Genomic DNA, 144,179 nt, shown 5'->3' with positions numbered 1-144,179 from the left:
TCAACACTACTCTCTACTCCACTGCTGTTGTAACGACTATTGTGTGTTGAAAGTGCTCAAAACTACTGTCTACTTAACTGCTGTTGTAACGACTATTGTATGTTGAAAGTACTCAAAACTACGCTCTACTCCACTGCTGTTGTCACTACTATTGTGTGTTGAAAGTGCTCAAAACTACTCTCTACTTCACTGCTGTTGTAACGACTAATATGTGTTGAAAGTGATCAAAACTACTCTCTACTCCACTACTGTTGTAACTACTATTGTGTGTTGAATGCGCTCAAAACTACTCTCTACTCCACTGGTGTTGTCACTACTATTGTGTGTTGAAAGTGCTCAAAACTACTGTCTACTTCACTGCTGTTGTAACGACTATTGTGTGTTGAAAGTGATCAAAAACTACTCTCTGCTTCACTACTGTTGTAACGACTATTGCTTGTTGAAAGGGCTCAAAAACTTCCCTCAACTTTACTGCTATTGTAACGACTAATATGTGTTGAAAGGGATCAAAAGTACTCTCTACTCAACTACTCTTGTAACGACTATTGTATGTTGAAAGTGGTCAAAACTACTCTCTACTTCACTGCTGTTGTAACGACTATTGTGTGTTGAAAGGGCTTAAAAACTTCCCTCAACTTTACTGCTATTGCAACGACTAATTTGTGTTGAAAGGGATCAAAACTACTCTCTACTCCACTACTGTTGTAACGACTATTGTGTGTTGAAAGTGATCAAAAACTACTCTCTACTACACTACTGTTATAACGACTATTGTGTGATGAACGTGATCAAAAACTTCCCTCAACTTTACTGCTGTTGTAACGACTAATATGTGTTGAAAGGGATCAAAACTACTCTCTACTTCACTACTGTTATAACGACTATTGTATGTTGAAAGGGATCAAAACTACTCTCTACTCCACTACTGTTGTAACGACTATTGTGTGTTGAACGTGATCAAAACTACTCTCTACTTTACTGCTGTTGTAACGACTATAGTATGTTGAACGTGATCAAAACTACTCTCTACTTCACTACTGTTATAACGACTATTGTGTCTTGAAAGTGTTCAAAACTACTCTCTACTTCACTACTGTTATAACGACTAATGTGTGTTGAACGTGATCAAAACTACTCTCTACTTCACTACTGTTATAACGACTATTGTTTGTTGAAGCGCTCAAAACTACTCTCTACTTCACTGCTGCTGTAACGACTATTGTATGTTGAAAGCGCTCAAAACTACTCTCTACTCCACTACTGTTGTAACGACTATTCTTTGTTGAAAGCGCTCAAAACTACTCTCTACTACACTACTGTTGTAACGACTATTCTGTGTTGAAAGCGCTCAAAACTATTCTCTACTTCACTCTGTTGTAACGACTATTCTGTGTTGAAAGCCCTCAAAACTACTCTCTACTTCACTCTGTTGTAACGACTATTGTATGTTGAAAGTGCTCAAAACTTCTCTCTACTTTACTCTGTTGTAACGACTAATGTGTTTTGAAAGCGCTCAAAACTACTCTCTACTTCACTGCTGCTGTAACGACTATTGTGTGTTGAAAGTGCTTAAAACTACTCTCAACTTCACTGCTGTTGTAACGACTATTCTGTGTTGAAAGCACTCAAAACTACTCTCTACTCCACTCTGTGTTGTAACGACTATTGTATGTTGAAAGTGTTCAAAACTTCTCTCTACTCCACTACTGTTGTAACGACTATTCTGTGTTGAAAGCGCTCAAAACTTCTCTCTACTTCACTCTGTTGTAACGACTAATGTGTGTTGAAAGCGCTCAAAACTACTCTCTACTCCACTACTGTTGTACGACTATTCTGTGTTGAAAGCGCTCAAAACTACTCTCTACGTCACTCTGTTGTAACGACTATTGTATGTTGAAAGTGTTCAAAACTACTCTCTACTTCACTTCTGTTATAACGACTATTCTGTGTTGAAAGCGCTCAAAACTACTTTCTACTTCACTGCTGTTGTAACGACTATTGTGTTTTTCAGGGATCCCGACCTCGATGAGCTACCCGATCTGAGAAATTCCAAAGGCCACGGGTTCTACTGTTACCAATATGATGAGCTGTATCTCTTCGTGCCGCCTCCATCCATGTTGAAGGGAGGTCATCACACAGACAGAATCAAAAGTATCAGAGAAGCTGAACTTAAGAATGATGACATCATTATCTGTGCGTATCCCAAATGTGGTAGGTACTCGGTATGCCCGCAATGAGTGAATGAATATTATTTAACACCGCAGTCTTAAATCCCAGCTACATGACAGCTACATGACGAACGAGTCTAAAACAGGTACACTCCTCACAGAGCACACGCAAGCAATCCACACCATCGGGGTAAGAAGAAAATGACGCCAAGCCTTACCAGCCTATCCCTATTTCAGACGGGCCTCTCGGCAAGCATGATGTACTGATTGCTTTCCCTGCTCCCCACGGGGATGTCCCGAGCTCGAATCACAGCGGATTCACTGGAGCGATCCCTAAAGAGTTTGGTTTAACGCTGCTATGAACAGCATCACAGTAATATCACGGCGTGTCAGCTGAATGTTGAAGCCCGATTTATTGTCAGTTTTAGGTGTTTACCACTTTGGTCAAATCATTGAGCACGCGTATGGTGCTAAGGCGAATCCCCGAAAAATCTCCGATCAGCGGATCCTGGAACGGTTAAGTGATCAAACTAGCTAGGTGCAACCTCTAAGGCTACAGGCCCGACATTCCTTCAGTATTATCTCTTTATCTCTTGAACTAATTTTCATATGATAACATTTTGACATAAAATTTATGCTCTTGCTCTGTTCAACAGTATATTCGATCAGTATAGTGTTTCACATGCTGCTTATGGCGTGATCCTAAAATTAAGTAATCAGTTCTCCTATTCAATATGCGAAGGAGAAGGACACCCTGGTGATCTTATCCCACTTCAAAAGGACACCTTCATGTCAAATTCCTCATCAAAAGGACACCTTCATGGCGAATTCCTGCTCAAAAGGACACCTTCATGTCAAATACTTCTTCTATATAACATCCTCATTATCAAACCTCTCTCCTTCTGATCAAATCCCTCCTCAAAAGGACACTGTCATGGTCTTCAAAAAGTCACCGTCATGATCAATTCCATCTTCAATATGATACCCACATGATCAACCCTCTTTAAAAGAACACCCTCATGATCATATCCAAAAAAGGCTTCGATACTTTTTGAAAAGAATCAATAGTAACTAGAGATTCAAGAGAAAAAACGAAGAAGTGACCGAAAGAATATTCTGTCCCTTCCAAAAGTCCACGGTGCCACACTCTCCCGCACGCACACGCACACGCACACGCAAGCACGCACGCACAGCCATACACACAAGATTTCCTTTTAGTCACCTGGATGGGACAAGGAGAGATTTATTTATTTCAAAGTCCATCAAGCTGTGTGGTCCTAGGCATGGTATATGTAATTTAGCAGAACTTTTATATTTTGATACAACACAGAACTATTCTGTTTCAATTTGATTTTTTATATTGATTGTTTTAGGAACCCATTGGCTGTGGGAAGTCATCGCGATGCTAATCAGTGGGACCATCCAGTACCAGAAGGATGTGAAAGAGACCCGGATGATGGAATTCATCTTCAAAGATGGAATAGAAGCAGTGCCGCATCCACGGGTCTTCAACACCCACCTCCCTCTGCGCATGCTCCCTACACAGGTCGTGGAGAAGAAGGTCAAGTGTATTCAGATCATGCGCAACCCTAAAGATGCCTGTGTGTCCTTTTTCAACCACTGCAGAGATATGGAGAAACCGTATGGCTATGATGGAGACTTCGTTGAGTTTACAGAGGCATTTTTGTCAGGGAAAAGTAGGTACAGCGGTTGGTTGATCACAGTCAATACTTCACGGTCCTGTGTACACAACATCCCTCCATCAACCTTGAATACATATGGCCACTTTGTGGAGTAGTCGCTATGTTATACCAACGAATCAGGCAAAGGCCTGGTTCCAACGAGAGGGAAGCCAACGAGTTTTCCGACCAATAAGATTTCAGATAACATCGCTCAGACGGTAATGTTTCTCGCTTGTTGATCTCTGCAACATGTGCCATAGCCTTCTGCTCGGCTGACTGTCTCTGTTGTCTAGTGGATAGAGCGTCTGTCCTGTCGGGGGATCGATGTCCGGCTGGGTTATACCAAAAGGCCTTAAAATATGGTAGTTGTTGTTACCCTGCCTGGCACTGGGCACTAAGGGGATAAAACAAGGACTGGTCGGCTCGGCGTATAGAGTGGGGTATTGACGTTAAACTGCGGCATGATATCACAGTGGGCTAGCTCTATAAAACGCATACACATTTATGTGCATGCATATTGTTATATAGGTGCAGTAGTCTCGAACGCCACGTCTCACCTCACCTCACCTCACCTCACCTCACCTTGTAGTTATCTGCTCTACGCAGGGCTCCAGTGTCAGGTAGGGTTCGCACAATCTTTGTTCTATTGCGGCCATGCAAACCTGTGATCCGATGCTACATCCGAGATCAGATGCAGAAGAAGTGGGACACCCAAGTAGGTATGAAAAGGTTACATGAAATTAAGCCAAATATCGTTCACACATAATTGGGTTGTCAGTCCAGATTTGAAGAGCTCATTTTACGACGATGTCGTATTGGCCATAATAAATATAGTCATGAATATTTATCAAAAAGTGCTTCTTCCCGAGGCAAGGGAGTTAACTGACTATAAAAGTCCAGTTTCCATCCTTGCCGAACAAGGCTGCTATTATGGAGTTACAATTTGGCTGGACTAATGAGTCTATGCATAGTCCAATCAAAAGCGCACACCGAAATCGAAATCCGGTTCGTTAACTGTCGTGCAGATTTCGGTCGATTGCAGGATTTGCAAAGCATGTGCACCGCCAACTCGTTGTCGGCAGATATTTTCCTTCTTTTTTTAGGTTTTTAATCAAGGTGCTCGCGTGATTTGATGCATTTCGCGATGTAAGACCCGTTTTATCACAATACAGGTCTTGATTATCGATCAGATCGTCCTGACCGTGAGCCACTATTTTGTGTGAAGCAAACGCAAGTGATACGAGAGGTGGAATCTGATTGGTCCATAGGCGAGGCTTAAAAGGGACATAACTGGTGGCGCTACGATCGAGCCCAGTAATTCCAGCCTAGTTCGGCAAGGGTGGAAACTGGACTTTTAAAGTCAGTTAACTCTCTTGCCTCGGGAAGATGCAAAAGGTGAGGACCCTCCGTTTTGTATCCCTTGTGATGAAAGAATCTTGTGTCAAAACAGTAAAGGACCTCTTTAGTAACGTTAATTCACGTTTAAACTTTTCAAAAGATATAGAACTAATTCGCAAATTTTGATGTAAAAGGTTATGTATTTTACAAATCTGTAATGTGTGATTAGTAACTGAGATTTTTCGTGGCTATGCCCTCGACGGGGGTTGAAGTAGCGAAAAATTATTGTCCCACTGAGTGGGTATGTACGACTATCTCTTTCAAAGTATATTTGTATCTACCTCTTTTATAACTGGGGTGGTCAGACTCGGTGAACAGGTTGATTGTGTACCATCGTACTCCGATGGCGTGGATCGTTGCTTACAGTATGAACTACAGGTTGCCCTGGTCGAGTCTTGATTATGTACTCAAGTAAAGACATCTGGTTGAATTCAAAATATATGCGTGACATAAAATACAACAGTAGGTTACAGGTTTAATAAGCCAAGAAAAAAGTACGTCACCAAGTAGGTTGTTTAAAACCCCTAATATGAATTACCCTATGTCATCACTTGCGAATTTCTGTAAGAATTTAATGTTAATATTTATACAACAGCGTCCGTTTAGTGTAGTGTATGTTAAAGCGAGCGTTTTCGTTTACAAATTTCGAAATAATTCGGTTGAATGTCTTGATTAAATATTTTGTGGATTTATTTTAATGTAAATATAGGTTTGCCGCCGTGTTGATGCACCGCATCTAAAGTTTTAAAATTTGTGTTTGTCATGCCGAAGGCCCGGGTTCGATTCCCTACATGGGTACAATGTGTGAAGTTTGTCTGGTGCCTCCCGCGTTGATAGTGCAGCATTATGTGTATACGACACCGTACAGTGAAATTAAGTCAACTCAAACATGTTATCAAGATATATCGTTGGTAACTCCATCATGTTATCACGATATATCGTTTCAAACAATATAAGTTTATGGTTCCTGTCTCACCTTTGAAGGGACGTTTGTCTTCGCGAAAGGGACACGAGTGGCCCAGTCGTCGAAGGCGACGCGAATCCCTGTGCAGAGTTGCGTCCCTTGGGCACGCCAGAAACCTATGATTGTGGGTTCGAATCCCGGTTCGCCCCGATTATGTTTCTAGGTTTGTCAGCACCATACCCGTGCTCATTGGTTTCACCGAAGTGGTAAACGTCTGAGACCTGCTTTCCTCCCACATTAAGCTGATACGCCGTGATATAACTGGAATACTGTTAAAAGCGGCGTTAAACCCAACTCACTCACTCACTTACTAGTCTTCATGAACATCTGGTGTCATCACTATTGAATAGTTATCCATAAACACATGCTCATGAGATAGTCAGAATCGTTTAGGGACATTTCTTATGATAATGAAAATTTTGTTTGTCGCTGTTTATTACATGAGCAGAACGAACTATGGATAACTTGACAGTATTTGTCGACCTTCCACGTCTTCGAGTCGCGATATGAGTGAAACCTGCCGATGCGATGTTAAATGACGACAATGGATCCTGTGACAATGGCGACAGACAATGACCTGGTCCAAGCCTAAGGTGGGGTCCAACTTGTATTCATAAACATGTCGACGTCCTGTCCATACGGGGTCGGGGCAGTCGGGTAGCCTAGTGGTTAAAGCGTTCGCTCGTCACGCCGAATACCCGGGTTCGATTCCCGACATGGGTACATTGTGTGAAGCCTATTTCTGGTGTCCCCCGCCGTGATATTGCTGGAATATTGCTAAAAGGGGCGTAAAACCATACTCACTCACTCACCTATACGGGGTCACGACCCACAGGGCGATCTTAGGGCCATGATTGTAACAAGCCATGGTTAAAGAATTGGGAGATAGGACAATCGTATTTTCGATCGTGATCACGTGTGGACATGAACATGATACGTTTGTAAATACACTTTCGACACTTCTCCAGAATAACTGCGAATGGACTCAGAGAGGACACATTGTTTCAACTTTATCTTCCTTAATTTCCAGTGCCGTTTGGATCCTATTCCACCTATCTGCGAGCATGGAAAGCCGAAGTGGCAGCTTCACCAGAATTACCTGTCCTTAATATGTTTTATGAGGACATGAAAATTGTAAGTATTTCTATCAGCTACAAACCTGCATAAATGGCGTTGTCGACCTTACACCTACATTTTCCTTCAAGGTTGTACAACATTGTACTACTATTGTCCCATTAATATGATTCTTGTCTTTTTGAGTGAAAGCAAAACAACATTCACTCACTCACTCCACTCAAGTTGTGTGCCTCTTGACACAAGCTCGTCCTAGGAAATACCATGGCGCAATACACACGAAATAATCTTTTCAAACTACGCAAGGTCAAAACAAAGTCTGACACATCTGCTTCCAGGATCCTGTCAAGAGTGTTAAAGACATCGCCAAATTTCTAGGCCTGACAACTACGGACCAGTTCTGTGAGGACGTTGGGCTTGCTTGTTCCTTTAAGAAGATGAAAAAAGTTGACGAGGAAATGAAGGTGCCACCTTCCATGAAGATATGGAAAGATGGCGTCGAAGGGACGTTCTATAGGAAAGGTACAGATCAATTAGAGTTCCAAAATAAATTCTCAGCTCCCTGGGAAGTACGCAACTAAAACTTGCCTATACATGTACATCAAAGAGAAAATCCTCAGGTCCAAGAGAATAATAGTCCCTTGTGTGGAGTCGTCCACATAATAGCCAACTATGCTTGTCGTAAGAGGCGACTAACGGGATCGGGTGGTCAGGCTCGCTGACTTGGTTGATGCATGTCATCGTATCCCAATTGCGTGGATCGATGCGGATGATGTCAAACACTGGATTGTCTGGTCCAGATTCGATTATTTACAGACCGCCGATATATAGCTGGAATATTTCAGAGTGCGGCGTTAAACAACAAACAAACGAAACGATTGCCTATAACGGCTATTTCCCATGCGCTAGACAGCAGAGGAGGGGGTGAGGTAAGACAACACTCACAGCTATAGTGGGACAGTCCTTGCTGGATTGCTATTGTGAGAGGAGCTTGCCAGACGTTGATGCGGACCTAAGTGGTTTGTGTACAAAACAAAAGTTCATCTTTCATGAGTAAATGTGTTTTTATTCTGGATTTTCTCCTCAAATGCTTGTGGTTATGATAATGATTGTGTTTGTAGTATATTCATTAACCTTGATCTAAAAACACCTTGTCAACAACTTATTTACTTTCTCTAACGGTCAAATAAAAAAAGTATTTTGGAGAGCATCCTGTAGAACAAAGGGAGATAATTCTATGGATATACAATTTCCTTATTACAAATTAATGCGTCATGAAGAAAGTGACCCCTTGATAAAGGTGGAAGTATTCACACTGAAACGTCGCGTTCATTGTAATAAAGACTCAAATAAACAGAAATTTGATGTAGCCATGAATCCATTGCTCACTGGTTACTGGAATGTCAAGACCATGCCCCAGCCATGGCTCAGTCAACACAAGAATGGCAGTTAGATCCGCCATCTGTCGTAGATTTCCTAAAGCCAAGTCATACAACAAGGAACTTATACAACAAAGCGGCCAAAGAAATTCTGTCAATTTCTACAAATCAAAAGTCAGATCACTTCAATACGAAAATATAAATCTTATCAATACAAAAACAGGAATTTAACCAATACTAAAACATTTAAACGGTCGGGTAGCCTAGTGGTTAAAGCGTTCGCTCGCCACGCCGAAGACCCGGGTTCGATTCCCGACAAGGCACAATGTGTGAAGCCTATTTTCTGGTGTCCCCCGCCGTGATATTGCTAAAATATTGCTAAAAGCGGCGTAAACCCATACTCACTCACTCATTGTCAAAGGTATAGAAATGAGATCACAAAAATAAGATACAGACTAATATGGCGCTATGTTATTCTCAACCTGGGCTGTTCTATTTCCTGTCAAGGTAATGCTGGCTACACAGATGTGAAACCATCTGGAAATGTTGTTTTAAGCCGTCTAACAACTAACAAATGGGAGGTTGCCCCTATCACTGATATCGCAATGGTGACATGTGGTACTTCCTGTGTTCAGTGTAGTCATAAATAAGTTAAACAAGGCTGACTCTGTTCCAAATTCAATTTTGCGCGGTTAAATTTACAGGTTACCTAGCTCTACACTGAAAACACAGTAGGCTTAGAAGATTCCTAGTGTGGAGTCGTGCACCATTTTGATCGCCCGTGACTTATATCACAGTGGTGACACTTGGTATGTTCTGTGTTTTAGCGCACAGGTTACTAATAAGTTGCTATAAAACGTCAACGCCAGAGAATAACCAGTCTCGATTATCCGCCGAAACAGATACCAATATGCGTAATAGGCAAACAGCTGTTAACTTTATGTAAAAAGGTATCGCAACGCTGGTGCCGGTGAGTAGTTGGATGGGTGGCCACGGCAAGGATTTCAGCCCTATCCTGTCCTGAAAAGGAAACTCTATAAGCTGTGGTGTCTCATGTGACGACAGGGAACGTCCGAGTACCCAGGGTCGGCGGTAACAACCATGCCCTAGACAAAGTTGGTTTGTTATTTTACGCCGCACTCAGCAATATTCCAGCTATATGACGGCGGTCTGTAAATAATCGAGTCTGGACCAGAAAATCCAGTGATTCACATCATGAGTACAATCTACGCTATTGGGATCGATGACATGCTTCAACCAAGTCAGCGAGCCTGACCACCCGATCCCGTTAGTTGCCTCTTACGACAAGCATAGTCGCCTTTTACGGCAAGCATGGGTTGCTGAAGACCTATTCTACCCCGGATCTTCACGGGTCTTCCAGATAAAGACTGGATAATGGCCACAGCCATACAATGAATCCGAAACAGAGGACTCAGCACAATTACATAGCAATATCGGAGTTAAGGTGGTCTCGTCTACATTGTGAGAGCCCACCGGTAACAATAATTAAGAATAGTGGCCAGTATGTAACCTATACAGAACTACATGTATTAAAATGCGACTGAAGAGCTTAGAGCTAAAGGGGGCCAAATTGCACTTTGGTCCTTTTTGCATATTATTGCATAATTAACGTCTATGAGTTATTATCTATCTATAGAAAAAATATTGTATGTTTTCATTGATGCGTTTTTGAAATATAGCTACTTAAAATTCTATAAAAGGGCCAAAGTCAAGTTTCAAAAGGGCCATTGTCACTTTGCTAGATTTTGGCCCTTTTAGCTCTATTTCCGTGTGTGGTTGAAACTGGTTGTCTGAGAGATATTTTGAAAGTTTGGACATCTTATTATCATTTGGCATTAGTTTAAATCATTTAAAAGTACTTCAATAATATGTGTTTGAACTTTCAGTAGTAGTTTATTAATCTCACATATAAAATCCCATGCAAATGCCTGGGGTCAAATAGGGCCCTTTCCACCCTTACACAAATTAAAAACGTAAGTTTATTTCCTTTTTTCGAATGTTTTTACAACACCATTTATATCTCTGCTATCAGAATGCGTTAATGTCTAGGAATTTATCGGTAAAAAAGAAGTTCATTAACATGTATAATATTATGTGTTTTCATCACTTTTCTTAAATCAGACTCCTAATGACATTGGCCCTTATGGCTCTAAGCTCTTCAACTGTGTGTCAACTTTGGAACACTGAAATTACCATCATGTTATGTACGCATTGTGTGGATGCTATCAGACATCTAACTGTCGTCAGTTTAGTGAAACAAACGACACGAAGAAGTACATACAGTATTTGTTATCGAGTGATTTGCCAACAGTATTTCACCTCGGAAATGTCACCAACATACCAGGTCATATCTATGAAGTACTATTCAGACAGTCTTGCGTTCTCGCATTTTTGACCATTGGGGAAAAAGCTATGTATGCAAAGGTTCGAGATCCCAAGAACGTAAGATTTTGTCAACTTCTCGCGTTCTTGGCATGCATCACATTCGTGTTTTTAGTACATTTGTGAATTCATTTGTACCAAAATATGATATGTTACAGGATTTAAAATCTCGACTTGTGAAATCAGGAAACAAACCACGAAATCGCGAGAAAATACGATACTTGCGTTTGGGGCATAATAGCAACATAATCGGGGCGAACCGGGATTCGAACCCACAATCATAGGTTTCTGGCGTGCCCAAGGGACGCAACTCTGCAGAGCGAATCGCGGCGCCTTAGACAACTGGGCCACCCGTGCCCCCTATTTTCCCATAGTAGTAGTTGTAGTAGTAGTAGTAGTCGTAGTAGTAGCGGTGGTATTTTTATTTCCAAAAACCGTAAATAAGATATTTCCGTTTTATTGTCAGTGTTATCAAGGCATACTGGTACGGCATCAAGACATGTTTGTGTTACAGATGTAACTAACGGTATTTGTAGTCTATTAATATGCTTCCATTATCCGGCTCATTGACAGATGTATGAATGTTTAAAGTACGCTGGCTTTGATACATTTTTTTCTCTGTTTCAGGTGAGATCGGGGACTGGAAGAATTGGTTCACAGTGGCAGAAAGCGAGAAATTCGATATAATATGGAACGAGAAGATGCAGGATTCTGGGTTCGAGTTTACCTATACACCGGTGTGAGGTCATACCAAATACATGGGAACCGATATACAGCAGAACACGGATATAACGAACAAGGATAAAGCGAACAAACGGATACAACGAACTGTTGAAAATAACCCCGCTTTATCTCCTATATATTATCATATAAAATGTACGTACATAACGAACTCTCTACAGGGAACTAACGGATATAGCGAACTGATGTCTGATCACCGACAAGCCAATCTACCACTAATTAGTGACGTGTGTAGCGAACTGAGAAATCTCACTCAGTGTCAAGTGTCACTGACAATTGGCTGTACGCAATCAGACGCGAATCAACACAATCGCGGCGAATCAAATTATAATTTAATGAATATGCATTAATAAAATTTCTGATACCTTAGGAGTCGAATCTGCAGTGACGTTTTGCTTTACAGAATCATTTCACACGTGCAGCATTGACCTGGCGCATCAATTTGAGACAGTGTTTCATTTGTTACCTTACGTCGAACAATACTGCAACCTGTCAAGCCTTCCATGTACGTACCTTGTTAATAAAATATTTTTGTATATTTTGGGGGGGAACTTAATACCTGTGGGTGTTTCGGAGAATGTGCTTACTCCTTCATCACTTTAAAATATATTCATCATAAATTTAAAGCAGCGCCCATAAAATCTAGCTTTGAGTGAAAGTGATTTCCCCTTGTACTTAAACCCAAATTTCACAATGTAAACTGACACCGATAAAATTGTCACTAAATGAAATAACATTTGAAGTGAAATATATAATCTGGTGTTTTCAGTTGTCTTTCAATATTTAATGGTTTGGTCAGTATGTTTAACAGAATTACACTTTTTCCATCAGATATGCATGTCGCCGATAGCTGCTTACGCTAATAGTTAACCCTATAACACCGTCTGAGGAATGTTACAACACTGCATCAAGTTATTACCAAAGACGGGTTGATGAAGTAACACCTTGTTGACAGGTTGGTGAGATAGCCTACAGATACATTCAGATATTTAATGTCAGAACGCTTTCCTCGCCCTGCCATATTCAACATAAAACATCAATGTTTTACGTGATCATTATTTACATATTTGTACTCCAGTTCATACCAGACATATGACTCACATTAAATCACTCACCTCTGTGAAATGTCCTCCTATGCTTTCTTCTTCATGCTGTTCGTCAAATTGTTGCTAAACGACGAAAACAACACGTTTTTCTTCGACTGAACACTCTCTATTAGAAGGGCTAACTCACTGTCAGTCCAGTTTTTACTCCTTTGGCGTTTCAATGTCAATGGCTGACTAGAATCCATGATCGGTTGATAATACGACTGGCGTCGTCTGCTAACAGAGTGAAGGGATTCCCCTGTAAATTAATGACGTCATTGGGGAATCCCCCTATATTCTTACCTCCATCACAGGAGAGCGACAATCTTAATTTACGAAAATCATCGTAAGACGATGAATTTAGGAACGGATTAAGAACGCTTTGTGTATCGGTCGCAAATATAAGTTAAATTTCAATCGTAAACTCTTACGATATGTGTAAGTTACGAACGCTTTGTGGATCGGGGCCCAGGGCTTGATTCCCACATGGGTACAATGTGTGTAGCCAATGTAGCCCCTGGAATACTGCTAAAACGGCATAAAACCATACTTGCTCACATGTTTTATAACAAAAGTAATAAGATAACTAATGTCGAAATATTAACAAGCGAAATAATCAGTTAATTAGCGCTGATTGATTATTAGCAATGGACAAGGTAGGTATCTGAGAATTAATCTCTATCTTCGCGAATATTTTGGAATTAAGGACACATTTAGAAGGTATTTAGGAAGTGTATAACATTAAACACATGATAACATTGGCTATTTGAAATTACTCGGTATACCGAGCATTGATAAACTGCGGCCGCTTAATTGCGTCCGTCCGGTTTATCAACACCTGCTCAGGTTACCTCACTACTGTCAGACGGTCCAATTGTCAGACGGCCCAATTGTCAGACGACCCAATTGTCAGATGGTCCAATTGTCAGACGACCCAATTGTCAGACGGCCGAATTGTCAGACGACCCAATTGTCAGACGGGTTATACGGGGATAAGGTAAGGTTGAGTGCAGAAGTGGTTACAGGCCGGCAAAGCCACATTTCGAAAATAGATAGCCCAAATTGATGTGGCTCTCGCGGCAATGGTTATGGTTGCGTGATTGTATAATGTGGCTCTCGCGGCTATGCTGTCAAAACATGCTTTGAGATTCTAACAGGTTACCGTATATAACAAAACAAGTCTTGTTTTCTCATTTTTTATTCAACAAGGATAACATATTCATCAAAACTTTACATTGATGAACATGAATAGCATATGAATATCATAATGGATTTAATGTCATTACTTCGGATGAAGGAGGTCGCCCACGTGGTCAGCATATTCCATCTCACTCAGGTGTTGGTTCAGGAGCTGGATCTTGAGGGACGCAATACGTGCATCGATTGCCATGTACTTCTTTCTTCGTGAGTGAGTGAGTGAGTTGGGTTTAACGCCGCTTTTAACAATATTCCAGTTATATCGCGGCGTGTCAGCTTAATGTGGGAGGAAAGCCCGAAGTGATGCAGGTCTCAGACGTTTACCACTTCGGTGAAACCCACGAGCACGGGTATGGTGCTGACAAACCTAGAAACATAATCGGGGCGAACCGGGATTCGAACCCACAATCATAGGTTTCTGGCGTGTCAAGGGGCTTTCTTTGTGAAGGTTCTGACCACTGGTGAGAGAGTCTCAGGACTGCAACCTCTTTGAGTGACTGCTCTCGCTGAAATAGCTTCACTACCTCCTAGATGTTCGGGTGGCACTTCTTGGCAAGTTTCTTTATCTTGTCGTGCCACCCTTCCAGGTGATTGTTGGTACGGTGGCCTTGGTTTTCGAAAAGGTTCCAAATCTCTGGCATGAAGGCCCCTCCTTGAACCCAACTGGTTGTCACGTAGACCATGAAGGCAGTCACTTTAGGGCCAGCAGGAGAGTCAGCAATGGCATGAAGCCACACATCATCCACTTTGTCACGAGTAGTAGAGGGAGGGCAGCAGCTCTTCTCACCAGCTTCTTCACCTCCTCATCTTCCTTATAGTCCATCACCAGACCTTCTTTCTGCACCCTCCTCCAGATACATTGGGTGAAGTGAAAGAAACACCCTCTAACTAATGTCCCAGGAAATACATCAGTCACGGCATTGTGAGCTGCACGTTCAAAGTCCAACTAATGTGGGACACTCATTTAAAGGTATCTCTAAAGAAAACCACGCTTAATAATTTAAATGTGGGACACTCATTTAAAGGTATCTCTAAAGAACACCACGCTTAGTAACTTAAATGTGGGACACTCATATAAAGGTATCGGTAATCGGATTAAGTAATTACCCGCTAGAATAGGTGAAAATGTGGCTCTACCGGCAATAGCCATTTCTGAAATGTGGCTCTCCCGGCTAGACACCGCAGAAGTAAGTGACACCTGTTTACCTTTGTCTAAAGTGGAACAGCCCTACAAAATGACGGAGAACCAAAAGATGAGTTATTTGGGGATATATTAATTATATGATTATCATTAATAACACATTTAGACACAATATTGAATATCTGTCGTTAATGTGATACAATTGTGATGTTATCATAACATATCACCCCTAGAGTGCCAATTTTCTTACACGCCTACAGATATTTACATACATATAACTATGTACATGCTTGGGTGGTAGAGTTGGGCCTTGTCCCTTCAAGGAGAAAGAGAAGAATCTCACCGAGCTGTTTCAGGCTGTAATACTACTATTCCACACAGAACAAGAATCCCACGAATTAATAAATTTTAGGATTCGTAGTTGAATCGTAATCAGCTCGTGAAATTCTTAACTGATTCGCATATAGTCGTAGTTAGTTCTGACAATTCTTGAGCTATCGGGAATTCGTGGCAAAAGTTTTGAGCTGTTCAAAGTTTTGGCCACGAACTCCCGATTCAAAAATATCGTAGTAAATTCGTAACAAATTCGTAATGCATTCTTAGGCATCGTAACTGAATCGTAATTGATTCGTAGGCATTCGTAGGTATTCTTAACTCATTCGGGGATTCGTGAATTCGTGGCTTTACGACGAATCGGCTACGAATCTGTCACGAATCCCACGAATACACGCCGAAGCTATCTCGAGGGAAAACCCCCAAAATTGTCAAGAATAGTCACGAATTCATTTTTATTCGTACCTGATTCGTACATGCATTCAGCGTATTTTTAACTGATTCCTAACTTTCGTGAAGTATTCGTAATAGCTTTTTGTAAATCGTAGGGAATTCTTGACAATATTCATGCGAATCCAGCCGAATCCTACGAATATTCGTAACTCTATCGTCCCTGGGCCCCGATCCACAAAGCCTTCGTAACTTACACATATCGTAAGAGTTTACGATTGAAATTAAGATACTTTTACTAATATTTACGACCGATCCACAAAACTTTTACTAATATTTACGACCGATCCACAAAGCGTTCTTAATCCGTTCGTAAATTCATCGTCTTACGATCATTGTCGTAAATTAAGATTGTCGCTCTCCTGTGATGGAGGTAAGAAGATAGGGGGATTTCCCCAATGACGTCATTAATTTACAGGGGAATCCCTTAACTCTATTAGCAGACGACGCCAGTCGTATTATCAACCGATCGTGGATTGTAGTCAACCATTGACATTGAAACGCCCAAGGAGTAAGAACTGGACTCACAGTGAGTTAGCCCTTCTAATAGAGAGTGTTCAGTCGAAGAAAAACGTGTTGTTTTCGTCGTTTAGCAACAATTTAACGAACAGCATGAAGAAGAAAGCATAGGAGGACATTTCACAGAGGTGAGTGATTTAATGAAAGGTAAGGACTACAGGACTAGTGCCAATTTCTGAAGTTGTAGAAAGGGACACCACTCTATCCGTATTTTAGAGGAGACATTCTCTCGATACATTATGTTGCTGGGATTTTGGAGTTCTAACCCTTCACTCTATTACTTTTCTTTCTTGACTTATCTTACTAAGTTCACTTATCTTGTTTCAGCATCAGTGCAAACAGTGGTGTCAAGAGACTGTCCAAAGATGTTAAAAAGAAGTGGATGGACTACAAGTATGTGTATAACACACAGAACAATTTTGAACAATCGGGGACCTGCACTCTGATTTCTCAATCTCACTTTGAGGTATGCAAAAATAATATTTGTTTTATTGTTACCTCACTACTAATGGAATTGGACCTTGATGAATCTTGGTAAACAGTGTTTATTCAGACCCATTTATTTGAGTTATTTGGATAACTATGTCAAATGGGAATCATTCTGACTGATTCTCTCCCCAGTGACAGTCCTTTGTGTGGCCCAGTGGCGTTTGTCATGCCAGGACCTGCCTGTCACAGGTTCAAAGACCAATCATAATACATAGCTTGTCATCCTCGTACAGTGCTTATGCATCTCATAAGTGGGAAACCACTACAAGCCTCTGTCACTTTGAGCAGACGCAGTGTGATATGACTGAAACACTGGCTAAAGCAGAGTTAAACTCAACTCACTCACTTACTGATTGGGGGAATAAAAACATAAGACAAAATTGTGCCTGCAATTAAAATCGTATTTATTAAGTCCATAAAAAATAAGTTGTCTTATTAATTGTGTGTCACATATTTCAAGGGGAAAACAAATACATTGTTTTACACTTAAAGTGGCCTCCACCTCCCCATATAGCCACACCTTCACCACCAAATCATATCCACTGAAATAAAAAATAGTAATCATGGTAATTACTGGCAGTTCAAATAAACAACAGGCAGTCTGTACATTGTTTATATATATACTTACCATGCAGATTATACATATCAATAAACATCAGTGATTTGTTATGACTGCTAAGTTGTGCAGTAAAACCAAATTTGGCAGATTTGTATTTATTTTTTAACAAGCAAACAATTACTAGTAAAGGTGGCCTCCAGCTCCCCTTATAGCCACACCTTCGCCACCAAAACATATCCACTGAATAAAATAACACTTATCATGGTAATTACTGGCAGTTCAAATAAACAACAGGCAGTCTGCACATTGTTGATATACTTACCATGCAGATTATACATGTTGTGTATACCTCTACAATGTAATAGCAAGAGAGAGATGTATAAATGAAGTAAACTTGGCTTTATGAAATACTTATCAATGAACACCAGTGATTCAATATGATGGCTTAGGAGTGCAGTAAAACCGAACTAATGACATATTTGTATTTATTTTTTAACAAGCAAACAATTATTAGTAAAGGTGGCCTCCACCTCCCCTTATAGCCACACCTTCACCACCAACGAACATATCCCCTGAAATAAATAGCAGTTGTTGCACGTTATGCCGAGGAAAGAAGGGAGGGGGTTACCATACACAGTATGCCCTTGCCAATAAGAACAAGGGCTGAGGGTGTGCAGGTCCTAGTGCTACGAAACTTCCAGTTAATTACATGAAAAGCTACTGTGGCAACTACCTCTGTCAATGTCAATTAGCAGCTCCCTCTGCTTGCCTAAGGCAACTAACGTTGTAAAAGGATTGTGGCAACTTCCGCCGCCAGTGACATGATACCTTCCACTGTTGGCCCTGGTAGCAATTACTGCTGCTTGGAGAAAATAGCAGCTAATGTTGTAAAAGCATCGTGGCAACTACCGCTAGCAGGGACATGATAACTACCGCTGCCGGCCTAAATGACAACTACAACTTGTGGGCCAATATATGTGGCAATTGGTTGCCCAACTTAAGCAATGTTTATGATGCCACAAGTGAAAAACCATGAAAGACAAGGTTGCCAATGACAAGCAGGTAAACTCCTAAAATAACTGATCTTTGGTGATAGTAAATTATGAGGAATGCTAATTACTGCCAATTACTGTCAGTATGTAGCACGCTCGCAATCCAAGTACCAAGTTGTCCGACTCCCCATTGTTCTCGGTGCCTTAGATTTAGTACCTCCAAATCTGTTGACTGACATTGGGAGAGTACCCGGGTATGTTGCCAGAAATACAGCCCTGGGTAATGCAGAAGACTGCAGTGTTAGGGAGTCTTAACATTCTCAGAAATGTTCTGGGACGGTTTGGCTTGGCAGCCCTTCCTGGGAGAAGTCCCATTTGCTGTCTGGGCTGCATGTAGAGGAGGCGAGGACCCTGAGCTGATGATGAGCCTAACAAGCCTGACTGTGCCAGATCAGTCAAATCAAATTGGCTGCATTTTTTGTTTAACCCGTAAAAAAAATATAAAAAAATAATAATAACAATAATAATAATAATAATAATAATAATAATAATAATACCATCTTTGCCATGCTGGTGGTTTTGACACAGAGGTCCATCAATGGTAAGACCCGCAAGGGCGTCATGGAAAATCATCAATACAAAATTCTTTGGAATAGGCCTCACGCCTGTCCAGGCCAACAAACCTGATCTGGACCTTTTTGAAAAGTCTAATGAAATCATTTTTGTTATTGAATTTTCTGTCTCTTTTGACACTAATGTGATTGACAAGATGGAGGAAAAACATGGCAAATATGCAGACCTCGCTTTCGAAATGTCACGCTTACATCCCAAGAACCAAGTTGTCCAACTCCTCATTGTTCTCGGTGCCTCAGGTTTGGTACCTCCTAATCTGTTGACTGAAATTGGTACCCAGGTTTGTTCCTGGGAATAAAGCCCTTCTGACAATATGTGTATTGCAGAAGACTGCAGTGTTGAGGAGTTTTCACTTTCTCCAAAACATTCTTAGTGGGTTTGACTAGGCAGTGCTTCCTGGAAGAATTCCCATTTGCTGTCTGGGCTGCGTGTAGAGGGGGCAAGAACCCTGAGCTGATGATAAGCCTAACCAGCCTGACTGTGCCAGGATCACCCAAACCCAATTTGCTGCATTTTGTGCTTTAATCTAATAATAATATCTCCTGCAGGACATTCAGCAAAGTCATTTGAACGAGATACAGTGTGTGCTAAATACAGGCGTCAGGCTCAGCACACAATGCCTAATTCCCAACCACATAACTACGGTCCTGAAAGAACTGCATTGGCTACCCGTTAGACTGGGAATCTTGTCACTGACAAATCTCTTTCACAGAATCAGATTGTGGTTCCAGCAGGTTGTATTTGGGATGCAGACAATCATTTAAGAGTTTCTGGAAAGAGTAGAAGGGCAGGTGGATTTTTTGCTGGAGCTGGGTCACTGTTATTGAACACAGATATATATGAAGTTCAAACTAAATCTTGAGTCCTGAGCCAAGGAAGGGGTCACCAAGGTGGATGGAGTTTTGGCTGGAGCTAGATCTTGGATCTCTGTTGCTGGACACAGCTTGGTCTGAAGTGATAAATAGATCTGAAATGAAATGAAGCCAAGGTTCACAGCAGGAGAGTCACTGCAACCTTCATTATTATCCTGGGACAAATTCAAGGAAGAAATCTGTAAAAATACAAAAGAAACACGACATGAGAACAGGCATTAAAAGTGCAGAAGTGTGGGGGGGTTATGGTAATAGTAAATTGTATCTTTCTGCTTTTACATGTTTAGTATATTTTGAGCTCTTGCCAAAACTTTCATTCATTCTGGCTGATATCTTGTGACTGGATTCACAGCTGAAAGGAATAGGCTATGAGGATAGATTCACTGAAATCCTCAATACTTGATACTTGGCTGATGGTCTGTGACATGCTGGAACCACTGCGCCCAGGAACAGGGCTGACAATGGATTTCATCAAAGTCTGGCTGTAGTCTTGTGACAGGTTGCTTTCACTGCTGAAGATGGAATCATCCAAATCTGGGCCCAATGACGTCTGGCTGATTGTTTCTTCATCTAGGCTGCATGCACTGGTAATTGAAGGCAGCCTGAAGGCGGAATCATGAAACTCAGGGTCCAATGACGTCTGGCTGATTGATGCTTGATCTAGGCTGCAAGCACTGTCAACCTGAAGCTTCCTGAATGTTGAATCATCAAAATCTGGGCCCAATGACGTCTCGCTGATTGTTGGCAGATCCAGGCTGCATTCACTGGCAACCGGAAGAGGCTGGAAGCTGGAAACAGCGAAATCTGGGCCCAATGATGCCTGGCTGATTGCTGCTTCACCTAGGCTGCATTCACTATCAATTGGAAGCGGCTGGAATGTAGAATCATCAAAATCCGGGCCCAATGAAGTCTGGCTAATTGTTGGGAGATCCAGGCTGCATTCACTGTCAACTGGAAGAGGCTGGAAGCTGGAAACATCGAAATCCAGGACCAATGAAGTCTGGCTGATTGTTTCTTGATGTAGGCTGCATGTGCTGTCAACTTGAAGAGGCTGGAAGGTGGAAACATTGAAACCCAATGACGTCTGGCTGATGTTCTGACTCAGGCTTGATTCACTGCAAATAGTAACAGGCATGAAATGAGGTGGTGAGAGTTCAGCAATAAACTCTTCGACGATTGAGGTTTGGCTTGCACTGGTGCCAGCAGGGAGGGACATATCACATGGGCTTGGGAATATGCTTGCACTGGTGGCAGGGAGAGATGTATGATTTCGGCTGGGGAAGACATGTCTGCTCTCTAATTGAAACATAGAAGGAAGGTCATTAGTGTCAGTACAGTTAGAAGTAAATTTAGGATAGTCTGAATGAAGCACACTGGTATTTGGACTGAAAAAACCTGCATTATGAATATTCAGATACTCGCTTGGGATGAAGGATGGGAAGGAAATAGGTTGTTCAAACTGTTGTAGGATGCTGTTGTAGAAGATGGAGGACCTAGGGGTGGGGCATATTAGGCTGGTGGACCTCATTGTAGGACTGGAGGGGATGACAGCATCAGTGTCGGGGCAGGGAGGGTAATCCAGGTTCACCCAACTCTCACTGGGACACAGCATGTCTCTGAAGTATCAATGTGGGATTTATTTAGATTCATTTCACACAAAGGACAAAATACAGGTATTGACACGTGTTAAGCTTGTTTACATGAGTGGTTTACATTGTGTACTTATACAGGGATTTTGATGGAGACAATTGGCATGAGGACATTTTCATCATTTTATCAACTATATATAAATATATACCAAATTTTAAAACAATCTGTTGGACATTTTAGATGACAATCCATGTCCTGGAAAGTGAACTGATCTAAAAACCCTGCCTTGATGAATGTAAAAGCTAGAGTTCTTGTGTTTTGAAGTGGGACATGTCATTATTATGTGTGTTGTTTAGATGAGAATACCTCTAGAGTTGATCTTTGCACCAGATCAAGGTGAAACACAGGAAAAACTGTAGAATCCAGATAATCGATCACAACAACAGAAACCTGTCAACAAGACAGACATGAAGTTACTTTTAACATCTTGATGTTTTATCAGTATAAATAGAGTGGGCTTTTCTATATCGAAAGATGCTTTTCATGTTATAACTATAAGCATATTTCATGGCTAAAAGCTAAATACCAAAGGTCATTATGAAGACAGTCTGAGCGGCAAAGTACATATCTCCCACACTTGCTAGGCATGTAGTAATGACAATGAGGTAATAAAAAAAACAACCTAGGACCTGTTACAGGGTGAGAAATTAATAATATTGTGATAATTCATCTTTATTTTAACAAGTCCATAAAAAATATCTGTTTACAAGAAAGAGAATAATGAGAATAATAATAATGAGGAAGAAAGAAAGAACTTCAATAGAACATAAAAGTACATAAAAATGTGTAGTCACTGGTAATGTACATTCATAGTCGTTGGACATAGTTACTGACTTTTGATTTGAGATATCAATTAAATGACATCAGTAAATTTTCATGATTTTATCAACCTTTGAAAGGACATTCTTCTATATCACATGTATTATCATTAAATAATGAAAGTAGTTTGAAATCGGACTTTTTGACTGACAAGTCAGTTTCCTAGTAAAGCACAATATATTTCTGTGCAAAACTTGATCAGCCCAATGTTGATACACCTTATATATTTCCAGTTTACTGGCCTGCAATTGTCTATTGGCATCATTTCAGTGGGTATTTCTGTTATGATATGGAGAACTATTAGCTGACCTTAGCAGACCACAGAGATTTGGGTCAAATATCGGCCTCTGGGCAGGTCTAGGTAAATCCCTAGACCAAACGGAAGAATACTGGACTTGAAGTGCAGTAAGGATTCCAACCAGATTTTACTAAAAATATCATTAGACCTTTAGAAGGTCTAATAGACATCATTCTCAATTTTCCAAAGCACATAACTATTACGGGACTGGAAAATATCACAGTGCGTATGACAGCCTGTGGCAGTAACTTGCTGCTTGCCAAAACCTGTCAGTTTAATGGATCTTCCCTAGCCTTTTTTGCGAAACAAAGCTTTAGCGTTTTAGCCCACAGAAACCGATGACGGTTTAGGCAACACCCCATCATTTTCAGTAGATCTTAGTGTTCATGTATGGACCTTTATTAGCAAAGCTTACTAGACTGAAAGAAAAGTTTACTAGACTTGGGCTACGGACTGGTGGCTAAAGTCACAGACTGTGGTTTAGCTGTATCGATGATGTTTTTGTGTGGGGCCGTTCATAAACATGATCAGAATTGTGGTCAATTTGGGGGTCGAAACAACCGTGGTTGCTTCAGAATTACCGAAATACTTAAAACGTGCGTCTAAATATGATAGGCAAACAAGCTGGTAAATGAAGGAATAGATAATACAACACTAATCTAAAGGAAAACGTCAGCAAAATGGGCTTCAAAATGTTGAATATTTGCTGGTTGTCAAAGAAGGCCTGTTTTGTTTACTATGCCAACAAAGACAAACCCGGAGACATTTCGGAAAGGAATTCATACAAAATAACATCTACAAACCTGTCTGCAGAAATAATGAAGACGTTTGAACTCAAACAGGTCTCTGAAATCTGTTAAAATAACAACTGAGATAGCAACGATACGCTTCTGTCAACGAAGAATCGTAGGAGCCGGGTCTTGAACTTGTTTTGAACTGTTACCGTAGCAACACCGGAAATAGATTTTAACCAAAAGTTTTTTGTATTCACTAATGGAAATATGTCTCTATGTCCAGTAGAACATTATATAAATCATAATCGCAAAATAAAACTTACATTTAAATAAAATGTACTGCTGGTTGCCGACTCTCTGTGCGCTGCGTCAACTTTGTAACATGTAGAGACGGAGCCTGGCGGAAAGGAAACTAGTCAACTCGTTCACACGAAGACCCGCAAATTATCACGCAACATCAATGACAATCATTAGCGATATTGGGAGTTAGTCTCTTTTAGGTTTAAACGTGACATGACGGTGCCTATGAAGATTGAAGAAAATATTTATTCAACATAATACAAGAGTCAGTTCTCTGTATCAAAAGTCTTTTGTGAAAAATATTTGAGAAAGTGCCTAAAGACGATCGGATGTAAGTGGTCCCCCATGCTTGTCAGTCAGTGGCCATTAAATCTACACTGACTTCTGTTCAAGGAATAATATTATTTTTATCAAAAAGTGTCATTCGTTTTTTAACCGGCGTAAAATTAAGCTCGTGCATGAAGCCGATGTAGTAGATTCAAACGACACCCCCTTAATTCGACCTTAGATCCTAGATCCTAGGCGGAAAGGGGTCTGGTGGGGGTAAGGGGGTTGGGGTTGGGGTTGGGGGGGGGAAGGCTACAACCCTTCGCACGAATGAACCCTTCGGTACATTAGACGAATGGGTCACCTTCATCCTTTTATTATACTAGAAGTGCCGACTTCCTACATTTGCCGCCATTGGCTGTCCGTATACGCGGAACTGATTACATTCATATTTGTGTGTAAAAACGAAACATAATCAGCATGGTTACATACATATAATTTAATAAACACGCGCCTATTTATATTCACAATTCACATTCTGACAAAATGAATCCCAAATAGGCCCAAGTATTATATCCTTTATTTGTAAATACCACACTGTGATTGTGGGCTTTTACAAAATGTAATAGTCTCAGACCTGCATCACTTCTGGATTTCCTCCCATTCTGATCAGACACGCCGTTTGTATAACTGAAAAACTGTATAATGCGGCGTGAAAAGTCACCCACTCACTTACATGACATACCGACCCGTGTAGATCCGGGTTAGAATACGTCTTCTGCACCTATGCTTGTGGTAAGAGGCGACTCACGGGATCGGGTGGTCAGGCTCGCTGACTTGGTTGATGCTACCAAGACGATTATGTTCAGGCAGTAGTCATATACTCAGAGTATTGATGATTATATTTCTTTCCATCTTTGGCTTGTTTTTTTTCGTGTTTATCGCCGCGTTAACGTCACTTCTAAACACTGTGCTCACAGGTTCCTTCTCTGTTCAAGGTAAGCAGGTTCACAGAGTCATTATTTTTACTTTATATATGTGTGTGCATTTAGGAGATAAACCTATTGTGTTTTTAAATTTGATGTAGTCCCACTGTAGAATAGATACCTACCTATAATTTGGAACCTCGCGCTAAAGCGCTCGGTCAAGCGCTAAATCAAATTTCAAAACACAGTAGGTTTATCTCCATTCTACCACGACGGCAACAACGCTATGAAAACGGCGCTCTTTTGCAACGCGTAATAACACAGGTGCACAGGTCCGCAATTTTAGAACATTCCGAAAAGTGGTCACAGGTAGTTATATAAGTAACAATTATTACTAAAGTTCAAGATTAAAAAACACTATAGTCGTGAGTAGTTCATAATAAGTGTTCAAAACACATAGATTTTCAAAAGAAGTTGACAAATAACACTCAGGACTAACTTAATCCAAAGAGAGATGTTTTAATTTCAATCAAACTGTTGCACACTGTTGTACATTGTGGACTGGCGGTCGTTTCTCGGAAATTTGTGCGAGAGGTCATTTCTTGGAAATCGAACATGCCATCATTTCTATTGTAGGGGTGACGGGTAATAGAAAAAGGTTTTAAAATGCTAAACGAATATATTTCTACAGCAAACGTTATCAATTAACATTCTAATAAACATTTAACATGTCTAAGAGTTATTAGTTAGATAGCAATTACCCCCAGTAAACAATAATATCATCAAAGTAAATGCCTCTCCACCCCGAACTTGGCTGTACATTAACTAGATCTAGTTAAAAGAAGCAGAATTACTGGGATTGATCGAGCCTGCGGGTACATCCATATGATTACTAATTGAACTGAGTATGACTGAACAGACGCTGTTTAGGCTGCAGACGGGCCGGATATTTTTAAATGAGGAATCTGCATGGCGTGACCTGTCAATTTCAAGATTTCACGGATCCAAAGCCAAATAGTGACAGAACTTAGACATTTCTGGTCCAGAAATAGTAGGTCGTGTATACTTTTCATAAGTGTGCGTGTTCTGAAATGAATTTCATCAAATTTGATAAGCTGTCACTTCATCTGGGACATTGTTTTCGTGGACTTTCGAAGGGGAGTGTTTTCTGATGCACTTTCAAATCCCCTCCTGCCAAATTCTAACGGTGGTGGTTGACGGAGATGGCAATGGATATCGATCAGAAAAAGGTTTGTAAACACCATGTTGTCATTAATAAAATGTCTTCAAACACATTTTATTATGTTATGTTTCACTTTCATTGTCGGTTGTTTCAATAATGAAATTACATGTTCGTGGGTTCAGAAAAAGTTACCCAAAGATGAACAATTAGATCTATTATTTTCTCAACAAAATGTATTAGATATCACTTATTTTGAATGTGTGAATCTTTGAATTATACCTCCCCACCCTGAATTGAGAACCGTCCTAACGTGTCCCGGTTGTCATTATATCTGCACTGCACTCTCAGTTATGGCTGCCAAAGAAATTGTTAACAGTAACAGTGCTGTTAAAGAATTGCATTAAACCAGAAGACAACCCAGTACTGTGCGTGTGATGCTGTTCAACATTAGCATGTTGACTAACTATCCCTGCTCGTGTGATGTTGTTTTTTCAAACAATTTTTATAATGTTATATTTTACTTTCATTGTCGGTTGTTTCAATGAGGAAATAGCTTAAATTGTTCCGATTCTGGTCACCACCATAAAAAATTCATTTGTATGCAAAAGATATGCCTTCGTTAAATCTTTTAATGTTATCATCGAAGCAGTCTGGGTTGCGGCCTAGAACGCCCCAAACATCCGACATCAAACTAGATCTACCGTATTTCCTCTATTTGACACTACGCCGTCAATAATTTCGCGAGAGCCCTTGACTCGGCGTGTATTAGAGACCTTGGCCCCGATCCACAAAGCCTTCGTAACTTACACATATCGTTTCTACGATGTTCGTAGCGCTACGAAGGCTTTGTGGATCGGGGCCCTGTATCGTAATTAGATCGTAGAGCGTCACGAATTGAACCAGAATATTTACTAAATTCGAGGAATCCTCACGAATCCTAAAATTTACAAATCGTGACGTTTCGTGGGATTCGTGGTCTGTGTGGAATAGTATAGGAGGAGCTGTCATCTATCAATCGTACAGACATTGGCAAGGAGATCAGCAATTGTACTGGCGCCTACTGTACAGTGGCGGGTCATGTAGCCTCCTTCTCACACCAATCCACCCACGATGCTGCAGCATGTCTTGGAGATTCTCAATGAAGTTTTGTTACTGGAACATTGTTCTATCCAGTTTTTATATGAAAGAGTAATCATGAACAAATATCCCACACTGATGTTTGTTGGTGGGTTTGTTGTTTAACGCCGCACTCAGCAATATTCCAGCTATATGACGGCGGTCTGTAAATAATCGAGTCTGGACCAGACAATCCAGTGATTAATATCATGAGCATCGATCCACGCAATTGGGATTGATGACATGCATCAACCAAGTCAGCGAGCCTGACCACCCGATCCCGTTAGTCGCCTTTTACGACAAGCCTGGGTTGCTGAAGATCTATTCTACCCCGGAATCGTCACGGGTCCCCACACTGATGAGGTCACAAACATGATCTACATCATCTCCAGGCTACACCCGTTAGTGATCAGCATATTGGTGGAGGGCGACCGGGCGTCCGAGATGGATGCCTTAGATGGACACTCAGTCACCCTGTATTCGTTGGTTGGTTGGTGTATTACGCCGCACTCAGCAATATTCCAGCTATATGACGGCGGTCTGTAAATAATCGAGTCTGGACCAGACAATCCAGAGATTAATATCATGAGCATCGATCCACGCAATTGGGATCAATGACAGCGACACTGACCACCCGATCCCGTTAGTCGAATTAATTATAGAGCTTGTTCACTGAAAGGAAACCGAAAAGTCATTGTGCCTGGCCATACATTTTTTTGCATTCTTGCATGTATTGATTAAATCTCTCATGGTAACTATGTGCGTTCAAAAGAAAGTCGGGAAGGACTAGTTGATCTCGTGAGAAACAAAGTTTATTTTGCCTGATATAGTGAGAAAGACAGAGAATTGCCCAAAGACTGGGCAAACCATGCTCCCACATCTGACTAAGAGCAGGCCTCAGCATGAAGTGTTCCAGAGCTTACCGTGGAGTTGACCTTTCATTTCACTTTTACTTTTTTATCAAATCTTGATTGCTATCATTACTCATACTCATGCTAACCATTATAATTTCAGCAAAGACTAAGTATTTCTGACATACATACACATACACACATCGTACAATTAGCATGGCCCGTGCATCATGCACTGGACAAATCAGGGATGCTTGTTTGTTCCTTGTTTAACGCCGCACTCAGTAATGTTCAACCTATATGACGGCTGTCTGCATATAATCGATACACTGATTGATATCATGAGCATCGATCCACACAATTGGAATACGATGATATGCATCAACCAAGTCAGGGAGCCTGACCACCCGACCCGTTAGTCGCCTCTTACGGCAAGCATGGGTTGGTGAAGACCTATTCTAAGATCTTCAGGGATGTGGTCACTCTTTCATCAGTGTTATCTAAAATACTTGTGTTTCGGGTAACATGGACTTTCATATTTCTCATATTTATTTTAACTGAATCTGATTCGTTGGCTGCAAATAGAACCATGAGTGTTAAAAGCCAGAAACGTCAGAACGATTCTGAGAGTGAGAAACAACAACTAATTACAGGTGTCACAAAAAACAAGTCAAGTTTTTTGTTTGTTTGTTTGTTGTTTAACACACCACTCGGCAATATTACAGCTATATGACGGCGGTCTGTAAGTAATCGAGTCTGGATCAGACAATCCAGTGATTGACATCATGAGCATCGATCCACACAATTGGAATACAATGATATGCATCAACCAAGTCAGCGAGCCACAACTTTCATGTCTTTGGGTTTCTTTTCGAACTAGATCTAGCATGTTTCCAACTGTGTATTACCGTTCTCAGGGAACTAATGTTTGAATCTGGCGGTAGCTAATCATGTTATTTGAAACAGCCGCCTTCTCCCGGACATATTTGTTCCGGCTCGTGACAGTCTGAGTGTTACACTGCTTCTCGCCTCTTGTCTTGATTGACAGGTCCTATGAACATTGTTTTGATCTTACTCTCCGCTGATAGGCTACTGACTTTGTAGGCGTGTCAAGTTATGTGCATAAATTAAACAATCACCTGATTCATGTCACGCCACAGTATGTATTCCTAAACACGGGATGTTTATCAATCATTTTTGTCTGCTTTGTTATATACAACTTTATTTTTGTTAAACTAATGTAGATAAAACATGTTTTCATTGTCTAAAAACCGATGTGCAAACATTTGTAAGAATCCGCTACACAGATTCATACAATTTGCACATGGGTTATTCGATTCATACCTCAATGAACCGAAAAAATATAGACAATCCTTGACAGAAAACACTGCTGTGTGGAAGTGTGTACATAATACATGCAGAAATTGAGTTATCCAAAGTAGACATTAGCGATGGCATGGTACACTAGAAATATACAAGTTAAATGTCAACAAACATGTTGAAAATGGTTTTAATAAGACCCCTACCTTTGTCAATTTTCTAACTTCCAGAACTCTTATTACAGCAAATACGGAATAACATCGACATACAAATCTGATGAAATGATAGGCTGCCATGAGTAAAGAAATATATCTGATGCAATGAAAGGAAAGGCCCGAGATGAGACCTCATATCCCAGTTCAACTGTTTGCTTCACACACTGTTGGGACCTGCTCCGTGGTCCAGTGGTAGAGCATCTGCCCGGAGGAGAGTGGAAGGTCAGGGGTTTGATCCCCGGCAGCGTCATACCAAAAGATGTTGAAAGGTGGAAATGATGTTACCCTGCCTGGCACTCGGCTGTATTCGTATAAAACAATGACTGGTCAGCCCGGAATCAGTATACCGTATGTGGTAAGTTCCAGTTATATCAGAGCATCACAGCTAAATGTTAGAGGACAGCCTGAAGTGATGCAGGTATTAACCACTTTGGTGAAACCCTCAAGGATAGGCAGGTTCATTCAAAGAATCTAATCAAGGATAATCTTGGATTCAAATCTGTGTTCCTTGAATGCCTATGGAGTGCAATTCTGCACAGCGAATAGCAGCCCCTCGGATAACTGGCCCACTTGTGTCCCACAACACATGATACATTCACAGGGGGCTGCTGTCTCAACCAGCATCTGAATCTTATTGATTATCTTGTCCTCCTCACACTACATCCCTGCTGCGTCACGTGTTGGCAGTGTCCTCCTGGCTGGCCTTCTTCTGTTTGTCGGATTCGCGCTGCTTGTAACTGGCCAGGAAGCGCTGGAATGACTCACGCTCCCGAATCTCCTCCTCATCTGCAGACAAACATACACATACATATGTAAGACCATCATATATACCTTATTCCACGTAATAAGCACTCCGCTCTAATAAGGGCCCATGATGATATTTGCTAATATATTGGCTAGTGAACAATCCAAATTAGCACCCCTTCCGATTGATCAATGTACACAAGACATATATTTGTGTATAATACGCACTCATGTGTTATATGCACCCTTAATTATGGGCAATTAAATTCTGGAAAATATATCTGTCTTGTATGATACTATTCTTTTGTATCATTTCAGGCTGTCAGCATAAACTACAAAATTTAAAATCTTTCAACTCTTTCTCACCAAAATTATATTCTAATAAGAGCCCCCTATTTCTAATTTTGAGAGAGCCCCAGGCACTTATTTTGTCAATTACGGTATTTATAATTGACACATTTTAGACTAACATCTGGTCTCTGAAACAAAAATATTGAAAGATTTTTTAAATTGTTTCAAAATACATAATAGTTAAGAGCCCACCATTTTGTTTCAGGGTCTGTACGAGATAAAATACAGTGGTGGATGTAGGATTCCATCACATCCCTCCCACACACATTTAGCTCATTCTATAATTTGTTTTCAATAACAAAGTTGAGAATAAACATGTATTAGGCATAAAACATTTCTTAACAGATAAAGTTTGAAGTCCTGATGCAATGTCCCACCCTTGTTTTTGTTGCGGAGATAGCAGAATATCACTGTTGAGCTTTCCTGTTTTGCTTATTGTTTAATTCCTGCAGCCTGAAGGATTGGTTGGTTGGTTGGTTGGTTGTTTAACGCCGCACTCAGCAATATTCCAGCTATATGACGGTGGTCTGTAAATAATTGAGTCTGGACCAGACAATACAGTGATTGATATCATGAGCATTGATCCACGCAATTGGGATCGATGACATGTATCAACCAAGTCAGCGAGCCTGACCACCCGATCCAGTAAGTCGCCTTTTACGACAAGCATAGTCACATTTTACGGCAAGCATGAGTTGCTGAAGACATTCTACCGGGGAATCTTCACGGGTCGCAGACTGAAGGACAGTGAGACAGCATGATCCAAATGTACACTCGTCTTATTATACTCATTAATCAATCAATGTTATAGTAAGGCTCACAAAAATAAATGAATTGGTTCTCAGGCAATGACTTTTGAAAACATAGTGCAGGCAGACTGTGGTTTTTGGTTTTGTTTGCGTGTTCAATACCATCTTCCCGAGGCAAGTGAGGTAACTGACTATAAAAGTCCAGTTTCCACCCTTGCCGAACTAGGCTGGTATTATGGAGTTACATTTTGGCTGGACTAACGAGTCTATGCATAGTCCAATCAAAATCGGGCACCGAAATCGAAATCCGGTTTGTAAAATGTCGTGCAGATTTCTGTCGAATGCAGGATTTGCAAAGCATGTGCACCGCCAACTCGTTGTCAACAGATATTTTCCAAGTCTTTTCATGTTTTTAATCAAGGTGCTCACGTGATTTGATGCACTTCACTATGTAGGACCCGTTTTATCACAATGTAGATCTTGATTATCAATCAGATCGTTTTGACTGGGCGGCACCATTTTGTTTGAAACAAATGCAAGTGAAACGAGAGGTGGAATCTGATTGGTCCATAGGAGAGGCTTAGAAGGGACATAATAAGTAATAACCACTGGTGGCGCTACGGTCGAGCCCAGGAATTCCAGCCTAGTTCGGCAAGGGTGGAAACTGGACTTTTATAGTCAGTTACCTCCCTTGCCTTGGGAAGATGGTTCAAAACTAGTATGTAACCAAATAAACAGTTGTGTACCATCAACCTGGGATAGGGCCTCCCCACATAAACAAACATACAAACTCCTATTGCCGCCATGACCATAACACAAGATGTGCAGTATGTGAAGGGAAGTAACTGTGTGCTGTATTGGATCACATTGTTTCTAAGTATTAGGATTACTTTCTTTTTCTGAAAATGGAAATAAAAACGAAACGTGCTGCAGACTTTATGATGATGCAGGCAGTGCATTGTTACCAAGTCAATGGATCAGCATGCTTTCCATTATAATTCTCAGCCTGTGAGGCACTGTAAGGTTAACTATCACACTGCCATCTCATCTTACCAGGTTGTGAAGGCAGTGGAGATGTATTCCATTCTCGAAACCCTATAAGGATCTCTTTTTGATGCTGCGGGTTTGATAAAATATTAATCAATTAAAGAATAACGTCAGATTTTCATGTCCTGAGTTGTACACTCGTACCTATCTCCGGTTCCTCGTCCATCCCGATGTATTCCTCATCACTGTCCTCTTCCTCGTTGCCGGGGGTAATCACCATTTGACCACTCAGCTTCTTTGGCAGTGTCTCATCTGAAAACAACAATTTGTAAATTGAACCATAAAATGTATATTGATATACTTATCCTATCTCACATGATATATTTCTTCCTTCTTCTTTTGATCCTATGTGGAAACGTGCTTGAACAAAGTTTCCATTTCTAAAAATCAATTCACCCGAACACACCCCAGCATCACCATGGTCACCTCCCAAACAAATGGGTCATGTACAATAATCCAGGGCCCACTTGCACAAAGGGATCCAAGTGCTATGACCATTGTAAGCCGATGTTAAATTATGTGAGTTTCAATCATCTTAGCACTTAGATCGCTTTGCGCAAGTGGTCCCTGATCACGTGAATACTCCTGCCACATCACTCTCTTTCAAAGAGCTGACAGGGTCACAGGGTCACAACTGGGCAACCCATTCACCCAAACTTTGAGTGTCGCTCCGGTGACTACCTGTATCTTCCGCCATGTCCTTCTTCAGTCTCTCCTTCTGTTTCTTCTTCTCTCTCTCCTCCTTTTCCTCCTTCTCTTTCTTCATCTTCTCATACTGGGGACGGTACTCTCTGAAACGGGCAGCATCACAGTTTACAACCTTCTCTAATTCAAGAGGTCAAGGTCAATGGCATTGTGTATTCAGGTTAAGGTCATTTGAGACCCATTATAACATCAATCAATAGCTATCAAATTTCACTAAAATATGTGAAAACTTTAAAATTAAAGAAATAATTTCAAAACCATTATATCTTAAAATAATCTTCACTACAAGTAAAATAGTTTCATTTTACTGAGTGAGTGAGTGAGTATGGTTTTACACCGCTTTTAGCAATATTCCAGCAATATTCCAGCAATATCACGGCGGGGGACACCAGAAATGGGCTTCACACATTGTACCCGAGTCGGGAATCGAACCCGGGTCTTCGGCGTGACGAGCAAACGCTTTAACCACTAGGCTACCCGACCGCCCTCATTTTATTGAGTAATTTGTACTCGATTGGTATTTAGCTACATTTGAAACAAGTTTCAGTTTCATATTACGAAAGTGACCTACTTTTCAAACTCGACGGCACCCTCTGCAACTCTGTCAAGGAACTGGTCCAACCCCTCCCCCGTGACTGCAGACACACCAACAGTCTGGACCCACAAACAGAAGACAACACTGCCATTATATCCACATACATGTAGTCAACAATATTACAGCTATATCATGACAGGAGATAAATGTGAAGTAATCGACAGAGTGAGTAAAAGTTTCATGTTGTGTGGGCAGTATTTCAGCTACATAGCACTGAGAAGAAACTAATATTAAAAAAAGAATGTTGACGTGGACAACAAAATAGTGAGGAAAATCCCAGATTCAACATCAAACAAACTAGCAACCCACGAGCACGGTATTGTGCTGACAAACCTAGAAACAGATTCCGGCGAACCGGGTTCTGTACCACAATCATAGGTTTCTAGCATGCTGAAGGGATGCAACTCCGCAAGCCGAATTGTGGTGCCTTAGACAGCCAGCCCACCCCTTCCCCAGTCCCAATGCTTCCCCTCCCCTCTAATAATCCTATCATCCCTTGAACATGTTAGGGAGGTCACAATACAAATTACTTTCCAGATTACTCAACCAGATTCCATATTGACAAAGACAAACAGTGTGTCAAGGTTATCTCAAAGATAATGTACTTTGGAATCATCTGAACAATGTTCTTTAACTCCTGATGAAGAAGAAAGATAACCAAGAGCCTGATCATTCTTAAGGTTTTTGTTTTGTTTGTTGTTTAACTCCGCAATCAGCAATATTCTAGCTATATGATGGCGGTCAGTAAATAATCAAGTCTGGATCATACAATCCAGTGATTGACATCATGGGCATTGATCCACGCAATTGGGATACTTTGACATGCATCATCAACCAAATCAGTGAGCCTGACTACCCGATTCCATTAGTCGCCTCTTACAAGTATAGTCGCCTTTTACAGCAAGCATGGGTTGCTGAAGACCTATTCTACCCCGGATCTTCACAGCAAGCATGGGTTGCTAAAGACCTATTCTACCCCGAATCTTCATGGGTCTTATTCTTATGGAAACAACTACAGGTATGTACATGAGCAACTTTCAATTCAAGCACAAATCAATATATTTATGTATTATGTTCTATAATAAACAGTATTAAGGACTAACAACAGAGTAATATAGAGTAGAAATAATTGTCCATAATGGAACTATCTACAAGGCCACTGCACTTGACCTTCACCTTGAGATTGCTGTAGAACTCGTCCAGCACAAGACTCATGGACCGTGTGAGGTTGGAGATATAGGAAGTCTCGTGCTCCAGGGCGTCGTGGAAGGCTTCGAAGTCCTGCATCCACTCCACTGCGAAGCTGTTACTGACAATGTCAATCTGGAGAAGAATTTGTATATGTTTAAGTGGTCAAACTGTTGTTCCAGCTGCAAACATGGAAACAAACTGAGGGGACTCTGTACTGTGTGTAGCTGGGGTAGATCTAATAACTGGCCTACAACAAAATGGTTTGAGGCTGCGAAGTGGCCGAACCTGAGGTCACATAGCCACCTAGCAGCGCTCTGAAAATCTTAAAACTCTTCAGCCCTAAAACGTTTTTTCAAGCACTGTGAGATTAAATACTTCATGTTTCAGCAAGCCCTTTGCAATTTTAACTGGCCAGCGTTTAAATCGACACCTGATGTTTCCACTGCTACTCCCAACATTCTAGAAATGTACATACAGATAACATTAGATGTTTTGAGATTTGTGGGTCATTTGATAGGGCGATTAACTGTTTTGTAGTTGGTTAAGGGAATTTTGGTTTGTTCTTACGTCAGTGGTCAAAAACAAAGAAAACAAAAAGGTCTTCAAGTCAGTGAACATGTCAGTGGTCACTTTATTTCAATTGTGTGCTTCTTAAGTCTTGTTTTCAGTATGGCAGGTAATCATATCATAAATGGAGCCCCAGAACTAAACGACTGCGCAACCGGATATGTCATATTGAAGGGCCGTAACTCTAATAGGTCTACATCGCTTCAAACTTTGGGGTGAAAACTAATAAACATAATAAAACAAATTTCTGGGATATTTCAAGTAAACTTATTTTTTATTTATTCTTATACAATCAGAGTCGGCAGAATGAACAAAATATTAGAAAAAGTCATTTTAATTTTATTTCATTTTGCTATTTTTTGTATTGGCGGATCCGTAACCAACCCTCCATAAAGTAATCGCAACCGAAGTGTACCTTGTTCATGGCGATGAGGAAGGGCAGCTTGGTCTTGTAGAGGATGCTGCAGGCATATAGCATGTTGGACATGAAGGTGACGGGGGACACGCTGCGCGAGGTGTCCATCACGTACACCACAACCGTCGGGAACGTCGATGCCTGGATAGGGTCACAACAGTCAGTGAGTACATGGGATATGGTTGGGGGGTTAGCCTAGTGGTTAAAGTGTTCTCTGGTCATGCCGAAGACCTGGGTTCGATTCCCGACATGGGTACAATGTGTGAAGGCCATTGCTGGTGTCCCCCTCCATGATATTGCGGGAATATTGCTCAAAGTGGCTAAAACCATACTCACTCACTCACTCACTCACTCACATCAGTGTTCCCGCTGGCTCTTGAAACTGCCAGTTCTGTTGGACTGGTAACTCTAAAAATAACCAGTCCCCCTAATATTTGTCAGTCCCAACTTTCAACAAATAAAAAAACGTATGAAAATTACCTGGTTATAATTCTTTCAACATCATGTTCAATGCAATGATGTCATCTCTGAAGTAGCTTAGTTAGATCTACACATTATTCACACAAAGTTCAGTCACAATTATCTAATCTTTTTTTTGATATTTCAAGATGAAGTCACTACAAATATTTTTAACCATGAAGCAATGCAAAATTTCATTTCCTTGCACTAAAAATCGATGAGGGGAAACTGATGGTAACAGACAAGCTGACTTTGTTCGAAAAATATACTTATATGAATATCACAGATCAATAAGATACTTTATTTGCCGGTCCACAGGGACTGGCAGTCACATGAATTACCGGGCCAAGCCTCAGTTTACTGGTAAAAAACTGGTAAATACCGGTAAACGGGAACACTGCTCACATACGGATACAGGAAGTAACAACATCTGCTCAGGCATCAGCTTTAGCATGAGTCATCAGCATCTCTTTGGAAGTGTAGAAAGGTGTGTCAATTGAGTTTTTATTTTAGTGTTTTTTTCATCTGAAATGAAAGCTGTTCCACCATGTTAACTGATTCAGGCAAGCTGAGAACTTTTTGAAAACTTTACCTTCCTGCCAAAAGCTGGGTTCGTTTCCCCACATGGGTACAATATGTGAAGTCCAATTCTGGTGTCCCCCGCCGTCATATCACTGGAATGTTGCTAAAAGTGGCGTGAAACCACACTCACTAACTCACTTTCTTTCCTGTACATTCAAGAGTGCTAAAACACAGGTGAGTGAGTGAGTAAGGGTTTACGCTGCTTTTAGCGTTATTCCATCAAAATCACGACAGGAGACACCAAAAATGAGCAACACACATTGTACCCATGTGGGGAAACGAACCCAGAGGCTTCAGCATGACAAGAGAACGCTTAAACCCCAAGGCTACCCACAACCCTGGGAAGAAAGGTGAAGAATCTTAACACTAATTCTGTGTGACCTATATACAAGGAGCCGGACCAGCCCCTGGGTAACTGACTCACCAGGGCCTCCGTGATGATGCTTCCCGAGGCGGACCAGGTGAACACCTCTATCTGCCCCGGTGTGTCGATGATCACATGCCTGAAACACACACAGCCACATCCTGTACACGATGTCTCGCACCAAGTGGAGATGTTTTGTTTGTTTGTTTGTGTAACGCCGCACTCAGCAATATTACAGCTATATGACAGCGGTCTGTAAATAATCAAGTCTGGACAAGACAATCCAGTGATTGACAACATGAGCATCGATCCACGCAAATGGGATCGATGATATGCATCAACCAAGTCTGCCAGCCTGACCACCCGATCCCGTTAGTCGCCTCGTATGACAAGCATAGTCGCCTTTTACGGCAAGCATGGTTTGCTGAAGACCTATTCTACCCCCGATCTTCATGGGCGAGGTGGAGATGTAAACACGGATTAATTACTCTACATCAAGTTAGTTTGCCATCCCCTATGGATGTTGAGATTAGGCATCCCTAATCCATCACGAACGCCTTAATGCTTCCAGTCATGTGAAGATAAAGACACTGATTACTCCCCAGCATCCTTCATTAGCATCTATTGTTACACCACAGTCAAAAAACCTTATTTGAGTTTTCAGATTTGGTATTTAACGTAAACGTCAACTGTGTAGATAGTAGTGAACACACTGAGCTGTGTATCCTGTTGTATATACTTTGTTTGTTTGTTTGTTGTTTAAAGCCACACTCAGCAATATTCTAGCTATATTACGACAGTCTGTAAATAATCGAGCCTGGACCAAACAATCCAGTAATTTGCATCATCATGAGTACAATCTACGCAATTGGGGCACGATGATATGCATCAAACAAGTCAATCGCATTATTCACCTCAAACGAAAAGCATAGTCGCCTTTTACGGCAAAGCATGGGTTGCTGAAGACCTATTCTGACCCGAATCTTCACGGGATGCGGTATATGCAGGCTCCAAAATGCAAACAGCATCGTCCAAGCAAGATAAAGGCGATCTTTAAATAATCAAATCTGGACCAGACAATCCAGTTATCGATATTGTGGGCAACTATCCGCACTACCGGGGTGCAATGCCCCGCAATGAACCAGGTCCCTGAGACTGACCACCCGATCCATCTGGCCGCCTCTAACAACAAGCATATGTTGCTGGGGACTTGTTCTATCCCAGGATCCTCAGGGGTAACAAACAAATTCAGTATCATCTGATATACACATGGACTCTACGTCTCTCTTGTTTACCATGGCTTAGAAGAATTAAAACTTCATACATCTCATAGCGATGATGCTTACCGACATTCCGTAGACCTCTTCTCAATAAACCCCATTACCTAAAAGAATCAACATATTTAACAAGGTCAATGACCATGTGAACATATGAAAGCTAAGTCGTGGAAATGAAAATCAACCAGTTCAAAAATGTTTTTATCAAAAAAAACAATGAGAGAACATGACAGACAAACAATCAGGTTCCTAAACATTGATCATCATTATCATCGTCGTCAGAAGCAGTGGTAGAAACTAACATCTTTAGTCCACTAGTCCTTATAATGATAACATATAGCAAGACCCTTAAAAATGGCCAATTTCTACTAGTCCTTAGGATACCTTAACTTTTGGTCAGTTTGGCAAGGACAACAGTACTAGTGCCTGACAAGTTGATCACCATGTTTCTTATGAGAGATTCCATCCAGAGCATGTAAAATGTTTTTACAACAGAACAAAATGACCTCTTTCTTTAGTGCTCTACTGCTTATACCACACAAACCTGATCAAATCTTGTTGCGAACAGATTCAGTGACGTCACAATGCCACCATTTGGACCAAGAGAGTATATGAGAACGTGTTAAGGGAAATAACTCTTACCAACCAGAAAAAAAGGATCTGTATCTGAAACAAGTATCTCGAGCTCTTTTTAGCTCTCATGTTAATACAATGTATTAAGCTGACTCAAGTTCACTTAAGGCTGAAGTATGGTAAAGGCTCATGTTCAGTTGACCCACAGAATCTACATAATTTAAATTTTCAAAGAAGATATTGGTAAAGATAAATCTAGTTTAAAATTTCAGCTTCAATGGGTCTTCTACTAGGTCATATATAGATTTTCTCTGGAATTAAATAAATAAGTCTTTCATCCATTTCAGCCATACTTGAGTGAAAGCATGTAGATATGGATCACAGTAGATAGACATATATGTTCAACACTCTCCATGTCAATGTTTTTGCCCTTTTAGGCCCACAGCATCTGCATAATCTAAGACTTGAGCAAATCCTTTATTAATTGTTATGAAATTTATCAGATGTGCTCATATGAGTAAGAACTAGACTTTCTTCATTTCAACAATTGCATTTCACTAAATGCACATAATTATAACCTGTGACTAAACACGCTAAAAGCCTGATTCCACAGGTTTTCAGGAAGCATTTTAGCCATATTTGTGTATTTCACTATGGTTCAAAGTCAAAATTGTAAGAAAGAAAAAAGACTAGCAGTCAGCCATTAGAACATGTCTGATCATTTTCACGTCAATATTTTAAAGTTTCTGCTACTTTAAAATATGACATTTCCAGTAAGCCATTGTCGTACCTCCTCCCCCTTTACCATGTCTTCAGTGCAACAATGTTCCTGAGCATACCAAACTTTGTTTGGTCACTAGTCTTCCTATCTGACGAAGGAATATGTTGCTTGAACTTTGTCAAGATGGTTTAAGCTTACATTAACAAGTTAGCATGTGTCAGATTGTAAATATCAAGACACACAGGGGTGACACCACTCATACATAACATGGCCAAGGATACTGTTTCATCACCTCCTTGTAGTTCACTGTGTCTCGGATATCTGCAAAAACATGTTAAAATATTTTTTTAAAATCGAACTGGATCATTAATGAATGAATAACTATTTCTTTGAGACATATCACACTGAATCATGATCAAGCGATGAGTATCAAAAATAGCTTTCGCACAAGTCAGAAAATACATACAAAATACTTTATTATTTAAAAATAGTTTTACTTATCAACAGAAGTTTCAAATAAATATCAGATATCACGACTATCAGGATTCTTATAACCTGTTACCATGGTTACCTACCTATGTTGGCTGGGAAGCACACTTCTCTGATAGCAGGGTCAAGGTTGATAGTGTAAGGAGGTGTCTCCTTCGCATGGAGATGTGCAGTTAATCTCTGAAAGAGATAATAATGAGGACTCTCATGACACATTTTTTATATTTGAAACGCTGTGATGAAGACTCTTATGATACTTGTCAGTTGACTCGAAAATTTAATTGTGTAACAGTTTGTGCAGTTCACTGGGCGCAGCTTATTTAGAGCGCTAGTTGGCTGAGGCTCCTGGTTGTGGCTCTCACTTCACAGATCTCACAGATCCCACATGCCTCTTTGATTCTTAGGGTTGATTGTGTTAGGGTTAGGGTAGGTTATCCCCAACTCTATCCTCAGCCTTGGGATCCACTTTCAGATGAAGCATCCCTATACGATCATTTGGCTCAGGCATTTTTTTCTGATCACCCCTTTACGATCCTTTGGGTGAGGCACTACTTGCCAGTCAAACACCCCTTTATAATACCTAGGGTTAGGCACTCCTTTATTCGGGGTAGAAAAGGTCTTCAGCAACCCATGCTTGCCGTAAAAGGCGACTAACGGAATCGGGAGGTCAGGCTCACTGACTGGGTTGATGCATGTCATCGATCCCAATTGCGTGGATCGATGTTCATGATATTAATCAGTGGATTGTCTGGTCCAGACTCGATTATTTACAGACCGCCATCATATAGCTGGAATATTGCTGAGTGCAGCGTAAAACATCAAACCAACCAAACCAACCAACCTTTAAAATCCTTAGGGTTAGTTGCTAGATAGTCATCTAGCTGAGGTAAACGATCAGGTGAAGATCACTTGGTAAACATGGTAAATGAGCACGCTCATGGTCCAATATTAAAGGGTTGGTTAATTAGATAAACTCATTATCCTAACTTAACAGTTAAGTTAACTTCAAGCTGGCAATGCGAGTTCGATCCTGCAAGCGGCACAAATTATAATCCGAAAAAGTCTGCCCAGTAAACTGCACTAATCCCATAGTTATCAGATATTAGTTTAAATGCCTAAAATGACTACGGATGAACAAAACATAGAATTCCTCACGCAAACTTTGTGCACGTATGTGCGCAATGTACTTTGAATTCTATTTAACTTCAGAGTGATGGTTGAAGAGGAGGTATATATATGTCCCCGTGGCATCCAGGAGCTAGATCTAAGCCTGTCCCGTTGGGCCGACTTCTACCGATGCATTGGTGATGGGGCAGTAGCGAACCTGTTTATTCAACTTCATAGCAGCATGTTTTTACCTGGACAAATGTGCTCTTCCCTGAGCCTGCCATGCCAAGGACAATTACGCAGATTGGTTTTTGAGACTCTGCACTCTTCTGCGAAGACGTCCTGTCATATAAGACCTGATCAGAACTCGAGACATCCTTTTCTTCGCATTTACCAGAATTACCGCATGGTGCAGCTTCGGCCATGTTGATATTTTAGGCAAAGCTGCAATGCATCCACTGCTTTTTCGTATGATGTAAATTAGAGATTATAGATATGATATAAATATGACATTATGAATATATAAATCTATGTACATGTAAATGTGATTTATCTATATTCCATTTGGCATAAATAAAACCTTAACCTTTTGTTAAATACGAAACATTAACCTAAATGGACAACAAGAAGATTCAATAAAAAAAACCGAAACAAGCATGTAGTAAACATTTACCCACAGACCATTTATTAAAATAACAGAATCATTACTGTCTCCAAATAATTATAATCTTTACGATTTTGTAATCAATTTCCCGGAAACGGAAAAGGGGTTATACAAATTTCAAATGGATATTATTTACATCACGTGACATAAATCATGTGACGAGGGAAAATGGCCGACCTAAACAGGTGTGTCCAAACTTACGATGTTAGAATGTGTTGTGTTTTGCTTTATGTTGATTAAGGGCTTTATTGTAATTGATTTCATTTAGTCAGAACTAATATTTCTGTTGTTTTGTTGCAAGTAAAACAAACAAATGCAACTGACAGTGTCACATAGCATCTAAAACATGACTTTTTAGGGGTTATAGCTAAAACGGCACCTCGGCAAAACGGCACCAATTGGCGAAAACGTCACTTCGCCTCCAGCGAAAACGGCTACTATTGCCTGGCAAAAACGGCACCTTATGTTTTTACCTTGGTAAAATAAATGAAATTAAACTTGCATTGAAAACTTGCAAACACCAATAATTGTGAAATGTTAAAATAAGTTTACATTAGAAATTAGCCTCTACTCCAATTTACTGGACGACTCTGTTTGGGAGGCTCAGGTAACTTATTGTGAAAAACCTATAGGCTTCGAAATTTTAAGTACCTTTATCCAATTTAACTTAATGTCAAGCTAAAACTGTATTTAAGAGGCCTAACATGGTGATGTCAGATCAAAATTATTCACAATGGCCCTTCGATGTGTTGCATGCGAGAAGAATGTCTGAAAAAATCAAGCTGCTATATCATGTGACAACTGTGACCAATGGACCCATCGTACATATGTGTGTACCTGACTTTCTGTGGCCTGTTATTGAGACATAGGTGAGGTGCCATTTTAGCCTGCACCCCTTTTTAGCGAGCAATAAAGTCAAGTCGAGAACATTGAACTTATACATAGAGTTAAACCTAAGCCTTAGGCTAAGGGCGAATGTAACATGAAATGAAGATTGTATGAAGCAAGCATCTTTGACACACATTATGTCATTGTTGTGAGATGGTAAATCGTCCATTCTTAACCTCAATCCTGTTAACCCCCACAATAGGGCCATGTCATCTGTCACAGAATTAAATGATCACAATGAAGAATTATTTTTGTTATGCATGAAATATTACAAAACTGGTATTTTTAGTTAGGTCAATGATAATTTTTCGTAATTACCAACTTTGGTCGCGTGATTGTGTATTTAAAGGAAAATATACCAAATTTTATATTTGGGATCACACTTTCTCAGTGAAGTACAAATCCTAGTACTTTTGGGGGGTTGATTCCCATCCGGGGTTCAAACCCACACTCTCAGGGTGAGGCACCTAATCTCCAGCACACTAATTCAGTGATCTAACCCACTCAGCAACCGAGGCTCAGTGGAAAATAATTGTAAAACACCGGGTGGCAAAATGATCATTGACGGACAAGATCTCTAGCTCATACATGTCATAGTAAAATAAAATACACCAAGTTTGAATATGGATCCAAAGTATTTTCATTGCCACACTTATATTCCAAAGAGCACATCTAAATTTTTTGTGAGTGCCCTGTGGCACACATGAAATATATAATCTATCCTTGCTTTTATCATTGCAGGGGCAGTCGGGTAGCCTAGTGGTTAAAGCGTTCGCTCGTCACGCTGAAGACCCGGGTTCGATTCCTGACATGGGTACAATGTGTGAAGCCCATTTCTGGTGTCCCCCGCCGTGATATTGCTAGAATATTGCTAAAAGCGGCGTAAAACCATACTCACATACTTTATCATTGCATTTCAGAGGAAATGAGATCTGCAGTTTCTTCATATACGACCACAATGTGCTGAAACGGGAAGAGGATGACTTGAAGGATGCCATTATCTACTTCTACCCCAACACGGTATATCCATCAGATGTGATGATGATGATGATGATGATGATGATGTTGTTGTTATTCCTTGATAGACATCAAGACATACAGCATATGCATATGCTTCATCAATTTAAATTGTTTTAGAATAGAAAGTTAAGTATGTTTGATTTTGTTTAACTCCACACTCAGCAATATTCCAGCTATATGATGGTGGTCTGTAAACAATCGAGTCTGGACCAGACAATCCAGTGATTGACATCATGAGTATTGATCCACGAAATTGGGATACGATGACATGCATCAACCAAGTCAGCGAGTCTTACCTCATTTGCAGAAGCCATTACTGACAGTCATAGCTAAAAAAGAAAGATTTTGTCATGACAATATCCCTCAATACTGCAATTAAGAGCAAACAAGAACTTATGGCAAGCAATTGTTATAAAAGTGAAGAGAACAACAGAGGTCGTTGAGACACTGGCCTAGAAATACATCACCAACAATGGATTACATCTAGAAGTCAAATGACATCATTTGACCCTGGTATTCTAATCGGCCATTATTAAAGGGAGACATATTCAAACGTCACATTTCTGAGTTTGCTGATTTTACAATGATTCACACCTTTAGACAACTGCCTACATGTTGCAGTTCGCCTCAATGTTAGATTTACCACCTACAGGTATATGCAATTTGTTGAGTGCTTCATCATCTAGATACACCATGCTGAGTTTAACGTACCAATCAGAATGCGAGTTACAAACCAACCTTAATGTAGGGTTAGTGATATTGTTACGCGTTGATTCCCAAATTGAAACAATATGTTAACCCAGAAATCTGTGCGTAAAAGAATTTAGTGTGAAACCAACCAACAAACAAACAATGGTATACAGTCAACAATGTGTTACAAAATTAACTAGGTTTACGAATAAATGCAAATTAGTGCACAGCAAATACAATGGCAGTTCACAGTAGAGTGGTAGTTCAATATTCAATGGCAGTATAAAATGTGAGAGCAGTGGAAATGACTATGGCAGGAGAAAGAATCACCTCGCTGCAACAGCTTCCAAGATAGGCCTTGGCTGTGAACACCAGGGTGAAAAGCATCTTCATACAAAAACTGGTCTTGATGTAATGTCAGATGAAATGTGGCATGCGTCTGTATACACATAAATAGTTCAACTAGCTTCCAGCACTTTCCACACAGTGCCAGACCAGTCCAGTGTCACAAGAACATTACAGAATATTCCATGTTTCTGTTGAGCTTGATGTCCATCAATGTTATTCCAGAAGTTTTCAGATAACTTGAGCATCTGATTATAAGAACTTCCTCACCACTACTTACATTATATAGTACCGCATTCTTGACAAATAATCATTGTTCAAATACAATGCAATGAGCTCTACTGAATCTGTGTAGAAACAATGTAATACAAACATTGTGTGACAATAAATTACTCTGCCAATATCAACAATATGACAATAGCAACAACATGGCATCCAGTCTTATTGATTACGATAGGGATTCATGTAGGTTACCGAAATGTTTACCAAAATGCAAGCCCTGGAGATATAGAGGATGCATATGCCAGTCCTCCTTTACTCCCCCCCTCCCCTCTCTCTCTCTCTCTCACTCACTCACTCACACACTCTTTCTCTCACAGGTGAGCGTTGACAACCAGTGTGCGCTGGTGGGTAAACTGATTGGGATATCAGATTTCTTCTTTCATTGTCTTCCACAATCTACCCCCAAAGTCATCAAACTTTTATCGGAGAAGTTTGCCACACAACGTCATGGAGATTTCACCATTGTAAGTATCAATAGTTTACTTAATTTGATAAAAGAAAATTTGTCATAACTTGAATGTTCCTCAGAGCAAACATTGTCTCATCAGGTTAGTTGAAATGTATGTTCAGTGCACAGGACCTTTGAATTATAGAGGGGGCATGGGTGGCCTAGTCGTCTTATGGTGCCACCATTCGCTGTGAAAAGTTGCATCTTCGTAAGATCATTTTTTTAATCCTGGTTCGTCCGGATCATGTTCATAGGTTGTCAGTACCATAACTGGGGGCAAGGGTGGCCCGGTCGTCTAAGATGCCACGATTTACTGTGCAGAGTTGCGTCTTCTTGGGCATGCCAGAAATCTATGATTGTGGGTTCGAATCCCGGTTCGCCCCAATTATGTTTTTAGGTTTGTCAGCACCATACCTGTGCTCGTGGGTTTCACCGAAGTGGTAAACGTCTGAGACCTGCACCACTTTGGGCTTTCCTCCCACATTAAGCTGATACGCCACGATATCACTGGAATACTGTTAAAAGCAGCGTTAAACCCACTCACTCACTCACTCACTCACTCACTCACTCACTCACTCACTCACTCACTCACTCAGTACCATAATGGTGCTCGTAAGTTTCACTTAAGGCTTTTCTCCAGCGTTAAGCTGACATGCTGTGATATAACTGGAATACTGTTCAAAGTAGGCGACTATGCTTGTCGTAAGAGACGACTTATTGTATCGGGTGGTCAGACTCGCTGATGGTTGATGCATGTCATCATATCCCAATTGCGTGGATCGATGCTCATGATGTCAATCACTGGATTGTCTGGTCCACACTCAATTATTTACAGACCCCTGTCATATAGCTGGAATATTGCTGAGTGCTGTGTTAAACAACAAACAAACAAACCTGTTCAAAGCGGTGTTAAACCCACCTTACTCACTCACTCACTATGGAATTAAAGAACAACATATTTCAAACACTTGGTCATGTGTTTTGTGGACATTTCAAATTTTTTTACTTAAGATTATTCAATAGAATTATGACATACCGTATTCGACGTAATACGCGCCCAGGGCGCTCTCAAAATTAGGAATAGGGGGCTCTTATTAGAATATTATTTTGGTGGAAAAAAAACAGAGTTGAAAGATACATTTCGTGGTTTATGCTGACCGCCTGAAATGTTTATGTACGACAGATATAGTTTTCAAGAATTGAATTCCCCATAATTAAGGGTGCATATAACACCTGAGTGTTTATTATACACGAATAAATAAGTCTTGTGTACATTGATCAATTGGAAGGGGTGTTAATTGGGATTGTTCACTAGCCAATATATTAGCAAATATCGCCATGGGCGCTTAATAGAGCGGGGCGCTTATTACGTCGAATACGGTATTCACTATCATGAGTTATAATCTGTTACCCCTTTGTTTGGTCAGGCCCTTGGTTGTGACTTGTTCATCCCGGACGACTTCATCACTCGCCATTTTGAGTTTGTGTGGAAAGTGTTTGTTTTCTTCCAAGGCAGTTTGGAAGCTTTGAGGCAGGTAGGTCACCTAGAAGGCCACTAGCTCAACATTGATGGCCACAATTTCTTTTCAAAGTTAGGATAAAGGTAATTAAATGCATTTTTTTATATGACATATTTTTTGTTTCAAAGACTTTGAAGTTATCCTATTCTGTTCACATCATTTTTGTATAATTTTATGAAAATTTCACAACTTTCATTTAGCGTGTTTGGAAGACCCCAGTGGTAATTTCGCCTTAGAACAGGTCCCCAGCACCCAATGCTGGTTGTAAGAGGCGTCTAAATTGTGTGCTTGTGTGGATTCTGGGTTAGAATAGGTCCCCAGCACCCAATGCTGGTTGTAAGAGGCGTCTAAATTGTGTGCTTGTGTGGATTCTGGGTTAGAACGGGTCCCCAGCACCTGATGCTGGTTGTAAGAGGCGTCTAAATTGTGTGCTTGTGTGGATTCTGGGTTAGAACGGGTCCCCAGCACCTGATGCTGGTTGTAAGAGGCGTCTAAATTGTGTGCTTGTGTGGATTCTGGGTTAGAACGGGTCCCCAGCACCTGATGCTGGTTGTAAGAGGCGTCTAAATTGTGTGCTTGTGTGGATTCTGGGTTAGAACGGGTCCCCAGCACCTGATGCTGGTTGTAAGAGGCGTCTAAATTGTGTGCTTGTGTGGATTCTGGGTTAGAACGGGTCCCCAGCACCTGATGCTGGTTGTAATAGGCGTCTAAATTGTGTGCTTGTGTGGATTCTGGGTTAGAACAGGTCCCCAGCACCCGATGCTGGTTGTAAGAGGCGTCTAAATTGTGTGCTTGTGTGGATTCTTGGTTAGAACAGGTCCCCAGCACCCGATGCTGGTTGTAAGAGGCGTCTAAATTGTGTGCTTGTGTGGATTCTGGGTTAGAACGGGTCCCCAGCACCTGATGCTGGTTGTAAGAGGCGTCTAAATTGTGTGCTTGTGTGGATTCTGGGTTAGAACGGGTCCCCAGCACCTGATGCTGGTTGTAAGAGGCGTCTAAATTGTGTGCTTGTGTGGATTCTGGGTTAGAACGTGTCCCCAGCACCCAATGCTGGTTGTAAGAGGCGTCTAAATTGTGTGCTTGTGTGGATTCTGGGTTAGAACAGGTCCCCAGCACCTGATGCTGGTTGTAAGAGGCGTCTAAATTGTGTGCTTGTGTGGATTCTGGGTTAGAACAGGTCCCCAGCATCCGATGCTGGAGTTGGAGAGGCGTCTAAATTGTGTGCTTGTGTGGATTCTGGGTTAGAACAGGTCCCCAGCACCTGATGCTGGTTGTAAGAGGCGTCTAAATTGTGTGCTTGTGTGGATTCTGGGTTAGAACAGGTCCCCAGCATCCGATGCTGGAGTTGGAGAGGCAATGGGATTGATTGGCTGGCCAGGCTTCATGATTTGGTCTTACGCCAACAGCGTGGGTGGTTGCACATGGTATCAATCTTTGGTATGTCTGGTCCAGATTGGATTATTTTCAGACTGTCGTCATAAAGCTGGAATATTGCTGAAGAAAGTTTTTAATACTGTTGCAGCGCACCAAGATCCTGTAGTGAATAAGTCTGGTTTGTCATGGTAGTAAAAGAGAGGTGTTACTCCTTGTATTGACTTCAGGTTCAAACAACCTTTCCTTCCTATTTTCCTGGGCTGCCTCCGTGGTCTAATGGTAGAGCGTCCGCCCGGAGAGTGGAAGGTCCAGGGTTCGATCCCAGGCCGCATCATACCAAAAGACGCTAAAAGATGGTACCTATTGTTACCCTGTCTGGCGCTCGGCATTAAGGGGCTAAAACAAGGACTGGTCGGCTCGGAGTCAGCATACTGTGTCTGAGTGGGGTATTCATGTTAAACTGCGGCATGGTATTCTCAGTGTGCTAGCACTATAAATTGGCATCAGTCCTGGCTAGTACAAGCAGCCACACACACATACACGTGCATGCACGTCGCTATATAAGTGCAATAATCTTGGACGCGACGTTAAACCCCATTTCACCTCACCTCCTATTTTCCTCGGCCTGGTGGTTAAAGTGTTTGCCCATATCCACTTTTTCAGCGATGTAAGACTCCTCAAAGTTTTCCAGCTGAACTAGCGAAGGTATGGGAGATGTACCTACCCTTTTGTCAGGTCTACGGAGATCTGGTGTCACAGGCGTTTCAGATATTGCCAGACGTTCAACTGTCAAAGGTACTTGAGCACTGGCACTGTGCCAGAATTAAAACAGTGTTGCATCTAGGGCTGGAGTAAGCATTTTTAAACTTGTTTCACCGTATTGTAACACACACAAATCTGAAATAATCATGCAACTAATGCTGGTCGTGGGGATACCAGGTTAGAATAGGTCCCCATCAACCTTTGCTGGTCGTGGGGATTCTGGGTTAGAGTAGATGCCAAGCAACCTTTGCTGGTTGTGGGGATTCCGGGTTAGAATAGGTCACCAGCAACCTATGCTGGTCAGGGGGATTCCGGGTTAGAATAGGTCCCCAGCAACCTATGCAGGTCGCGGGGATTCTGGGTTGGAATAGGTCCCCAGCAACCTATGCTGGTCGCGGGGATTCTGTATTAGAATAGGTCCCCAGCAACCTATGCAGGTCGCGGGGATTCTGGGTTGGAATAGGTCCCCAGCAACCTATGCAGGTCGCGGGGATTCTGGGTTGGAATATGTCCCCAGCAACCTATGCTGGTCGCGGGGATTCTGTATTAGAATAGGTCCCCAGCAACCTATGCTGGTCGTGGGTATTCCAGGTTAGAATAGATCCCCAGCAACCTATTCTGGTCGCAGGAATTCCGGATTGGAATACGTCCTCAGCAACCTTTGCTGGTCGTGGGTATTCCAGGTTAGAATAGGTCCCCAGCAACCTATTCTGGCTGCAGGGATTCTGGGTTAGAATAGGTCCCCAGCAACCTTTGTTGGTGATGGGGATTCCGGGTTAGAATAGGTCCCCAGCAACCTATGCTGGTCGTGGGAATTCTGGGTTAGAATAGGTTCCCAGCAACCTATTCTGGTCGCGGGAATTCTGGATTGGAATACGTCCTCAGCAACCTTTGTTGGTGATAGAGATTCTGGGTTAGAATAGGTCCCCAGCAACCTATGCTGGTCGTGGGAATTCTGGGTTAGAATAGGTCCCCAGCATTCTATGCTGGTCGTGGGGATTCTGGGTTAGAATAGGTCCCCAGCATTCTATGCTGGTCGTGGGGATTCTGGGTTAGAATAGGTCCCCAGCATTCTATGCTGGTCGTGGGGATTCTGGGTTAGAATAGGTCCCCAGCATTCTATGCTGGTCGTGGGAATTCTGGGTTAGAATAGGTCCCCAGCATTCTATGCTGGTCGTGGGAATTCTGGGTTAGAATAGGTCCCCAGCATTCTATGCTGGTCGTGGGGATTCTGGGTTAGAATAGGTCCCCAGCATTCTATGCTGGTCGTGGGAATTCTGGGTTAGAATAGGTCCCCAGGATTCTATGCTGGTCGTGGGGATTCTGGGTTAGAAAAGGTTAGAATCATGCCATGACAGATTAACTATAGTCATATTTTGAGTAGTATATGTATGTCCTACAGAAGGAAATTCAAATGGCTAACACAACACACAATGCTAACATCCACAAATACAGAATACATCAGTATAATTGATTGGTATCACATTGTCACATGTTAATAATAACTCTTTTGCTTGTCCAATCAGAGCTACTGCAAGACGTTCCTCCATGCTTCACACATCCTGCAACGCTGTCACCGACAGAACGGGGTCATAGGGGGAGCCCTGCTCTACAAGAGCAAGTACGTTGTGGATAATCATTTTCGGTGCTCGCATTATCAGTCACTGGATTGTCTGGTCTAGACGCGATTATTTAGAGACCATCATCAAATAGATGGAATATTGCTGAGTGCAGCAATCAGTTATCAGTCACTGGATTGTCTAGTGTATACGCGATTATTTAGAGGCCATCGTCAAATAGCTGGAATATTGCTGACAGCAGCATTAGAAACAAACACCCCCACACACACAATCATTAGAATGACAAAGTCCATGCTTGTCTTGGCAATATTGATACATCCCCTACATCAAATTGTTTGATAGGCATTACTTAGAAGTTGACGGGTGACAATTTTATTGATAACAACTTCTTTAATACTGTAAAACGTGACGTTTCGATATAGATCCTTATACCATTGTCTAGCAAGACTTGTTATCCATAAATTGTGTCTACTTTTTCATCCTCTATATCGCCAGGGCTCGCATTTCAATAAACCTACTCTAACCCCTGGATCCTGGTTCTCGCAATCTCAGATTACCTGCCCTTGATTTTCATCAGCCATTTTGAATTGCTGCGTAGCGTAACAGACTACTTCGAGTGCAAGTTACAAACCAGCCTCAATGTTGGGTTGGGTTATAAACAACATGGCGGCCAGTCCCATTGATTATGGTGGAGTGAAAGCCAAAGAAAGCCCAAAAAAATGTCTTTAATGTCCTCCATCCTTGCACATTTCCTTTTTCCTTAGGGGGCATGGGTGGCCCAGTCGTCTAAGGCGCTGTGCAGAATTGCGTCCCTTGGGCACGCCAGAAACCTAGATTGTGGGTTCGAATCCCGGTTCGCCCCGATTATGTTTCTAGGTTTGTCAGCACCATACCTGTGCTCGTGGGTTTCACCGAAGTGGTAAATGTCTGAGACGTGCATCACTTTGGCCTTTCCTCCCACATTAAGCTGACACGCCGTGATATAACTGGAATACTGTTAAAAGCGGCGTTAAACCCTTCTCACTCACTCCTTTTTCCTTATCTCCATGTTTGATTGGTTGGTAAGATGTTTGGATGTGCTGCTGAACCTACTTCTGTAGCTAACCTGGCAAGGGGTAATTGTTGTGATGCTGAATAAGTTTATCCAGAAATCAGTGGTTCACGGGAGACCACACTCATTGTTTTGTTATGAAAACGCAATGCCATTTGGAGAGATGTCAGATGTAACAAAAGTTAGTTTTGGGATAACACTTTCTAAGTAAAGTACAGATTCTAGTACTATTTTTTCTTGAGTCCCAGTTAGATCGCTGACTTTGTGTGCTGGTGATTAGGTGCCTTATTCTGGCAGTGTGGGTTCAAATCCCAGATGGGACTCAACCCCCAAAAGTACTGGAATCTGTACATTTCTAAGAGACCCGTGAAGATCCGGGGAAGAATAGGTTTTCAGCAGGGGTCCGGAAAATTTAAAATCCCAATTGGACATTTGCATTTAGGCCACGCCCCCTTCAAAATAGCGTATTTTAGTACGACTTTTCACACACATTACAAGTTGTTACGTATTCATAATATGATGAATTATGAATTGTTTCAATTTAAATTGTTTAATTCACCGGACAGTTAATAACAAATAATATCATTTTAGATATACATGGAAAACATACGTTTGTTTCTGTTATAATAACGATCTGTTAACGTAGTGAACGGTGTAATTAATATTATATTCATGAGTCTGCTCAAGTGTACGCATATTTGGTTATCACGTGACCTCATGGGAAAAGGGTTTTTTTTAACCTAAAGATTATTTAAAAACAAGACAGATAATATAATCACAAATACTAAAATATCGTTGATAGCAATAGTTATTTGAATACTTTTTTCATCTGTACTTAATTATTGACCATAAATAAATTTGATATCGATCGTCACAGAAAGCAAAATGACGGTCAATCAAAATTCAATATACGACTAGCTACTGAAAACAATAAAATCTGCAAATCCTCATTGTATGTCAACCAATCGAAAGTCGTTAGCCACGACATACAAAATGATTGTCCAGACTTTGAGGGTTTGGCAGATCCGCTCGATTGATCTGCATCGGTCGACTGGCTGTCGACACCGCTTCTTGTCTGAGACTTTTCAGCAACCCATGCTTGCCGTAAGAGGCGACTATGCTTGTCATAAGAGGCGACTAACAAGATTGGGTGGTCAGGCTCGCTGACTTGGTTGATGCATGTCATCGATCCCAATTGCATGAATCAATGCTCATGATGTCAATCACTGAATTGTCTGGTCCATACTTGATTATTTACAGACCGCCGTCATATAGCTGGAATATTGCTGAGTAGGGCGTTAAACAACAAATAAACAACAAACTATGTTTCTAAGAAAGTGTTATCCCAAATATGACATTTGTTTCACTGTTTGGTTGTTTACACTGGGCTGACTGATAGCGTGTTTTATCCCTTTGTTTTATCCTTGTTTGAAGTAATGATGCCTCTCGGTTGTTGTTTCACACAGAGTGTTGTCCACACAACTGTCCCCCGATGTCACAAAGAGACTTCTCCTTCTCAAGCCTCAACAGAATCATGTATGTTCTAGTATGAGAAAGCTACGCGATTACTCACAAAGAACAATGAAGAATGAAGCATGGTTTATTTCACAATAAAACATTGTTCTATCATGAAATCATTTCTGGAAATTCAAACATGCGCTCGCATCTTGATGATGTAAATTGGACGACGGTATCATGGTTTATTCTCCCTGCAGTGTCTTAATGTACACTAAACAACCCCCACTCACCATATTTTTCTTAAATCCTTGGGATATAAGGACAAACCTCTGTCAGATTTTGTCTCAGTGTGATGAGAGGCTTATTGTAGCCTATTCCATATGTTTGCCCAGCGTTGTTTGTTTGTCTCACGTTGTTTGTGTAAGGCTAAATTGTTGGGTTGTTTTGTGAATTAACTATTTAAACATTATAATTTCTCTTTTTATCCATTCTGTTGTAGCTGCCATGCCAAGAAATAAAACCTGGTAAGACACATTAAGTAAGACAACATTTAGATGTAGCCAATCATCCGTAAAATAAGGGAGAGAATTTATGGATGTCAACTTCTTTATTATGAGGAACACAACGTGTCAGAGTATGATGAAGGAGTAAGTATGTACTCTGAAACGTTGTGTTCCTCATTATAAAGAAGTTGACATCCATAAATTCTCTTCCTTATGTGTATCACTTCTAAATGCATTTCAAAGACTTCATCTGTAAAATGTTCAACAGTCACCGTTTCTCACTTAATTTGACGGGGGCACGGGTGGCCCAGTCGTCTAAGGCGCCGCGATTAGCTGTGCAGAGTTGCGTCCCTTGGGCACGCCAGAAACCTATGATTGTGTGTTCGAATCCCGATTCGCCCCGATTATGTTTCTAGGTTTGTCAGCACCATACCCATGCTCGTGGGTTTCACCGAAGTGGTAAATGTCTGAGACCTGCATCACTTTGGGCTTTCCTCCCACATTATGTTGACACGCCGTGAAGTGACTGGCGTTACACCCAACTCACTCACTCACCCACCCACCCACCCACCCACCCACCCACCCACCCACCCACTCACTCACTCACTCACTCACTCACTCACTCACTCACTCACTCACTCACTCACTCACTCACTCACTCACTCACTCACTCACTCACTCACCCACCCACCCACCCACCCACCCACTCACTCACTCACTCACCCACTCACCCACCCACCCACCCACTCACTCACTTTTACATATTTTTTTCAGCTCCATGAGGATTTAATAGAATACATTTCAATGAAACTGGTCAAAATGCAATCTGACCCGTGAAGATACGGGGTACGCTTGTCGTAAGAGGCGACAAACGGGATCGGGTGATGCATGTCATTGTATCCCAATTGCGTGGATCGATGCTCATGATGTCAATCACTGGATTGTCTGGTCCAGACTCAATTATTTACAAACCACCGTCATATGGCTAGAATATTGCTGAGTGTGGTGTAAACAACAAACAAACAAAATGCAATCCATATAGCTGGAATAAAGCTAAGGGTGGAGTTAGGTTGTGATCAGTTTGACCACCCCATCCGTATGTCGCCTCTTACAACTGGCATGGGTTGCTGGGGTTCTATCCTGACACAGAATTCCCACTGGGGAATGTTTCAATAGTTTTTCAGTAGGTTTAATATTATTTCAGATTTCGAGTTACCGGGAGGTCTGCGTCTCCTGAGAGTCTTCCTGCCTTCACAGGAATACAGCAGAATGAGTGGGCGCAGACAGACCTCACTCAGGTCCAAACCCGGACCTTCCAGCAACAGACAATTTCTGTTCCTTGACACAAAGGCTCTGATGCCCTCCGATCCTGCTTCTGTACCTTCTCTGCAATGTCACAGTGCCTTTTCACCGGCACTACCGCCTCCGCTGAAAGATATAGTGCAGAGGATTTTGAATGGGGGAAATACAGATTTTGATAGTGAACCAGAATCTCTAGAAACAAATAAAGTGATAAATACAAAAATGAAATCTCAAGAAAATTCTCCTCACGTGAAACTTGAAGGGGAAATAACTCTGCATAAATCGAGGGAAACAAGGGAGATAACTCCCAAAGACGATGGATCACCTGGTGCACAAAAAGTTGTAAGTTGTTCAGATTCAGATGTCAAGACGGAAAAGGATAGTGACATCAAAAGATTCAATGGAATCCGAAAGTCTTTCTCTGAGGATGAAAGTGGTGCAAATAAAGATATAGATGACAATTCTCGAGATGGAAAATCAACTGACGATGGGCTGTTTTTGGAAGATTCTGCTGTTGTCGGTTTTGAAGGTCATGTTGTTGACAGTGACAAACCTGTTCAGGGAGCAGATGTTATTTCTGATAGGTCTAGTGACAAAGAAGACTGTGCTTCTCAAAAAGAAACTAACATCAGTGTCAGTGAAGAAGACACAAGCAAGGCAGCATCTGATATATCCCCTACAGCATCTTCTGAAGATCCAAATCTAACCGAAGAAGACAGAAGTAAGGTTGAAACTGACTCTAGTAATGTAGACTTCGTAAATCAAAGTTCAGAGACTACCTCCAAATCTGAATCTGAAATTGAATCATTTAATGAATTAGATTCAGGACATCATTCAAGTGATAGACAAGAAGAGTCGGAAATCTCAGTGCAAACTGAATTAGATAGAGATAAAGAAAAAGTGTCTGAACTTCAAAACAGTTCGAAACAGGATTCCATATCGACTGGTTCACCTGACATTAGCAATGCTCCACACTTGGCACTTAGCTGTACAAGTGACGAGTACATAGCGGAGGATGGAGGTCATGTGACAAGAACTGGTGTAAACCAGTCTGAACCAGCAGGAGTGACAGACTCCGAGAATGATGCAGTTACTCCACTTTCCTGTGAAGATAAACCCTTTGGACGAAGCGGTGGAACGGTTTCGTCTGTGTCAGATGATGGCATGTCTTCTCACAAGGAAACACTGGAGTTCACAGATGACCAGAATGTTTCTATAACAGACCAAAATACAGGGTGGCCATGGAAGTCACCATCCATATCTACAGAGGTAAAAAATGTGAACTTTGTTGCCAGTTCGGAGAGTTATGTGTCCTCCTCTTACTCGCCCAGCGAGGGTGAGACGAGCGGGAGCTGGATGGCAGAGACTGATGGACTGGTTGACCTTACCCTGTATGTTCAAGGTCATTCAGAAATGTTACTGCTGCTGCTGCTAGAGAAGGGGGTCAAGTGTGACAAGCCGCTGGTTTCCGAGTTGGTAGGTGGAACATGTAATTGGTTGATATGTTTGTTTGTTGTTTAACGTCGCACTCGGCAGTGTTCCAGCTATGTGACAGCGGCCTGTAAATAACTTCAGTCTGAACCAGACAATCAATCACGAGCATCGATCTTTGCAAATAGGATACGATGACATGTTTTAACCAAGTCTCAGAGTCTGAGAGTCTCCCGTTTTAACCGTAATCTTCACGGGTTAGACAAGCATGGGTTACTGAAGACCAGTTTTAACCATAATCTTCATGGGTTAGACAAGCATGGGTTGCTGAAGACCAGTTTTAACCATAATCTTCATGGGTTAGACAAGCATGGGTTGCTGAAGACCAGTTTTAACCGTAATCTTCACGGGTTAGACAAGCATGGGTTGCTGAAGACCAGTTTTAACCATAATCTTCATGGGTTAGACAAGCATGGGTTGCTGAAGACCAGTTTTAACCATAATCTTCATGGGTTAGACAAGCATGGGTTGCTGAAGACCAGTTTTAACCATAATCTTCATGGGTTAGACAAGCATGGGTTGCTGAAGACCAGTTTTAACCATAATCTTCATGGGTTAGACAAGCATGGGTTGCTGAAGACCAGTTTTAACCGTAATCTTCACGGGTTAGACAAGCATGGGTTGCTGAAGACCAGTTTTAACCATAATCTTCATGGGTTAGACAAGCATGGGTTGCTGAAGACCAGTTTTAACTGTAATCTTCAAAGGTTAGACAAGCATGGGTTGCTGAAGACCCGTTTTAACCGTAATCTTCACGGGTTAGACAAGCATGGGTTACTGAAGACCCTTTTTAACCGTAATCTTCATGGGTTAGACAAGCATGGGTTACTGAAGACCCGTTTGAACTGTAATCTTCATGGGTTAGACAAGCATGGGTTGCTGAAGACCAGTTTTAACTGTAATCTTCAGGGGTTAGACAAGCCTGGGTTGCTGAAGACCAGTTTTAACCATAATCTTCAAAGGTTAGACAAGCATGGGTTGCTGAAGACCAGTTTTAACCATAATCTTCATGGGTTAGACAAGCATGGGTTGCTGAAGACCAGTTTTAACCATAATCTTCATGGGTTAGACAAGCATGGGTTGCTGAAGACCAGTTTTAACCATAATCTTCATGGGTTAGACAAGCATGGGTTGCTGAAGACCAGTTTTAACTGTAATCTTCAAAGGTTAGACAAGCATGGGTTGCTGAAGACCCGTTTTAACCATAATCTTCATGGGTTAGACAAGCATGGGTTGCTGAAGACCAGTTTTAACCATAATCTTCATGGGTTAGACAAGCATGGGTTGCTGAAGACCAGTTTTAACTGTAATCTTCAAAGGTTAGACAAGCATGGGTTGCTGAAGACCCGTTTTAACCGTAATCTTCATGGGTTAGACAAGCATGGGTTACTGAAGACCCGTTTGAACTGTAATCTTCACAGGTTAGACAAGCATGGGTTACTGAAGACCCGTTTTAACCGTAATCTTCATGGGTTAGACAAGCATGGGTTACTGAAGACCCGTTTGAACTGTAATCTTCACAGGTTAGACAAGCATGGGTTACTGAAGACCCGTTTTAACCGTAAACTTCATGGGTTACACAACCATGGGTTGCTGAAGACCAGTTTTAACTGTAATCTTCACGGGTTAGACAAGCATGGGTTGCTGAAGACCAGTTTTAACCATAATCTTCATGGGTTAGACAAGCATGGGTTGCTGAAGACCAGTTTTAACCATAATCTTCATGGGTTAGACAAGCATGGGTTGCTGAAGACCAGTTTTAACTGTAATCTTCAAAGGTTAGACAAGCATGGGTTGCTGAAGACCAGTTTTAACTGTAATCTTCAAAGGTTAGACAAGCATGGGTTGCTGAAGACCAGTTTTAACTGTAATCTTCAGGGGTTAGACAAGCATGGGTTGCTGAAGACCAGTTTTAACTGTAATCTTCAGGGGTTAGACAAGCCTGGGTTGCTGAAGACCAGTTTTAACAGTAATCTTCAAAGGTTAGACAAGCATGGGTTGCTGAAGACCAGTTTTAACCATAATCTTCAAAGGTTAGACAAGCATGGGTTGCTGAAGACCAGTTTTAACTGTAATCTTCAAAGGTTAGACAAGCATGGGTTGCTGAAGACCAGTTTTAACTGTAATCTTCAAAGGTTAGACAAGCATGGGTTGCTGAAGACCAGTTTTAACTGTAATCTTCACGGGTTAGACAAGCATGGGTTGCTGAAGACCAGTTTTAACTGTAATCTTCACGGGTTAGACAAGCATGGGTTGCTGAAGACCAGTTTTAACTGTAATCTTCAGGGGTTAGACAAGCATGGGTTGCTGAAGACCAGTTTTAACTGTAATCTTCAGGGGTTAGACAAGCCTGGGTTGCTGAAGACCAGTTTTAACAGTAATCTTCAAAGGTTAGACAAGCATGGGTTGCTGAAGACCAGTTTTAACTGTAATCTTCAAAGGTTAGACAAGCATGGGTTGCTGAAGACCAGTTTTAACAGTAATCTTCAAAGGTTAGACAAGCATGGGTTGCTGAAGACCAGTTTTAACAGTAATCTTCAAAGGTTAGACAAGCATGGGTTGCTGAAGACCAGTTCTTACCCAGCGAGTTGACTGATAACAATCATAAGGGACACACTATTGGATATTCTGGTGGGGGGTTGGTTGAACTATTTGGAAAAAGTAAATTGACTCTGGTTTTACAACAAAAACATTATTTTTTGGCTTGGATTTTATCAGCTGGACATGAGAGATAAACTGTAATGTGTCATCTGTGTAAAAAAATCGCAAAATTCTTGAACAAAATAAATTTGAAAATTAATCAGAACAGATTGAGTTAAGGAATTTTGCTGTCATATAACAATCACAAGGTTTATCGCCTTGGTAAAACCATCTCATTAAAATTGGATCTCTTACTCTGATATGACATCTCTGAGTGAAGTTCTGGCTAACCCTGTCTTGAAAGTTGCTTGGATCTGATTTTAATTTGATTGTTTGTAACATTGCTGATTTTCATTGAAAAGAAATATGGAAAAACTGGTTTTCTCCAAAAGTGGCTTTAAGGTATTTGTTTGTTTGTTTGGTTTTTTTGTTGTTTAATGCCGCACTCAGCAATATTCCAGCTATATGACGGCGGTCTGTAAATAATCAAGTATGGACCAGACAATCCATTGATTGACATCATGAGCATCGATCCACGCAATTGGGATATGATGACATGCATCAAACAAGTCAGCGAGCCTGACCACCCGATCCAGTTAATTGCATCTTACAACAAGCATAGTCGCCTTTTACGGCAAGCATGGGTTCCTGAAGACCTATTCTATCCCGGATCTTCATTTGTTTGTTATAAATATGATGTGGTTGATGTCAACGTAACTTGATGGAAGAGGTCTATCCATTACTGTTTAGGGGTCCAGATTGATTAACCTTCATTCTTTCAAACAGTGGCGTGGTTCTCTGCCGCATCTTGCTGAGCTGGACTATGAAGTGAAGGAAAGCCTCGAGTCACACAGCTCAGAAGAGGTGAGTTCTCTCCTCCCGTGTCATCTCCATGATCTTAGAACAGAATAAAATTCAAATTCAATGTGAAAAATGTCCATTTGTCTGATAATCAAATTCAAAAACGCATAATGTTTCTAGATATTGCAAATAGAAAACTTCTCCTTAGTTTTCCCCAGCGCTCTGTTTGTACATGTTCAACTGTGAACAATTCATGACACAACTCTACAATGGATGATGTCACAGTAAACACACTGCAACATTTTTTCTGTGTTCCGGTATATTCGGTTAAACATATATTGTCTTGTTTACTATAAAATCTTCACAAAATTTCATTCACAAATGGACCGCCTCCATGGTCTAGTGGCAGAGCGTCCGTCCGGAGAGCGGAAGGTCCGGGGTTCGATCTCCAGCCGCGTCATACCAAAAGACGTTAAAAGATGGCACTTGTTGTTACCCTGTCTGGTGCTCGGCATTAAGGGGCTAAAACAAGGTCTGGTCGGCTCGGAGTCAGTATACTGTGTCTGAGTGGGGTATTCATGTTAAACTGCGGCATGGTATCTCAGTGAGCTAGCACTATAATGCGGCATCAGTCTGGACTAGTACAAGCAGCCACACAATCACATACACGTACATGCATATAAGTATAAGTACAATAATTTTGGACGCGACGTTAAACCCAATTTCACCTCACTTCACCTATAAGAAATAAACAACTCCCACTTGTTGATAATATTCAAGCTACCTCAAGGTGTCCTGCAAATTGGTAATGGAAGAAGGGCAGGTAGTTTGGAGGACAAATTCTTGCTTGTTTAAGGGACGAGTCTGTTGTAAATTTAGCAAAAGTATTTTTAAAATGATCAAATTAGATTTACATCAACCTTAACCACATGGAAATGTTCAGGAAGTTCATGCTATGACCAAGTCACTCAGAGACATTTTCAGGGAATGTAAAAAATGATGTTTCCCTTTGAATTTGATTGACAAAACACTGGCAACACAGAAGTCATTTTTCTCTCACATTGTTATCTCCCCTGTATCCATGTCTTCCCGAGGCAAGGGAGTTAACTGAGTTCAGTATCCACCCTCGCTGAACTAGGCTGGAATTCCTGGGCTCGATTGTAGCGCCACCAGTGGCTGTTACGAGTTATGTCCCTTTTATGCCTCTCCTACTGACCAATCAGATTCCACCTCTCGTATCACTTGCATTTGCTTCAAACAAAATGGCGGCGCCCTGTCAAGACGATCTGATAGATAATCGAGATCTATATTGTAATGAAACGGGTCTTACATCTTGAAGTGCATCAAATCACATGAGCACCTTGATTAGAAACATGAAAAGATTTGGAAAATATCTGATGACAAAGCGGTGCTTTGCAAATCCTGCAACTGACCAAAATCTGAATGACAGTTTATGAACCGGATTTTGATTTCGTTGTTAGTCCAGCCAAAATGTAACTCCATAATACCAGCCTAGTCCGGCAAGGGTGGAAACTAGACTTTTATAGTCAGTTAACTCCCTTGCCTTGGGAAGATGCTGAATCCATTTCTGGTGTTCCCCGCCGTGATATTGCTGTAATATTGCTAAAAGCGGCGTGAAATCATACTCACTCACTCACTCACTCACTCACTCACTCACTCACCCACCCCAAACCCACCCACCCACTCACTCACTCACTCACTCACTCACTCACTCACTCACTCACTCACTCACTCACCCACCCAGTCACCCACTCACCTCACCTCACCTCACCTCACCTCACCTCACCTCACCTCACCTCACCTCACCTCACCTCACCTCACCTCACCTCACCTCCATGGCAGTTGCCTGGCTCACCAAGCATTTATTCATTTAAAAAGAGATATATCAATACGAGTTGATAAAAGTGGCAAAACTCCAAGGCTGGCCGAGGAGTTTTTCCACTTTAAAATCTTTTATCATCGAGTGTTGATATATTTGATATCAAAAGACACAAGGTTATGATTTTATCATGTTTGTTTATCATCCAACATCATTCTTCAAACTTTTTCAGTTTGTAGACAGTAATAAGCAGTGTTTTAAGTGTAAAAAGTACTGCTAACAGCTTCAGTAGCAGAGCCATTATTGATGTCATTTGAGTGTGACGTCATGGTAACCAATGGTCTGCAAAGCATTGTGATGCAATTTCATTCCTTGATCTCACCCAAGCGATATCTCCTGTGGGAGCCAGTTTTGGATGATAACCAAATTTAGACTACCGGTACTCTTTCCTGGTTGGCTGGCAATAGGGGTTTCGGGCTTGTATCACTATACTGCACTGTTTGAGGATTTCGTATTGTTGCCTACAGCCTTTTATTTTAATAATTACACAAGCAGTCTGTGAAGTCAATTTTAGGTGATGTCATCCTATGATGGATGACAGGACACAATGGAATACATCATCACACAACGGATGACATCATCACACATTATATGACATCAGACAATATGTGACATCATCACACAATGGATGAAATCCCACAATGGAATACATCAGACAATATGTGACATCATCACACAATGGATGAAATCACACAATGGAATACATCATCACACAACGGATTACATCATCACACAACGGATTACATCATCACACAACGGATGACATCATCACAAATTATATGACATCAGACAATATGTGACATCATCACACAATGGAATACATCATCACACAACGGATGACATCATACAACAGATGACATCATCACACATTATATGACATCAGACAATATGTGACATCATCACAGAATGGATGATATCACACAATGGGTGACATCAGACAATGGATGACATTATCACCCAATGGATGCTGTAATATGTGCATATAATATTTGCATTGTCAGCAGAATACAGAAATATCAAATAAGTTTATCTGGTAGAATCATGAGCATGATAAGAATACACATTTCATATTGTCATGCTAAATGCTAGATTTTCATATATTGGACATGATACTCGTTGGCTAGACAAAGAGTTCTATTTGATTCATTGTCATATTATCTATGTGCCTCTGAACCCCTCTGTTCACCAAGTCAGTGTGTCTTTACTCCGCAGCGTGGCATCGGCAGCTACAGCTTCCTCCGCTATGACTCCTTCACGCGGAATGTCTCAGGTAAGATTACAGCTCAATGGCACGCCTCCCGTGTCCAGGGGCAGCATGATACAGTCAGGATAACAGAGCTCCAGATAACTTATTGAGCCATTGAGTTTTTACTCTAGGGTTTCTATTTTAATTGGGTTATTACATTTTTCATTGGGTAACCAATATTTTTTCACTCAGCTATTCATCACTCTATTGGCTTTTTCCCCAAATTAGTGAACATTATAATGTTTTAGATATTCATAACTGTTCTAAATATATAGGCTTGACTCGGAAAGTAAATTAACATGTAATTAGCTCCTTTGTACACATGCTGAAAAGGCTTCATTGGGTATTTACGCAAGCTGTATTTATAGATTTGAGTTTTTCATTTCAAGCATGCGTTTCTGTATGCAAGTTAATTGAAAGTAATTGGGTTTTGAATATTTGAGGGTGGGAGGGGGTATTTTACGCAAATACCGTTTACGCTGCTTATCTGTAGCTCTCGCTCTATACATAGCATGGTTCAGAAAAGTGCCATTGCCTACATCATAGCCCCATGCTTCTAGATTCACTCATCACGCCGAAGACCCTGGCTCGAATCCCCACATGGGTACACTGTGTGAAGCCCATTTCTGGTGTCCTCTCATGATATTGCTGGAATATTGCTAAAAAAACGTACGCACTCACTCATTCACTCCAACAAGTAGACATTGTTGTGACAATGGTGAAGATAAGAAAGTCATGCTGTGATACACTGAGTTTTAGTCTTCAGCCACAATACCAGTAACATTCAAATAAATATATAATGTATCGATACATCGACCTGTGGTATGATCGATACATCAACCTGTGGTATGATCGATACATCGACTTGTGGTATGGTCGATACATTGACCTGTGGTATGATCAATACATCGACCTGTGGTATGATCGATACATCGACCTGTGGTATGATCGATACATCGACCTGTGGTATGATCGATACTTGGACCATTGGTATGATCGATACATCGACCTATGGTAAGATCGATACATCGACCTGTGGTACAATCGATACATCGACCTGTGGGATGATCAATACATAGATCTATGGTATGATCGATACATCGACCTGTGGTATGATCGATACATCGGCCTGTGGGATGATCGATACTTGGATTGGTATGATCGATACATTGACCTTTGGTATGATCGATACATCGACCTGTGGTATGATCGATACATCAACCTACCTGTGGTATGATCAATACATCGACTTGTGGTATGATCGATACATTGACCTGTGGTATGATCGATACATCGACCTGTGGTTTTGTCGATACATCGACCTGTGGTATGATCGATACTTGGACCTTTGGTATGATCGATACATCAACCTGTGGGATGATCAATACATCGACTTGTGGTATGATCAATACTTTGACCTGTGGTATGATCGATACATCAACCTGTGGTATGACTGATACATCGACCTGTGGTATGATTGATACATCGACCTGTGTATGATCGATACTTTGACCTGTGGTATGATCGATACATCGACCTGTGGTATGATCAATACATCGACCTGTGGTATGATCAATAATCAACCTGTGGTATGATCGATACATCGACCTGTGGTATGATCAATACATAGACCTATGGTATGATCGATACATCTACCTGTGGTATGATCGATACATCGACCTGTGGTATGATCAATACATAGACCTATGGTATGATCGATACATCTACCTGTGGTATGATCAACACATTGGCCTGTGGGATGATCAATACATAGACCTATGGTATGATCGATACATCTACCTGTGGTATGATCGATACATCGACCTGTGGTATGATCGACACATTGGCCTGTGGGATGATCAATACATCGACCTGTGGTATGATCAATACATCGACCTGTGGTATGATCAATACATTGGCCTGTGGGATGATCAATACATTGGCCTGTGGGATGATTAATACATTGGATGTGGTGATTTTGGAATTCATAATAATTTTGTTCAGGACACTCCAATATCCCCGCACCAAGTCGGAGGGGGACACAAGAATAGTTTGGTTTCTGGAGTGTAACTCCAAGAGTGTTCCATAAATTTTTTATCAGATATCAGCCTGGCAATGAACTGGATCCTTTAAATAGTTAGGACATTTGGAAATATATATGTTTGTTGGATTTCATGCCGACAAATTGGTTTAAGGTTCCTATGAGGGTAGGACTTGTTTTTTGTTCACAAGTCAAAGAACAATGGGTATATTCTGCTGGTTGTGACAACTGTCTTCTGTTTGTAATCACAACAGTTTCTTCCATGTATTGAAGTTGGTTGCTGTTGCCTGCAGGGAACGTGATGGAGTCGGTGACCGGGGCGGCGCACGAGTTTGTGGGAACGTCCACCAAAATACATCACTACTTCCAACAGAATCCAACCATGGCAGACATCTTGCTTAGGTCAGTAGACACAGGGCTTTGAGTGGAGAGTAGACCTGGACAGTAGACACAGGGCTTTGGGTGGAGAGTAGACCTGGACAGTAGACACAGGGCTTTGAGTGGAGGGTAGACCTGGACAGTAGACACAGGGCTTTGAGTGGAGAGTAGACCTGAACAGTAGACACAGGGATGTGAGTGGAGAGTAGACCTGGACAGTAGACACAGGGCTTTGGGTGGAGAGAAGACCTGGACAGTAGACACAGGGCTTTGAGTGGAGAGTAGACCTGGACAGTAGACACAGGGCTGTGAGTGGAGAGTAGACCTGGACAGTAGACACAGGGCTTTGAGTGGAGAGTAGACCTGGACAGTAGACACAGGGCTTTGGGCGGAGAGTAGACCTGGACAGTAGACACAGGGCTTTGGGCAGAGAGTAGACCTGGACAATAAACACAGGGCTTTGGGTGGAGAGTAGACCTGAACAGTTGACACAGGGCTTTGAGGGGAGAGTAGACCTGAACAGTAGATGTTTGGCTATTAGTGGAACAGTAGACAGGGACTGTTATCTGTAGGGGCTTTGAGTAGAGACTAGACAGTTTGTAGACATGAACAGTAGTCATGGCGTTGTGTATGGTCAGTAGATAGTAGACAATGAACAATTTGTAGACATTGCTGTTGTTAACACAGGGCAAGTTTGTAGAACAGCAATTAGTAAATGTTAGTAGTTAGTAGTTAAAACCATGAGAGATAATTGACAGAATTAAAAGATAGTTGGTAGACAAACAACAGGAAATATGGGACAGTTAGTAGATGTTTAACGGGGAAAAGTGCACCTTGTAGAATTAAGAGAACTGGAATTGACTTTTAATGGAAGTTGTTTCGATGTAACTGTAATGATAATGTTAATGATATTTATCAAATATTTACTGGTACATCAATGAGGAATCATCTTGTCCAGTTCTTTGTAAAGATTGTTAAATTTGTACACATGAAATTCCTGTTTTGCTCTATCCAGCATGGTTACCATTCCAGATCCCACACCGCCAGTGTGTATGGCCATCAGGCAGTGAGCCATGAAACCTTCTTCCAACTGAATGCACCACAGCGCCACTCTGGGGGCTATCCACAGCCTAAAGACATCGTGTTTACCCTGGACCAAGTAGCCACACAGAAACTACAGACTGACCACGACATCACGCTGCTGTAGGTGCTGCCACCTGGTGGTGACAGTCTGATGATTAGTGACTAGAGGCCTGGCAGCACCATTCATGGGTTTCACAGCTTACGCCAGCCTGACAACACAATATATGGGTTTCACAGCTTATGCCAGCCTGACAACACAATATATGGGTTTCACAGCTTACGCCAGCCCGACAACACAATATATGGGTTTCACAGCATACACCAGCCCGACAACACAATATATGGGTTTCACAGTATTCACTGGCCTGACAACACAATATGTAGGTTTCACGGCATACACCGGTCTTACAACATAATATATCTGTTTCACAGCTTACACCAGCCCGACAACACAATATATGGGTTTCACAGCATACACTGGCCTGACAACACAATATATGGGTTTCCAGCATACACTGGCCTAACAACACAATATAATGGTATCACAGCAAACACCAGCATGACAACACAATATATTGGTTTCACAGCATACACCGTCCTGACAACACATTATATAGGTTTCACAGCATACACCAGCCGGACAACACAATATATGGGTTTCACAGCATACACCGGCCTGACAACACAATATATGGGTTTCACAGCATACACCAGCCTGACAACACAATATATTGGTTTCACAGCATACACCAGCCTGACAACACAATATATGGGTTTCACAGCATACACCAGCCTGTCAACACAATATATTGGTTTCACAGCATACACCGGCCTGACAACACAATATATGGGTTTCACAGCATACACCAGCCCGACAACACAATATACAGGTTTCACAGTATTCACTGGCCTGACAACACAATATATGGATTTCACAGCATACACCAGCCTGACAACACAATATATGGGTTTCACAGCATACACTGGCCTGACAACACAATATATAGGTTTCACAGCATACACCGGTCTAACAACACCATATATGGGTTTCACAGCATACACTGGCCTGACAACACAATATATAGGTTTCACAGCATACACTGGCCTGACAACACAATATATGGGTTTCACAGCATACACCAGCCGGACAACACAATATATAGGTTTCACAGCATACACCAGCCCAACAAGACAATATATGGGTTTCACAGCAAACACCAGCCTGACAACACAATATATGGGTTTCACAGCACACACCAGCCCCACAACACAATATATGGGTTTCACAGCATACACTGGCCCGACAACACAATATATGGGTTTCAAAGCACACACCAGCCCCACAACACAATATGCTGTGAAACCTGATTGGAAGGTGTATTTAATGCTTATTATAGAACATGCTGTTCATTATTTTTCCCATAGGCAGCGGGACTATAAGCAGTGGATCTTTAAATGGCAGTGTAACAAATGACAAGGTAGCATGAGTGATCAACTTTAATACGATTATACAGCATTTCGATGTTAGGATCTGAAATGACTTGTTGTTGCAGTTGTGCCGAAGAAGGTCCTCACCCTTACTGTCTTTTCATCAGTTATAAACACTTACCTGTTCCTTGTGTCGTGATGACTGTTGGAGAACTTGTGTGAATGGGCAGCTATATCCCTTTGAATGTAAGACCCACTTGTCAAAATTTGTTGTTTTTTTGTTGAACAGATTTTTTTAGGCCAGTATGCATTCAGGAATGGATTGAAAATATGCACAATGTTGGTTTTGACATTGTTGCACCACAGTAAACAACAAACAAACCATCTTATTCTGTAGACTTTACCTATGTTATCTGTCATATTCCCTATTATAAATGAACCCGTGAAGATCCGGGTAGAGAATAGATCTTCAGCAACCCATGCATAGACCTCTTCCATCAAGTTATGTTGACATCAACCACATCATATTTATAACAAACAAATGAAGATCTGGGATAGAATAGGTCTTCAGGAACCCATGCTTGCTGCAAAAGGCGACTATGCTTGTTGTAAGAGGCAACTAACTGGATCGGGTGGTCAGGCTCGCTGACTCGTTTGATGCATGTCATCGTATCCTAATTGCGTGGATCGATGCTCATGATGTCAATCAATGGATTGTCTGGTTGACTCGATTATTTACAGACCGCCGTCATATAGGTGGAAAATTGCTAAGTCGGCGTTTAAATAACAAACAAACAAACAAATCACAGCTGGAATATTGCTGAGTGCGGCATTAAACAACAAACAAACAAACAATTAAATACAAGACAATCCAGCAGTCAGAAGAATAGAATGTTCAGACTTTCTTATTGGGAAATTATTGGAAGGACACTTATTCCGTCAGCGCTGCTTCGCCAGTCGTTGTACTGTCATTTACATCAGTTTTCTGTTATGTTGTGTAAGGGTGGTTCTTTCAATCATGTCAAAGGTTATATTCCCCACTTTGGTGCAATATATAGAACCCATTTGTGTTTTGTGTTCCTCGTCTTGATATTTCTGGAATACTGAAAACTTACAGTTAAAACACAAAGCAGGGTTTTAGTTGAAAATGTAAAACATCAAGCAAGGGAAAAGCCCAAAGGGATTTTCTGCCATTATCATGTTGATGGCAGTGGAGTTTATGGATTTCAGTCCCTTTATTAGAAATTAAATAGGTCCCAAATGACTTAAGGTTCCAAAATACCTTCGTATTATTTAAATACTTGTCTGTCAATTGGCCCACCTGGGCTGCTTGCAGTATTGGTGCTTGGATACACTGACTGACAATGGCTGGTTCACCTTCAAATGCCAGTGACCAAACTGTTCTTGGTGTTTAAGCTGACACACTGATTTGAAACTGAAATACTGTCCAAAACGGTGATAATCCCACTCACCCACTTGCAAGGACACGGGTTGCCCAGTCGTCTTAAGCCGCCGCAATTCGCTGTCCAGAGTTGTGTCTCTTGGGCATGCCAGAAACCTATGATAGTGGGTTCGAATCCCGGTTCACCCCAATTATGTTTCTAGCACCATACCCGTGCCCGTGGGTTTCACCAAAGTGGTAAACGTCTAAAACCTGCATCACTTCGGGCTTTCCTCCCACATTAAGCTGACACGCTGTGATATAACTGGAATACTGTTTAAAGCGGCGTTAAACCCAACTCACTCACTCACTCACTCACTCACTCTATTTAAGCACAGGCAGATCCAGAAGTAGGGGCCAAGGGGTCCGAACACCATCTTCCCTCCCTTTTGAAAACCAAATGTATTATGTGGTAGGCAGTAAAATTATTTTAGAGAGGACTTTGGACCCCTCCCTTTTAAAAATACTGGATTTGCCCTTGTTAGTGTTGCTTACTCTCGTTTTTCTAAACTCTGGATCACCTTGTATAATATCTTTGTACAGGTACTTCACAGACATTGGTGCTGTTTGCAGCTGTGTGCAATGTAATCAATTACCTGTTGCTTTGCTGGTGCTGGGGATCATTAGTGTCTATAAAACATATAGAACCAGAATAATATGTTGGCTAAGTACAATGTATGAGAATCTGTGCTTTCTTGTTTATGTTAATCTCATTAAGCTTTGCTTTTGACTTTGTCAATATGCCAAGATTATTACTCTTCACTATTAGATACTATATGCTTTAAAACATGCTTTCTACATTTAATGTTTAAATATATTAGATGTAAAAAACAGTATCTAATAGGGGAATGTATTGACAATGTATTTATTACCCGTGTGTGTGTAGTCCTCTTTGTAATTTGTTGTGGAAAGAGACATTGATGTTTGGATCCTAGTTTATGAAAATAGGACAAGTAAATAAAAGCGACAAAACCTTTTCCATATTCATTAATAATCTCTGCCCAAAACAGTCCATTGTACAATTCCGACTCTATCATGAGCATGTGTTTATGAATCACTATCAAATAGTGTTTGCAAAAAGGTGTGTGTATCCTGCCCCACAAGTCACAAACACATGCAAAGGCAAGTCAATGCTTGACAACTGTTAGGTTATTTTAGTCTTACCAACAGAATTCTGGAAGTTTTTAGCAGTCTTTCTTGTTAATGGGGAAAGCAGGCAGAATTGTATTCCTTAGGCATGCCAGGATCCAAGGATTGTGGATTCAGATCCTGACTATGATCCTTGGTTTGTCAGCCCTATGTAAGACATCCCACAACAGGCTGAGAAGCCATGTTATGACTGAAATACTGTTCAAAGCAGCAATAGAACAAACTTCTTCACCAACTCACTTTCTTTCTGTTGAATGAACCGCCTCCGTGGTCTTGTAGTAGAGCGTCCGCCGGAGAGCGGAAGGTCCAGGGTTCGATCCCCGGCCGCATCATACAAAAAGACGATAGGATGGTACTTGTTGTTACCCTGTCTTGCGCTCGGCATTAAGGGGCTAAAACAAGGACTGGTCGGCTCGGAGTCAGTATACTGTGTCTGAGTGGGGTATTCATGTTAAACTGCGGCATGGTATCTCAGTGAGCTAGCACTATAAATCGGCATCAGTCCGGACTTGTACAAGCAGCCACACAAACACACACATTTACATGCACGTCGCTATATAAGTGCAATAATCTTGGACGCCACGTTAAACCCAATTTCACCTCATCTCACCTCTGTTGAATGACACAAAACATAACCCGTCTAAAACAACCAATCAGTTGTCAGGAAAATATTAACTCACATGGGCAGGACAGATACTAAAAGTTATCTGAAATTCTCCCTCAACCAAGTAAATTGTGGCTAAAAATATCAGTATTTGTTCTCTACTTTGCAGTAAGATAAAGTATGACAGTTGTTCCATGGCAACCATGTGTATGTATTGTGTGTATGCATTCATATCAAGATGATGCGCCTTGCATGTGAGTGAGTGAGTGAGTTAATGCTTTACGTCACATCGGCAATATTTCAGCCATATCATATCGTGACGAGAAGTTATACATTTTTAATACATATATTTAAACTAAATAAAACTTGTCATCGACAGTAAAATTACTAGAATATCACAGATTAATGTTTAAAACTAGCATATAACCATAAAAAGATATCACTAAATGAAACAGTACAATATAAAAAAATGGCTACAGATCGCCAGCAGCTGAAGGAAGATCACCATGCTAGGGTCCATGGGGACTTACAGTACTTTTGCTACCTGCATGGACCCCAGTCGGATTTACATGGCGATTAATGACAATTTTAGCCAGATTAAAGGAACATATATACTACTATTAAAAAAAGTGGCAGAAATAAACATACTATGGAAGACTTGGTCTTCCATACCCTCTCAGGGGGACAATAATTTTACACTACTTTAACCCCCTTCAAGGATATAGCCACGCGCCTTGCATGTATTTCAATATATTTGTTGTGTGTGTATCGTCGGATCATGAGTTTTCGGGCATCATACGTTTTCGGACAACCCTGTTTATCGCGATTACTAGCGAATAACAAGGGGTGTGGCGTCACACAGACATTGTAAATACTCAGATGATGACTTGTTTTTAATGTGAAGTTGTCTTTTATAAGTGAGTGAAATGTTTTACAGTTATTCATGTGATTAGCGACAAAACTATGAATGCTTCCGAAAACCAATAACATGGCAATATAACAAATATATGGTGCTTCTGTGTAACATAATAAATACTTTTTGCAGTTAAATTGTTTTGTTTTATGCATTTCTGTCTTGGTGTGTGAAAAACAGCAGATAGCATAATGGTCACATGACATTGGAATATCTGTTTGATTCAAGAACATATCAACTCTATACTCTACTGAAAACAATGTCCTGAACAGCGATTCCTTCTTTTGGACACAACCACCTGTATGCCTGGAAGACAGGCAGTATAAGGACAGAGATCATATGTGGGTCTCTGGCAAGGGTCACATAATATTATATAGCATCAAAGTCAGAGAATAGATTCCATTGTGCCAAGATGCCAAATAGTGAGGAAAATCATATGAATGGATCACTGTTAATCAGTGATGACACGGGGTGTTCAGCGGCCTGTAAGCAATCAAGTGATGCTGGACAAGACAATCCAGTGACATGCTTACTGAATTTGGTGAAGCTGAAAGCCATATTTTTATTTTAATTTACGTCTGATGCGTACGAGTGCATCTCGGTTCTGCTGCTTACAAGTAAAGAGAAGCACTGATATGCTCTTTTTGCAAAACTTGCTTTTGTCTTTTTATGTGTATTATTTGGTTTAGAGATCCGCCAACCCCAAAATGCAGAAATGTGGAAATTGTTTTAACTTACCGTTTTAAGTTTTAAATGCGGAGCCTGGGAAGCATGATAATAAATTTTAAAAATCAAATTGTGTTCCTTCTTGGCAGATAATATTGCCGATGTGACGTTAAACATTAGCTCACTCACCTGTTAAGATTGGTAGGAGTTGGAGTGGTCACAATTGGGAAAAGACAAACCCTATTCTTTTTTTTCATGATATCATCCATTTCAAGTTACAAATGTAATTCATTGCCAACACTCGTCAATGGTGTACACAACGTCAACTGGGGCAATCGTGGCTGGTCACGTGTCATGTTTTCAGACGAGTCCCTATTAATTTTGCAGACAGACAATTTATTTCAGTAACAGACCACCGGCCCATACATATAGATTAATATAACATGATAAATAACCAATGATGGGTTAAAGTATATGTATTTAACAATTTCAATCATGAAATAAAGGTTTCCGGTATCTCTTAATTTGTTGATGTTTGCCAAGAACACACCCTTAAAGTCAAGCATATCCTAGTTGGGCCCTGTGTTGTCCCAATTGTAAGAATTCAAATTCACACGTCTGCGCGGTACGATTACCCATCATCCCCCGATTCACTTTGCATATCCTTGATGAGCGTGGTCGTAGATCGGGTATTGTGCGGGGTGGCATCACTGAGACTGAACGACCCCTACTCCATGTTGTGAAAGGAAGTGTCACTAGACAGTACTACCAGGGGCCCGTTCCACAAAGCCATCTTAGCGCAACGACTGACGTAAGTCTATGTTAAAGTATTGGAATTACGTTCGTCTTAGCGTTAAGATCGCTTTGTGGAACGGGACACCTCTATGACACCCTTTGTTGTCCCGTTTACAAGGCGAGACTTTCCAGACGACAACGCCCGTGCTCACCATGCACGATTCGTCAATGCTCACCTCAAGCAGCACAACGTCCATAGAATGCCATGGCGAGCCATGAGACCAAACCTGGAGAGAAGGCTCGTATCAGAGACCATATGCCGATATAGGGTCTCTGCTCGTGTCGATGTCAGCAATACCTCACACAGGGTGGACTCCTTCACTGGTGCCAATGACAATCGTCTGGTTGTAGAATCCCGAGAGGAAGATGCCAAGCAAAGATGGTGCCATCTTAGGGACACCCTCCGCGCTGCTTCTTGCTCAGCCTTTGCGAAGAAGCAGAGTTAAACTCATGATTGGCTCAATGTCCACTGCTGCATCTCACCCCTTTCACTGGATTGTCTGGTCCATACTCGATTATTTACAGACCGCCATGAGGGCTCGGGTGGCCCAGTCGTCTAAGGTGCCGCGTTTCGCTGTGCAGAGTTGCGTCCCTTGGGCACGCCAGAAACCTATGGTTGTGGGTTCGAATCCCGGTTGGCCCCGATTATGTTTCTAGGTTTGTCAGCACCATATCCGTGCTCGTGGGTTTCACCGAAGTGGTAAACGTCTGAGACCTGCATCACTTCGGGTTTTCCTCCCACATTAAACTGACACGCCGTGATATAACTGGAACACTGTTAAAAGCGGCGTTAAGCCTAACTCACTCACTCACTCACTACAGACCGCCATATAGCTGGAAAATTGCTGAGTGCGGCGTTAAACAACAAACAAAACTGAGGAAAGGTACGCAACACAATAATAATACAAATTTATCCTATGGAGTAGACCCAGCGAGCTCTCGGGAGGCTGACGAGACCCTGTGCCGGAAACATCTGGTGTTAAGGTGCCAGATAGTCGCTTGTCCCCAATGCCACTGGGTTAACAGTCTTGGTCAGGTCACAGTTTAATAAAAGTAGTAAATTGATTCCTCAGTATTTAAATAAACTGTCTGCAAGAAAAGGATACAATATTTATTTCCTACAAAGCCAGGCATACGTAATTATTTTAAATAAAACAACAGCCTGATTATTTTTTCAGAAACAAATGAAATAACATTCAGTGAGTTCAGTCAACACTTGTTGTTTAGAGTTTCCTGATCAGTTAACCATGTTTTGTCCAACAACGAAATGAATTGAAATTTAGTTCCCTGTGAAAATCGAAAAAAAGAAAGTGTCCTCGAAAATTATTGACAAAAATAACTGCTTCAGACTAGTGAAAAAAAAGAGAGAGAAATTACCTGCCACAAAAATTACATTGTTGCAATGTGTTTTTCTTTACAAACAATTCAGGCTCACATGTGAAGATCCGGGTTAGAATAGGTCTGCAGCAACCCATGCTTGCCGCAAAAGGCAACTATGCTTGTCGTAATAGGCAACTAACGGGATCGGGTGATCCGGCTCGCTGACGTGGTCGATGCATGTCATCGTATCCCAATAGCGTGGATCGATGCTCATGATGTCAATCACTGGTTTGTCTGATCCATACTCGATTATTTACAGACCGCCGTCATATAGCTGGAATATTCCTGAGTGCAGCGTTAAACAAACAAACAAAATCATAGTTTTAAATAAAAGAATATCTGGTTTTGTATCTATATCTGAAAAGTTTCTAATCTTAATACAAAATCCCAGTCCAAGCCTTGTATAAAATATAAGATATAGGAACAGTAGCTGATTGTCAGTGCCATGGTATTCCGTGTATACAATATTACACAATATTACATTACAGTGTCGTGGTATGTCTTACATACATAGAGGATATTTCTTGTGTCGAGTGAAACATGCTATATTTCACGAGACATGTGGAATATCCTATTTATTATATACTTTTTGTGTACTTGTCTACCAGAAAATTACGTATTTCATTACAAATGTAAAACCTTGAAACGTAAATTCTCCCTACCTAACACACAGGGACGATTCAACGAAAATATTCTTGAAAACTAGGAGACCGCTGTTGGAACGTCAAGTAACAAAAATCGCGTTTTGCGAAACGACTGATTGAAATTTACAGTTTATGAGGAAACAGTTTCGAGAGAATAACAAACGACGAAAAATGAGATTAACTCCATAAACGACCTTGTCAATGTGGACCTAACGTAAAACGTACTAAACAGTTTGTGTTCGGGCTAGTCACTTACGACAAAGGGAGACAACTTAAGGGCCGGGGTGTGTGTGTGTGTGTGTGTGTGTGTGTGGTGTGGGGTGGGGGTTGGGGGGGGGGGGATAAACTCTTGTATGACAAAAGTTCCGTCAAAGTGTTATGTTCACTGCAGTGAAATATCCAATTCTTGACCCGGATCTTCACGGCCTCACAAAACGTACACACGTGTGATATATAGCACGCTCTCTATAACCAATGAAAACATGTCCAACGTATCGTTTAGCTGAAACTAAACCCTTTTCACGTTTCTATAAGTCTAAGGTTTATCGGTCTGTACTGTTGATTCACGCACCTGCCCATATCCGCTAGTTGAATACAATTCAGTACATAATCCTGAATTGACATCGCCATGCGGGTTCACCAAGATTGTAACTGTCTGATATCGTGATTTTAATTGCTCATATGATTGCATATATATTCTCAAGACTGGTCTACCATAAATTACCATGAATTATTTACTTTCCCTTAAAAAGTACTTACATACACTACCATAAGCCCGACTTTCATAGTCCATTCTCACTTCCAAGACAGTTGTACATCATAAAATATGCATTGCTCATATTCGTCTTTCAAATCTTTGTTATTGGGCATTTGGAAAAAAAAACATGAGCAAACTAAGAAGGTGTTTGCATAAAAATTTTTTAAAGCTGCCTGTTGCAACAGAGTACAAATATCTGGGGACTATCATCTGGGGACACAACCTTTTTAGGAGTATATGCGTACTCCTTCACCACCTAATAAAGGCGTAATTAAGCATATACTCCCAAACGTTGTGTTCCTCATAATAAAGAAGTTGACATCCATAAATTCTCTTCCTTATGTGTATCACTTAATCATTATTCATCATTTTAATTATATCAGCGCTTAGATAACAGATCCGTGTGTCAAGAACAGTCTGTATAGCATCCACGTGACTGATTTCGGCGAAGGTTATTGTCTCTTTGGTTAAACATGTACACAGTTATCTCCCTTTTTGTCGATTATTTCGTTTCGTTTCAGCAAAACATTATAGTCACGTGACAAAACCAACATGGCGCTGTGCTGTGCAAGTGAGTGTTAAAATCTTTCGCATTATCCTCACACGCTTTATTGTCAAAGAATCGTTGTATATCATGATCGGCTTTATATTTTAAAGTAGCAAACATTTTGAAATGTTTTGAACAAGTCTGTAAATGTATTCCTTTGTTCTATTCCATAATAATCGATGTCGCTTTGCCGGTTAGCCATGCAGCATGAGTTTGATTTCAAACAAAACATGGCGAAACGCTTAGATCTCTTCAGCAACGTTGTGAAACTGTATCATTCTTCTAAAATGCAAATAAAAAAAATATAGTAACTAATTCTGTAAATTATATCACTTTCCAGTGGGTCACTAAATAGTCTTATTCACATGTTCTGAATATTCGTGAATATGTCCCATATTTTCGTCAGTGTTCAGTTTTCGGTCAATTTTCAGTATCTTGTTATATCCAAATGTACTTGGAGTAAGCTGTCAACACTGTCGTTATGATCTCTCTGCGCATATTTTTAGTATAATTGTTTTAGTAAGTGTATATATCGTCGTGTTTTTTGAGTCCCCATGAAGTATTTTTTTCCGATTATGCATCAAATACCAATCACAATACATAAGTTTAAATCTTACCTCTGGGAACAATTGTTTCTGTTAACACACGGATGGTCAAATGACCAAAAAATAATTTTGATAATGCCTTGTTGAGAGCGACGAGTCTATCAGGTGCCATCTGTTAACCATCACATCCCTTCATTATCGTCAAGTTAAAAATACATGCACAACATGATCACACAAATACAGACAGGAAGTTTCAAACAGCAGCCGATATGTTATCGATACATATGATGCATGATATTTCCCTTGAGTTTTTGACTGAAAAGTTGATATCGCTGTACTCCTAGATAATTTCCCTATCTATCCAGACACTTGTCATAATTTTTTTTATATTTTATCACGATTGAGCGTGTTGAGGAAATAACATGAATAACAGACCAGTAACCCATTCACTTCATGTTTCGACAATAGCGAGCTGACATGTTAACATTGTGTGTGCATGCACTACATTTCTATAGCATCTTTCTGTATGGGTTTTCTACAAGCTATACTCTCTGCCAGCGGAAATCATGTTGTTTTGCACCCTTGCACGAAGGATGCATTTCAAGTTTATTTGTATATACCATATATGATACTGTACTCCTGTTGACAAATGCATATGAAAGAAAAACAACGCTATCTTTGTTTTCATAGTTAATGTAAATAAGTCTCAATATCAATGTTTTACAGTCAGTTAATTCCCTAGCCTTTGGAAGATGGTGAAATTGTTACCTATTTGTTGTGTTTCTATAGGAATAAAATAAATGACAAGAAAATATACTCAGCTTTCTGTTTACCATATTTACAGTTAGCTTGTGCTTAGGTACATAGAAATTATGCAAACAGCCTGCCACTAAAGTAGCACTATAGCTATGATGACTGACTTATTTTGGGGATAAAACAACTCAACATGGAGTTAGATGATGATCTTGAATTCATGTATCTCTCGAGATGATTACCGGTAACCTGCTCAAGTTGACAACAGTTTGAATGCTTGAACCATGAGATGATGTAGATGCAGTGACAGTCGTTCTTTGTCTGATGTTGAATGACATCTTGTTGCAGTTAGTAATGAAGTACCCGAGCATCCAGTGCTCTCCCCAGTTTCCGGCCATGTGTTTGAGCGCCGCCTGGTGGAGAAGTACATCCAGGATCATGGCAACGACCCAATGAACGGAGAACAGCTGGCAGTGGATTTGCTGGTTGATATCAAAAGTGAGTTCCGATTGAAAGCCATGTCGGTTCAGTAAACGTAGTTGTTGTCATGGTCATAATTCATAATAATTGAATAACTTAATTAGTGTTATTACCCAAAGGGTTACAAATAACCCAAGTTCATAAAATTATTTGGGCACAAGTGCAAATATCATTTCTCGCGCACCAGTGTATTGTTTCCATCATCCGGATGGCATTGTTGAGGTCATTCGAATCTCACTGTGACGTAAGGACGGAATGACATCACACTAGAAACGTCATAGCTGTAAATTGTTGACATCATTCGACAAATTGTGGTTTGTCTAGGACAGTGGTGGTGATCAGTGCATTTTTTTTAAAGCTTAACAAATAAACAATTAACAAATAATAATAACAAAATAATTACACTTGCTCTCGCTCGGGAAATAGAAGAATTCTGACAGTCGTTTCGTAAAATCATTATGACACACATGCTCGGATAATAATCTCTATTCACAAGGACTATCACACAAAGGTGATCCCCTAATACTAGCAATAGCTGGGTGGGTTTGTGAGATCTTCATGGAGAGAGGCCCATTTCTGGTGTCCCCCACCTTGATGTTGCTGGAATATTGCTAAAAGCGGCGTAAAACCATACTCACTCACTCACTCATGGAGAGAGAGGTAATATAAGAGTAAAATGTCCGAAATAAATGTGAAATTTGGTCAATGTATCAATTTGTTTACGTTACGTTCTGTCTTTACTTGTACAGCAGATAGACTGTATGATGAAGCATGAACATTTTATTCTGTGATGAATCTTCAGACACATGTCCAGTGAGTTTGCTAAGACACACACCATCACCGAAGACCCATGAAGATCGGGGGTAGAATAGATCTTCAGCAACCCATGCTTGCTGTGAAAGGCGACTATTCTTGTCGTAAGAGGCGACTAGCAGGATCCAATTGCGTGGATCGATGCTCATGATGTCAATCGCTGGATTGTCTGACACAGACTCGATTATTTACAGACTGCCGTCATATCGCTTGAATATTGCTGAGTGCGGCGTTAAACAACAAACAAACAAACCATCATCAAAACTGTAAAATATCTTCAGCATGTTCAGGACATTTTGGATCACAATCACTCTGTCAAAGAATATTAATCCTCCTGAACCCCTGCACGTCTAACATTAGGCCATGTTTCCTTAATCTAGTGCCTGTTAACATGCTCAAACAGTTCTTGCAATTGGTGGAAAGCAAGTTTTGTCTAAAGCTTGTAAAGTGAAAAAGAAGTGAACATGGTGGTCTGAGAGATGCTTCATTTGCTGTAATGCTCATTGATCCATTGACCGGGGTAATAATAGTGTAGCGCTATGAGCATCCACTTGGTGAATGGAATCTGGCGCATTATAAATGCTATTATTATTATTATCATTGTTGTTGTTGTTGTAAAGAGCAGATGGGTTCAGGCTCTATGAGGTGTTTCCCCCGCATCTTTCATGTTAAATTAATAATCTCTATGATATTTTTACAAGTTGTTACATCTAAGTAGACACAATTTATGGATAACAACTTCTTTAATACTGTAAAGGCGACGTTTCGGTATCCATAAATTGTGTCTACTTTGTCATCCATCAACTTCTGAGTAATGCCTATCAAACAATTGTTACATCTATTTCAGCTTCTCCACTTGTTAAGCCCAGGCCCCCATCAGCAACAAGTATTCCGGCCATTCTGAAAGCACTTCAAGATGAATGGGTAATTCTGAATTAGCATTTCAATTTCTGCATCAGCTCATCTCATCTCATAGACATGGCCAGGATGCTATATCTCCTTCGATAACTATACACACAACAATGTGTCTACTATTTTGCACAATTTGCCTACAGTTGACTTAAAAACAATGTTTTTCGTGTCCAGTTGTTCTACAGCGCAGGTGACCCTGTGGCCTGAAGCATCACAATTTGACCAAATACCGTATTCGACGTAATAAGGGCCCAGGGCGCTTTCAAACTTAGAAATAGGGGGCTCGTATTAGAATATTATTTTGGTGAAAAACAACAGAGTTGAAAGATCATAAATTTCGTGGGTTATGCTGACAGTCTGAAATATTTGTATGCAGATATATTCTTCCAGAATTTAATTTCCCATAATTAAGGATGCATATAACACACATATTATACATGAATAAATAAGTCTTGTGTACATTGATCAATCGGAAGGGGTGCTAATTGGGATTGTTCACCAGCCAATATATTAGCAAATATTGCCACTGGAATACTGTTAAAGGCAGTGTTGAACCTAACTGAATCACTCACTCTTGATATGTAAGGGACACAACTCCTGTTCCCTTAATGCCTAATTGAGAACGTATTGGTTAGCAAAGGATCAGCAGAGGATTCTATCTGATTCTTTAAACTGGGGAGCTTTCTTCTCAATGTCTGTACAGTCCAATGGCTAGCAGTGATGTGATCATACATGACATCGCCACTTCGGGTAACATGGTAGCTGTGTGAGGGCATATGCCACACAAATGGTTGGTACAACAATTTCTACAGCCAGGACCTCTCCCGTCTGCCTAGTCAGAAACATCAGTAAAAGTATGTAGGTGCTAATGCAGGACAAGTATCCAAATCAGTGGTAGAAACTAAGAGTTTTAGTTTACTAGTCCTTATAATGATAACATAGCAAAACCCTTAAAAAAGGCAAATTTCGACTAGTCCTTATGATACATTAACTATTGGGCAGTTTGGCAAGGACTACAGGACTGGTGCCAATTTCTAGCACTGCAAATGTAAAACATATTTGGATTTTACTTATTATGACTGAAGGACTGTTTGAAGCTGGGGCAAACCACCTCACTTAATTGCTCCAGCAGTTGGAACAATTCCTGTAAGTCTGCTCCCTCCTAACTGAGTCCTTGTTTCAGGATGCTGTCATGTTACACAGCTTCACACTGAGGCAGCAGCTGCAGACCGCCAGGCAAGGTGAGCTATACATATTTACATGATGACAGCCAGGCAAGGTGAGCTATACATATTTACATGATGACGGCCAGGCAAGGTGAGCTATACATATTTACATGATGATGGCCAGGCAAGGTGGGCTATACATATTTACATGATGATGACCAGGCAAGGTGAGCTATACATATTTACGTGATGATGGCCAGGCAAGGTGAGCTGTACATATTTACATGATGAAGACCAGGCAAGGTGAGCTATACATATTTACATGATGATGACCAGGCAAGGTGAGCTATACATATTTACATGATGACGACCAGGTAATGGTGAGCTATACATATTTACATGATGACGGACAGGCAAGGTGAGCTTTACATGTTTACATGATAAAAACATAAGGGAGATCATGTTGCCTCGGGATAAATGCATTTGATATTTCCATAACCCAGATCACGTTAAATACTTTGTAAACTTGCACCATGAGAAACCCTGGATCAATAAAATGCAAATATTTGTGTTCCTTAAGATACATCAAAGTAAGAAAATCACTAGACAATCCTGCACAGTTAGTTCTCGACCTAGACAATGAAGAAGTATCATGTGTTGCTCCTCTGTTGATAAAGAAAGCAAGAAAATAAAACACTTGAACTGCAGTATTGGGTTACTTCCCTTGATGGCATTCCCTATCAGTGACCTTTGGACTTTGATAAGTCTAGTGTTTCAGGAAGAGTGATTGTGATGGCTAGTATCTCAATCAGTGTAATGTTAAACTTCCAAATCGTAACCAAATTATAGATATTTGAATGTGTCTGTCATGGTTGAGATATGTTCAGAGATTATTAGTTATAACTGATGTGCTCTGTCAGCACCATACCCGTTCTTGTGGGTTTCACCGAAGTGGTAAACGTCTGAGACCTGCCATCACTTGGGGCTTTCCTCCCACATTAAGCTAACACGCTGTGATATAACTGGAATACTGTTCAAAGCAGTTTTAAACCCAACTCATTCACTCACTACACTGTTAGTGTATAATAAGTATACCTTGTGTGTAATGAGTGTATGATTGGTGTATAATGAGTGTATACTTGGCGTATAATTAGTGTATGCTTGGTGTATAATGAGTATACTTTGTGTATAGTTAGTGTATACTTGGTGTATAATGAGTGTATACTTGGTGTATGATAAGCATACTTTGTGTATAATGTGTTTATGCTTGGTGTATAAGTATACTTAATGAGTGTATGAATGTATACTTGGTGTATAATGAGTGTATACTTGGTGTATAATAAGTATGGTTGGTGTATAATAAGTGTATACTTGGTGTATAATGAGTGTATACTTGGTGTATAATAAGTATACTTGGTGTATAATGAGTGTATACTTGGTGTATAATGAGCGTATACTTGGTGTATAATGAGTGTATACTTGGTGTATAATGAGTGTAATTATTGTCTTCTATTTTCAGAGTTGTCCCATGCCTTGTACCAGCACGACGCCGCCTGTCGTGTGATCGCCCGTCTCACCAAGGAAGTTACGGCTGCCAGAGAAGGTATGTTAGAGCTCCAGATAGGCAAACTAACCCCCATGACCCAATTAATTTGGTGTTGCTTGCAAACAAATACGCATAAAGAAATTTGATAACTCAATACTATGTGAAGAATGACTCGAAAGTTTCACCTAAGTTAATTTAAAGTACAAATGGTAGTATGAGAAGAAAATGATGACACTTATCTGTATTAATATACTATTAATATCATCTTTTGATCATGTTGACAATGTTCTAACATGCCGACGTGTGTGATGGTGTAGTCTTGTCGTGTTTCAGCCTTGGCCACACTGAAGCCCCAGGCTGGTTTGCCAGCAGGGCCCGGAGGATACCCACAACCAGCACAAGCACCGGTAAGTTGATGATTATTACTGAACCACATTGGATGCCACCCAACCCTAAATCAGTGGCTCCGTGGAAATCCGGGGTCTTCAGCAACCCATGCTTGCCGTAAAAGGCGACTATGCTTGTCATCAGAGGCAACTAACGGGATTGGGTTGTCAGGCTCGCTGACTTGGTTGATGCATGTCATCAATCCCAATTGCCTGGATCGATGCTCATGATATCAATCCCTGGATTGTCTGGTCCAGACTCGATTATTTACTGACCGACGTCATTTAGCTGGAGTATTGCCGATGCGTCATATAGCTGGAATATTGCTGAGTGCGACGTTAAACAACAAACCAACCAACCAACCAACCATAATCAGTGATCCATAGGGGCGGTCGGGTAGCCTAGTGGTTAAAGCGTTCACTCGTCACGCCGAAGACCCGGGTTCGAATCCTGACATGGGTACAATGCGTGAAGCCCATTTCTGGTGTCCCCCGCCCTGATATTGCTGGAATATTGCTAAAAGCGGCGTAAAACCAAACTCACTCACTCACCCAGTGATCCATAACCAACAGTCTTGGGAGCAATATCCCTTCAGCTCTGATTTTGCTGGTATATTGCTGAGTGAGCATTAAGCAGTGGACAAAATCATCTGATCTGCTGAAATGTCATAAAGCCTGCGCAGTGACTACCTGTCATATTTCGTCGGTTATATTGCCATGGTTCTTATCTTCAGGCGTACGCTGCAGAAGCTGGTCAGGAGGGGATCCAGCCCGACAGTCAGATGGAGGAGGTCGGCATGTCAGAGGAGGTCATTCAGAAGGTCAGTATCTTGATGCCTGTGTTTCGACTTCCTGCAGTGACGCCAACCATTACAATTTGTTGCGATATTTTTAACCAATTTCTGCCAATACTATTACGGGAAATATCTTGGAAATTTTAACCCATCGAGTTAGATACCAACATGTTATTGTATATTTACTGTATTATTAACGTTTAATCAAGCAGTCAGTGCAAGTTAGTGGTTGTTACTGTATAATAGATTGACTTTATTTCCAGATTATTCCTGAATTTGTTTATCCTTGTTTATAACAATCTTGTTTTGTATTTTGTCGAGCTCAATGTCATACTTCATGTTAGTTCATGGTGTTTTATATCAACATCTTTTCTTTTCCTCCCAGCTGTCGGACCGAGCTACACTGCTTACAGCGGAGCGTAAGAAGGTATGTTTGTAATTTAACAGTGTTTGTTGGAGGATGTATTCAATGTATTTTGAGTTTGGAAGTGGGAAATATACTAGTAGCCTAATATATGTCTGTAGATGTTTAATGGCTGAGTTTCTTGCAATAACTCATCCTTATTGGCTCTCGGTTCCTTCAATAGTATCAAAGTTACTGTAGACCTAATGAACTATCTATACTCATCATGTTTATATGGGGGCGGTCGGGTAGCCTAGTGGTTAAAGCGTTCGAAGACCCGGGTTCGATTCCCGACATGGGTACAATGTGTGAAGCCCATTTCTGGTGTCCCCCGCTGTGATATTGCTGGAATATTGCTAAAAGCAGCGTAAAACCATACTCACTCACTCACTCACTCACTCATGTTAATATTGAAACATGGAACTTCACATGTGTGAACTTGTAAGATTGTAATCAAGTATGTGACTTACTTCACACAGGTTTGAAAGACCTTAAAATTGAAACTGAGTTCTGTATGATCACAGATTGTCTGTGCCCATGACTGCCCTCATCATTGTCTTTCATCTTGTCTCTTTCGCAGAGAGGCAAAACAGTTCCCGAGGGTTTGGCCACGACAGAAGACATCCGTCAATACAGACAGCTGGCTTCTCACACTGTAAGAAGATGTGTTATTAAATCAAAATATTTTGGTCTTTTGTTGCTTAAATTAAGTTTGTTTTCAACATGTCAAAGTACATTCTATAAGAAATATTTATTTGGGTGAATTTTTGGTAAGTGCTAGTTGTACTAGGCTGTGTGAAATGTTCTTTCAGTGTATTAAAAAATATATAACTTTCTTGTGTCCACTTTGGTTGTTTTGCTTCATGTAAATGTCTTTTACACTGGTACCTTTGTCGCTCTAGATGTTTCTCTTCTGATAGTCTTCTGTTCTTGTAACACTACAGTGAATATAGAAAGATTAATCCTCTGTATTGAAATGTCTTTGTTATTCCCAACTCGACAACACTGTTTCTGATATTGCAGGGTCTTCACAGCGCCAGTGTTCCTGGTATTCTATCGATGGACCTCTGTCTCCGGGATACGTCCAGGATCGTTACAGGTGAGACAGACAGTCGTTTCATTGCATGTCCAGCTGTGATAACCATCTGAATTAATAACCAATTTCGGTTCATACTTTCTGTAGACTGGAGTATCTGCAAAATACTTTCAAAGGGCATTGATTTATGCTATTGGCCATCTTCTCTTCAAACCTTTGAAATAAGACAGTTTGTCATGCATTCTTGATTAATAGTTCCAAATGTCAGTTTTGCTATTCTGCTTTTTTGGAATTCTAAACCAATCCTTACCTTCCTGCAGAAGCAGCCTGTCTAGTTGAAACAGAGATTAACCAATGAATTGAAGTATTGCAAGTTTAAATGTGTCATTACGATACAAAATATGTGTACATGTTTTTGTTCTGTGTCTATTTTCCAATGGTAGTATTTTCAAATAATCTGGCCTCATAACCACTCTGGTTAACATTACCTGACTGTCCAACGTAAAACAAAGTGGTGTGAATCTGATTGCATGATAGCGTGATTAGAACAAGCCTACTTTAACACGTTTGACCCATGAAAATCCGGGGTAGAATAGGTCTGCAGCAACCCATGCTTGCTGTAAAAGGCGACTACGCTTGTCGTAAGAGGCGACTAATGGATCTGGTGGTCAGGCACTCTGACTTGGTTGATGCATGTCATCGTATCCCAATAGCGTGGATCGATGTTCATGATGTCAATCACTGGATTTGAGACCAAACCACGAAAGAGACAGGCTGCACATGGATTTCTCAGTTGGAGAATAAATCCCTTTTGCCCCACTTTGAAGCAAAAAGCCGAACACTTTTTCCTAGTCAATGAAAGTCACATGACATAGCACAAGTTAACCTCAGTTCAATCAAACAGCTGTTTTCTATCCGTTTTAAATTTGTTGAATTCCGTCTCATTGTATAAAACCTCATGTTGGATGCATTAAACTCCATGTACCCCTCGTGATACTGCTACAACTTATAGTATCACATAGATATCGATACCTGATCATGCTGAGGTAGCCGTGTTGTGACACCCCTAATGAGTCTGACACCAAAATGCCATGTGTTCCAGGGGGCAATGACAAGAACGCTGTGGTGTTCAACAAGGACACGGAGCAGGTGATGGCCATCCTGAAGGGACACACCAAGAAGGTCACCAGCGTCATCTACCATCCAGAGGAGGTAATCAGCATCACCATCCTTCTGTTTACTGAACGATCTGTGAAGATCCGGGGTAGAATAAGTCTTCAGCAACCCATGCTTGCCATAAGAGGCGACTATGCTTGTCGTAAGAGGCGACTAACGGGATCGGGTAGTCAGGCTCGCTGACTTGGTTGATGCATGTCATCGTATCCAAATAGCATGGATCGATGTTCATGATGTCAATCACTGGAGTGTCTGGTCCAGATTCGCTTATTTACAGACCGCTGGAATATTGCTGAGTGCGGCTTTAAACAACAAACAAACAAACAAACAAACAAACAAACACATGGTACACATGGTACCTGTGTTATCTGGGTTTTCCCCACATTAAACTCGCCTGCGTTAAAATTACTGAATAGATCGAATGTCAAACTCACTCATTTCTTTACTTTCTCCTTCATCAGTGCCTGGGGGCACGGGTGGCACAGTCGTCTAAGGCGCCGCGATTCGCTGTGCAGAGTTGTGTCCCTTGGGCACGCCAGAAACCTATGATTGTGGGTTCGAATCCCGGTTCGCCCCAGTTATGTTTCTAGGTTTGTCAGCACCATACCCGTGCTCGTGGGTTTCACCGAAGTGGTAAACATCTGAGACCTTCATCGCTCTGGGCTTTCCTCCCACATTAAGCTGACACGCCGCGATATAACTGGAATACTGTTAAAAGCGGCGTAAAACCCAACTCACTCACTCACTCATTTGTGCCTGGTGCCCACTGATATGCAGGATTATGAAGCTAATTTAGCCTGATTCCATCACACACAGATCTTGTAGAAGCTTATATCATAATGCCATACACAGGATAACTGCAGTCACCCAGATATGTTTTATGACGTATCTTTGCTATGAAATATTGTACCACTCTCCAGTAATCACTGTTGGAATGAGATTGTCAGTATCGATATGTTATGGTGATGATGTTGTATCCAACATCAAACTGACCTGTTTCTGACTCTGTTTACCATCTGCTTCAGGAACTTGTGTTCTCGGCATCCCCCGACTGTACGATCCGAGTGTGGGGCATCACTACGGCCCAGTGCGCCCAGATCATCCGTGCCCACGACTCCCCGGTCACCGGCATCAGTCTCCACGCTACAGGGGACTTCCTGCTCAGCTGCTCACAAGACATGGTAAGCCGCTTCACCCCCTGGGTAGCTCCTACTGACGGACATGCAGGTGGGGGGGTAGCCGAGTGGTAAAAGCATTTGCTTGTCACACCTCAGGTTTGATTCCCCACATGGTTTAAATCCGCCTTTGAAATTCATGATATTCGACAAGACTGTGACAACTAAATTATGCTGAGGACAAGTAACAATCCAATGATGGTAGTCCTGTTACTAGTAGCATTTGAGGGCTATAGCTCTGAACTAGGTCTTAATGCTTCAATTTGGAAATTGGAGCTGAATATGACTAAGGGAAAATGTGAATAGTAAATTTTTTGTCTTTCAGGACTTGCAAACGTTTGAGGAAATTAGGTTTTCTATGACTTACAATGTGTGACTTTTTGTAGTTAATGTTTTCAATCAGTAATTGAACAGTCTGGTTGTTATTCTTGGAAGAAAAGTTGTTTTTCTTTATCTGTCAGCTGTACCTAAGTAAATACAATGTGTCTAACTGTTGTTGTGTTCAAGCACTGGGCTTTCTCAGACATCCGTACAGGCCGTGTTCTCACCAAAGTCTGCGACACATCATCGGGATCTGGTGAGTTCCTACTTGGCTAGTGCCACTCCCCACACTGATGTGTTGTTATGATGATAGTTTGTCCTCTTGTGTGCTTCCAATCTCCACGCAAGTAGACAGACCAACAGTACATGACATATTGTTAATGTGTTTTATTGATATGAGTGTATAGTGAGATTGCTTTCATGGCTCCTTTGGGAGAAAAAGCTTTATTTTCTCTATGTATATAGACTACATGTTTCTGACCCTAATTGCTTACCCTACCCTGGTGTCTGTGTGCTGGCGTGGGATGTGAGTGTCACACAAGGTGATTTTCTTGGTGTGGGAAGTGTCTTGCGAGGTGTGGGATGTGTCTCACAAGATGTCTGTGCCCTGATGTAGGGTGTGTGTGTGTGTGTGTGTGTGTGTGTGTGTGTGTGTGTGTGTCACACAAGGTGTCTGTGTCCTGGTGTGAAGTTTGTGTGTCTCACGGGGTGTCTGTGGGATTTGTGTGTTGTGTTGTGTTTTGTTGTGATTGTAGCTTAGTGTTTAAGACCAAGGTCAATTTACCAGTCCTGTAGTTGCAATATGATTATGATAGAGATAATTACATATGACTCATTCTTGGTGTCCCTCTCTGGATTCTGTAAGACCATCAAACTCAGTCTCTCTCCTTCCCTCTCTCCTTCCATCTCTCTTTTCTCTCCCTCCCTCTCTCACTCCTAGACGTGACTTCTAATGTTGTGTGTCTGCAGCCCCAGCGCTGACATGTGCCCAGTTCCATCCTGACGGTCTCATCTTCGGCACCGGCACGGAGGACTCGGTCATCAAGATCTGGGATCTGAAGGAGAGAACCAATGTGGCCAACTTCCCTGGACATCAAGGGCCCATCACCAGCATCGCATTCTCAGAAAACGGTAACTGGACAATTTTAATGTCAATATTCAACATTGACAGAAGGCAATGTGTAGGTTTCACTGCATGGCATTTAGTGGCTGCGACTTCTCGAGACTTCCACTAGCATGTGGATCAGATCACAATGATACTTTTGTTGTCAATCACTGGATTGTCTGGTCCAGCCTCAATTATTTACAGAACGCCATCATATAGCTTGAATATTGCTGAGTGCGGCGTTAAACAACAAACAATCAAAGCAAACATCTGTTGTTACAGAGTGTATGACTTATATCCCTTACTAGCTTGAAGGCAATTCTTGAGAAATATTGTTTGACCTAGAAGCTCCATGATATAGCTAACTATAAAATTGACGGAAAGTGACCATTTCTCTATACAGAGTTGGATGATGGGAGTTATAGTGTTTCCTCATTACTTGTTCCTAGGTTACTATCTGGCCACCTCTGCTGAAGACTCGGTCGTCAAACTCTGGGATTTGAGGAAACTGAAGAACTTCAAGACAATCCAGCTTGATGACAGTTATGAGGTAAAATAGAGTTGTCTAGAAACACTGCAATCAACCCTGAGCATATACAGCGATGTTGTGGTTATTTGTCATGTGCAGGCTGCATAATATCTGCATAATATCTGCATAATATCTGCAAGACATTGTGTTTAAATGGTTAAATGATTAAATGGAGGGCTTGTCTCTTAAGTGGTGTCACACAGCTAATAATAATCTTTGGTACACTGTCTTTGAGCCTGTCTGTATGGAAAAGGCAATGATCCCATCCCCTCACTGTATCAGACACTGTAGATATGGTCGGGGCGGCGGGGTGGCCTAGTGGTTAAAGCATTCGCTCGTCACTGACAATGGGTACAATGTGTGCAGCCCATTTCTGGTGTCCCCTGCCGTGATATTGCTGGAATATTGCTAAAAGCGGCGCAAAACTATACTCACGAACGAACAAACGAACTCATGACCGATATGGTAGACATGGTAGATGATCTTCTAAACCCTCAAATGAGTAAATCAAACTTCCACCGGATTGTTACAATATATTCAGATACTGAAAATAGCTGGCTTGGTATCAAGGGACTAGTTCATGACACAACATCTAGTATTGTCTGCATGATGCATTGTGTATGCAGGCCTCCAGCCATGACTGTGTTGCATATCTCTCATGTCCATCTGCAGGTGAAGAGTCTGACGTTCGACCAGAGCGGTACCTACCTGGCTGTGGCAGGATCGGATGTCAGGTAACTTGATGTAGTCACATGTGGTAGTGACAAGTCTGAATGGGCTTGTTAAGAATGGCTTGTGTCGTATACATTACCTGTACTGACGACAAGCTTGATGCCTTTACCAATTCATCCAGTTGTCATGGTAACTTGTGGGGATTCCCACACAGATTAGGTAACCAGTGCCTGTGCATGTCTCCCTGTGGGGATCCTGGGACAGACTTTGTCTCTTGGCGTGTCTCCCTTGTGGGGATCCTAGGACAGACTTTGTCGCTAGTGCCAAGGGCTTGTCTCCCTTGTGTGGATCCTGGGACTGGCGTAATCTTTAGTGCCCTTGGCATGTCTCCCTTGTGGGGATCCTAGGACAGACTTTGTCTCTAGTGCCCTGGGCTAGTCTCCTTGTGGGGATCCTAGGACAGACTTTGTCTCCAGTGCCCTGGGCGTGTCTCCTTGTGGGGATCCTAGGACAGACTTTTTCTCTAGTGCCCTGGGCTTGTCTCCCTGTGGGGATCCAGGGACTGTCTTTGTATCTAGTGCCCAGGGCGTGTCTCCCTTGTGTGGATCCTGGGACTGTCTTTGTATCTAGTGCCCAGGGCTTGTCTCCCTTGTGTGGATCCAGGAGAAGAGTATGTACCAGGTAGACTTGGCATGCTTTGTTTCCTGTTTATTTTGGTAAATGGTACCCAGTACCCTATGCTTGTTTAAAGACCAAAATGTTGCCACAGTAAATAGCTACAATTATTTATTTTACTACAGTTTTGAGCAATGTTCAGTCACTCACTCTGTAAATAATATTTTTTTGTCATGTTCCATTTACTCTGTTGTCCAATATGAAGTGATGTCATCATGCATGTCACAGCCATAATTGCTTTGTTCCAGAGCGTACCTGTGCAAGCAGTGGAGTGAACTGGCGGTGTTCAACGACCACACAGCAGCGGCGACCGGCATCCGCTTCGGGGACAACGCGACCTTCATGGCCTCCTGCAGCATGGACAGATCCCTCAAGTTCTTTGGCATGCCTTGAGTTGGGAGATCATGGGTGTTCATTTGTACAGATCTTGATAAAACTTGCTTTTATCTGTGCTAACAGTCTTGTGAATAGAAAATCTCCACTTCTTTTAATAAGAGGATAAAGTCAGTGCCAACTTCTCTCTGTGCCTAGTGCTGCACAGACCTACCTAAGATCAATCAATCTCTTAATCCATTTTTCTGAAAGGCACTTTGATACGTTCATATATTCTTCGTTAATGTGAAAAGCAGATCAGCCTGTTTCATGAATTGTTAAATATTGTTTGGGCAGCTTTTTTTGCAAGTAAACAGTACACTGGGACAACATTTTGAAAACGGATGTAAATTGCTTTCATGTTTTTACTGCTTCATTGGGCAAGAAAAACAGGATGTTCTTTTAACCTGAAAAAGCATAAATATGATGATGAATTAAGCTTGTCTTTGTACAGTGAAGTATTATGTACTCTCTGAGCTGATGGCTCCGTAACAGATTGAGCGATGCCTATTCACAAGGCTGTCTTTGATACAAGTGTCAGTAGGACTTGTTAATGGTAAGATAACCATCAACCACTGTATGTATTCATGAAGAGGGGTTTCATGCCAGGGTGTTTCAAGCTAGGCGGTCTTAGTCTTTGAGACTGCCATACGATCTGACCCCTGACCACTGACCCCCTTAGTACACATGGACCCCAAATATTAAGCAAAATGTGCCCCTCGACATTTACACTTTTGCATCCCTTCATCCTTCACATCATCATCAGGTTGCAGCTAAGCCAACTGCTTTCCTAGTTTGTTAACAGATGTGGAGGATTCACACAAGCGTTGTTCGAAATTTAAGCACGAAAGTGAAGACATCTCTGTCTTAGTGGTAAATGAGTACGAGTCCTTAGATTCACAAGCTGCAACAGCAGACTTCATGGACCAAGGAGCTCCTTAAGTTTGAATTTGTATAGGAAGGCGCTATTGCTAGAGAGACATTTTCCTTGAGTCAAGGGACCAGTTACACAAAGTGATCTTAGCGTTACCATTGTAGTAAGTCTATGTTAAAGTATGGGAGATACGATTTTAGCGCTAAGACTTTGTGAGACAGGCCCTTGCTTTGCGGACTCATGACTCTGCTAAGATGGGATCCATGGGTAATCCCTGTTGTTGGCAGACAGCAGGTGCCCCTCATCCCTTTAAACAGCGGTCATGTGATTATCATGTGGTTATCATGATTTTCATGTGGTCATGTGATTATCATGTGGTTATCATGATTTTCATGTGGTCATGTGATTATCATGTGGTCATGTGGTTATCATGATTATCATGTGGTTATCATGATTAACATGTGATTATCATGATTATCATCAACGGCTGAAGAGAGATGAGCCTAAGCTTGATGTGACCATGTATTCATACACAAGTAAAGCCTGTTTTGTTGAGGTATTTCATTGTATCAGTTGTTAACATGCAAGTTCCGGCTCATTTTGGATGATGGCCATTGATGCGTTATGTACACAAACTTTTACCTTTTTAACTAAGAATGTAGATTTTGATGAGAAGTTCACATGTTGTTTGAAATGTTGGTTCTCTGACAATGAGGGGCGGTCGGGTAGCCTAGTGGTTAAAGTGTTCGATCGTCAAGCCAAAGACGCGGGGTCGATTCCCAACATGGGTACAATGTGTGAAGCCCATTTCTGGTGTCCCCCGCCGTGATATTGCTGGAATATTGCTAAAAGCGGCGTAAAACCATACTGACTCACTCACTCTCTGACAATGAGACTGGAGTACGACATGACTGTTCCTCATTTATTGTGAATTGAATTGAGTCACAATCTTTCACATGAACCAGTGAGCATTGTGACAAGCCTTGCTGATGTAGGTGGTTTATATCTGTTCTTGTACTTAACTGACAAATAGCACTGTTGCTGGTGTAGGCGTCATAGGCTTAGTGCTGTCAACATTGGGAGCATTTGACTTAATTCTGATTAAAAATAATAAATAAAAATAAATAATTAAATTAATAAGTTGTCCCCCAGAATCATCGCATTAAACTATCATCAGCACCACACTTTGATAATATTGATTGTTTGCATCATAGGGAAGGGTGATCAGGGGTAGAAAAGGTCGTAAAAGGCGACTGTGCTTGTCGTAAAAGGTGACTAACAGGATCGGGTGGTCAGGCTCACTGACTTAGTTGATGCATGTTATCGTATGCCAATTGCGTGGATCGATGCTCATGAGGTCAACCACTGGATTGTCTGGTCCAGACTCGATTATTTTCAGACCGCCACCATATAGCTTGAATATTGCTGAGTGCGGCGTTAAACAACAAACAAACAATAGCCCAGTGGTTAAAGCATGGACATTTACACTGACGACCTGTGTTTGATTCCCTCATGGGTAGTGAGTGAAACCTGTTAGTGTATCATGTCGCCATTCTGTGTTCATAAATACACTGCACCCATTTGTACCGTAATCGTTTTGAACCCGAATCCTTTGGCATGATGCCAAAATAGCCATCCAATCAAATAAGCTCTGTACAAAGTTAACGATAGGGATGCAAATAGTGTTGATTATGAAAATAGAGTGCAAATTGATCCATTCAAGCCTTCCTTGCGGTCCGAGTTATGGCTTTATATTGGACTGTTATTGTAGTTAGGTCACTTCAGACAGGAAGCTATTGAAGTGATGGGGTGCAGGGTATTTATTGTGATGAATGGAGATGTCATACCCTGGATTACTGAGGATGGTAACTGGTGTCCCCTGCCTCTATATTCCATTGTCATTGAACCCAATTCACTCCTTGAGATACAATATTTTTCATGTTAATTTTAATATGTCTTGATCATCGTACACCTACCCTGGGTGTTTGTCCAACTGGTGGTTGTAACAGATTCTGGCTCTTGCTTTCTATGTTAATATGTGAGGGCGATTTCAACCTGCTGAACATGTTCGAATATTCCATTTGTAAATTGGTTCCATAGTCATGTTGGAAGGAGATACATTTTGCTGCAACATCGAGATTGGGCAGAACTGGAAAGTGCCCTGAAAACCTTCATTTATGTTTTCTGTGACAGTAAATGTCAATTTTAACAGAATAAATCATGGTAATTTCATTTTTGGCTTTGTTGTATTGAGAATCCACCCGAGCGTCTTTCCGATATTAATATCTAAAGAGGAAGTGGTGAAAGTTACAAATACCCGAGGCTTGCAGTCATTGATATCAGCAACCATCCATGCTGTTTGATGGGATGACTTGTAGTTAAACAAGTCACTGAGCCTTACAGCCCGTCCATTAAGTCTCTAGGTAGGACAGTCATACGGGACCTTGAAAAAGGTGGCCTGGTCATCAAAAGCACCTTATGCTTCAAGGGTGCGTTATATCCATTGTTTCGAGGGCTCGTTATTCCTCATCATGATGCCAGCACCGCAGGTTCCACGAGAGGTGAACCCGTGAAGATCCTGGGCAGAATAGGGCTTCAGCAACCTGTGAAGATCCTGGGCGGAATAGTCTTCAGAAACCCATGCTTGGCGAAAAAAGAAAAAGGCGACTATGCTTGTCGTAAGAGGCTATTAACGGGGTCGGGTGGTCAAGCTCGCTGTCTTGGTTGATGCGTAACATCGTATCTCAATTGAATCGATGCTCATGGTATGAGTCACTGGATTGTCTGGTCCAGACTCGATTATATACAGACCGCCTCCATATAGCTGGAATACTGCTGAGTGCGGCGTTAAACAACAAACAAACGAGAGGTGAGAGATGCACGGTTTTCGATTTTGCATTCTCGCCCAAGGCGCAGTGGGTTCGTGAAACACGCCGTGTACGCACAGTTCAGCCCCCCGCCGAGAACGTTGAAATCCATATCACTGGAGTTGGAGGCTCTCACCTACATATACATGTAATTCGCTGTACAGTCTTGCTCCTGTTAACAACCCACGACAGAAGGATTGAATCCAGATATATTCTTGTTTAGTAGGCAGTATACCCGTGGTCGCGAGTTGTAAAGTTATTTCCGTTGTGAAGTCGTTATATGGCGCACATTTGTAGATCTAGCAATGAGTTTGAAATAAATCCTGATCCACACAGATTTGAATGATCAACTCCAACGCTGAACCAAGTTTTGATGATGGACTAATTGATCATTACGGCAATTATGTACTTTGACAACGGGACAGGCAAACTGTGGGTTAATAGATTGAGCAACGACCAGGGCTCCGTTTCACAATATAGATTATCGCGGGAACAGGTTTCTGAAAGGAGGGCTTTGTTCGGTGAAATCCTAAAAAACCTCGGCTCCACTCGGTTTATTCCGCTACCTACATAATACCCACAGGAGCATTCGTGTCCAACTCGTGTTATTCCGGGACAAGCCGAATAGCGACTCGTGTCCCTCTCGTGGCCATTTTTGCGACCGGGTTCCGTCTTAGCGCAAACGGGCATACCTAAAACAATTGTCAACTTGTTGCGCAATGGTTCACATATATTTCCCCATATATTATTTATATTTCAGATGCAATTAGAAGCACATCAGGACATGCGAAATTATACAGTATGATTGAACACATTTAACTGTGTCTTGGGTATATTTTTAGATGCAAGACATATGTAAAAACAGAAATTATTTCTGAGAGATTCTTTGACAAAGAACTTGAAATCAAACGCGCATTCTGATTGGTTTGTCGTATTTTCGCACATAACATTCATCGATAGGGGGACGAGTCTTCTTGCAGGTTACGGAAAGGGGCGAGTGGTGACGAATGCCACAGGAGCAATGGAGTAGTGATATTCATCGTAAACCGTATCACGCTAGAGCCCGCCGCATATAGTTCTCATAACAGACGATGCTCAGTTCCCATCAAAAGCTATAGTGATCATCATTTTTTAAGTGAAGTGGATGTTTTCCGTAGTTTTTTTGTACAATGTGTATCATCGACAGAATCTGGGGTCGGACACATGAGACCGACTTTGACACAATTTGTTTACAAGATAGCATTAATTTACGCTTAGATGTCGCGACCACACTTTCAAATCTGGATCTTCTTTTGCGAATATGTGAAACGGTAAGCGTTCAGGTTGCAATGACTCTTGGTCATTTCATGCACAAAACAACAGTTATTTGTCGAAACGAGCGAGCATGTGGCGCACACAGGAACTCGTAATTGGTCAGTCAAAAAAAATATACATACCCTCTCTATGTTAGTAGAGAATTCTTACATATAGGGGGTATATATTTTTATTTTCTGACCAATAACGGGTTCCTGTGGTGGCGCAGCTGTCAAACAAGAAATCGCGGTACAGCTTTTGCGTCATTATTTGGGGCTTGGTCCTTCAATGTTCACGTGTTGATCGTGATCTTGCAGCCAATTAACGTAGCGTACCACACATCATGGCTGTCTTTCCTCATCTGAGATTTGAATATTTTCTGTCTATCAGCATCATAAACAGAATGGCAGTATGTACAGTCGTTCGTCACTGGGGTCATGCTAAATCGCTTTGACAAACAGTCGACGCAAATATTGACAAAACCACTTTCGTGGTGGATTAGAGTACATTACGTTAATACAGTCGGGGAAAGAAAATCCTTGACCACTGGTCTGGAATGTTTTTTCAAAGTGGCTGCGTGCTATAAGGTCTAATGACACTAAGTGGTTGCACAGTGAGATGACATCAAAGGGTCAAGTCAACGTGTTGACCGCAACATGTCACGTGACACCCTCCATGTTGACAGGTCGCCTAGCTCTGATCTTGTAAAAGATTCAGAAATCCATGTATGGGTTGAATCGTAGTAACCATGACACCCACGTACGCCGACAAGTGTGAGGTCAAAGAATCCAAGGCCTAACGCCGCTTTTAACAGTATTCCAGTTATATCACGGCGTGTCAGCTTAATGTCAGGAAAGCCAGAAGTGATGAAGGTCTCAGACGTTTCCACTTCTGTGAAACCCACGAGCACGGATATGGTGCTGACAAACCTAGAAACATAATCGGGGCGAACCGGGATTCGAACCCACAATCATAGGTTTCTGGCGTGGCCAAGGGACGCAACTCTGCACAGCGAATCGCGGCGCCTTAGACGACTATGCCACCCGTGCTCCATGATGAGGATGATGATTATGAAGATGACATAATATACTCTTCCAAAGAAGAAACGCACAGGTAGTATGTAGTTCATTGAACCTGACTACACACAAAATCCGTTATATAAATTGGATATATGTTACTGGAAAATGTTGGTGGCCTGATATTCGACAAACGGTGAGTCAAAACGCAGCCATTGTCGATTTGCAATGTCTTAAACGGCATTGTTTTAACACTTGTTCAAGAATGTCATGGAGGAAAACAGTAACGCAAAATTCACGTTCAAGTTATGGCATTCGTAACTCGTGGTAGTGGCTATAAAAAGGCAAGCATGAGCCAATAATTTGTCATTCAATTGTCAACATTTTTCAAGTTCGAAAATGCCGAGACTCATCGCTGCCGATCGGAGCATCGCCATAGGACGTATCCAAAGAGGGGAATCGCAGTCTGCTGTTGCACGCCACTTCAACGTCTACCACAGCACCGTTTACCGCCTTTGGTACCGAGACACACAGTTCAATTCCACTGCAGACCGTAATAGAACCGGCCGACCAAGATGAACATGATCGCTACATTCGACTGTTCCACCTACGTCATCGCAATGCCACAGCTACGGAGACTGCAGGATGCATCCCTGGTTTGAGGAGGATAACGGACCAGACTGTCGGGAACCATCTTCGCGACCAGTTATCGTCCCTGTTTTGTAACAGATCCATCGAAAGCGACGCTTGCGTTGGTGCCATACCTTACAGCTTTGGAATTTAAGAAACTAGAGACGAGTGTGGTTTAGCGATGAATCACGATTTCTTCTTCACCGGCGAGATGGAAGACAACGTGTTTATCGCCGTCGAAATTAGCGTTTTGCCCCACATTCAGTACGCGAATTCGACAATTTCGGTGGCAGTAGTGTCATGGAGTGGGGGCCATATCTTACACCACGACATCTGACTTGGTTGATTTTACGCGTTATAGCTAATCCCACGCAGGCAAATTCATTCATTACTTAAACATGTAAACGCCTTCTATGGTACAAAGATGTAGCCATCAAGATGATCCCTGTTGTATCTCCTCGCTAGGCAGTAGCCACCTTCATTTGTGTTTTAGCGACTGATCGATATAAGTCTTATTATTAATTTAGGAGCTGTAAGACGATATGATCTTAAATCATCATTCATGCAAAACAAAAATACACTTTGCACAATCACAAACACACATTATTCAATTTGGTTTTCTTCCGTATTTCTTCGCTCACGGGGCTGTAGTACATTGTAAATTGAACGATAATTAAACAGATGTTCTAAAGTCATTATCATCCTGTGTCAATTACCAAATATGCACGACCCTGGCCTTGTCCCTAAATAATTATTAAAATTAGTTCCAAGCTTATGAGTGGATAAAGTATGACGATTGTGTGACGAGAGGGATGACTTCAACTTTCCAATAGTCAACTTTCCCTTCATGCCGAGCAATGTTCCAGCAGCTCCAGCCTTTGGTGTTTACATCTCGAAAAAGAGTGATACTCTTACTAGATGGATGCAGATCTCAGTGACGATACGATTTGCAATGAAAAATCGAATTATATCTGTTGAAATTGAAATTATGTATAATTTGGCGATACGCATAACCTACAGGTCTACCCAATGTATACATGTTTACTAGTATTCTTAAAAAATGGTGCGTGGTGCGCACCTATATACATACACTTACACCCCAACCCCCAACCCCCAACCCCAACCCCCTCCACACACGCACGCACGCTCGCACGCTCGCAAGCACGCACGCACACACACACACACACACACACACACACACACACACAAGGCAAGCTATTACAGCATTCGTTCGTTGTGAATACAATTTATCATCCAAAACTGGCTCCCACAGGAGATATCGCTTGGATGAGGTCAAGTGATTTATTACTTGCCCGTGAAGAGATCACCTGTTTAATAAAACATACAGCTTTATTACACATTGTGTAATATCAAAACGCGTGCTTATGTACTCTCGGAACACGTTTAACGAACAAATATTGGAAGCTCTCAACATCCCTTGGCGTATTCAACGACATTGTGTGTGGAGATGATAGATCACTGGGAGGAGCTTATGCACACTCGATTACCCCAGCAACCTTATTGCTAGGCTGACGTCACATGGCATTGTTTCGCCGATGGATCTTGCAACAAAATTCAACAAATTACGTCATCGGGTATTGTGACGTCATTGTAAACTTTGAGCTGCAAGGCCCCGTTCCACAAGGCGATCGTACTCTAGCGCAACGAGAGTCTTTAGTCTAAGTTAAATTATGTGAGTTGTGATAGCCTTAGCACTACGATAATTTTGTGGGACGAACGCCTGAATTCTAAAGGTGGACCATTGTATGATATTAAATTCATACGTTTCAACTTTTGACGTGTTTGAAGTATTATTCTGTTAAACTCAATTGGATTATGCCATGGATCGTGTAGGTGTCAGCCTATTTACACTCAACAGTATAATTCCAAAAACATTATAAATGACAAGTAATAAATAAAATACTAAACTCGCTCTCGTGTAAAACCAATTTTATGAAACTCGTGAATAGTTGTGGTATCTGACTCGCTTTCGCTCGTCAGATACCAGAACTATTCACTCGTTTCATAAAATTGGTATTACACGGGAGCTCGTTTAGTATTCTATATATCTACACTGTAGATATCGCTGCAATGAAATTACATCACAATGCTTTGCAGACAATTGTGACATCACTGGTTACCATGACGTCACAATCAAATGACATCACTAATGGCTCTGCTACTGAAGCTGTTAGCAGTACTTTTTACACTGAAGACACTGCTAATTATTGTCTACAAATTGAAAAAGTTGGAAGAATGATGTTGGATGATGAATAAAATCATACCCTCATGTCTTTTGATATAAAATATATCAACACTCATTGATCATTTATCATTGTTGATAAAAGTGGCAAAAATCCCCGGCAAGCCTCGGAATTTTTCCACTTTATCTACTCATGTTTATATATTTGATATCAAAAGACACCCGGGTGAGATTCTCTATTTATTTCCCCTTTCTTGGTGTCCCGACACTATATTGCTGTAATATTGTAAAACAAAAGTGCAATTGTTTAAAGCATATGCTGTTCTTCTCACTAGCTTGGGGCGGAGGGGTGGCCTAGTGGTTAAAGCGTTCGCTCGTCCAGGGATGCCCGGGTTCGATTCCCCACATGGGTACAATGTGTGAAGCCCATTTCTGGTGTCCCCCGCCACGATATTGCAGGAATATTGCTAAAAGCGGCGTAAAAACATACTCACTGACTCACCCACTCTCACTAACGGCCTCATTGCCATACGACGTGAACCTATTATTTCTTTACTACCATTTGGTTCAAGGTCCAAAGAAGTGTTTTCAAATTTACGGCGAACGTATACAACAACAACGAAATGAAACATGGCCCTGACATCATGTTTATTCGACCGATGTTTACATAGGTTCTTAGTGTCAGAGGAAATAGTGAACATCATGGTTCACGCATGGTCACCGCTAGAGCTGGTCACAAGAAGCAATGCCTATTCCTGTCTGAGCCTGCTACAACTCCTCACACAAACACTGTGTTTATCAGTGTAGTCAAAGTAGCGTACTTCGCGAGGAAAGTAATCTTTCAGTGACGCCGATTCAGTCAGACGTGAAATGTGTAATTTGTACATATTGATGTTTTATCGTCTACCCTGCTGGTCAAGATGTTGTTAAATCGGGGGTTTGTCCAGGATGACCGCTCAAGTACCCCATTCAGTGTGGGGGTGACCTTGGACTAATAGGTGAGTCTTGGTGGCTACCAGACAACATCCCTCCCTCTCTTGGTATCAGTCACGTACGCAGGGTGCGGAGTCACGATACGAGGGTCACGCAAGATTGCAAGGTAAATACAAGACTTTTTTTTGGCTTTTTGTTTTCAATATTCCAGCCAATAGTCGTCGGAGGATGCTAAGAATTTTGTCTTTGAGGGGCAATTAAAAGTGATACACATAAGGAAGAGAATTTATGAATGTCAACTTCTTTATTATGAGGAACACAACGTTTCGGAGTATATCTTCCCGAGGCAATGACGTTAGCTGACTTTAAAAGACCAGTTCCGACTATGGAAAGATTCCGGCCAGTTATCGTCGGAGAATACTAAGAATAAGGTCTTTTAGGCATTTAGAAGTGGGAGAACATAAGTACATGGCACTTTGTTTGGGACAGTAACTTCTTTTATTCTTTGTCACGACATTTTAAGAAACACTTCTTGCTTCTTCATCAGGTGAATCAGCACAGAAATATACACCGACACTGAAATATACACCGACACTGAAATATACACCTACACTGAAATATACACCAACACTGAAATATACACCTACACTGAAATATACACCGACACTGAAATATACATCGACACTGAAATATACACCTACACTGAAATATACATCGACACTGAAATATACACCGACACTGAAATATACACTGACACTGAAACATACATCGACACTGAAATATACACCTACACTGAAATATACACCGACACTGAAATATACACCGACACTGAAATATACACCTACACTGAAATATACACCGACACTGAAATATACACCTACACTGAAATATACACCGACACTGAAATATACACCGACACTGAAATATACACTGACACTGAAACATACATCGACACTGAAATATACACCTACACTGAAATATACACCGACACTGAAATATACACCGACACTGAAATATACACCGACACTGAAACATACATCGACACTGAAATATACACCTACACTGAAATATACACCGACACTGAAATATACACCTACACTGAAATATACACCGACACTGAAATATACACCAACACGGAAATATACACCGGCACTGAAATATACACCAACACGGAATTATACACCTACACTGAAATATACGCCGACACTTTTATATAAACCAGCACTGAAATATACACTGACACTGACATAAACAAAATCAAATCACAAAAAAGATTACCAACGTCTTATATCTTACGTTACATATTATTCCTATTTGCAAACAAGAACTTGTGCACCACAAGAGTGTGTTCATTGGGAACACCATCGCGAAATTAGATGTAGCTGTCGGGATATAACAAGTTGTTAATGTGATCGCTTCATCAGGAATAACCTACCGTGTATACTTCATTATGCTTCATTATTAATTTCAGAACCCAAACTATTGATACTTTTATATCAGACAGCATTTCTAATGTACGATTTACTGAACAATTAAGAAAATGTGCTATTATTATAGCAATCGATTTCATGAAACTAGTGTTGCCATGCATGACTATAGTATAAAGATCTATGTATAAATGTGCATTAGAAATTGATACTGATTCATTTGAGATGCAAATTAACTTATTTGATTTGTTCGCTGTATCAAAACTATCACCTATAAACCTATTCATTGTCGGTTATCAAGTGAACGATAGTATCTTATAATGATATGTGCTAAAATTTTACTCTTTCGAAATAATTAACAAATAATGCTATATATATTTTCTATGAACGACTTCAGCTTGATGACTGGATTATGTTGCTGCGACAACATCGAGGTTAATGACACTGACAGCTTCAATCATATTTCACCTCACCAAACATTCACTTTCGTCATGAGCGTGTACGCCCCTCCCCCCCCCCCCCCCCCCCCCCCCCCCCCCCGTAACGAAGGGCAATGTTCGCTGAGTTGAAATTTGATTGAATAATAATAATAAAAATAAAAGCGAGAAAACCCTTTCCAAATCCAATAGAATTCTCTGCATAAAGCAGAGTCGATTGTACGTTTCCGACTACATCATGACCATGTATTTACGAATCACTATCAAATAGTAATGACACCAGGTGTTCGCGAATAGGTGAGAGTATCCTGCCCCACCGAGGGCACCCGTCACCAACACATGAAAATTCAAGTCAATTGTCACTGAATCGTCAAACAACTGAGCCAGAGTCTAGTTAAACATAATAGAACAGTGTCAAAATTACTATTTTCTTCAAGTGTTTATCAAATTAAAATATATTCTACAACTTAATATCTAACATTCCCAAGCCAGTAAACTGGCAAGCTGCAGCAACCGGTCAAACGAGTTAGTATGCAATAGAATGTTAGGTCACTTCTCTAACACGCAGGGCACTTATTGACATTCTATGGACATTCTATACCCGGCTGACCAGCTCTGGATACGGCCGACCAGCCTAGAATAATCGACAAAGCAAACCATGACATCAACACTTGCATGGTAGGACCGGCAATGTTATTTTGGCATTGTGTGTTCAATGTTATTTTGGCATTGTGTGTTCAATGTTATTTTGGACAGTGCGTTAACCAGTAAAACAATATAAGCAATATCCGTAATTTGCTACCCGCTACATCACTTACAGATTATGTACTGACTATTTTTGTATTGAATGTGGATGCATTCAAATGTAAATGATTGTATTTTCATTGTCTTCATGACGTCATATGCTAAGTTGTAAATAAGGGACTCTGCCCACACTATTCTTTTATGGAAAGTTTACTATTGGAAAGTTGAAGTCATGCCTCTTGTCTGGTGGAGAGCTCTTTGTCACTCTAAATCTTTAAGCACAGATTTAGATTTGAAACAGATCACCATGAGGTGGTCTCACTGGTCTCCTTTATTTGTAGTTCAGAGTTGCGTCCCTTGGGCACGCCAGAAACCTATGATTGTGGGTTCGAATCCCGGTCGCCCAGATTATGTTTCTAGGTATGTCAGCACCATACCCGTGCCCGTGGGTTTCACCGAAGTGGTAAACGTCTGAGACCTTCATCACTTCGGGCTTTCCTCCCACATTAAGCTGACACGCTGCGATATAACTGGAATACTGTTAAAAGCGACGTTAAACCCAACTCACTCACTCACGCACTCTAGTTCAGGTGGGTAAATCAGTGGAAAGGACTTGGCTAGTTGATGGTTATTGAACGACATCACTTCATTGATATACCTAAAGCTTCAGTTAAACTTCTTGTCCAAATTGCCTTGTTTTGACTTTGCCAATCCGAGCCGACATTCTGATTCTTATGCATAAGGGGGCACGGGTGGCCCAGTCGCCTAAGGCGCGGCGATTCGCTGTGCAGAGTTGCGTTCCTTGGGCAAGCCAGAAACCTATGATTGTGGATTCGAATCCCGGTTCGCCCCGATTATGGTTCTAGGTTTGTCAGCACCATACCCGCCCTCGTGGGTTTCACCGAAGTGGCAAGCGTCCGAGACCTTCATCACTTCTGGCTTTCCTTCCACATTAAGCTGACACGCCGTGATGTAACTGGAATACTGTTAAAAGCGGAGTTAAACCCAACTCACTCACTCACCCAATCATATGCATGAAGAAACAGATCACCAGGAAGGGGAGCATAACTTGTGCCCATGGGGATGCCTACTTCTCGCTTAAATGTCTAACCACCACGTTGTACTTAGATGTAGACCGGTAAAACTTCAGATGGCATTTGCTTTCATGTTTGATAACTTTTCCTTAACCTCTAAAGATAAATATACAACTGTGTCTATGGTAACCACGTTTTACAACAAAAGCCCCGTGGATCGAGGAATAACGTTTTCCCTTAGGTTTCTTATGTGGGAGGGAGGTGTACACCGTTGGAAATCAATGGTTTTGTCACAATTGAACTTGGTTCCTTTCTGAGATTGTAAACAGTGGAGCAAATCCTTTGTGTTTTTGAGAATCTAGATGGTATTAATTCCACTTGTCTCATAAAATCTGCGAATGTAAAGACAGTTCCTTGAATGTATTAGGGATTATGGTTAATCATTGTGACAGAGATGTTGGACCCAGCAATATAAATTTATCTCTCGTGTACGGATATTTATGGAGTTTTGAAATCCAGAAAAAAAGAGGAATGGTCAAGTCTTTGGGCTTCAGAGTCATGTGAAAAGTTGATGGCACGGATGCATGGTTTTGGCAGTTCATATGTCACTTACACCAGGTTCTTTGAGCAAACAATTAATGTAGTGATTCTCACATATTATGGTATTGCTATTTGAGGCCAAGTCAGTGAGAACAACACCGAAGGTTTCATGTAGTGCAGACGGTTTTTGAATGACAGCGGACTGGGTCACAATAAGTTTCCTCTTTTTCCGTTTGTGCTTTCTACAACTGACTTGGCCGACTCTGAAAGAGTGAGTGAGTGAGTTGGGTTTAAAGCCGCTTTTAACAGTTATATCACGGCGTGTCAGCTTAATGTAGGAGGCAAGCCAGAAGTGATGCAGGTCTCAGACGTTTACCACTTCGGTGAAACCCACGAGGAGGGTATGGTGCTGACATACCTAGAAACATAATCGGGGCGAACCGGGATTCGAACCCACATTCATAGGTTTCTGGCGTGCCCAATGAACGCAACTCTGCACAGCGAATCGCGACGCTTTAGACGACTGGGCCACCCGTGCCACCTCCACTCTGAAAGACATTCAACAGGTTCATCAAGTTAAGTTGTTATCCAAATTTGTAGGACGTTGCTCACAGTTTTTCTTCCATATTTGAATCATTGACGAAGGCATCAATAGCAATTAAGTGAATCTTACATATACATGGTAAGAAGTGTTTGCAATTAAATGTTCTTTCTGACAAAGGTTACCCTGAATCAGTCGCTACGACAATATTGAAATATTTGCCATTGCGAATTTTCTTTTTTCTCAATTTTTATTATCTAGCAGTTATATTAGCATTCTCAACATAAATAATAGTTTGTTTGTTTGTTGTTTAACGCCGCACTCAGCAGTATTCAAGCTATATGACGGCGGTCTGTAAATAATCGATTCTGGACCAGACAATCCAGTGATTGACATCATGAGCATCGACCCACACAATTGGAATCGATGACATGCATCAACCAAGTCAGCGAGCCTGACCACCCGATCCCGTTAGTCGCCTTTTACGACAAGCATAGTCACCTTTAACGGCAAGCATGGGTTGCTGAAGACCTATTCCACCCCAGATCTTCACGAGCCAATGTCATTTAGAAAGGGATCAAATGTCACAAATGTTATATTTTGGATAACACGTTCTTAGTAAAGTACAGATTCTCGTACTTTGTTTGGGTTGAGTCCCGTCCGACTCCGGGATTCGAACCCACACTGCCAGAGTGAGGCACCTAATCGCCAGTACACATTTGTTACATTTGACCACTTTATTAAATGGCATTGTGTTTTCATAGCTTTCGGCCATTGGAGCCGTGCCAATTTACACTTGTCAGAGGGGTGCACAAAGGATATGATCTAGACTACCAGTTGTCGGACTTTCATTTTTGTGGAAGCCTCGGTGGCTGAGTGGGTTAGATAAACTTAGATTGCTGACTTTGAAAGTTGTATCCCTAATATAACATTTGTAACAATGCTCACATAGTTAACCTGAGAAATTAAAATTGGAAGGAGTCTTGAATTCATTTAAACAAAGAAGCAAAAGGCGGCCATTTGCTCAAGGGATTAAAGCTGTGACACATAGTCCCACCCTAGCTGCATGAAAGGCTTGGCCTTTGCATTGAGTGTCCCTGGGGCGTTGTTTTTCAAGAGTGACACTGATTTATAACTTAGACAAAGCTGTGCAACACTTTAAATAATAGAAAAAAAGAAAATAGACCAAATATGTTGAGCAGGTCTACACAATTATATTTTATCACATATCAAAATTTATTTTAAGGAACACAAGAGCAAATGGCAAACTATAACACTACCTGAAGACGGTGTACAAGGTTGCAAAGTCAAATCGTTTCACAATTTAGATGTTATTTTCTTGTGTCTGTTTGTAAACACGTTTCCCACACGATGACAATTATTTTGGGTTGGGGACTTGTCTGCGTAAGTAATGTGACGGAAATAAGCATGGGTGGATCACGAAACATATGACGCGTTCAAATTCCAATCTTAGTGGTAAATAAGTTGTGTGATTGGTCATGGCAAAAATGGCATCGGATTGCCCTAAAAACAACGATGCTCTTGTTGTGAGTATATTATTGCGTAGGTATTCAGGATTGGATACAAATTCTTCCACAATAACAACTGAGTCCTCTCTTCCCACGTGACCAGTGTCCGCTGAGCCACACGTGTGACACGGTTAATGACATGTTGAACTGCGCTGTTTATAGGAACATTTAGTTGGTATTTCAACATAATTTGGGGAGCACGATCCAGCACGAAACTAATGAGACAGAACTTAGCCAATGGCATCAGACGTTTTGTATGGTTGTGATATATATGTGTGTGTTGTCAACTCTATTTTGTATATTGATTCATGGAAGATCATAGCGTCTTGTAACAGGTGAGAAAACAGTAAACTATTGTCCTGCTGTATAGAGAATTCATGGCAACTGGGTATAGCGAGAAGGAGAGTTGTGTTTGTTATTGTCTTGTTGTATAGAGGATTCATAGCAACTGGGGATAGCGAGGTGAGGATTTTTATTATTATCGTCTTGTATAGAGGATTCATTGCAACTGTAGACAGCGAGAAGGAGAGTTGTGTTTGCTATTGTCTTGTTGTATAGAGGATTCATTGCAACTGGGGATAGCGAGGTGAGGATTTTTATTATTGTCTTGTTGTATAGAGGATTCATTGCAACTGGGGATAGCGAGGAGAGGATTATTTTATTATCGTCTTGTTGTATAGAGAATTCATTGCAACTGTAGACAGCGAGAAGTAGAGGATTGTTAATAGTCTTGTTATCTAAAGGATTCATGGCAACTTTAGATAGCGAGAAGGAAAGGATTGTTTATGGTCTAGTTGTATAGAGGGTACATCGCAGCTGTAGAAAGCGAGTGAGTGAGTATGGTTTTACGGCGCTTTTAGCAATATTCCAGCAATATCACGGCGGGGGACACCAGAAATGGGCTTCACACATTGTACCCATGTCGGGAATCCAACCCGGGTCTTCGGCGTGACGAGCAAACGCTTTAACCACTAGGCTACCCGACCGCCCCTGTAGATAGCGAGAAGGGGAGGATTGTTTATGGTCTTGTTGAAAAGAGGATTCAAGGCAACTGTAGATAGCAAGGAGAGGATTGGTTTTTTTTAATATCGTCTTGGTATATAGAATATTCATTGCAACTGAAGATGGCGAGAAGGAGAGGATTGTTTATGGTCTTGTTGTAAAGAGGATTCAAGGCAACTGTAGATAGCAAGGAGAGAATTGGTTTTTTTTAATATCGTCTTGGTATATAGAAGATTCATTGCAACTGTAGATAGCGAGAAGGAGATGATTGATTGTATTATGGTCTTGTTGTAAAGAGGATACATGGCAACTTTAGATAGGGAGTAAGAGAGTTTTGTTTATTGTCGTCTCTTTGCATTAGAGGTTTCATGGCAACTTTAGATAGGGAGTAGGAGAGGATTTTCTAAAATTATCGTTTTGTTATATGGAGTATTCATGGCAACTGTAGATAGCGAATAGGAGGGGTTTATTTATTGTTACACAGGGGATTTACGACCGGGTGATCCGCCACTGCTAAAATTTATTTAAATCCTGCATTACTATGACAAGAACGTTCATGTTCAACTTTGAGTGACTTGGGTTAACAACTTTTTGAACAGTTTACTCTGTTACCATGCCAATAGTGATGCAGGCGAGAGATGTATACCAGAGATGTTTAGTACATTGGTGAAATACGGTTCATGATAGGGACGACTTGTAAGCGTTTAAGAAACGAAATGAACACATCCAGGTCAGGTCTTTGAAAGGCATTTAGAAGTGATACACATAAGGAAGAGAATATATGGATGTCAACTTCTTTATTATGAGGAACACAACGTTTCGGAGTATATGCTTAATCCTTCATCACGTGGAGGAGTAAGCATATACTCCGAAACGTTGTGTTCCTCATAATAAAGAAGTTGACATGTATATATTCTCTTCCTTAATTTCGAAGTCTTTACGCAATTTCGTTTAACCTCTTGGCTTTACCAAAGTTAACAATGTATGTGACTATTCTAATTTAACCTTTGATGAACGTACAATGCAGTTTCCTAGGCTGTGTGGGTTAGATCGTTGACTATGTGTGCTGGCAATTGGGTGTCTCACTCTGTGAGTGTGGGTTTGAATCCCGGATAGGACTCAACTCCCAAAAGTTCTAGAATATGCACTTTACTACGAAAGTCTTATCCCAAATATAACATTTATTAAATTTGAAGAAAGACAAGTTCAATGGATGAACAACTTCTTTATTACAATTAGTGCGACGTTTCGGTGTAGATCCTAACACCTTTATCAAGCAATCTACACCGTAACGTCGCACTAATAGTAATAAAGAAGTTGTTCATCCATAGAACTTGTCTTTCTTCATCACACCAACTTCTAAATGCCACTGAAATAAGTTTATTAAATTTGACCACATTCTAAAAGGCATTGTGTATTCATTGTAAAATATCGTAAATTTTAACCATTGCAATAGTATAATACCCTTTCCTTCAACAAAGCAGATTTCAAGGCTGAATTTAACATGATGTCTATTAAAAACTTTAATCAATCGTTTCCTGCCATCTGAAGTTTACTGAGAAAACAATAAATGAAATGCCGGACTTCCCCATTGATAACATCAACATATAATTTGGGGGTATTATTTTAACGTAGTGCTGCCTTGAGGAAGATTTAAAGATCAAATGACAAATAAAGCAAATTTCATTTTTCACCTACGTTAAAACCATTAAAATATGTTCCATTCAATACGTCGTCAGGAAAATACGTTTTGGCTATGTACTAATGGCTCTTCACGGTGCTACAATAATACTATTGACGGCGTGCTACAGTTGTGTTGGGGACCTTTATTATAATCAATATTTGACAGCATTCATTCCCTGTCACATAAATATTCTGCAAACAGGTTTTCAATTATACAGATATGAATTTCCGGACTTATTAACCCCAAGTTTGCAATTGATCGGAAAGGGCCATATGGAGCAACAATGGCTTGACAGACATTTCATCAAAATATAACACGTTGAACAAAGGGGTGTAATTACGACCAACAGGCCTGTCGCTTCTGTTAATACCTTCATGTCGACACTGAATGTTATTTGGCTCATGTCACCGAGGTTATGCTTGTCATGTCAATGTGATCTTGTCAGCATCAGTGTGCTTGTGGTCCACAGCTCACTGACTTACCGCAGGGAATATTTTTATCAAGGGTGAGTGGTAGATACTTTTTAATATTTGTTGATTCAACACTATTGTATTTGTGTATTCTTAATATCGTCTTCCCGAGGAAAGGGAATTGGTTTAAACATATTTATTTTCACAAAAGTGTGAAAATGGATTGGTAAACAAGCGAAGCGCTTATGTCAATACCGCTCCATTACACATAGGACATATTACAATGAATACATCAATGAAGGTTAGATGTAACAAATGAATTTTACATGCCGAGCTAGATTTGTACATTTAATAAATCTATATGCAGTTTATTTTAAACAATAATTTAACTGAAAATCTGCCAGTTTTTAATATGAAGTGTTGAATAGAATCTAATATTAGCATTTGCTCTTCCTCACTCAAATCTGAATTTCCGCATAGCACTGTTTATAAAGGATAACCATGTTGGTAAAAATACATTTCATTTCGAAGAGCATAGTAATTTGTACACACAAAAAAGAAGTGTAAGGGCAAGGCAAGGGAATTATCATGCTATGTTAATTAGAATATGACCTGTTAAACGGATCTGTAACCACTCCCGAAAACAGAATTGTACTATCGGCCTGAGGCCTTTCAGTATGGAATAAAACTTTTCCTTATCCATAACTGACTATAAAAGTCCAGCTTCCACCTTTGCCGAACTAGGTGGGAAAGGTGGGATTTTGTTTTGGATTTAGATTTATTTTATAGCTACAGCACCAAAACCAGCAATTTTTTAAAACTCTGAGCCTGACTTTTATTTAAAGAATATCACCTCTCTCCAAAGTAACTTTAGTGACAGACATTTTCTTTTCTTTTCAACAGTCTGGAGCATACTTATTTTCTCCAAGAATTTTCGGGACAATTCATTTTTATCGAATAAAAAGTAAGTGTTTGTTTGTTGCCTCACGCCGCCCAGTTGTACGGCACCGGCACGTAAACAATAGTCTTGACAAGATAATCCAGCAACATGATAGCTCATTTATTGATTTTGCTGAAACAAAAACCGACATGTTAATTTTTAATTACATCCGCTGGGCAAGGGCAGTGATTGTGCTGCTTACAAGTAGGGAGAAAAACTTAATATATGTTCGTTCAGCAAGTCACCCATATATCCCCGCTGTAAACTGCCCATTCCGCCATCAAACAACGAACAGGAACAATGTGTAGTTTGTCTGGTGCTAGTCAGACCATACGGGAATTAATACAGGATTTGTTCTTCATTATCAGGCTCTTAGTTTCCCATGTCGCTTGTGTTCGGAAGCTTGTTTCGCAAATTACCATTTTTCATTTAATGGAATGGTACTTATAATCGGATCGTTTATCCATCCGACGTCTATAAACATATTGTTTCATCTCGCCGAGATTGAATGTGGTTACCTGGATTTCGTGTGGTTAATGGCCAGTCTACTTTAGCAGGCAGACATGTGTTTCCGGTTATATTACCGAAGGGAGTTCTGTGTACACCTATAGGCAGGGTGAGTTTCTCTATGTACGCTACCTTGAGGTCAGTCGGCATCGTTTCTAGGTTTCTCTAAAGTGAGTAATTAAAATGTTGAACATGAAAATGTAATAGTAGTAGTAGTAGTAGTAGTAGTAATAATAATAATAATAATATTGTTGTTATTATTATTTTTCTCTGAGCAGAGAATAAAAATACCACACGATTCAGTACGTACCTCTAATTTTCGTAGGTTATTTTTACCTACAGGTAGGGCAGGACATACTTGCCCTTTTCGCGAACACCTGGTGTCATCACTGATTTTCAGTGATCCATTCATATAACTTTTACCGCTGTTTTGTCTTTCCCGCCCAATGGAATCGGCGGATAATGCGGGCTGGTAGTCCCCTGGTGTTAATGTTTAATATTAGCAGTTACTCATGTTTATAATCTTCTTTTACGGCATGACAGACACTCATATATTCACAGATAACTACATACACTGTTATTATTTTCAGACAGAAATGTCATAATGACGTATATCTAACGATTTTAGCAATTTTAAATTTGTACATTGTTATCAGGATTAGGCAATTTGGAGTTGAGTAGTAATGACGACGATTTTGCTTGAAGGTCCGATAAATGAGCTGTAAACTATTCATCATCGACCTTATGGTTTGGTTTGGTTTGTTTTTTTGTTTAACGCCGCACTCAGCAATATTCCAGCTATATGACGGCGGTCTGTAAATAATCGAGTCTGGACCAGACAATCCAGTGATTGATATCATGAGCATCGATCCACGCAATTGAGATCGATGACATGCATCAACCAGGTCAGCGAGCCTGACCACCCGATCCCGTTAGTCGCCTTTTACGACAAGCATAGTCACCTTTTACGGCAAGCATGGGTTGATGAAGATCTATTCTACCCCGGAATCTTCACCGTATGGAGCTGTATTAGTCGTGTTGCAGATGCTGCAGATCCTGGCGGAAAATCTGACATCTTTTATCTTTCATTTCAGTTTGTAGTTCCTTAATTTTAACAGATGTGAAATATTTTCTTGTGATCATTAGAGATACTTTGTTTCCAGATTTTATAAATATAACACGTCAATGCCAGAGAATTATCAGTCGCGATTATCTGCGGGAACATATTCCTTCAGGCGTAAAGTGCAAAAGGGCGGTGAAAATTATATGAATGGATCACTGAACATCATCCCTTGTGTTTTCTGGTATGATTTCTTTTGTCTGTGTTCAAAGTGCGACGTGTATCCGGTATTTCATGAATTAACGTCATTTTGTAAGAGTTTGTAGGTTGGTATTGATTATTTGAGGATTCGTATCCTTTCATTTATTAGAATTTTATGTCAGTGTTGTTATGGGTTTTCATATTCTTTAAGGGCGGTCGGGTAGCCTAGTGGTTAAAGCGTTCGCTCGTCACGCCGAAGACCCGGGTTCTATTACCGACATGGGTACAATGTGTGAAACCCATTTTTGGTGTCTCCCGCCGTGATATTGCTGGAATATTTCTAAAAGCGGCGTAAAACCGTACTCAATCACTCACTCACTCACTCATATTCTTTAATATATTAAACATGTATGTTAATGTTAATAAGTTTGAGGATTCCCAAGCCTTCATTAAAAAACAATTGTATACAGATGTGGTCAAAACTGTGGATTCCTTTGCTTTCATTGATTGAAATTGTATGCACAAACTTCGTCCGCCCTTCCAAGCATAACACCTCTGCTTTCTAGACTTGTGTTATTTTCCATGGTTCGAAGTAATGCACAAGACAAGACCGCCTCCGTGGTCTAGTGGTAGAGTGTCCGCCCGGAGAGCGGAAGGTCCGGGGTTCGATCCCCGGCCGCGTCATACCAAAAAACGTTAAAAGATGGTACTTGTTGTTACCCTGTCTGGCGCTCGGCATTAAGGGGCTAAAACAAGGACTGGTCGGCTTGGAGTCAGTCACTGTGTCTGTGTACGGCATGGTATCTCAGAGAGCAAGCACTAAAAATCGGCATCAGTCCGGACTAGTACAAGCAGCCACACACACGTGCATGCACGTCGCTATATAAGTGCAATAATCTTGGACGCGACGTTAAACCCAATTTCAACTCACCTTTGAGACGACTATTAACTTTCAAGAAATTACCAATGCACGAAGAATGCCTTCTCTCACACTGCAGTCCAAGGTTTATACTGCCCCGGTTAAGTGTTCTATATTATGCTCGACTGTGCGTTGCGTTTTGCGTTATGAACATCTGTTCAGTCCGTCGAACAACCTTGCTTACATTAGTTTAACGTCTCTCTAAGTCTCCGAGGCTGCCGTGGGATAAACTGTAGCTGAGTCATGTGACCCAATATTTCTCAATCTATTTCTTAAATGTCATATTCGTCGATGGTGGACAGCTGTAGATACGATTTACACAAACTTATTTTTGTAAGAGATGGGGCAGATATTGTATATTTCCTCCACACCACCAAGGCCACTGAAAGAACATGGTCCTAGACTCCATGCCTGATAAAGCCATGGCAGCTGTACTTCGGCGGGTAATACAGAGAGTATACACTTAAGAATTGACCGCCGGGGCTGGTGTGTTAAGAGCTAGGGGCGGTGGTGTAGCCTAGTGGTTAAAGCGATAGCTCGTCACGCCGAAGACCCGAGTTCGTATCCCCACATTGGTACAATGCTTGACCCTATTTTCCGGTGTCCCCCGCCGTGATGTTGCTGGAATATTGCAAAAAGTGGCGTAAAACCATACACACTCACTGTTAAGAGCTCCCTCAGTAAGTCAGTCACAATGACAGCGCGTCATAATACATTTACATCAAGTACAAAACGTGAAAATGGCCGACACGATACACGTGACGGGAGAGATTTCCGAAGTTGTTTATGAACCTATAGCAGTTACATATGTTGGTCATCATTGATCAGTTGGCCGATAATTGAAAGGTGATTATAAAGATGTGTCAAATAGATACCAAGGTAAATTCATAGATTTATGTAGACTGTCACTGTGAGTTAAGACACGGAGGATGTCGATACTAAGAACGTTTGCAAGGGCATTTTTCGTTTTGTTAACTAGGATGAGTCGTAGCGAGGATATTCGTGAACGATCATTCAGTCAAACTCTCAGACTTTTCTCAATGTATGTTAAAACGCCGAGTTCAAGATTAAAGGGTCCACATGATCAGTTACAACGCTTATGTGTGTATTTTTGCAATGGAATTCCTAGGGGATTCCCCATGAACGTGAAACTTGTCCGTCAGTGTTAACGTCATTTCAAGAGTACAGTCTCTTGATAAACGTATGAACATCAAATTGTGTCATTCATAAACTTGTGAACGTCAATTTCGCGGTCATGTCACCGACTTCTCGTCCAATGGAAAAGCCGTATATCGCGCAAACTTCACATTAAAAAAATACAAGATTACATCTGAATAAACTTCCTGGGAAAAGGTACTCAGGACAGATGCAGCGGTCTATTTGCACGTGGGTCTATTGTAGCAGTGGTAATTCGGCTAAGTTAGCATCCGAGTAAGAGCCTCCGTAGATGTGAGATGTAAGGCACCAGAAATCGCCGTGCAGAGTTGCGTCCCTTATGCGTGCCAGGAACTTATGATGGTGGGTTTGAATTCCCAGATTCGCGCTGATTATGTTTCTAGGTTTGTCGTTTGTCGTTTTGTACGTCTATAACTGTATACTGTTCAAGCTCTGACTCCATTACTCAGTGAAACTATGCTCATATATAACTATCTAACTCCCTGTAAGTACAAAGGGTTCACCGCGCCCGTGATTGCATTGCGTGATTATGGAATACTGTAAGGGACATTCTCGCGATCTCGACCTTTGGCACGCGAGATTTGGCCGAGAATGCGAGATCGCGAGAATGTCCCTTACAGTATTCCATACGTGATACATAATTTATTTACGACATATTCATTTATCCATGTTCTCATACATTTATATTATATCGGTTATTATACTGTTCTATTTTCATAGTCCCACAACGCGGCCACCATGACAGCCTATCTAGCTTCCTTGGTTCTGATTGCAATCATTTTCATGCACGGTTGCGAAGCAACAGACGTTCCACGCCAAGACCCGTCTCCTTTACCGAGTAGACAAAACGAAGACCAGCGTGACACGTATGTCAATGATGCAGCTGAGGTCAATGTCTCAAGAACACACCCAGAGTCGAACACCACTCAACCAACTGAACCCCCTCTCATCGACAGAGGCTTGGTGTCTCGTCAACAATACAAAATAATAAAAATCACGCTTGACATCGTCATCAAACCAATCGTCTGCCTGGTAGGACTTGTGTTAAACGTCATCGGTATATGTGTACTTCTTCAACCAGCCTTACGGCACGGGTTTTACGTCTACCTAGCCGCATTGTCCATCGCTGATTCGGGATATCTTCTGTGTGGACTTCTCCGCTCGGCAGTCAAGTTCTATGGATATTTTGACCCAGTTGAAGCTACGAATATAGAAAACACCATCATACCCTACCCAGATAAGCTGATCGAGATCGCATTCTGTAAACTAGGCGCTTACTGCATCATGCTGTTCTCACTCGACCGATTAATCGCCATTTTTCGGCCGCTCAAGGTCAAAGACTTTATCCTATCCCGCCATTCCAAATCCATATCCTTTACAGTGGGTATCGTCATCTTGGTGTTTCACATCCCTAAAGTCACCAACTTCGAATATGCGACTCTATTTGATCAGGAATTGAACATGAGCTTCACGGGGTTAACTCCTGTCAGGCACGAAGACGGAAGCGTCATGGCCACCGTGCTGACTGTTTACGACATGACATACGACATCCTGTTTACGTATCTTCCTCCTGTGTTCATCTGTGTGGTGAACATATGTATAATAGTCCAGATCCAGAAAATCCGCAACTACAGGAAGCGCTTAATGGCCGAAACTTCGAATTCCAATAATATTGAACAACAAAAACTAATTATTACCGTGTTCGTCATATCGGGGTTCTTTCTCATGGTCTACATTCCGTTGATAGCGGTCCGCAACCTAACACAAAACGATCCGGGTTATCGCCCCTTTAAGCGTGAACATTACCTCGTCATGGTCTTTCCATCGTTCATTTCGTTGGGTTGGTCGATCAATGCTGCCATCGACTTCACCGTTTATTTGGGGACCAGCGTTCGTTTCAGGCTGGCCCTTTACAAAATGTGTTGTGGGAGGCGAAGGAATATGGGAAAGAGACGCAGGTGTCCCGTGGGCCGGAAGAAAGGCTGCAGTCCTTCCACCATCAGTCACACGGGCAGCAACTCCCCACAGAGCACGCGCAGTGATATCACTTCTGTTGTGAAAGGTAGTGATAACGTTTGGGGACAACCAAGCAATATTCATCCTGAAGGGTTGAAGGGACAGGAAGCTATAAATCACGAATCCTATTAGGTCGTCCAATATTCAGTGTGCTTACATCTCCACCCTACACTTCAGAGTGAGCAACAGAGCGAAACAAATATAAAAATCAATGGGACAGATATATTTGGTTGAGAATACGACGGAAAGTTGTGTGTTATATTGAGATATGTGAAAACAGGATTCTTGCTTATAAGATGGGCAATGAACATTTTCCAAAAGTTGTTCAAAAACTGTCTGCATCTTTCTTGCGCTATAATTTATAGTGCAGCGTTTGTTGCATCGGTGCTGAGAGCATAATGGCCAAAGTTCCTTTGCAAGACGGAAGAAACGAAGATTTTGTTATTTTTTAATACGACTAGTTATTTAGGACAGTCAAGAGATGAGACACACAACGATACAGAGGGCCTTGAAAACACTTTTTTAATAGATACAACTGAAAGGCATATTTATCATGCAAAACTGTTTTTTAACACGAGCTATCGCGTGGGCGATAACAAACCATATCACAAGGCTTTGCAGACCACTATGACGTCATCGTTATCATGCCATCACAATTGAATGACATCACAACTCTTTCTGCCACTTCAGCTCGATAGCTGTACTTTTTACATTAAAGACACTGTTTACTACCGAAATGAATGGAACAATGATTTCGGAAGATAAGTAGTATTTTACCCTCGTATATTTTGAGATCAAATATAGCAATCCTCGGAGATTTAAACATTTATTAACTGGTGTTAATAGACATCAAAAGACATTCGGGTGAGTTATCGTTATAGGTGCGGATTCCTGCTGTGTATTATGTGAACCATGACTGGTGGAAGAGGCGATAGGAAGTTTGTACACATGCTTCCCTTTTATGTTCACAAACTGCAACAATACCCATGTTATATGTAGGTATTCACGTGTATTTGTACAGTCCATGTAGATAAGGAAGGAAATAGCACAGCTACTGTATCTTGTAGAATGTATCATGCAGTAAAACGATGGCGGTTTCATGTAGCGAGACGGGAAACATCTAACTTATTCCACTATTCACACAACATGGGATGAAAGTGTTTTTATTAACCTTTATTTAGTCAAAGAATAACTAACACCAAGACCAGACATTTTATGAATGTTGAATGTTTTCATATGTGATCATAGCTTCTCTATTGATATCAGTCTACTTACATATGCACCTGTAAAATAATCCAACACATTTGTAATTCCGGATGATTTCACAAGGAACAACACCGTCCGGAATACCGGGGTTTCATTTTATATAAAACGGTATTTATGTATTACAACATACGCCTGGCCGTGCACCAAACCTGGAAGCTTTTGGAAAACAAGCACAGCAACAAACGGAATACTATTTAAAGTGTTCTAAACTGTCCATCATTTTAATCTATGTGTGAATGAGCGTTCTGTTATTACAGTATGTATTGCGCCTTTTAACCTGTAGGTAAATATTAGTAGGTCTATCTACGAAATATGAAATTGTACACCACAGGAGATATATACATAATACTGTTATAGTGTATATATAATAATATGTCCCACTATACATATGTTGTAATAAATATTTCGAATCTAATAATGATTGTTACTCATTTTCTTGTTTATATATAATAATAATAATTATAAATCTCGTGGAATGTCAGGCCTATACGTTCTAAGGGATGCAGATTAGGGACAAACTCCAGAATGCCCATATCAAGGAAAAACTTCGGGCAAAGTACAAATGTACTTAAGAAAATCTGAAGTTCAGAGCTGAACGCTCGCAACAAAGTCAAAGTTCCGGTCCTTTTGTATTCTTTTGGTGTTGTTGATTGGACGAAACAAGAAATTCAGGGTACTGACACCCTCACACGAACAATCATGTCAGACGATAGATCCCACCACCCTCGTTCTTCCCTCAATCGCTTATATTTACCAATCATTATGGGAGGACGTGGTTTGATTAACGTTGGGGCTCTTCATTATAGAATTGTTTTGTGCACTTTCGCACACATTCATTTGTCTGATGATCCTCTTGTGAAGCATGTCAAGACTCATGATGAAAACAAGGCATTCCACAGTTTTCTAAAACGAGCCAAGGTTGTGGGACATAATCTCAATGTCGGTGTTGATGTTATTGATGGTTCTGTACTGCTGGTCGGTACAGAAATGAGTGTCAACCAAGCGAGGTGCCATATCAAATTGACACAGGCTCAGTTTTTCAAGGAGAGGCTTTCTGAGCGACCACTGCATCGAGTTTATGTGTAGTGTGTTGAGAAAATCAGCAATCCTGCAGAGTCCTTTGCTTGGATGAAGTCGTCTGGCCTGAAAGGTGAAACAGAAGGCTTTCTGTTTGCTGTTCAGCATCAGTCACTTCCCACTCGAAACCGTCAATGTGTGATTTTGCATCAAAATGTAAATATGAAATGTAGATTATGTAATGAATTAAATGAGACTGTCCAATACATTGTGAGTGGATGCCCAGCTTTGGCACAAACACAGTATCTTAAACGACATGATGGTGTAGCTCGATCATTTTATTACCGTCTTCGCCATACTTGTGGTTTTGACGCAGAGGTCCACCCATGGTACGACCCAGAATATCTGGAGGGCGTCATCGAAAGTACACAATTCTTTGGAATAGGCCCATTTACAGTCTCAGACGTATCCAGACCAGCAAACCTGATCTTGTCCTTTGTGATAAATCCAATGAATCATTTATATCATTGGATTTTCTGTCCCCTATGACACTAAGATTTAGAAAAAACATGGCAATTATGCGGACCTCACTTTAGAAATGTCACGCTTGCATCCCAAGTAGCAAGTTTTCCGACTCCCCATTGTTCTCTGTGCCTTAGGTTTGGTACCTCCCAATCTGTTGACTGACATCGGGAGAGTACCCGGGTTTGCTACCAGGAATACAGACCTTCTGACAATCTGGGTAATGCAGAAGGCTGCAGTGTTGGGGAGTCTTCACATTTTCCGAAAATTTCTGGGTGGGTTTGACATGGCAGCGCTTCCTGGGAGAAGTCCCATTCGCCGTCTGGGCTGCGTGTAGAAGGGGCAACGGTCCTGAGCTGATGATGAGCCTAAACAGCCTGACAGTGCCAGGATCACCCAAACCCTCTTTGCTGCATTTTTTATTTTATTTTAATCTGTAAATAATAATAATAATTAGTCCTTAGTTAATTGATCTTTCCAACTCAGGGGATTAAGTATGATCGATCGATCGATCGATCAATCAATCAATCGATCGATCGATCGATCGATCGATCAATCAATCAATCAGCCCATTCTTCAGTTACATCATTGCTTGAGAGAGTAACAAAATATATACATTGGTACATTGATTTACATTGTTCACCCAATTGATTGCCTAGGTTGCATTGACTTATCTACACAAGTTGCAAGATTATTTACAGTTTCGGGATTTTTTAAGGCATTAAACAGTTAAATTTATGTCAGTGGTATTGTGGGGGTATATACACACTCCCGCGATTGCAATAAGCATAACACACAAGTACAAGAAGGTATTCATCCTCTGTATCTTTGTTTGCACACATGACATATTCTATCTGATTTTACTTCTTAAACATATCTACCAGTCTATTTAAATCTAGGACTGATCCACTATCGAAACAGGTAAGACATACCTACAAAATTTAAACTGTCTGACAAATGGGGTGTCTGATGAATGGGGTATCACTAACTGAGCAACAAACAGCAGTCTGGGTTCGATGACGTTGAATCAACCAAGTCACCGAGCCTGACCACGAGACACTCTCGCGTGACATGGCCACGTCACTAACGAATCGTGACGAGCAAAATCCCCACATTCCAAGCTCGGATGAGGCATTATATTTTTTATTACTTTCTTTCCCAACCTGCCGACCCTTAAAATCAGCAATGTGGAAAAAAGATGAATTCCAGTCTTTCTTATTACCGTCGACCCCGATAATCAAACTTACGAAAAATCACAAATGGTTTTCCTGACCCAGACAAGTGACACATGCTCAATGATCTTGTGTGTTCACCCAGGGCATGAGGTGTCGCCACGACAAATAGCACCACTCTGAATTCACCAGTACAATGTGTGGCTGTATTCCCCGCTGAACACAAATTCTTCCCTGTCGCTGAAAAAGCTCGATTCTGATTGGTCAAAATCAGATATGTAATTTCATTCGATACCTAAATATGAACATGCCTTTTCACACCAAAACTTTCGCATGAAAACATCTATCTAAAGATCCGCATCACAGGGTCGGCTTGTCTTCAGCTAAACATTGGAAGTATTCAGACATTCTTCAGGGTGTGTCTGTGGGCAATGGTTGTGCAACTAGTCACATTTTCAAAAGTAAATCGGGTTAATTAGGAGAAAAAAAACTACTGGGTTATTTTATTTTGAGTTGGTTGAAGATAATATGCCTCTTTATATTAATTTGGAAATAAGCAATTTAGTAAGTCCTTTCAAAATCATCTTCCTGAGGTAAGGGTTAACTAACTTATAAAGTTCAGTTTCCACCCTTGCCGAAGTAGGTTGGAATTATGGAGTTATATTTTGGCTGGACCAACGAGTCTATGCATAGTCTATGCAATCAAAATACTTCATCGACATCCGGTTCAGAAACAACATGGCAACCGCTATGGCGAATTCATTCGATTACAGGATTTGCAGAGCACGTGTACCTTCAACTTGGCGTCGAAACATATTTTCCATTTTTTCACATTTATTATCAAGGTGCTCGAGTGATTTATTGCACTTCGTGAAGTAAGACGCACTTTATTACAATAAAGATCTTTATTATCGATGTGATCGTCCTGACTGGGCGCCGCCATTTTGTTTGAAGTAAATGCAAGTGATATGAGAAGTGGAATATTGGTCAGTAGGAGGGACATACTTCGTAATATCCACTGGTGGCGCTAGAATTTCAAGCCTAGTTCGGCAAGGGTGGAAACTGGACTTTTAAAGACAGTTAAATCCCTTGCCTCGGGAAGATGTTTCAGTATGAATGCAACATTACAATTTAAAAGGTGGATGTTTTTCATTTTGTTGGGTAGACATTGATATTGTATCTGTCATTAAGTGATGGATACTATATGTGCATTTATCTGAAACAATGAAATTGATACCTCACTCGAGTGAAAGGCCGAAACTCCTTTCAGTCGGTTTCAGTGACACTCAGTTATTCAGCGTGATCGTGTTTGAAAATACATAAGAAGTAGATCATTTGTCTTTTCAAATATTATTTTTGTTTCAACTTGTGACCCGACAAAGATGATGTTTTCACTCATGGATGAGTCACACATACAGTAGAAACATTGCCAGGTCACCTGTTGTGATAAATATGTTATTCGACAAGAAAAGAGAAATATCCTCTATTCAGATACTTGGAAAAAGTAACCTCTATATTTGCATATGTGCCGAACATCCATATATCAACTAGAGAAAAGATGAACATTGTAGATTTATGAGTTTTGGAACTGTGTATGTTTGCCTCGCTGCTTAAATACTCTCATAAAATTATCTGACCCGTCTGAGCATATTACCAGGAGTTTTCCATGACCAAACCGGGTACTCAATCAAACCTCGAACATGTTTGATCTAATACAGGAAAAGACAATAATTTTGACACGGCAACCATCGTTATAACATGACCATTACACTTATCCAATGAGAGCAGCCTTCCCATGTCCGTGTTACCGCCACTGTCTTAATGGGCGGAGCCAAGTGATCCAGTGAGAGCAGCCTTCCCATGTCCTAGTTACCGCCACTGTCTTAATGGGCGGAGCCAAGTTATCCAATGAGAGCAGCCTTCCCATGTCCGCGTAAACGTCACTGTCTTAATGGGCGGATTCAAGTTATCCAATGAAAGCGGCATCCCCATGTCCTAGTTACCGTCATTGTCTTAATGGGCGGATCCAAGTTATCCGTTTATGGCGGAGGTGAATAAAGTTTCCCGTTATCTAATGAACACACTTATGTTACTTGGGCAAGACGAAGTAGTTTTTGTTTTAAGCTTAATTGGTGAATAACGTGAGTTAGTGAGTTGGGTTTAACGCCGCTTTGAACAGTATTCCAGGTTATATCACGGTGTGACAGCTTTACGTGGGAGGAAAGCCCGAAGTGATGCAAGTCTCAGACGTTTACCACTTGGTGAAACCTAAGGGCACGGGTAGGGTACTGACAAACCTAGAAACATAGTCGGGGCGAACCGGGATTCGAACCTACGATCAAAGGTTTTGGTGTGCAGCTCTGCACCGAGAATTGCGGCGGCTTAGACGTCGAGGCCATGCTCCCAATTCACGAATAAATTATTTTTGGTGTGAAATAATTGACTGGATTATGTGTCCCCCGTGAATTAATGATTGAGCTCAAGCCTCGGGACTTGCAGTTTGTTGATTATCCTCGAAATTGGCTAGTTTGCGAAATTATCTTCAATTTACCGCTACAGGACACATTAGAACTGTATTACTCCACTCACTCGAAGTAACTATCAACACGGATTTTCTGTTACAGATGCGGGCACTGTACATCAGCATATCAGTCCTTTCAACACTTTTACTTACTGAATGGTCTCTCGCCTTGGACGACGGTGTGAGTAAATCCTTGACCATGACGATAAACCACAGCACCCACTCGCCAACACCGACTACAAGGACAAACTCGTCTACATTGACGAATGTTACCCAGACCAAGCCGAAAGTCACTCGTCCGACACCACCTGACAATGTACCCAGATTAGTCAGCGCAGAAGTGTCGAGAAAAGCAACATTCATCATTAATCTAATTCTTAAACCAATCTTGTGTATTTCCGGTTTTGTGATGAACGTCATCGGATGTTGTGTACTTCTCCACAAGTCGTTACGTCACTCTTCCTATCATTACCTGTTGGGTCTGTTAATAGCTGACTGTGGGTTTCTTCTCTGTGGCATCCTGCACATGCCGACGCATATATCAAGAGAGTACGACGTTGTGTATGCAAGCTACCTGTCATCTGTGCTGGTTATTCCTGTTTGGCAATATATGGAAAGAGCCTTTTCCAAAGTGTCGTGCTACATTATCTGTATCTTAGCTCTGGAGAGACTTATAGCTATATCCTTCCCGCTCAAGGTCAAGACTTTGTTCCTCGTCCGTCATTCTGGAAAACTCACCGCAGCTCTGTTTGTCATCATATTCATCTTGCATATTCCACGCATATTCCTGATACGCTTTGTATGGAGATTCAGCCGACCGTTTAACGTATCCATGTATGTTAGAGAACCTACAGCCTACAACGAGCCACTGCAGTCCTTCATGACAATTTACATCAATTTCGTCCTGAAAATTGTCATGACGTATATCCCACCGTTCCTACTTCTTGTGTTTAACATTGGTATCTGGATTCAATTATCTGTCATCAGAAGTCGACGCAAGTCCCTCTTCGGTACGGTATCAGATGAGCAATGGAAAGTGACCTTGACCTTAATGATAATTTCTACGTTTTTTCTGATAGTTTACATTCCACTTATTGCAGTTAATGTTCTGGAAACACTGGATCCAGCACGATTTTCCCGTGTGGGCACAGAACGCAATTTTAGAGAACTATTCAGCAGTTTCTCGTCTCTCGGCTGGACCATCAACAGCGCCAACGACTTCATCATCTACGTCGTCACCAACGTCAGGTTCAGGGCCACGTTCAAAAAGATGTTTTGTTGCAACAAGGAACCCCTAAACGTAACGTCTGCGAAACAAATGTCAAGTCCAGGGTCACGTTCAAGAAGCTATGTTTTACCAAAACAAACTGGAAGCCCTTAACATGACGACAACTCCATCATCTACCTCATTACTAACGTTCAGGGCCAACGTTTTGTTGCCATAGTAACAGAGACACATTGAACGTGAAAACTGACGACAGCCGAGTCTTGATTTGTGAAACTAGTGGCTCAAAACATGATGAATATTCTATGTCGTCGGCGTACTATGACACTTTGACGGCGTATTTTGGCACTTTGATGGCGTATTATGACACTTTGACGGCGTACTATGACACTTGAAAGAGTACTATGACACTTTGATGGCGTATTTTTACATTATGGCTACCTACATTGGCACTATGATGGCGTACTATGACAATATGACGGCGTACTATGACACTATGACGGCGTTCTTTGACACTTTGATAGCGTACTATGACACTTTAACGGCGTACTGTAACACTATGGCGGCGAACTATGATACTAGGACGGTGTACTGTGGCATTGTGACGGCGTACTATGACCCAAATGACGGCGTACTATGAGACTTTAATTGCGTACTATGACATTATGACAGCGTAGTATGACACTTTGAGGGCGTACTATGACACTATGACGGCGTACTATGACACTTGACGGCGTATTATGACACTATGACGGCGCACTATGACACTATGGCGCCGTACTATGACACTATGACAGCGTACTATGACACTTTGACGGCGTACTATGACACTATGACGGCGCACTATGACACTATGACGGCGCACTATGACACTATGACGGCGTACTATGACACTATGACAGCGTAGTATGACACTATGACGGCGTACTATGACACTTTGACGGCGTACTATGACACTGTGACGGCGCACTAACACTATGACGGCGTACTATGACCCTTGACGGCGTACTATGACACTATGACGGCGTACTATGACACTATGCCGCACCGTTTCGCAAAGCGCCACCTTTGTTACTTGACCAGCGTGCATTCCTTCGTTTCTTACAGCAGTCACGTAGCTTTCAAGATTGTTTTTAGTTTATCTGTTATATGATCATATCCAAATGTATGATAAGAATTTTTATTGAACTCAAATATTTTTATTGCATTTTTATATATATTTTTTTAGATTTGGAAACTCGGAACTACTTAAAAGTACTTTTTAAGTCGCAACTACAAGGGGTGGTTTTACATCTGTAATGATGAGTGGTTTAACTATTGTTTATACGAGATCATATTTCAAAATGTATTAAATGTGTTCGAAATTTTTAAAATCCTATTTTCACGTTGTTTGACAATAATCTGTTCTCATGTGAAGAAAACATGTATAACGTATCTTTTCAGATGTTCAACGAGAGGGTCTTGACGGTATGACGATAAGAGTTCGAAACATTGCACTGATCAGACTTAGATTCGTATGTTGAATTGGCGGCTGACTTGCCACCTGTAGAGACTATACATTGTGGGGTATTAAAAGATAGAACCGGACAACTTGGTGATTATACTGATGATTATTTCAGTCATTTTTATCATTTTTTTAATTCATTCCAGTTGGATGCTACATCTTACATGGTAAGGAACATTTGTTTTCACGTGCATTGTCAGGATAAGTATGTGACTTTAAGATGCGAAAAATTGTACAGAAAAAAAATCATATTTCTTGACATAAGGACAAAGTGTAATATTGGTCGGAGAATGAATATAAATGCCTATTTACATCCCTAGCAACTATTTCTTATTAAAGTATTTCAGTAATTACGTTGGCCTTTTTCCCTCAGACTTTCTTGTAATAAAGTGTTCCACGTGAACAATATCTTAAATCTTTCTTAAGAATACACCCAAGGTAAGTTTATTGTTTTTAATACTGGAGATGTAGATATACCTGTTCAGTTAACATACTATTATTCAAGAAATTATGGCCGGTGTTAATTCCTTGTGTGTATTGCAAAGTCAGTGAAAATAACATTGATATCAAGGTGCCTGTAATAAACAGAGTCGGATCGTTTCAGTCCGATTGCTTCACGTGCTCATAGGAAACAAAGAGGTGTTTCTATTCTCCGGCTCATTCCCACAGAAAGTACAAATATTTTTATCTATTATTTTCATCTTTTGTAATTAATTTTTAATATATGCTGTGTGGCAATCTGATAATAATCAGGTCTTAGTTCTCACTAACGCTGAACAAAGATCTGAGGACATCCCATTACGGGTCACGTCAGAACGACCTTTCATCCGACCAATCAAAGCGTCGCTTACCAGATCGTGAAAGTGACAGTCGGAATGGGTTTTCTAATCACGCAACCTCGAAAACGTTAACACGGGGTATTCCGAACGACTGTTACGGCCCGTACGACTGATTCCGTCAAAATTATCGTCTATCTCTCACTTCAGTGGGATAAACATTTGAACGGCGTTGCACAGTATGTGGGAAACACTGCTATACAATCGCACCCATATATTAGACATTCTGGAATGTTCTTTTGTTCAGTTTTCGAAATTTTAATCGAGAACTGTGTCAACATATTTTTTCAAGCGTAGTCTGAAATTGAAGTCGCCAGGTTGAAACGAGTGCCGTGAAGCTCGAGAAAACTGCTTTCTAATTGGCTGATGACGACTTCTTGTTAGTAGTTTCAGTGGTCGGTCATAGATCTGATTTTAATGAGATTGTACTATGTGGCGAATAAACATGTATTGAAAATCGAGCAACTAAGTGTCTGTTGTACATCTTCTAATACCACGGTTGTATAATATCGGTAATGTTTTCCCATTTTTCACATACTGCTGGTACACTTTGCGCTTTCGTAAGTATGTCGTAAAAAAGTCTGCATCCTTTTGAGGGTGTAATTAAATTCGGCAACACTTTATTAATTCCGGAGTTCTGGCTTACGTTGACAGTATCACCAGTCTCTCTCCAGGTTCTGGGAATATTCCTAATATCTTTTTCGAATTAAGTCTAAGTAAGTACCTTTAACATAATATTAATTTCAGACATTTAGCAGATGATGATAACTTAAAAACGTGATTAGTATCAGAAGGATTTGACTCACAAACTAACACATTTGGAAAATCTATAATTAATATTGTCTGTTATTGATCCTGATTGTTGTGATACTCATAAAGAAAAGTGTGATAATACATTTTTTAAGTGAATCACAACATCTTCCTGGAACATTTAGTCTACCTGCAAACTGTGGTTTACCAGAGACGACAACAGAGGTCCGGTCACGTGACCATATGAGTAGCACGAAGTTATCAGGGTGAGTGAATGAGAATGGTTTTACGCCGTGTGTAGCAATATTCCAGCAATATCACGGCGGGGGACACCAGAAATGGGCTTCACACATTGTACCCATGTCGGGAATCGAACCCGGTTCTTCGGCGTGACGAGCGAACGCTTTAACCACTAAGCTACCCGACCGCCCCTGAAGTTATAAAAAGTCTATCTTCATAGACTCTGTGTGTGTGTGTGTGTGTGTGTGTGTGTGTGTGTGTGTGTGTGTGTGTGTGTGTGGCTGCTTGTACCAGTTCGGACTGATGCCGATTTTATAGTGCTAACCCACTGAGAAACCATGCCACAGTTTAATGTGAATACGCCACACAGACACAGTAAACTGACTCCGAGCCGACCAGTCCTTAATGCTAAGCGCCAGACAGGGTAACAACAATTACGATCTTTTAACGTCTTTTGGTATGACGCTGCCCAGGACCCTCCGGGCGGACGCTCAACTACTAGACCAAGTATCTTTGGAGACAATAGGGATAAACAGTGCTAGAGGAGACTACACCAAGTATGACTGCACTGTGGTGAAAGGGCGAGTGCTCACCTTTGATTTAACAGCATCTAAGATGGTAGCCAGAGGTAGTTAGTCCTTACCATCACGGGCAACAGGCCAGTGGATCGGGAGTGGCCGAGGACAAAGTACATGAGAAAGACAACATCTTAAGCTTCTTTCTTGGAATGTAAGGGGCGGTCGGGTAGCCTAGTGGTTAAAGCGTTCGCTCGTCACGCCGAAGAACCGGGTTCGATTCCCGACATGGGTACAATGTGTGAAGCCCATTTCTGGTGTCCCCCGCCGTGATATTGCTGAAATATTGCTAAAAGCGGCGTAAAATCATACTCACTCACTCACTCACTCTTGGAATGTAAAATGGATTGAACAAACGTATAGATGACAAGTTTACTCAGTTATTGCGAATATATGATAACTTGGTTTATATGACACTTTTTTTCTGGAACAGTGACTTAAATAAAAGTGACAAAATCCTTTCCATATTCCTCAGTGGTGACACCATCTTCCCGAGGCAAGAGAGTTAACTGACTTTAAAAGTCCAGTTTCCAACCTTGCCGAACTAGGCTGGAATTCGTAGGCTCGATCGTAGCGCCACCAGTGGCTATTGCGAGTTATGTCCTTTCTATGCCTCTCCTACTGACCAATCAGATTCAATCTCTCGTATCACTTGCATTTGCTTCAAACAAAACGGTGGCGCCCAGTCAAGACGATCTGATCGATAATCAAGATCTATATTGTGATAAAACGAGTCTTACATCGCTAAGTGCATCAAATCACGAGAGCACCTTGATTAAAAACATGAAAAGATTTAGAAAATATCTGTTGACAGCAGTTAGCGGTGCACATGCTTTGCAAATCCTGCAGTCGACCGAAATCTGCATGACACTTAACGAACCGGATTTCGATTTCGGTGCGCGATTTTGATTGGACTATGCGTAGACTCGTTAGTCCAGCCAAAATGTAACTCCGTAATACCAGCCTAGTTCGGCAAGGGTGGAAACTGGACTTTTATAGTCAGTTAACTCCCTTGCCTCGGGAAGATGTGATGACACCAGATGTTCGCAAAAAGGGTAAGCATGTCCTGCCCTACCTGTAGGTAAAAATAACCTACGAAAATTACAGGCCTGACGTGGCACAACAGCTTGCGACGGCGGCCTGTGAATAAACCAGACAATCAAGTGATCGATGGACCAGAGTGAGTGAGTGAGTAGGGTTTAACGCCGCTTTTAACAGTATTCCAGTTATATCACGGCGTGTCAGCTTAATGTGGGAGGAAAGCCCGAAGTGATGCAGGTCTCAGACGTTTACCACTTCGGTGAAACCCACGAGCACGGGTATGGTGCTGACTAACCTAGAAACATAATCGGGGCGAACCGGGATTCGAACTCACAATCATAGGTTTCTGGCGTGCCCAAGGGACGCAACTCTTCACAGCGAATCGCGGCGCCTCAGACGACTGGGCCACCCGTGCCCCCTCGATGGACCAGGCAATCCAGTGACGCCATAGCGCTTTTACTGATGTTGAAACAAATAAAACCGAAGTGTTAAGTTTGCTGCTGTGTACAAGTGCAGAGATTCTATGACTTATATGTGAATTAGGTGAGGTGGGGTGGAATGGGGTTTAACGTCGCGTCCAAGATGTTTGTGTGTGTGTTTGTGTGTGTGTTTGTGTGTGTGTGTTTTTTTTTTGTGTGTGTGTGTGTGTTTTTTTTTTTGTGTGTGTGTGTGTGTGTGTGTGTGTGTGTGTGTGTGTGTGTGTGTGTGTGGCTGCTTGTACCAGTTCGGACTGATGCCGATTTTATAGTGCTAACCCACTGAGAAACCATGCCACAGTTTAATGTGAATACGCCACACAGACACAGTAAACTGACTCCGAGCCGACCAGTCCTTAATGCTAAGCGCCAGACAGGGTAACAACAATTACGATCTTTTAACGTCTTTTGGTATGACGCTGCCCAGGACCCTCCGGGCGGACGCTCAACTACTAGACCAAGTATCTTTGGAGACAATAGGGATAAACAGTGCTAGAGGAGACTACACCAAGTATGACTGCACTGTGGTGAAAGGGCGAGTGCTCACCTTTGATTTAACAGCATCTAAGATGGTAGCCAGAGGTAGTTAGTCCTTACCATCACGGGCAACAGGCCAGTGGATCGGGAGTGGCCGAGGACAAAGTACATGAGAAAGACAACATCTTAAGCTTCTTTCTTGGAATGTAAGGGGCGGTCGGGTAGCCTAGTGGTTAAAGCGTTCGCTCGTCACGCCGAAGAACCGGGTTCGATTCCCGACATGGGTACAATGTGTGAAGCCCATTTCTGGTGTCCCCCGCCGTGATATTGCTGAAATATTGCTAAAAGCGGCGTAAAATCATACTCACTCACTCACTCACTCTTGGAATGTAAAATGGATTGAACAAACGTATAGATGACAAGTTTACTCAGTTATTGCGAATATATGATAACTTGGTTTATATGACACTTTTTTTCTGGAACAGTGACTTAAATAAAAGTGACAAAATCCTTTCCATATTCCTAAGAAATCTCTTCTAAAATCAACATCAATTGTACGATTCCAAATATATTACGAGCGAGTGTTTATGAATCTCTATCACATAGTGAAAATACCAGGTGAGCTTATCTTGCCCCACCCGCCACTTACACACGCAAAGGCAAGGCAATTGTTCAAACTGAACAATAAACACGGTAATTTGGTACGAGTCAAACGGGAGAATTGCATCGGACATCATTTTTGTCACTGATGCATTAAATTATGGAAGTGTCCCCCACATGTTCCATCAACCTTTTTGAAAGCTTTACTGAGGCATTGAATGTTGTAACTTGTCCAATCTAGTACATTCAGTTTGCTGAGAAATACTGAGCGAGACAATGTTAGGCTTCACGATCTTTGACGCTTACCTCTTTGATGTGTGTTCTGACAAATGAAGACACATAATCATTGCTAATCTGGGATTCAGACACAAGATCATGAGTTTCTGGCACACTACTTCACTATAAGGGACGTACTATCCACATCGAATACGGCGCTTTAGACGACAGCGCGATCCGTACGCCTCTACGACGTTTTGCGTTTCTTTTTTTGCAGAGTATACATATTATAGAGCTCTTAAATTAACTTAGATATCAACAACTGCGGCTTTAGAATACATACCAAGACAAGAGCATTAATGAGGCCCAGTGGACAAATATGACACAGGTGCGTACATTGCAGAATTGCCTTATGCTCATCTATGATGAATGTGAACAAAATATTGCGTGACATGTCTGCTTAATTGTTTTGTCTAATTTATTTTCTTCAAGTTCATTCGTTTTAATCAAGTTTTCTTTATTTAAATAATTCTTCTATTGCTAAACGTGTGTATACAGCAACTGAACTGTCCAACATCGTATTCACCATAACCACTACACCATGATATATGATATGGGGTTATTAAGTGAGTGAATGTTGTTTAACGCCACAGTCGGCAATATTGCAGATATATCACAGCGGACTGTACTTTATAGTCAACGACACAGCTGTTGGGTATGATGGTACGAAATCTACCTCGTCACAGAGCCTGGCCACTAATCCCCATTTCTGTCGTCTCTGAAAACAAACACGACACATTCTGACATCGAATCCTCTTTTAGGATTAATGTTAGGGAAGAGTACGGGTGTTACATTGTGCAGGGGGCGGTCGGGTAGCCTAGTGGTTAAAGCGCTCGCTCGTCACGCAGAAGACCCGGGTTCGATTCCCGACATGGGTACAATGTGTGAATTTCTGGTGTCCCCCGCCGTGATATTGTTGGAACATTGCTAAAAGCGGCGTAAAATCATACTCACTCACTCACTCGCTCACATTGTGCATGACCTGTGTGGAGAAATCGCGTGGTTTCTCCGACTGAAACTATGTCATGGTTGATATATAATTGTTTAATAATTGTGCATAATGACCGATAGTTACATTTGTAAAAGATTTGTTCAGTATGGCCAATGGATGGCTCAGAATCAACTGCTATAACAATAGTCTGACGTCACCAAAGGGGTTTAATCTGTACACATGTGTTCTCTGTTTCCCATTACGAAACATTCCGGATACAACTCTCTTATTCCCAAGGGAATATAGATCAGCATCACCTCGTGTTGATCGTTGGGTCGACACGGTGGATCGGATGCCACTGGTTACAATGACTGTGCCATAGTACGCCGTCACAGTGCCAATGTACGTATCCATAGTGTCATAGTACGCCGTCAAAGTGTCATAGTACGCCGTCATAGTGTCATAGTACGCCGTCATGGTGTCATAGTACGCCGTCAAAGTGTCAATGTACGCCGTCATAGTACGAAGTCATGGTGTCATAGTGCGCCGTCATGGTGTCATAGTACGCCGTCAAATGTCATAGTACGCCGTCATGGTGTCATAGTACGCCGTCAAAGTGTCATAGTACGCCGTCAAATTGTCATAGTACGCCGTCATGGTGTCATAGTACGCCGTCATGGTGTCATAGTACGCCGTCAAAGTGTCATAGTACGCCGTCAAAGTGTCATAGTACGCCGTCAAATTGTTATAGAACGCCGTCATGGTGTCATAGTACGACGTCATAGTGTCATAGTACGCCGTCAAAGTGTCAATGTACGCCGTCATGGTGTCATAGTACGCCGTCAAAGTGTCATAGTACGCCGTCATGGTGTCATAGTACGCCGTCATGGTGTCATAGTACGCCGTCATGGTGTCATAGTACGAAGTCATGGTGTCAAAGTACGCCGTCATGGTGTCATAGTACGCCGTCATGGTGTCATAGTACGCCGTCAAAGTGTCAAAGTACGCCGTCATGGTGTCATAGTACGTCGTCATGGTGTCATAGTACGCCGTCAAAGTGTCATAGTACGCTATCAAAGTGTCATAGTACGCCGACGATATAGAATGTTCATCATGTTTTGAGCCACTAGTTTCACAAATCAAGACTCAGCTGTCGTCAGTTTTCACGTTCAATGTGTCTCTGTTACTATGGCAACAAAACGTTGGCCCTGAACGTTAGTAATGAGGTAGATGATGGAGTTGTCGTCATGTTAAGGGCTTCCCGTTTGTTTTGGTAAAACATAGCTTCTTGAACGTGGCCCTGAACTTGACATTTTTGTCGAAGGCGTCACGTTTACGGGTTCCTTGTTACAACAAAACATCTTTTTGAACGTAGCCCTGAACCTGACGTTGGTGACGACGTAGATAATGAAGTCGTTGGCGCTGTTGATGGTCCAGCCGAGAGACGAGAAACTGCTGAATAGTTCTCTAAAATTGCGTTCTGTGCCCACACGGGAAAATCGTGCTGGATCCAGTGTTTCCAGAACATTAACTGCAATAAGTGGAATGTAAACTATCAGAAAAAACGTAGAAATTATCATCAAGGTCAAGGTCACTTTCCATTGCTCATCTGATACCGTACCGAAGAGGGACTTGCGTCGACTTCTGATGACAGATAATTGAATCCAGATACCAATGTTAAACACAAGAAGTAGGAACGGTGGGATATACGTCATGACAATTTTCAGGACGAAATTGATGTAAATTGTCATGAAGGACTGCAGTGGCTCGTGGTAGGCTGTAGGTTCTCTAACATACATGGATACGTTAAACTGTCGGCTGAATCTCCATACAAAGCGTATCAGGAATATGCGTGGAATATGTAACATAAATATGATGACAAACAGAGCTGTGGTGAGTTTTCCAGAATGACGGACGAGGGGCGAAGTCTTGACCTTGAGCGGGAAGGATATAGCTATAAGTCTCTCCAGAGCTAAGATACAGATAATGTAGCACGACACTTTGGAAAAGGCTCTTTCCATATATTGCCAAACAGGAATAACCAGCACAGATGACAGGTAGCTTGCATACACAACGTCGTACTCTCTTGAAATATGCGTCGGCATGTGCAGGATGCCACAGAGAAGAAACCCACAGTCAGCTATTAATAGACCCAACAGGTAATGGTAGGAAGAGTGACGTAACGACTTGTGGAGAAGTACACAACATCCGATGACGTTCATCACAAAACCGGAAATACACAAGATGGGTTTAAGAATTAGATTAATGATAAATGTTCCTTTTCTCGACACTTCTGCGCTGACTAATCCGGGTACATTTTCAGGTGTTGTCCGACGAGTGACTTTTGGCTTGGTCTGGGTAACATTCGTCAAGGTAGACGTGTTTGTCCTTGTAGTCGGTGTTGACGAGGGGGTGCTGTGGTTTATCGTCGTAGTCGAGGCTTTACTCACACCGACGTCTAAGGCGAGAGACCATTCAGTAAGTAAAAGTGTTGAAAGGACTGATATGCTGATGTACAGTGCCCGCATCTGGAACAGAAAATCCGTGTTGATAGTTACTTCGAGTGAGTGGAGTAATACAGTTCTAATGTGGCCTGTAGCGGTAAATTGAGAGAATTTAGCCAACGGGCCATTTGATCCAAACGAAATGAGATAGCATTCTGTGTCTATATCAACCAAAGTTCAAAATTCTAGGTATAAAGGGCAACATGGACCGCATTATGTGAAATATTACTTTCTCGCTCTATTGCTTTCTCGCCCCATCGCTTTCTCGCTCTATATTGCTTTCTCGGGGGGGGGGGGGGGGGGGGGGGGGGGGGGGTTGATCCCCAGGCACATTAGGCACATTGTTTACATGCTGCTGTCTATAACTGAATATAACTGACTGCGGCATAGAAAAACAAACAACTACAAGATGTGATAAAACAAACAACAAGATGTGACAAAATATCCTCACAGCCGTGTTATTAAGAAATAAGTTTCAGATTGATCATACATACTTTATTAAACAAATCATGAAATTGACCAATTTCTGCATGAGACTGGACAAGACAACATCAACACCAAACGAAACTCAAAAGAATAATTATCATAAATCAGACAGACAGACAGACAGTTTATTCAGTAATTTAGACATCAAGGCCCATAGTACAATGCAGATTGGATATTAACATTTGTCACGTGATATACATGATTAGATTTTAAATCAAGTTACGCATTTCTCTTTATAAAAACATGTTTTAAAAGTACAGAAACAGCATGGCTCATATCAGGATTTTCAGAGTTTAGCAGATTTATCAGTTAACTGACCGTCTTTAAAAATACCCTGCAACATGGGGATTATCATAAAACATCTGTCTGCATGTCCGATCCATATCCTGTTTCGGCACTCTTCTCCACGTTGGGATGCTATGTCCGAATAGGTCATTAGTACCTTGTGGTTGGAGTCTATGAATCAATCAAGTCAGAGAGACGACCTACCCGATCCATCTTAGATGGTTTTTACAAAAGCATACGTTGCTTGCGACCTATTCCAAGCCAGATCCTCACAAGACCCGATCAGTTTGAATACGTATTTAATAAAATTTGAATTTATTTTATTACTGTACAATTAAAAACGTTAGTGAGTGAATGGATGTTTAACTACGACACATTCGAGAGGTTTTCAGCGACATGCCACATGTTGCTGAATAATCGAGTATTGGTCAGACAAACAAATAGATTGTTACATGAGCAACGAACTCCGCCCGCAGACATAATCAGCCATGTCACACTCAATTGTAAGTCAGATCTTAAAACAAGCATTGCAAACCTATTCTGTCTGGGGTCCCGTTGCACAAAGCGAGCTTAGCGCTACGGTTGTCGTAACTCTGTGTTAAAGAATGAGAGTTATGGTCGTCTTAGCGCTAAGCTGGCTTTGTGGAACGGGGCCCTTGAAATGACAAAGAGGGGAACAGAATCAAAGCTTTGTGCTGACCTTTTTGTATATGTCCCGTGTACCTTGACAATCCAAACTGATACCGAAATGTGCGGAAACACTTCCTTCCGTGTATGTGAGTACATCTGGGTGTGTTGATATATCGAACGAGAAGTATTGCTGGAGTGCCACACATAGTGATCTGGTCATTTACCACCAATAAAACACGAATTAGGGACCACAAAAACAATGTATCGTGTCACAAACAGCCAAGGACACCCAAGAACAAGTGTAGCGTTACACCCAATGCCAAATCGCTCGAAACAACACGATTTACCCACAAATGTCCGACGTTGGTGATTATGTACAGAACCAGTAATTACATCCTATCTAAATAACATTTGATACCCTCTCGTTTATTGTGTAGTTAACTCTTAACACCAACAGACCTCATCATGTGGTAATGACTGGTCGATTGCAGTGTATGCGTATGGTTGGTATTGCTCTATGTTCAGATCAGTTCTGCGCAGTGCTCGGATTTCTCGGCCATCTGGAGCAACCGGAAGTTCCAACTGTTTGAAACATGAGCGTTACTCAGTGGGAATGGAAGGGAGATCAAATCTGTGGCCTCAATGTGAACTCCATAAAGTGAGTGAGTGAGTTGGGTTTAACGCCGCTTTTAACATTATTCCAGTTATATCGCGGCGTGTCAGCTTAATGTGGGAGGAAAGCCCGAAGTGATGCAGGTCTCAGACGTTTACCACTTCGGTGAAACCCACGAGCACGGGTATGGTGCTGACAAACCTAGAAACATAATCGGGGCGACCTGGGATTGGAACCATGTTCCCGTGTTTTTTCAGTTGAACAATTGACTTGCCTTTGCATGTGTGTTTGACGTGTGCAACCGGTGGTGGAGGATACGCTCACCTTTTCGCGAACACCTATTTGACAGTTATTCAAACATGATCGTGATATAGTCGGAATACAATCGACTACAATTTTGGGCAGATATTTCTGTTTTGATTGTGGAAAAAAAATTTTGTTCGCTTATATTTACAGAAGTCAGTGGACCACAGAGGGGATTATGGGGGAAAATATTAAGCAACTAATTCAATCAACATAGTCCAAGATAAATAGGCCCCTCGTACAAAAAAAAAAAAGAAACTTCCAAAAAAGAAACGCACAGGTAGTAGTGAATTGAACCTGACTACACAAAAAAACACGGTATATTAATTGGATATATGTTATTGGAAAACGTTTGTGGCCTGATATTCGACAAACGGTGTGTCAAAACGCCCTGGCCGTCGAGATCTCCAGATCTCAACCCAATCGAACACCTCTGGGATGAACTCGCCAGAACACGCCGCGGACACTCCCACAACTGGCCAACGCGCTACAAGCAGAATGGCGCAGAATTCCGCAGGACAGAATTCGTACACTTATCCAGTCAATGCCGAAGAGATGCAGAACCGTGATTGCTGCCCGGGGCGGTCACACGAGATACTGAGTTCAGCGCAACCTTGTTGCCTGATGGGACATGATAATAAACAGTTTTCAATGCCTTTGTACAACGACAACACCTGTTTACCATAACGGTATCGCCGTCGGTACGGAAGCGACGCACTGAAAGTTGAAACTGAAGTTGTAATTCACAAAAGTCATTTTTGTTTATTCTACCATGACATTGAAGAATGCTTCATTTTGAATGGTTAAAACGGGATATCCTTGTTCCTACTGAGACCTCTTTTACTTTAAACCTTTTCACACAAAAAAACTGCGCGTATGAATTCATAGATAGCATACATATCCATCCACAAATAAATGGCTGGCCATAACCCATCAGAACTGTATACGATATTTCACCAATACACGCTTGGTCTCTCATACACGCGGGGTCAACGGCTCGAGAAATCAATAGAGGCCCGGGCGCCTAACAGGTGTAATACGGTACGTTTGATATCGGATGTTTTTGGCGACGATGTTCACGTCCTATACTGAAACTCTTACTGGTTTGATGACGAGTTGACAAGGCTTAACGAAGACAGATCTTTTGCATACAAATATTATCGTTAATAAAACTGCTTTGGGTCATATTCGGTAATTTCCTCATTAAAAAAACGACAATAGAGGTAAAATAAAGCATTATAAAAACTATTTTTAAAAACTATTCATGATAACATGTTGTTTACAAACCTTTTTATGGGATCGATATTGGGTCACGGGTGGCCCAGTCGTCTAAGGCGACGCGATTCTCTGTGCAGAGTTGCGTCCCTTGGGCATGCCAGAATCCTATGATTGTGGGTTCGAATCCCGGTTCGCCCCGATTATATTTCTAGGTTTGTCAGCACCATACCCGTGCTCGTGGGTTTCACCGAAGTGGTGAACGTCTGAGACCCGCATCACTTTGACACGCTCGGCATTGAGGGGCTCAAACAAGGACTGGTCGGCTCGAAATCAGTATACTGTGTCTGAGTGGGGTATTCATGTTAAACTGCGGCATGGTATCTCAGTGAGCTAGCACTATAAACCAGCATCAGTCCGGACTAGTACAAGCAGCCACACACACACACACACACACACACACACACACACACACACACACACACACACACACACACACACAAACACACACACACAAACACACACAAACATCTTGGACGCGACGTTAAACCCCATTCCACCCCACCTCACCTAATTCACATATAAGTTATAGAATCTCTGCACTTGTACACAGCAGCAAACTTAACACTTCGGTTTTATTTGTTTCAACATCAGTAAAAGCGCTATGGCGTCACTGGATTGTCTGGTCGATCGAGGGGACACGGGTGGCCCAGTCGTCTAAGGCGCCGCGATTCGCTGTGCAGAGTTGCGTCCCTTGGGCACGCCAGAAACCTATGATTGTGAGTTCGAATCCCGGTTCGCCCCGATTATGTTTCTAGGTTTGTCAGCACCATACCCGTGCTCGTGGGTTTCACCGAAGTGGTAAACGTCTGAGACCTGCATCACTTCGGGCTTTCCTCCCACATTAAGCTGACACGCCGTGATATAACTGGAATACTGTTAAAAGCGGCGTTAAACCCTACTCACTCACTCACTCTGGTCCATCGATCACTTGATTGTCTGGTTTATTCACAGGCCGCCGTCGCAAGCTGTTGTGCCACGTCAGGCCTGTAATTTTCGTAGGTTATTTTTACCTACAGGTAGGGCAGGACATGCTTACCCTTTTTGCGAACATCTGGTGTCATCACATCTTCCCGAGGCAAGGGAGTTAACTGACTATAAAAGTCCAGTTTCCACCCTTGCCGAACTAGGCTGGTATTACGGAGTTTCATTTTGGCTGGACTAACGAGTCTACGCATAGTCCAATCAAAATCGCGCACCGAAATCGAAATCCGGTTCGTTAAGTGTCATGCAGATTTCGGTCGACTGCAGGATTTGCAAAGCATGTGCACCGCTAACTGCTGTCAACAGATATTTTCTAAATCTTTTCATGTTTTTAATCAAGGTGCTCTCGTGATTTGATGCACTTAGCGATGTAAGACTCGTTTTATCACAATATAGATCTTGATTATCGATCAGATCGTCTTGACTGGGCGCCACCGTTTTGTTTGAAGCAAATGCAAGTGATACGAGAGATTGAATCTGATTGGTCAGTAGGAGAGGCATAGAAAGGACATAACTCGCAATAGCCACTGGTGGCGCTACGATCGAGCCTACGAATTCCAGCCTAGTTCGGCAAGGTTGGAAACTGGACTTTTAAAGTCAGTTAACTCTCTTGCCTCGGGAAGATGGTGTCACCACTGATTTTCAGTGGTCCATTCATATATTTTAGCAGCTATTTTTACCTTTACGCCAAATGGAATCTGTTTCAGAGGATAATCAAGACTGGTTATTTTCTTGCATTGACGTTTTATATCTACATATATGTACCTCATATAAATCACACAATATGATGTCTTCAAACTTTAATATCGATCTGCATCAAGACCCACTTTAGAGATATAGAATTTAAATGCGCAACAACAGCTGGGCAAATAAACATTCCAGTGCTGGTACTCAGCGTGTTTTGAAAACGTTGATTGAGGAACACCTTGATGTGTTTGGACAGTGGAAATATTGAAATTATGCCAGCTGTTTATGTCCCAACCGTGTAGAATACGTCTTTATAACCACAACCGCATGGGTTGTATTCGGTCCACAACCATGACGTTAACGCTGCATGCTACCATCATCGTCCTGGCGGCAGGGATGGTCAAAGGTAAGTGTTCGTTTGTTCACACTGAGACGATCGACTGTCAGTTTTCCTTCCACATCAAGGCATTCTATGAAACAAGGAATAAGCCTCCCTACAACACATGGTGTATATTTTCGTCTTAATTGAAATGTCCTGCTACGAAATGAACAAATCACGTGGTTATGGTAAATACGTGTCCTGCTACAGTATGAACAAATCATGTGGGTATGTTGATGACGTGTCCTGCTACACCATGAACAAATCACGTGGTTATGGTAAAGACGTGTCCTGCTACACCATGAACAAATCACGTGGTTATGTTAATGAAGTGTCCCACTGCAATATGAACAAATCACGTGGTTATGGTAAATACGTGTCCTGCTACAGTATGAACAAATCACGTGGTTATGGTAAATACGTGTTCTGCTACAATATGAACAAATCACGTGGTTATATTAATGACGTGTCCTGCTACAATATGAACAAATCACGTGGTTATGTTAATGAAGTGTCCCACTACAATATGAACAAATCACGTGGTTATGGTAAATACGTGTCCTGCTACAGTATGAACAAATCATGTGGGTATGTTGATGACGTGTCCTGCTACAATATGAACAAATCACGTGGGTATGTTGATGACGTGTCCTGCTACTCCATGAACAAATCACGTGGTTATGTCAATGACGTGTCCTGCTACAATATGAACAAATCACGTGGTTATGTTCATGACGTGTCCCAGTACAATATGAACAAATCACGTGGTTATGTTAATGAAGTGTCCCACTACAATATGAACAAATCACGTGGTTATGTTAATGAAGTGTCCCACTACAATATGAACAAATCACGTGGTTATGTTAATGAAGTGTCCCACTACAATATGAACAAATCACGTGGTTATGTTAATGACATGTCCTGCTACAGTATGAACAAATCACGTGGTTATGTTAATGAAGTGTCCCACTACAATATGAACAAATCACGTGGTTATGTTCATGACGTGTCCCACTAAAATATGAACAAATCACGTTGTCATGTTAATGACGTGTCCTGATACAATATGAATATATCACGTGGTTATGTTAATGAAGTGTCCCACTACAATATGAACAAATCACGTGGTTATGTTAATGACATGTCCTGCTACAGTATGAACAAATCACGTGGTTATGTTAATGAAGTGTCCCACTACAATATGAACAAATCACGTGGTTATGTTCATGACGTGTCCCACTACAATATGAACAAATCACGTGGTTATGTTAATGACGTGTCCCACTACAATATGAACAAATCACGTGGTTATATTAATGACGTGTCCCACTACAATATGCACAAATCACGGGGTTATATTAATGACGTGTCCCGTTACAATATGGACAAATCACGTGAGTATGTCAGACAATCTGATACTAAATTAAACTTAGAGAAGCTCCTTCACCGAATATGTTTATTTTTTCACAGCTGATATCTACAATCCGTACACACATCCGTCAACCAACCGGAGGTTCTTGCATGATCTGAGGTCACTGCTGAGACTCTATCTGGGAGAGAAGGTTCTGCCACCAGAAACTTTCACTCCACACGGAAGCGACCTGGGTATAACTTATCTTTGTCTTTTGGCACAACATGACACAATACTATGAAAACGTTTAGGCTTTCATGAACCATACCGCACAAAGAAAAATCAACAAAGGTTTACGTGGTTTCACAACCATGTCATTTTGCACCGGAAAACGTCTTTACATTGTGCATTTATTTGTATGTACAGAAATCTGTTTTTTTGTCTGGCCATGTCTAGAAGGAGGAGCTGTGTTCACTCGGTGGGGGAGGACAACATGTCCGTCAGGAAATGATGTCATGTATAAAGGTAAAAAATGTAACAAAACTCTTTTTATACGTCGATTGTACGATTCCGACTGTATCATGGGCATGTGTATATGAATCACTATCAAATAGTGATAATACCAGGTGGTCCCGAAACGGTCAGCGTATCCTGCCCACCAGTGTTACCAGTCACAAACACACGCAAAGGCAAGTCAATTGTTGACCTGGAAAAACACGGGAACATAAGGTGCAACTCAATACAAGGAATCGCATCTGACATCATTTTGGTCCCTGATGTTTCAGATTTGGAAATGTTCTCCACATGTCTACCATTAAACATTTTGAAAGAGTTACTTTCCTTCAGATGGTTTTATCAGTAGTTATGCCAGAATACCACTCCACAAAACTGATTGTAACATTTATGTATTTGTTATTTCATAAAT

At 41.3% G+C, this 144,179-nt stretch overlaps 8 protein-coding genes across 10 annotated transcripts in view; 6 read left to right on the top strand and 2 right to left on the bottom strand.

The window, feature by feature from the left end:
- The window catches only part of LOC124133309 (sulfotransferase 1A1-like), a 13,615-nt gene extending 1,643 nt beyond the window's left edge, over positions 1 to 11,972 (top strand). The window contains exons 2-6 of the mRNA XM_046497666.2: positions 2,012 to 2,211; positions 3,542 to 3,865; positions 7,243 to 7,346; positions 7,625 to 7,808; positions 11,696 to 11,972. Of these exons, the coding sequence (XP_046353622.2) occupies positions 2,012 to 2,211; positions 3,542 to 3,865; positions 7,243 to 7,346; positions 7,625 to 7,808; positions 11,696 to 11,811 (928 nt within the window). The 3' untranslated portion in view covers positions 11,812 to 11,972. The remainder of the gene's footprint in view (positions 1 to 2,011; positions 2,212 to 3,541; positions 3,866 to 7,242; positions 7,347 to 7,624; positions 7,809 to 11,695) is intronic.
- Positions 11,973 to 19,305: 7,333 nt separating this feature from the next.
- LOC125382906 lies at positions 19,306 to 24,166 on the bottom strand. Of its 2 annotated transcripts, XM_048401123.1 has the most exons (3): positions 23,650 to 24,166; positions 22,036 to 22,119; positions 19,306 to 21,695 (listed from the first exon to the last, which is right to left on the bottom strand). In XM_048401123.1, the coding sequence occupies exon 3, from the start codon at positions 21,689 to 21,691 to the stop codon at positions 20,426 to 20,428; it is 1,266 nt and encodes a 421-aa protein (XP_048257080.1). In that variant the 5' UTR covers positions 21,692 to 21,695; positions 22,036 to 22,119; positions 23,650 to 24,166; the 3' UTR covers positions 19,306 to 20,425. The 2 variants fall into 2 exon arrangements, with proteins under 2 accessions (XP_048257080.1, XP_048257079.1); XM_048401122.1 differs by having other exon boundaries at positions 19,306 to 22,119.
- Positions 24,167 to 29,719: 5,553 nt separating this feature from the next.
- Positions 29,720 to 42,150, bottom strand: LOC124133405 (GPN-loop GTPase 1-like). Its single transcript, XM_046497811.2, has 12 exons — positions 41,946 to 42,150; positions 40,674 to 40,767; positions 40,380 to 40,419; positions 39,349 to 39,415; positions 38,874 to 38,911; positions 37,588 to 37,666; positions 36,123 to 36,263; positions 35,126 to 35,272; positions 33,926 to 34,008; positions 33,331 to 33,440; positions 32,794 to 32,901; positions 29,720 to 30,544 (listed from the first exon to the last, which is right to left on the bottom strand). Exons 1-12 carry the CDS (start codon positions 42,117 to 42,119, stop codon positions 30,432 to 30,434), a joined length of 1,194 nt encoding a protein of 397 aa, XP_046353767.2. The 5' UTR covers positions 42,120 to 42,150; the 3' UTR covers positions 29,720 to 30,431.
- A 357-nt stretch (positions 42,151 to 42,507) lies between these two features.
- Positions 42,508 to 67,295, top strand: LOC124133406. Of its 2 annotated transcripts, none has more exons than XM_046497813.2 (13): positions 42,508 to 42,543; positions 44,167 to 44,266; positions 45,901 to 46,047; positions 47,459 to 47,566; positions 49,589 to 49,720; positions 51,214 to 51,308; positions 53,785 to 53,854; positions 54,276 to 54,300; positions 55,484 to 57,057; positions 60,499 to 60,576; positions 63,626 to 63,683; positions 65,994 to 66,102; positions 67,111 to 67,295. In XM_046497813.2, exons 1-13 carry the CDS (start codon positions 42,527 to 42,529, stop codon positions 67,283 to 67,285), a joined length of 2,688 nt encoding a protein of 895 aa, XP_046353769.2. In that variant the 5' UTR covers positions 42,508 to 42,526; the 3' UTR covers positions 67,286 to 67,295. The 2 variants fall into 2 exon arrangements, with proteins under 2 accessions (XP_046353769.2, XP_046353768.2); XM_046497812.2 differs by lacking the exon at positions 42,508 to 42,543 and adding an exon at positions 42,928 to 43,227.
- Positions 67,296 to 77,458: 10,163 nt separating this feature from the next.
- LOC124133407 (pre-mRNA-processing factor 19-like) lies at positions 77,459 to 95,450 on the top strand. Its single transcript, XM_046497814.2, has 17 exons — positions 77,459 to 77,509; positions 79,132 to 79,281; positions 80,924 to 81,000; positions 82,172 to 82,229; positions 83,674 to 83,757; positions 84,034 to 84,107; positions 84,821 to 84,907; positions 85,266 to 85,307; positions 85,864 to 85,938; positions 86,307 to 86,382; positions 87,422 to 87,531; positions 88,521 to 88,676; positions 89,178 to 89,247; positions 89,961 to 90,122; positions 90,546 to 90,646; positions 91,298 to 91,359; positions 92,221 to 95,450. Exons 1-17 carry the CDS (start codon positions 77,491 to 77,493, stop codon positions 92,363 to 92,365), a joined length of 1,548 nt encoding a protein of 515 aa, XP_046353770.1. The 5' UTR covers positions 77,459 to 77,490; the 3' UTR covers positions 92,366 to 95,450.
- A 6,813-nt stretch (positions 95,451 to 102,263) lies between these two features.
- LOC124133410 (rhodopsin-like) lies at positions 102,264 to 128,391 on the top strand. Its single transcript, XM_046497816.2, has 2 exons — positions 102,264 to 102,326; positions 124,929 to 128,391. The coding sequence occupies exon 2, from the start codon at positions 124,929 to 124,931 to the stop codon at positions 126,204 to 126,206; it is 1,278 nt and encodes a 425-aa protein (XP_046353772.2). The 5' UTR covers positions 102,264 to 102,326; the 3' UTR covers positions 126,207 to 128,391.
- LOC124133409 (probable G-protein coupled receptor B0563.6) lies at positions 117,050 to 118,459 on the top strand. Its single transcript, XM_046497815.2, has one exon. It carries the CDS (start codon positions 117,050 to 117,052, stop codon positions 118,457 to 118,459), a length of 1,410 nt encoding a protein of 469 aa, XP_046353771.2.
- Positions 128,392 to 141,814: 13,423 nt separating the features above from the next.
- The window catches only part of LOC124133411, a 3,453-nt gene continuing 1,088 nt past the window's right edge, over positions 141,815 to 144,179 (top strand). The window contains exons 1-3 of the mRNA XM_046497817.2: positions 141,815 to 141,930; positions 143,374 to 143,508; positions 143,711 to 143,779. Of these exons, the coding sequence (XP_046353773.2) occupies positions 141,852 to 141,930; positions 143,374 to 143,508; positions 143,711 to 143,779 (283 nt within the window). The 5' untranslated portion in view covers positions 141,815 to 141,851. The remainder of the gene's footprint in view (positions 141,931 to 143,373; positions 143,509 to 143,710; positions 143,780 to 144,179) is intronic.

This window comes from Haliotis rufescens, unplaced genomic scaffold (assembly GCF_023055435.1).
Source record: "Haliotis rufescens isolate VD_foot unplaced genomic scaffold, xgHalRufe1.0.p SCAF_21, whole genome shotgun sequence".
Lineage (NCBI taxonomy): Eukaryota > Metazoa > Mollusca > Gastropoda > Lepetellida > Haliotidae > Haliotis > Haliotis rufescens.
Note: the sequence above shows the minus strand (reverse complement) of the source record. Positions and strands in the feature narration are given on the sequence as shown.

What these genes read in the sequence shown, in the direction of transcription:
- LOC124133407 (XM_046497814.2), top strand. An exon ending in AGTTACGGCTGCCAGAGAAG is followed by an intron (nt 83,758 to 84,033) that starts GTATGTTAGAGC and finishes GTCGTGTTTCAG; the next exon opens with CCTTGGCCACACTGAAGCCC. An exon ending in TTACAGCGGAGCGTAAGAAG is followed by an intron (nt 85,308 to 85,863) that starts GTATGTTTGTAA and finishes TCTCTTTCGCAG; the next exon opens with AGAGGCAAAACAGTTCCCGA.
- LOC124133405 (XM_046497811.2), bottom strand. Translation starts at nt 42,119, where the DNA reads ATGGCCGAAGCTGCACCATGCGGTAATTCTGGTAAATGCGAAGAAAAG. An exon ending in GTGCTTCCCAGCCAACATAG is followed by an intron (nt 40,420 to 40,673) that starts GTAGGTAACCAT and finishes ATGTTTTTGCAG; the next exon opens with ATATCCGAGACACAGTGAAC. An exon ending in AAGAGGTCTACGGAATGTCG is followed by an intron (nt 37,667 to 38,873) that starts GTAAGCATCATC and finishes TGTGTGTTTCAG; the next exon opens with GCATGTGATCATCGACACAC.
- LOC124133409 (XM_046497815.2), top strand. Translation starts at nt 117,050, where the DNA reads ATGACAGCCTATCTAGCTTCCTTGGTTCTGATTGCAATCATTTTCATG.
- LOC125382906 (XM_048401122.1), bottom strand. Translation starts at nt 21,691, where the DNA reads ATGCTGTGTCCCAGTGAGAGTTGGGTGAACCTGGATTACCCTCCCTGC.
- LOC124133406 (XM_046497812.2), top strand. Translation starts at nt 43,169, where the DNA reads ATGGACCCATCGTACATATGTGTGTACCTGACTTTCTGTGGCCTGTTA. An exon ending in TCAAGCCTCAACAGAATCAT is followed by an intron (nt 53,855 to 54,275) that starts GTATGTTCTAGT and finishes ATTCTGTTGTAG; the next exon opens with CTGCCATGCCAAGAAATAAA. An exon ending in CTTCACGCGGAATGTCTCAG is followed by an intron (nt 63,684 to 65,993) that starts GTAAGATTACAG and finishes TGTTGCCTGCAG; the next exon opens with GGAACGTGATGGAGTCGGTG.
- LOC124133410 (XM_046497816.2), top strand. Translation starts at nt 124,929, where the DNA reads ATGCGGGCACTGTACATCAGCATATCAGTCCTTTCAACACTTTTACTT.